Source organism: Helianthus annuus, chromosome 2, assembly GCF_002127325.2.
Source record: "Helianthus annuus cultivar XRQ/B chromosome 2, HanXRQr2.0-SUNRISE, whole genome shotgun sequence".
Classification (NCBI taxonomy): domain Eukaryota; kingdom Viridiplantae; phylum Streptophyta; class Magnoliopsida; order Asterales; family Asteraceae; genus Helianthus; species Helianthus annuus.
Genome location: NC_035434.2, coordinates 166,395,472 through 166,523,463, shown reverse-complemented (window position 1 = coordinate 166,523,463; position 127,992 = coordinate 166,395,472). Strand labels below are relative to the sequence as shown.

The 127,992-nt window shown below is 37.6% G+C and overlaps 3 protein-coding genes and 3 long non-coding RNA genes across 11 annotated transcripts; 2 read left to right on the top strand and 4 right to left on the bottom strand.

Annotated features, from left to right (window-relative positions):
• The first annotated feature begins 22,252 nt into the window (after positions 1 to 22,252).
• Positions 22,253 to 24,469, top strand: LOC110907563. 2 transcript variants are annotated; one of them, XR_004884069.1, is made up of 5 exons: positions 22,253 to 22,425; positions 22,760 to 22,811; positions 23,060 to 23,113; positions 23,604 to 23,751; positions 24,103 to 24,469. It is a non-coding gene; the product is annotated as an uncharacterized LOC110907563 (long non-coding RNA). The 2 variants fall into 2 exon arrangements; XR_002573963.2 differs by having other exon boundaries at positions 22,657 to 22,811.
• A 299-nt stretch (positions 24,470 to 24,768) lies between these two features.
• Positions 24,769 to 27,101, bottom strand: LOC118488224. 4 transcript variants are annotated; one of them, XR_004884067.1, is made up of 4 exons: positions 26,904 to 27,101; positions 25,853 to 25,926; positions 25,717 to 25,785; positions 24,769 to 24,990 (listed from the first exon to the last, which is right to left on the bottom strand). It is a non-coding gene; the product is annotated as an uncharacterized LOC118488224 (long non-coding RNA). The 4 variants fall into 4 exon arrangements; XR_004884068.1 differs by having other exon boundaries at positions 26,909 to 27,101; XR_004884066.1 differs by having other exon boundaries at positions 26,982 to 27,101.
• An 8,296-nt stretch (positions 27,102 to 35,397) lies between these two features.
• Positions 35,398 to 35,865, bottom strand: LOC118486450 (secreted RxLR effector protein 78-like). Its single transcript, XM_035982911.1, has one exon. The coding sequence runs from the start codon at positions 35,863 to 35,865 to the stop codon at positions 35,398 to 35,400; it is 468 nt and encodes a 155-aa protein (XP_035838804.1).
• Positions 35,866 to 36,398: 533 nt separating this feature from the next.
• Positions 36,399 to 37,046, bottom strand: LOC110899904. The gene has a single exon (XM_022146795.1). The coding sequence runs from the start codon at positions 37,044 to 37,046 to the stop codon at positions 36,399 to 36,401; it is 648 nt and encodes a 215-aa protein (XP_022002487.1).
• Positions 37,047 to 69,610: 32,564 nt separating this feature from the next.
• Positions 69,611 to 124,872, top strand: LOC110927036. 2 transcript variants are annotated; one of them, XM_022170631.2, is made up of 10 exons: positions 69,611 to 69,751; positions 69,834 to 70,771; positions 88,009 to 88,989; positions 89,651 to 89,731; positions 90,476 to 90,562; positions 111,489 to 112,442; positions 112,869 to 113,765; positions 117,239 to 118,162; positions 123,257 to 124,213; positions 124,702 to 124,872. In XM_022170631.2, the coding sequence occupies exons 2-10, from the start codon at positions 69,842 to 69,844 to the stop codon at positions 124,711 to 124,713; spliced, it is 5,823 nt and encodes a 1,940-aa protein (XP_022026323.1). In that variant the 5' UTR covers positions 69,611 to 69,751; positions 69,834 to 69,841; the 3' UTR covers positions 124,714 to 124,872. The 2 variants fall into 2 exon arrangements, with proteins under 2 accessions (XP_022026323.1, XP_035841348.1); XM_035985455.1 differs by lacking the exon at positions 111,489 to 112,442.
• On the bottom strand, positions 70,315 to 74,495 carry LOC118488223. The gene is made up of 2 exons (XR_004884064.1): positions 74,414 to 74,495; positions 70,315 to 71,390 (listed from the first exon to the last, which is right to left on the bottom strand). It is a non-coding gene; the product is annotated as an uncharacterized LOC118488223 (long non-coding RNA).
• Positions 124,873 to 127,992: the final 3,120 nt, after the last annotated feature.

Genomic DNA, 127,992 nt, shown 5'->3' with positions numbered 1-127,992 from the left:
ATTGTGTTCAGGTTTAACCATTGCCAATGCAAAGCATTTAGCTTGCATTTGGCTTATGTGGATTTAACATTTGAAGCGGAATGCGTTGGAGGGGTTTGCATTTGAGTGAAATGTTATTGAGGAAGCATTGTGCATTTGGTTGGATGGTGGGCTCCTAAGTTTTGTATTTATTTTGTTCTTTTCTTGTTTTTATTTATTTTGATATGCATAAATAAGTTGTACATTATAAGTTTTACTGATTCGTATATCAATTTATTTTTTCATTTCAAATATAGTAATTGGACAAAATAACAAAAAAATGTAATGTTATTATTTTAAAACATAAGTTTATTAACGATACTTTAATAAAAAAAATACAAAAGTTTAAGATACGTATATATTCATGTTTGTGTTTAGAAGTTTAATGTTTTGTTTTTACAACTTTCGATATAAATAATGCAAAAATAAAAAAATGCATATTGATAATAAATAACTTAATAATTAAAAATAAATGTAAAAGTGGTGATGATGTGCAAATGTAAGGCTATGGGGTATGGGGCTTGGGTTGGGACGTGGGTTGGGGGAAAACGCCCAAGCCACCACCCCGGGTGGGCTTGGGTTGGGGCGTGGCCCTTGGGGCTTGGGTTTTAAGCCGGGCGTGGGGCGTTCTTGACAACCTAGCTGGCTGCCTCCCATTCGCTCACCCCGGCATGTCATAGCGGCCATTTGAAAGTTTGAATTTTAAATTCAAACCGTTTGGGGGAAAACCAAACCGCCACAACCTCAACGCGTGCCAACACAAATGGCGCGAGCTACGGCCCAAGCTCGATCGTTTCAAGGCTTACTACGAAGCCGTTCCGAGCGGCGAGTTAAGCCACGAGGACCGGGTGGCGGTGGCAAACATAGAGTTTCGAGGCAAAGAGCGAAAGACGTTCGACAAGATCGCCCTTTTTGAAATTTATCTAAGGCCCTAGGTTTGTTATTTTGTAATTTTTAGAAATTATGTAATTTTTAGGATTTTGTAAGTTTAAAAATTTTAATGAAGTTGTAGGTCTTTTTTTTTATAAATGTTGTGTGAATTTTATAAATTTTTTGTATTTTTTTTAACAATCTGCCACGCGGTGCACCCAACCCGAGCCCAACCCACGCCCCGCCATACCCCACGGACACGTCACTAGGCGATGGGGGGGCTCCCATTCCACGTGTCAACAAATGCCCAAACCCAAGCCCCACCATACCCCACGGTCTAAGTATTGGTAAAGATGTTTATAGGATTGAAGAGAAAATGTGTATTTTTAGTGTATTTGTGGAAATCTAATGTGGTAGTTAACTAGACACATTTGTGAATGCATTTATCACCTTCCATTGATGATGGTCTTATAAGATGATTTTAACATTCAATACCAAATTACCAACACATACTAAAAAAAACACACAATGGCACAACCAATATCGGTGGGCAAGAGGGAAAACACGCTTGTGTAGACCTTACAGGAGTGTCCCCTCTTATTGGGCTCAGGGGTAATGAGTTTGTTGCTGGTCAGACAGTGGAATCAAATAAAGTCGCTAAGCTCGAGAAAACTTGTTTGAAGAATCAACACATGTTTATCCCATTTGTTTTTGATACATTTGGTTCCATAGCATCGGATGCCGTAGAATTCCTGAACAGGGTTCAGCGGGTCGTGAATAGTAATTTCTCGACCCTTAAGAGTCACTTTGTTTTTAGTAGGATATGTTTTGTAATTCAAAAGGGATTGGCAACGTAACTTATTGTCAGTTTACCTGTCATTTGTTTGTAATTTCCTGTTTTGGTTGTTGAAGTGTTTTAAATTAAAAAAAAATGTTGTTTAAAAAAAGATATGATATACAATCAGACACCCAAACACATTATCAACAACACTTAAGTGGAGTTAGTTGTTTCATACAACACTCTTCTTACATGCTGTGATTTGTAATTTTTTTAGTATATTAAATTAATAAAACAAAACAAGAATCCCATTTCATGGTTAAGTATTCTAAAGTACCTTTATTGATATAATCATAAAGTATAGATGTTACGTATCATACATATCATCAGATAAATGAAAAAAAAAAAAAAAAAAAAACTATAGCATGTGTTTGTATATTGTCCAAAATTTACTCAATCTACATTTGGTTTGACATGAATTTTAATTAATTAGAGAAAAATAATTCAAGTTTTTTGGATAAACAAAAAAATTTATTTGTCTTGAAGCTTAAGCAAGTCTTAATCTTTTTATTTGTCGAACACATTCATTTACGTACTGACATAGACATTGATCTACATACCCAACTAATTAAAGATGTTTTACTTTATATTACTAGTTGGTACTTGTTTATAAAAGGTTATACCAATCAAATATCAAAGGACAATTATTGAAAGGATTTTATTATCGACGAATAATTAAACTTGTATCGATTTTTTTTGAACGACCAACTAAATTTTATTATAAAAACCCGGTTAACCAAAAGTTGTTAACAAAGGCACCATGTTTACGTCCATAAAAAAAATAATAATAAAACATAAATCATACAACCATACAATGCACATCAAAGTCACACCAATTTTCCCATGAAAACGCTTGCAGCCTCGACTGATTCCACAGCCATAGGGACCCGAGAGGCCAAGAGATCTGATCTCCTCATTTATCCTTGCCATGCTAACCTGTTTCTGATTAAAAACCAAATCGTTTCGGCTTTTCCACTTAAAAGATTTATATGTGAATTTTAAAAGGATTTAAGTATGTGAAAAATAAAGACATGTTTAAATAGTGTAACTCATGGTAAGGAACTCAATAGATATTGCTTCTCCAATTACTTTAACCTTAGCTTATGCAGTTTCTTCATGCACCATGTTCATAGGCCATCGTTACATATTTACCTTTCGTAACATACAACCCTAACTTATGCAATTTCTTCCCCGTTGTTGAAAGGACGTAATTAAACTGACATCTCAATGGGTTGGCATCATGTTCACCTGTCATCGTGTATGGGAAAAGGCTTAATACGTCTCGCTTGTGGGAAACCTCAAAATTACCGAGATATAATAGTTTATAAAACGAACACAAGTGCAAGAAAACTCCGGCGAGAACTTCTCAAGGGTGATTCGACAACTAAACCCTCATATTATAGTTATTCGAAGATGCAACATCGACTTGACTTAACACCATGACTTGTTAGTAATCTGTGTTAGAGTTCTATAGTACATCATTTATTATGTTTTATGTGATTTATTATTATGTTTGTTGTAATTCAAGGTTTTTTCTTTGAATGGGAGTTTTAAATTATAAATAAGTATGTTTTAAATTACTTGAGTATTTACCAATGGGGTGGTGGTCTAATGGCAATAAAGGCAAAGCCTTTAAACACCTGGGTTTGAAAGACGGATGTCATGGGTTCAAGTCTTACAGACAACAGAGATTATTGATTAAAAGAATCTTGCCGTTCAAAAAAAAAAAAAAAAAAAAACTATCAATTGAGACGGGGCGCTACGTGGTGGCACGGTGACCACGCGTGGAACCCCATGGAACACCGCTGCCACCATTCCTAACACGCGTGAACCTCATCACTCGTTGTAGCCATGACGCGTGAAGATCGATGAAAGTTACCGATGATGAAGATTAGTTAATTTTGAACTAGTGATGGGCACCCCCACTAAAATCCATCACTAAGGGTAGAGGGTATGATCCTTGGGGACTTGTGCGGGGAGGGTATGTCACCGATCAGTGACTATACCGTGTGTTTGTGGGTATTCGGTGAGGAGGAGAGAGAGTGGGTATTTCGGTGAGTGTTTACCAAAAAGGGGGGAGAGAGAGTGAGTGAGAAAATGGTGGGTCCTAACCCCTTTTAACCAATCACAATTTTTTATTTTTTAACCTACTCAAACATCCTAGGGTGATTGACCATACCCCCTGATTGAGTGCAAAATGGGAAGTGGAATGGGGAGTTGACATGACATAATATTATTGGGTAGGATTTCACTTAAACACTCTAGGGTGATTAACTATACCCTCCACCCTAATGATGGAATGAAGTTCGATGACGTGACGGAAGCTGATTGGTTATGGTGAGTGATGAAAAATGAAGCACCCCCACTCCCTTATACTTTAAGCCTATTCATTGTTCAATTTCACATATCATTCTCGAACTAACAACTTCTTTGAAAACATAACACATGATATTGGGGGCCTTTTGAGAACCCATCTAAACTCGGTTCTCTAACTTACCTTTAGTTTTAGAGATAATAAATGATTGTTTCATATAAACTTAAGAATCATATCAATATCAGTTAGTGTTAGAACCAAATGAGTTAAAATAATGCAAAAAAAGGTTGAGACCATATTTGTATATATTATTCAAAAGTTATGACAAAAGTCATGATATGGATCAAGGCTAACACAAACTCAATTAAGAATGTAAAGTTATCTAAACAGAAATTATGAAAGTGACAATTTTTTGGATGTAATTATACCTTAGTGTTCATGTCATGTTTTACATGAAAACTATATTATTCATGTATTTAGGGGCTGTTTGGCTAAGCTTTTCAAAATGACTTATTTGCTTATTTGCCTTCTGAAAAGCAAATAAGCAAATAAGTCATTTTGAAAAGCTCCATTTTAAAGCTTTTCAAAACAGCTTATTGACTTATTTGCTTTTCAGAAAAGCAAATAAGCAAATAAGTCATTTTGAAAAGCTTAGCCAAACAGCCCCTTACTTTATATTCAAGATTTCAAGCATCCACTTAATATGTATAATACTAACCAATTTGTCACCAATCATTTATTTATATGCAACTTTTTTTTTCCGGTGTCTAATTTTCTTTTCATGTATATACTTTATTTTCTTAAAAAGCGAGTCGGGTGTCTACATCTCAGACATTTGTAATTATGCACGAACATAAAGTAGACATGTACAATTTGTTTGCGCATTTCATCGTTATATGGATATAATTTTGCTACACATTAGTGACGCGTGTACACACAAACTCCCGTCTCTATCAAGTTCATTCACACATAAGTTTTGAGTATGAATCAGGTACTCATTTGGTTGGCAAGTATGCTAATTCAAGTATATAACGTGTTAAGCTTTCAAATAAAATTAACAAACTTTACCACCAGACATAGTTTTGTTAAGAATATTTTGGCCTAACAAGATGGGAGAGATAGGAGAAAGGTATTTCCTTACTTTATCAATCGTCTAAAGGGATTTCAAATAAAATTAACCTCTTTTTGTGAATGGCAAATTTGGATCACTGGACCAGTGGAACCACCCGATCATATCCATCTCCACTAAGCAATAATGCCTATACACCAGTTCAGAAGGAAACCCAATAAATTTAGGAAAACCCCTTGTGAGAATCGAACCCAGGACCTAATGATCCCTAAGTCTTATAATAACTAATAATAAACTATATATTTTAGACGATTGTTATCAAATATAACAAGTAAACTCCATGTTACCATCACTAAAAAGAGGTTTTTTCTACGGATTTGTTACGAATGTGCTCGTTTAAATATCTTTTTTTTTTGTAGTTGTGAGACTACAAATTAAAATAAAAACCTCTGAAGAACACAAAAGGCCCTTTGTTATTGTCCTATATGGCCAATTAATTCATTCCTTTTTGTGGGTAGGACTAGTTTTATCAAACAAATTTGTTGTAACATTCCAAATACACTTTTTGATTATTATGATCATGGCCATATCAGAATTGCCAAGCAATGTAGGGTCTTGTGTCATATTCCCAACACTTAATAAAAAGTCACAAAAGTGGGCACAAATGGTCTGGCCTAAGGGTGCCCCATAAAGGGGGTCTTAAAGTGAAGACTTGAGAAAAGACATGACCCTACACATATGAGCTGTGTAAGCACATGTTATGGTCTACTCAATTATTAAGGTTCATGTGAGTCATATCCCCATATTCACCACAACTAGTTTCAACTTTTAATCATTTAGACAAAATCAAATTACATTCATTCATTTGTTGTGTGGTTCTAGCTTGTTAGTAAAATAACAAGGGAGGTTTTCCACAAGGAAGTTTTCTCAGATTTATTGAGTTTCCTTCTGAATTTGTGTATAGGCATTATTGCCTAGTGGAGATGGATATGATCGGTGGTTCCGCTTGTGACACGATAATATTCAGTGGTCTGTCAGTGATCCAAATTTGTTATTAAAAAAAGTAAAATAACAAGTGTTTAGATGTGTCATAAACGAATCGGGTAAGGTCTACTTGACTCGATGATATTTGATAAAACACAAACCTGATTTGCATGAGTCGATTAGCTTACTTGCTATCTGATCGACCTTGGATACGGGAATATTCAAGGTCGAATATCTGAAAAATATCTAAAATATCATCCTTTTGATAGTGTAAACTCGACTCGAGAGCTTGAAAAGCTTGAAATGTTATAACAGTGTGTGTAAAGTGGTGTCCCTTTCCATGAGGTTGAGGGTTCAAGTCACAAAGTAGACATTGCGGTAGAATTAGCAGAAAAAAAACATAACTAGAACAACGATGAATAAAAAAATAATTTCTGAACTCAAACAACCAGTATTTACAAAAACATTGAACCTAAATTTGTAGGTGTTATTGCCTTATTTTTATTCAAACTCACTATATTCATATGACCCACTCATAAGAAAGCCTGTATAGAAAGAATAAAATCATGGGTGTATGAAAACAAATCATGTGCCGTGCCAACGGTGGAACTACACCTAAGCAATTGTTTGAATTTAAGAAATGGAATTTTGAATATGAAGTAAATAAATTTACGAGTGAATGAAATAAACGAGGTAGTGGAATGGACAATGTAATCGATGGACCATTATCATTCTATTTCTTGTTTTGTTACAATATGAGAATGAAATGAACGATTACTTTGTGATGATTGGTAGGAAAGAATAGACGAAGGAATAAAATCGGTGGTGAGTGACGGTAGTCGGTAGTCGGTGGTGGTGGGTGGTGATAGGTGGCAGTAGTAGCGATGGTCGGAGGTGATGGCAGTGGGTGGTGGCGGGGGCGGAGGTGGGTGGTGGCGGGTGACGGCTGGGGTGGAGGTGGGTGGTGGTGGTGGCGGCGACGATAGTCACGGCGACGGCTGTGGCAGTAGTGGTGTCGCCCATGAGTGGCGGCAGAGGTAGTGGCGTGTGGCGGCGGACGTGAATTACACCGGTGGGTTATTAAATATTTCTTTCTATGAAAAAAACACCACTTTACCAAAGAACGAAAATTGTTATATTTGAAAGGTTTACATTTCTTGTGGAATGTTTCATTCTATTAACACATGGTTTGTTTTCATTACATCACAATAATCCATTCCATCCTGCCTTCCATTCCTTCGTATCAAACGCTACCTAAGAGTTATTATTGTATTTAAGTAATATTTATTAATAATGATAACTTATAATTTCAATAACAATTATATGAGTAATGTGTTATAACATTTCCACCAAGATACAATGCATGTGATTTTGCCCTTCAAAGAGTCATAATAATACTGATTAGTAGTAGTTATCGAATGGGGAATTAGCCTCTAATAATCTTTGGCAGACGTCATTGGCCATTAACAGTCTTATTTTTGTTTATTCCCACCTTTCAATTATTTTGTTAATTGGAAGTTTAAACAACCGAATTGAAGTATCGTTTTCGACGTTTGGAGCACCGTTTTGAGGTAAGTTTTACATCAATCGACTCGTATCCACGTTCTGATCAAAAGTCTTAAAACATCAGTTTGTAATTCGGAAAAAAACTTAATTACGTTAAGTTTTTTTAACCAAGGACCGGTGGAGGTAAAATATTTGAAAGGTGTGACTACCAGTGGGAATAAACAAAAATGGGACTGCCTCACGTCTACCAGGGATTATTAGAATCCAATTTCCCTTATTAAATTATACAAACGTATTAATATTGATATCAAACCTTTGTAGCAGTGCAAGGAGAAGACCATTTTGTCAAGGAGTGGTTTGCTGTCATTTCGTTTGGGCGTGGTTTCGGTGATGTTGGTTACTGTTGATGCAACAAACACGGGACCAAGGATGGTAGCTAAGCTGGTTAGGCAAAAAGGCTGAAGGGTTCAGTTTTGCCTAACGCAGGTCGCGGGGTCCCTCCACGTTTGCAAAACGTGGAAGGAGGTTCACTAGTATGTACTCGATATTTGCTTTGAGGTTCCTTCGCCGAGGCCAGCTCGAATCCAGAAAAGAAAGCAAATAGAATGAAAGTGATGAAGAGTTGTTTGGAAGTGACAAAGAACTCTTTGAATGACTAGAGATTAAGGAATCTCTGCCCTTTCGGAATGTCTTGGAAGTGAACATGAGCTGTCTTCTTATAGGGGAAGACATCTCCTGAAATGGCATAAACAAGACTAGTGAAACCTGTTTGCAATGGAGGGTTTCCCCTTTTGGGGTTGAAGGCTTTGGACCCCTGGTTAATAGAGTGTGCCTGTGCAGACCTGCTCTGACTTTGTGAGTTGGTGAGCATGAGTTGGTGGGACGAGTCTTTAGACATGACTGATTACTGTTTCTCGATTTCCTCATTTTACAGCTTTTCATCCGATGAACCTTTCAACCTTTTAAGCTCTTTGCATATTAATCATTTTGTTTATCCTTGGGCTACCCCCGTCGTCAGCCCCCCAAGTCAGAGGTTTTTGGGGTAGTATGCTCAAAGACTTCTGACTTTTATGCATGTCTTTTAAAGGCTTCAAGGGTTCGTTGCTTGGAGGCTTGAAAGGTTTGAGGCAGTTACTTTTTTGAATTTTGAATTTGAAACGATTTGACAGTTGATTTGATTGACATGTGTCAGGCGGCGGTTTTGCAGGAACCATTTATTTACCTTTATTACCCCTACTTTACTCTCATATTTATTTTAAAGTTGTAAAATTTCTTCATTTTACTTACAATCATTCACAGTTTCCTTCCTCAGGTTAGTTTCTCTTCTCCATTTTCGTTTTTACTTTGTTCAATCATGGGTGCCCTTAAGGATTTAGCGAGGTCATTCTCTCGAATGACACAAGAGGAAGTAGACCTGTTTTGTCTTGAATATGGTATTGATAAGAAATTTAATCCAACTGCCCCTTCTTGCGATGTCTCTGTTGACAAACCAAATCCTGGTTCGATTGCTTTGTATTGTCGTCACTTTCAGTGGTCTAATCTTCGTTACCCTTTTTCGTTTTTTGTTTTGAACTTGCTTGAGTATTATCGTGTTTCTTTTGGGCAAGTTCATCTGAAGGGGATGGCTAGGGTTTTGCACTTTGAAATGTTGTGTCGTGCTCTTGGGTATGATCCCTCTTTGTTGCTTTTTCGGAGATTTTTTCGTTTAGCCAAAAATGGTGATTGGTTCACCTTTGAGACATCAAAGGTTGATACTTGTCTTATTTCATCTATGGTTACAACGCTTGGGTCCTGGAAGGATCGCTTTTTCTGGGTTTCTGACTCTATCATTCCTTTCAAAATGGTGTGGAGGCGTCCGGATGCTGTTCTTAATGATCCGGAGCCTTCTGAATCAGAGTTGAACGATGCTTTTCTTTCAGCCATTCGGGGGTGCCCTTCGAGGGTTCGTCCCTTTCCCGAACATTTGTTAGTGCTTTTAGGGGTTAGTAATATTTAGGAAAAGCCGATCGGGATCCGGTGTTAATGAGAAATGGCGTTGGTATGCATTTTTTCCCTTATGCCTTTTCTTATTTTACTTTGCTTATGCCTTATTTTCTTTTGTTTTGTTTTTACCAGTTATGTCTGCTTTGGACTTTATCAAGAGTGACGACACGTCCGATGTTGTGTTTGAGGATGCCCCGTCTGTTCCGGGTGAGAATGTTGTGGTTAGGACTTCCGAGCAAAGGTTTGAGGGTACGGGTTATGTTAGTGCTGCCAACGTTAAGGGTTTTACCAAGTCTAATGCCCCCAAGTCTTCAAGTCGCCGATCTTCTCGTCGTTTGCTGAAAGCTGGTCCTCAATCCACTTCTACTGAGCCAGTGGATTTGACTGATGACATTGAAGTTTCGGAGGATCAAGTTGAAGCGGGTGTTGAACAGGACAAGGAGTTGGTTGTTCATGGCAAGAAGGTTCGAGGCAAGAAGGTTGTTCCTGTTCAAGAATCTTCAAGCAGGGACGCTTCAGGGTTGGACCCTGAAGGTATTTATGTGCCTGCTTGGCAAGTGAAGAATGATGATACCTTCAAGGATGCTGCCGTTTGTGAGGATGCTCTTAGTCATCTTGCTCCTCCCTCTGTTCGTGAAACCATTGCTGAGATGGACGATGACTTTATGTTATCTCGCATGGTTTTAACCACCTGTAACCTTGCTGCCATGCTTCCCCAAGGGATTACTCGGTTTCGCCAAAGGATGCGGGAGTATGAGGATTTCTCTAAGAAGAAGGATAAGATGAAATTCTCCCTAGCATTAATGAAGAAGGAAATAGCTGGGTTTGCAGAGAAGGAAGCAGCGTGGAAGAAGGAGGTTGATGGTTTGAAAAAGATGCATGATATTGAGATGGGTGACCTGAGGAAGAGCTTTGAAGCTAACTTGTTGAAGTTGAAGGCTGATCGAGAGGCCTTAGCTGTCCAGCAGCAGGCTTTTCGTGAAGAAAAGGAAGGGTTGAAAGCTTCATTTGGTCAAGTGACTGCGGACAATCAATGGTTGATCGAGCATGGTTTCCAGCAGGTTGTGACTTATCTTTTGCATTCCAAGGAATTTAACTCTGCCCTTGGTGATGTTTACACCAAGCTTTTGAACTTGGGGAAGCATCAAGGCCTCACTGCTGGCTACAAACTTCATGAGTCTGGACAACCCTTGGAGAAGTCACCCATGCTTCGCCCCGAGGCTTCTGATATCTTCAAGGCTTCTGTTGAGCAGATGGAAAGGCTAACTTACCCTTTCATTCATGAGGTATCATCTTGCTTTGGTAAGCCTTTGTCTGTTTTACAGGAATTGAAGCCTGAGGGGTTGAATGAGAAAGTTTGTGCTGAGGTTTTGGGTTCCTTGTCAAGGAAGAGGTCCTACTCTGGGGATAGTGATGATACCCTCTCGAGTTTGCCTGAGGCTTCAAAGGATGCTGGTTTAGAGACCTCTGCGGTTGGTGGTGAAGAAGGTGCTAAGATGAAGAAGACTAAGAAAGCCAAAAAGTCTAAGGCTGAAGGTTCCAAGCCTTCTGATAACTGATATTTATTCGTAGCTTTCTTAGCAAACACTTAATGTCTGTAATGTTTTAAACAATGTTAGGTTTTTGGGAACCCTTAAGGTTTCTGTGGTTGGTTAGGCCTGTATGACCGTTGAACACTAGTTTTATTTGCAAGTCATTAGGGCTTGCTTTGACTACCTTCTGAAGGTCTTTTATGGCCTTCCTAACTATAATATGATGGTTGCAATGTTGTTGGTGTTATTTTTGTTTGCTCCATTTGCTTGGTTTGCCTTGTGAGGTTTCAACCCTTCAGGCTTTTTGTGTAGTTGTTAATGGGTTGAAGCCTTTAACCTTTCAAGCTTATTTTCTTGAAATTTGGGTAGCTTTTGGTTTGGTTTGTATGTTTAGTTGATAAGTTCGTTTATCTTTGTCCCTTATTTTTATTTTCTTGTCTTGTCTTTGTTTACTTTGTCTTTATGTTTTTTACACTTTAAAGGGTTCAGTGCTGCAGTCACTTTACCTTAGTGTTTATCATCAAGACGTAGTATCTATCCTTTTCTTTATTTCGTTGTAATTTGTTTGATTTCGTAAGTCTATTTATTGAGTACGTTTTTTAGACTTAAGGAACGATTGGTGTAGGCTGTTCAAACCTGTCTATGAGACATTATTGTTTTTCTTTGATAAATCTCATGGAGTTGTATTGATCTAGGAACTCACCCCTTATATAGGTCCATTCAACCCTTGAACCTATTGAGCGATATGGCCTGGGAGCTCATCCCCTTACATGGCCCTTGCCATGGAGTTTTTTGCTAGGTTCTCAACCTGATATTAGGATAGAAAGACAAGTTTGATAAAATGACTTCATTCATTCAAGCAATATATGCTTTTACAAAAGGTTTTTGTTTTGATACAAACCAAACTTTCTAAACATAGAACTTTCTCAAGGTTTTTCCGTTCCAGTGCCTTGGGAGCCTCTTGCCTTCTAGATCTCCCAGCTTGTAGGACCCTCCTTTGTGTGCTTCGAGGATGGTGTATGGACCTTCCCATTTTGGGCCTAGTTTCCCTTGATTTTCTTTTTTGCTGGCTTCGTTGTTTCTGAGGACTAGATCCCCTGGCCTGAATCGTTCGTTCTTGACCTTCTTGTTGTAGTAGGCTTCCATCTTTTGCTTGTATTTGGCTTCTTGTATTGCTGCTTGATCCCGGGCCTCCTCTAGGAGTTGTACATTCAACATGGTCTCTTGTGTGTTTACCTCGGGATCCATGTTGACAATTCGTTGGGTTACAACTCCTATTTCAGCGGGGATTACGGCTTCGGATCCAAATACCAAGCTGTAAGGTGTCTTTTTGTGACTTGCTTTTTCTGTTGTTCTAATTGCCCATAAAACGCTAGGCAATTCTTCCAGCCAATTACTTTCATATCTCCCCAATCTTGTTTTGATGCCTTCTACTATGCTTCTGTTGGTCCTTTCAACCTGGCCGTTTGATTGCGGGTAAGCCACTGAGCTGAAGATTTGGTTGATCCTGTACTCCTTGCACCAAAGGCTGAAGGGTTTTTCAGCGAATTGTTTCCCATTATCGGTGACAATTACCCCTGGCAGCCCATAACGGCAGATGATATTTTCCCAAACAAAGTCTATGACTTGCTTTCCTGTGATCTTGGCAAGGGGTTTAACCTCTGGCCATTTGCTGAAGTAGTCAATTGCTACCAACAAGAATTTTACTCCCCCTTTGCTTGGAGGGAATGGTCCAACAATGTCCATTCCCCATTTATGGAATGGTCATGCTGAGGTTATGGGGACCAAGTCATGTTTGGGACTTTTTGGTATTGGGGAGTGGATTTGACAGGCATCACATTTCTTCAATTGCTCGACAGTGTCACGATGCATTGAAGGCCAGAAATATCCCAGGTTCATGAGCTTTGCAACCACCGACCTAGCTCCAAAATGAGCTCCGCATATTCCTTCATGCACTTCCTTAACCAAATACTTGCTTTGTTCAGGGCCTACACACCTTAGCAATGGTGCAAGGTAACCTTTTTTATAGAGAGTTTCTCCTTGCAACACATATTGTCTTGCTTTGATCTTTACCCTTTCAGCTTCCGTTTGATCATTAGGCAGTTCATTGTCTTGAAGGAATTTTTTGATAGGAGTCATCCAATTTAGATCTTCCTCGGTGACCACAGCTTGCACTTCCAATTCATCAATCGACCGGGCCTTCAACACTTCAACCAACACCTTTTTCGTGAGGTGGGCGAATGTGAGAGATGCCAATTTGCTCAAGGCATCGGCCTTTTTGTTTTAGGATCTTGGAATCTGTTTGATGTTGCATGCCTGGAAGGTGTTCATTAACTCCTTAGATTTTTATTTGTATTTTCTCATGTTGGGCTCCTTGGCGACATAGCTGTCATTAACTTGGCTTGATACTAGTAGTGAATCAGTGAACACTTCAAGCTTTTTGACTTTCATTTCTTTGGACAGCCGTAGACCGGCGATCAGTGCTTCGTATTCAGCCTCGTTGTTGGTGGTCTGAAAATTAAAACGGAGAGCATACGTGAATTCTAGCCCCTCAGGGTTGATTAGGACTAAACCAGCTCCTGACCCTTCAACGCTTGAAGCCCCGTCAGTGAATAATTTCCAGGCTTCAGGGTTGGAGGGTTCAGCGATTGTGGTGTTTACTTCTTCAATTGTTTGGCTTGGGACTTCGACTAGGAAATCAGCCAGGACCTGAGCTTTGATGGCTTTTCGTGGGACGTAGGTGATGTTATGTTCACCTAATTCCACTGCCCATTTTGCCAACCTTCCTGAGTTCTCAGGTTTTTCAAGCACATTCTTGACAGGTTGGTCAGTGACCACTTGTATAGGATGTGCTTGGAAGTATCTTCTAAGCCTTCTGGTTGTTTGGACCAGGGCTAGAGCGAGTTTTTCAAGGGGAGGATATTTGGTTTCAGCTAGTTTTAGAGTTTTGCTGAAAAAATAAACGGGTACCTGAGCCTTGTCTCTTTCAATAGTGAGAACTGCACTGATGGCTTCGTCGGCAACTGAAAGGTACACCAATATGAGCTCCCCAGTTTCTGGTGCTGCGATATCAGGTAGGGAAGCTAAGTGCTGCTTCATTTGATTGAAAGCTTCTTCAGCTTCATCGGTCCATCTGAAATCTTTTTTATCTGAGCAGTTCTTGAGCGTTTTGTAGAATGGTAGAGACCTTTCGGCCAGTTTTGAGGTAAAACGCTTCAAGGCTGCAAGCTTCCCGTTCAAGCTTTCAACCTCCTTCTTGGTTCTCGGTGGTTTAGCTTCAAGGACAGCTTTTATCTTGTTCGGGTTGGCTTTGATACTTTGCTTTCCAACGATGTGACCCAGGAATTTTCCTTCATCAAACCCAAACGAGCATTTTTCCGGGTTGAGCTTCATGTTGATCTTTCTAAGGTTTTTGAAGGTTTCTTGGATATCGTCAAGCATTTGGTATTCCGTTTTGCTTTTGATCACCAGGTCATCGACATATGCCTCCATGTTTCTACCGATTTGGTTTTCAAAGGCCTTATCGACGAGTCGTTGGTAGGTGGCACCCGCATTCTTGAGGCCAAAAGGCATCTTTTGGTAACAAAAAATGCCCTTGTCTGTGTGGAAGGCTGTCTTTTCTTCATCCTCCTTCTTCATGAGGATTTGGTGATAACCTTTGTATGCATCGAGAAAACATTTAAACGGATACCCTGTGAGAGAATCAACCTTGAGATCAATTTCCGGGAGCGGGTAGCAATCCTTGGGACAAGCCTTGTTAAGATCTTTAAAATCTATGCACATTCTCCAAGAGTTGTCGGGTTTTCTGACCATAACAGGATTTGCAATCCATGATTGGTACTTGACCTCTCGGAGAATGCCAGCTGATACAAGCTTTTCAACCTCCTGGCAAGCTGCCAGGCTTCTCTCGGGTGCCAGGCTTCTTTTCTTTTGAACCACCGGCTTGACATTGGGTGGTATCCTTAACTCGTGTTCAGCAATGTTTCGAGGGATCCCAGTCATATCTTCAGGAGACCAGGCGAACACATCACTGTGATGTTTCAGCAGCTTTTCAAGGTATGAAAGGGTCTCTTGGGAAAGGTTGGGGTTGACCCTTATTCGTTGCTCAGGGTATTTAGGGTTGATGACTAACCCTTGCTTGTCCTTCTCACCATTCGAACTTTCCCCTTCGATTAGATAAGCTTCCTGAGAGGGTTGAAGGGTTGCAATTCCTCTTTCAGTGGGAAATTTGACAGTGCCATGGCCAACGGACACTGCCATGTAGAATGCACATTGTCCGGGCCTCCCTATGATTACGTCATAGCTGGAAGGGATGTTGATAACCACGAAGGTTAGTGATCGGGTTCTTTCCTTTGATCCCTCCTTAAGACAGACATCAAGGGTTATTTGCCCCAAAGGCTTCAGGGTTACATCGGCGATACCTTTTATGGAGGTCCCGGAGGGTTGAAGCCTTGAACGTTCCTCATCACTTAATTGGTTGAAAAATTTCTCAAACATAATTTCAGTGGCTGCTCCCGTGTCTATGTATGCTTTACACGTTTGTAGGGTGCCCACGGTGGCTTCAACCACAAGGGGACCAGGAAGGGGGTCCTTCCTTGTTGGGGGGAAGCAGACACACTGAAGCTCCCAATCTTCCAACCGTCGCTTCTTGTAAGGGACCTTTTCATCAGAATACACCATGTTTACTTCCTTCCCTTTGCCTTCAGCCATCTTGTCTCGAACCCCTTTTACCAAATGGGCGAGTTCTCCTGACTTAACAGCCTCTTCAATTCTCTTTTTCAGTTGGAAGCAGTCATTGGTGTGATGTCCCTTTTTTTCATGGAATTCACAGAACTGAGTGGAGTTCTCATTTTTTCGACTCTTGGGAAGAGGTCTGGGAGGTCTAAAGTTTTGCTTGACTTCTTCCGTTGCCAGGATTTCATGAGGGGTTTTGGTGAGGGGAGTGAAACTCATGCCTTTATCTCTGCTTGAAGGGTTTCGCCCTTCAACCCTTCGAGGGTCTGAACCCTTTGAGCGTCTGTCGTAAGAGTTAAAGTTTCCTCTCTTTCTGGCTGGGCTACTGCTTCGCCAGCCAGGACCCCTTTTTCTTTGTTCTTTTATATCCACAGCTTCCTCTCCCCGAATGTGAGCCTTGGCTCTTTCAAGGGCTTCTTCCAAGGTTTTGGGTAGAGATTTGTTGAAATCTCGTGTGAGATACTTGGAGGTTATGGCGTTCATAAAACCGGCCACTCTCATTTTCTCATCAGCCCCCACATAGGTTAGCCCTTCTTTCTTGTATCGTTCAATGAATGCCCGTAGGCTTTCATCATCGCGTTGTTTTATCTGGAAGATTACTGTTGCGTCTTTAACGTACCTCCTTTGTTGGGAGAAGTTTGCCAGAAAACCTCTGCTGAGATCATCGAAGCTTCGAATGCTTTGAGCAGGTAGGTCGTTGAACCAGATTCTAGCGGACCCAATAAGAGTCTGCATGAACATTAGGCAGCATTCAGCATTTGTCCATTTTTCTATTCGAGCAGCACCAGTGAAGATCTGAAGATGATCTTCGGGATCTTCAGTCCCATCATACGTTCTGATGTGAGCTGGCATTTTGATTTTAGACTGAAAATCATAATCAGCTATCTGTCTTGAAAAGCATGAAAGGTTACTTGGCTTGTAAGGTTTAGCCAAGTCTTCTTCAGGTCTCGTACCTACGTTGTTGTTATTGCCATGGTTTCCCTGGGTGGCAAGCACTTGATTGATAAAGTGTTGCCAGGGAAGTTGGCCATCATCTGAGACATCATGTTGGGTATGAAATTGAAACCTTGAAGGCTTCCCGGACCAACTGAGCAACTTACCCCGAGAGGGGTGCTGGCAACAGCACTTCGTGCTAAAGGGAGCACGGACAGGGCTTGCTCCCATGTGGTAGTTAGAGAAGTGGGACAACTGGTCACCGGGGACTGTAGGAGTTGGTCGAGTGTTAACTCGTGTCCCAGAGGAGTACCACTAGCAATTGGTTGGGAAGAGAGAATAGGATGAACAATGGGGTTTGTCATAGTGGATAGATAAGGGTGAGGGTTTGAAGGGTTGCTGGGACCAGCCTCACCTCTTGTAAAAAAAGGGTGGTAGAGGTGGCCCAGGAGACAACGTTGGCTCAGGTTCGTCGTAATCTAGACGAATCCTTACCCCTTTTTCCCTTTCTCTGTTCACATGTTGGTTAAGAAGTGATCTTAGCTCAAGGAAGTTATTAGCTACCCCCTCGGGGGTAAGTTCGACACGTGCCGGAGTGTCTGACACACCAACGTTGGGAGACGGAGCTCCAGATCTGGATGGGGTTGGTGTGTTGAAGGTAAGGAACTCGGGTGTACTCCCCGGAGTTGAAAAAGGCGTTGTTATTGTTGTGTGAGCTTGACCACTTCCCGGGGTAGAGGCGTTAGGGATCTGGTTTACCTCTCCCGGAGATCCACTTTCTGACATGGTGGTTTTGAGTGAAAGGAGCTACACTTACCAGGTCTCTTTTGAGGGAAACAGCGGCGTAGCCCCACGGTGGGCGCCAACTTGTTGATGCAACAAACACGGGACCAAGGATGGTAGCTAAGCTGGTTAGGCAAAAAGGCTGAAGGGTTCAGTTTTGCCTAACGCAGGTCGCGGGGTCCCTCCACGTTTGCAAAACGTGGAAGGAGGTTCACTAGTATGTACTCGATATTTGCTTTGAGGTTCCTTCGCATAGGCCAGCTCGAATCCAGAAAAGAAAGCAAATAGAATGAAAGTGATGAAGAGTTGTTTGGAAGTGACAAAGAACTCTTTGAATGACTAGAGATTAAGGAATCTCTGCCCTTTCGGAATGTCTTGGAAGTGAACATGAGCTGTCTTCTTATAGGGGAAGACATCTCCTGAAATGGCATAAACAAGACTAGTGAAACCTGTTTGCAATGGAGGGTTTCCCCTTTTGGGGTTGAAGGCTTTGGACCCCTGGTTAATAGAGTGTGCCTGTGCAGACCTGCTCTGACTTTGTGAGTTGGTGAGCATGAGTTGGTGGGACGAGTCTTTAGACATGACTGATTACTGTTTCTCGATTTCCTCATTTTACAGCTTTTCATCCGATGAACCTTTCAACCTTTTAAGCTCTTTGCATCTTAATCATTTTGTTTATCCTTGGGCTACCCCCGTCGTCAGTTACGATTTTTCATTTTCTCTAACTCTATCTCGACATGCAAATGGTGGTGGATCCAAAAAATATTACGAGGCCAAAAAACGAGTTAAGGTAAAAATGAGACGGGTCCTAATAAACAACAAACAATGGTAAATAACTTGACTGTGTATTACACAAACAATAATCTAGTCATTAGTACAATAATACATGATACTTTATATATTGTTCTTTAACTAGTTGGTTGCACCCGCACTCCGTGCCGGGACGACCCGACTTTTAACAAATTTTAATTAGAAACATAGGCGTAATGATAACGTGAATGGTGTGAATCCAATCGGTATTTGTTCGGTTTGTTACGGTATCAGCACTCGTTGTAACAACGAAAAGAGGGACAAAAAAAATAAAGTTATTATATGATCAAAAGGATATCGACACGTGTTTACATTTATGGAAAACAATAAAAATTAATTCTGATAACGGTACTGGACTTGTGATATGACCAAAAGGATATCGTCACGTGTTTTACATCATCGAAAATAATAAAAACCAAATACCGGTACCTACGTTGTTCGATCGGTATCGGCGCTCCTCATTTCGTTACCTGTACAATATACATACGTTGTTCGGTTGATATCGGCGCGGTTCATTTCGTTTTGTTCGGTTTGCTACGGTATCAGCACTCGTTGTAACAACCAAAAGAGAGACAAAAAAATAAAGTTATTATATGACCAAAAGGATATCGACACGTGTTTTACATTTATCGAAAACAATAAAAATTAATTCTGATAACGGTACTGAACTTGTGATATGACCAAAAGGATATCGTCACGTGTTTTACATCATCGAAAAATAATAAAAACCATATACCAGTACATACGTTGTTCGATCGATATCGGCACTGTTCATTTCGTTACCTGTACAATATACCTACGTTGTTCGGTCGATATCGGCGCGGTTCATTTCGTTTTGTTCGGTTTGTTACGGTATCAGCACTCGTTGTAACAACCAAAAGAGAGACAAAAAAATAAAGTTATTATATGACCAAAAGGATATCGACACGTGTTTTACATTTATCGAAACAATAAAAATTAATTCTGATAACGGTACTGAACTTGTAATATGACCAAAAATATATCGTCACGTGTTTTACATCATCGAAAATAATAAAAACCAAATACCGGTACCTACGTTGTTCGATCGGTATCGGCGTTGTTCATTTCGTTACCTGTACAATATACCTACGTTGTTCGGTCGATATCGGCGCGATTCATTTCGTTACCTGTACAATACTAGGAATTTATAAAGTAAACGAACCTAAGTTATTTAAAATATAAAAGTCTGATTAAAATTCAAAAAAAAAATAATTTTTTTAAAGAAATACCAAGGAAAAGGACAAAGTAAAAGTTACTGTAGCAAATATACTATAGCATTTGATATATATAATAATTTCTATTTAAAAAAAGTGGTATATGTAATACAACTGGGTGTTGCCTCGCCTGCATTACGGGGCGATGACCGAATAATTCTTAACCAATTAAAAAAAAAGTACCATAGTTTTGCAAGAAAGAGAAAGTAAAAAGAGTGTTAGGTAGCTCCTTAACACGATTTTTAACTGGGACAAAGTCATATTTTTATTTTTACTTGAGGGAAAAATCAAAATTTTTCCCCGAGGGCAAAATCCTAATTTTTAGCTAGGGGAAAACCATATTATTATTTTGCACTGGGGCAAAAAAACCTAAATTTGAATTGAGGGTGATAACGTAATTTTGAACCGAGGGGAAAATCGTAAATTTTAGCTAGAGGCAAAAACATAATTTTATTTTGAACTGAGGGCAAATACGTAATTTTAAACCGGGGGAAAAACCAAAATTTTTAAGTGGGTATAAAATAATAAACTGGTGTAAAATCGTAATTTTGAGCCGGGGGGGGGGAGACAAAATTATATCTTGAACTGGGGCGAAAACGTAATTTTGGCTGAGGGTAAAAGCGTAATTTTTTTACCGAGGGAGAAGTCGTATTTTTGGTTTAGCTGGGTGTAAAGTCATATTTTTATTTTGAACTGGGGAAAATCGTAATTTTGAACCAAGGGTAAAATCGTAATTTTGAAGTAGGGGAAAACCATAATTTTATTTTTAGCTGAGGGCAAAAAAGTAATTTTAAACTGAGGGTGAAATCGTAATTTTGAACCGAGGGAAAAATCGTAATTTTGAGCTGGGGCAAAAGTATAATTTTATTTTGAACTGGGGGTGAAGACGTAATTTTAAACTGGGGGCAAAACCGTAATTTTAAAGCGGATATAAAATAAAAAACTGATGGTAAAATCGTAATTTTTGAACCGATGGCAAAATCGTAATTTTAGCTTCTGACAAAAGGGTTATTATATTTTTTAGTTGGGAGAAAAGCGTAATTTTAAACTGGGGACAAAACCGTAATTTTAAAGTGGATATAAATAATAAAATGGTTGGTCTAATAGAGGAGATACAGCCGCCTATTTTGACCAATGGAAAAAAAAAACACTATTCCCTGTCATGTATTTGTATATGTTGAATAATGATACTATTTTAGTTTTACATTAACCTGTTAACATTTTTCATTTAAATTACACCAACATATCGAAACTTTGTTTAATTTGTTTTCCCAAAGATTACTTCTTACTTGAACATGAAACAAATTACAAACATACTACCAAAGTGGACCCTGACAGGAGTAAAAAACAATGTTTAAGCCCAATTCTCATTAATGGGTTTTGAGCCCAATGGGTTTTGAAGGCTTCTTGACTAATGACAGGCTGCTGAAATTGGCCTGCAAATGTGGTGAAGTAGACAATACCATAGCGAAATAGACTATTCACTTGATTATGCCACCCAACTCATGTGTTTCACTTGGTTATTTTGATTGGGTACATCTATGACATCATGATATATGGTGTATAATTCATAACATATAATTTAGTTATATGGCCAAAAATAAGCTTTCATTTAGTTACATATAGAAGTGACTGTTGTGTGACAAAGTTCGGTAATATTTTATCCCGGCAACGGCGTCATTTCGATGACTGTCGTAAGGGTCATGCAAAAATCTAACTAAACTAAGTAGATAGCGTAAGTAGGATTTCGTATCCACGGTGAATTTGTGGTTAGCGTTTAACTAGGAAATTATTAACTATTACTAACGTGATTTGGGGATAGATAGAGAAAACGCAATATCCTCCAGCCAGGTTTCTAGTTCTAGGTTTCACAAAACTCCATTTAATCAATTAATTAGACACTACATAGACATGATGCTGAAAAGTCGGTTAATTTATGTGGTAATAAAAAATAGGTCTTTGTCATCAGATCTTGTACAGTTCAATTATCCTATTTACTAATGTGAGTCAATCTACTCTATGTCACCCAATAAGCTACAAGGTTTTGTGATCAACTGAGTAAGTTGTAAAGCAAGAACTCAAACACATACAAATAGTTTAAAATAACTAACTCATCAAATTGTTTAAAAAACATTGTCAATGTCAAAAACAATTCCAAACATGAATAAACTAAGAAAAGTACTAAACCATACGAACCGTCACCCTGAAGAAAGCCACCTAGTCTCTCATGCCTTGAACCGTGCATAGCCGCCAAAAGGCGGCTGCCTTCAGCCGCTCTCTTCAGCCGTTGAACTCCCCTCCTCTGAAAGTTGCGTGCAATCTTTTCTTTTATTAATCTTCCAGTTCCACCGACTTTGTTTTGGCACCATTAAGAAAATGTGGCCCAACTTCTCACAAATTTTTAAACCCGTAACTCCAAATGACAGCCCAACTAAGTTCAATAATCACGATGCAACATGTATGTTTTGCAAACTTGACTTTCATTACTTCTCTAGCCCTTTTTCCATCCATGTACTTCAACTGTGTTGTATGAAATTATTAACATATAATTAATCACATCACATGATCACCTAAGCCCATATATATATATATATATATATATATATATATATATATATATATATATATATATAGGGTCACCATAATTCAGCGATTACATCTTCAAAACATCGCCATCGAGCCCCTGGTTCTCAGCCACCTACATCTTCAAAACATCGCCATCTCGTTCTTTCTCTACACCATAATCTTTCACCGCCGACGAGCCCTTGTTTCCCAGCCACCATAATTCCGAGATTACATCCTCAAAACATATAAAGGTACGAATTTCAAGTGTATTTCGGTAATTGTAATTGTCCGTTTCATCCGATTGTGTATAGTTCAAGATTTATTCCCTTTTTTGTGCATTTAAAAACTAGGGTTTTAGATGAATGTTCATATAAAAAAAATTATTTGTTCAATAAGGTTGATTAAAGCTGTTTGATTTCATTTGATTTATGGGTTGTGTGGTTGTCTTGTTTCAATTTTGTCAATTTTGTTCTTTATTTTAGGGTTCATATAATTAAACAAGAATTCTGGGTTAAAGATCTTTTTAGTTGCTGGATGTACATTTAATTCGTGGATTTGTGGTTGATTTGCCCCGATTTTGTGAAGGTGATGTGTATATGGTTGGCTTCATCTGATTAATTCCGACGAATAATTGTTGGTATGTTTTTTTTTCGGTTCATTCGATTATACACATATGTATACTCTGTTGTTTTTTTGGGTTCATTCGATTATACACATATGTATACTCTGTTTTTTGAGTTCATTTGATTATACACTGTTTTTTTTTTGGTTCATTCGATTTGTGGTTGATTTGCTCTGATTTTTTGTGAAGTTGATGAAGTTTATTTGGTTGATGAAGTTTTGAATGTCTTGTATTTTGACAAAATAAAAGTCTGATAATTACAGATCGCCATCATTGGTAGCCAAATGTTGGGAAGTCTAGTCTGCTGAATTCATGGAGTAAGTTATGTTCAAATCAAACACATTTAGTTCGGGTGAAATTATTATAATTTTCACACATATATTCTTCGGAATTTTCTAATATTATGTTTACTATATGAAGACACTTAACAATATCATATTGACCCATTCCGTAGTAAATACAATAAAAGCAGTTGTTACCACCCGATATCCTGAATAAATAACGTTGTTTTCATATTATCAAGTGAAAGACATTGTTATTAGTAATTGATATTGTTTTTTTGTACTACAGAATGAGTAAATAAGTTGTTGCCAGTGGTCGAAAGGGTAGATATGATATATTAAATTTATAAGGATACATTTTTTTTGAACGGGAAATGTTACTCCTATTTTACATTACACCAGTTATTTTAGAAGGTTGTATATGAAATTAGATATATCATATTTTACAATAAGCATACTCTAGGGAACTTAATCATGCATTAGAAAACAATAGTTTATGTTTTCACTTATGGTATTTATAATTTAGCTTGCATAGTGAAAGAGCAATCGTTACAGACATTGCTGGAACAACACGGGATGCCGTGGAAGCCAATGTGACGGTTCAAGGTATCCCGGTCACACTACTCGATACAGCGGGCATCAGAGAAACAGATGCTATTTTGTGGAGAAGATAGGTGAGATTTGCATTGTAGCTTTTAATTTTTACACAAGGTTATTGTTTTAGCTTAAATTTTGTGATTTTGTAGGTAAAAGTCTTGATAATGATGACTTCAAACCGACAAAACTAAAAACCCTTTCTTTGTTCAAGATTTTTCAAATATTGGTTTTCGTTCCGTAATTCAAACTGTCATGCTGCAAAGTTAAAACTTGTAATATTGTAAATTTCTTCAGTAAGCAGTGCACAAGTGTACACATACAGTATACATTTGTGTATTTATAGTCTATACACTGGTGTACATTATGTTGTTATAAGGTGTAAATGTACTTGGAATGTACGGTCATTTAAATTTATGGATAATGTGCAGGAAAATGGTATTCTTAACAGAGCCTGGCATAGGTCTAATGTACTTCCATATGAAAGCTTTGGCGGAAAGGCGTGTTTGACACGTCTAAGGAAAAAGTATGCTGTGAAGTTAAACGAAGACGACGAGGAAGAACAAAATGAAGAAGACATAGAGATAGAATAGGAAAGCGAAGCCAACAGTAGCGGAATTTAGAAGATGCGTCGAAAACACACAAGATCATAGTGCTGTTTTCTTTTTTACTCTTTATAACAATTACATTGGAGACTGTTTTAAAATGCTTTGCCTATTAGTTTGACTACATCTTTCGTTTGCTGTATTCATAATGTTACTTAATGCCTCGCTAAATTGTTTTTATTGTATCTTACATTTGAACAAACACGTTAACATGTCAATAATAAACTGTAGTCATAAAAAAACTAGAACTACTTCAATACACAAGTATGAGTGGCATAGCTTTTACATGATGAAACAAGACTACGGTTTTTAATGCAGTTACGAATATTTTGCATGGTTAAAACTACCCGTAATGCAGAGAGCAATACCCATATTTTCTTCGAAAACGCTGATGAAAACTACATTCCGATTAATTAGAGCACTATAAAAGCATGAGTGGATTGGAGCCACATATCTACGGTTGAACACAAAGCATCAAATAACAGAAACATAGATTCAGAAATAACAACCCATCCTTCATTTAAAAACAATTAAATTAATTAGTCAAACAAAACACATACAGGTACTAAAATATCCCAACAATCTTTTGAAACAATTCTTGATTTTGATTACTAACAAGCGATTACGAATATGAACAAAGCACAAAAAGATTCACGCCGAATAACCCGTGACGCTTGTCATCAACTAGTTTTTCTGTCGCCTTTCAGGTTAAGCCTACATAAATATCAAACAAGAAACACTCAGAACATAAATATAGAATTGTAGTTTAGTCATCCAAACTACTAGCTGAAAATTTTTATTGAGCTACATCCATATATAGACTATAGATCGATAACTAGGGGCGTCAATCATGTCGGGTTAGAAGGTACTTCAGTGTACATTGGTATGTTCATCTGTGTACAACAGTCTGTACATATGTGTATAACCCAGTGTACAACCAACCAAACATCATAACATTGCATAAAAACAGAGGAACTGAATACACACGTGTACACCCGCCTCAAACAGAGCATAATAAACCAAAACCACCCTGTACATATCTGTAGAACCCAATGTACAATCTTCATCGAATTTCCCCCAAAAAAACCACACCAGTAATCTTTATAACAATATACACACTTGTACATAGTGTACAAACCAGGTTGCAGACAAATAAACAAAATACTCTGTACATATGTGTACAACCCAGTGTATTAATAAATCTTTATAACAAAATCCACATATGGACATCGTCGTATACACATGTGTACAGAAGTACATTACCTAAGTGTACACTAGCCTTTACACCATATGTACAATATTATATTAAACGAAAGTTAAACTGTTCTTCTAAAACCGTATCCTAGTGTTCAACAACCCAGTGTACAATCTTCATGTGTACACCCGACTCAAACAGAGCAAAATAAACAATCAGGAACTCAAATAAGTATGTATTTATACCTCTATAATAGTAGCTTTAGCAGGAACACCAAGTACTGATGCTACCACTCGCAACCCATCATTCAGAACCTGTTAAAAATCAAAGAGAATTAAAGATACAACTTCAGATGAAAATGATTAAATGAGAGTAACAAACCTTTTCTGCATCACTAGCACCAAAGGTCTTGCAGAATCGTGGATGCATACAAGTTCAGAGTTCAGATCAATTGTCTGTCCATAATCAATTATTATGAATAAGAAGAGAATACGAATACTAGTATAACAAATTATGAATAAGAAGAGAATACGAATACTAGTTCAGAGGTCAGATCAATTGTCTGTCCATAATCAATTATATTTGCACAGACATCTTTTTTTTTACTCACGGGATAGTTACCAAGCATGCCATGATAATTGATTTATGTGACATCTATTTTGCTTGTAAAGAAGTACCGAATAAAAATTACATGGAGATAAAGATGAACCTAAAGTCCACTGTATACGTTAAACACCCTGTACATATGTGTTTACACACACTAGTCCCTTTTCGCAAATAAAAATAAACTTTTTCCCCAATTCAATATCAACATTATAATACACACGTGTATATCTACTAGTTTACACAGAGCAATAAACACATCGGTAATTCTTATGTACACATGAGTATTCCGAACCAGTTCACATAAAAAAAACAAATAAAATCATAGCAAGAAGAACTAATTTGTAAAAACAGAGCAAGAAGACATGTGTATTCTGAACCAGTTCAGCATAATTCACAAGTGTAAAATCAACAGAGCAAGAAGAACTAATGTACACATGTGTATTCCGAACCAGTTCACATAAAAAAACAAATAAAAACAGAGCAAGGAGAACTAATTTTTAAAAAACAGAGCAAGAAGAACACATGTGTATTCTGAACCAGTGCATTAACTAAAAAAACCATGTCCATTAACTAAAAAAACACCCTGTACATATGTGTACAACCCAGTCTACAATCTTCATCACGTCTTACCCCAAAAAACTCAACCAGTAATCGAAATACACATGTTAAATTAACCTTATCCTTCAAAACAATTACTGATGTAATTGAACAATGGTTGATCAAAACACAACATCGGACCAAAAACTTGTGATTAAACAACTATTACAGTAGATGAAAGAAACCCTAGCTTTCGATTTGATATATTTAAAAGAAGTAGAAAATATACACAACTGGCAACGATTTACTGAATTATAAACTTAAAACTGCCAGAATTCTGTTGATTAAGGTCGCCGATATGCCACACCTTCTATATCGATGGCTTCGGAACCTAATTGTCGGTGATGTAGAGGTATAAGGAATGAATAGGGTTCTTTTCTCTAGAGAGAGAAAATCTTTAAAAGTTTCTAAGAATAATTGTTCAGCATTCATGGTTCCCAAAATTAAAATGATAGAAATTTACTATAATGTCCTTATACGATTTTTTTGCTGGTTATATTATACAAACTAATTACAAAATTGCCATTAGTATTAAATCTCATCATCTAAGAAATGATTGGTCAGGATCTGGTCACATTGTTCACAACTAAACCATTGTTCACTCTAGAACCCTACCCTATATATATATATATATACATATAGGGGAGGGTTTAAATGAGAACTCTAAATATTGTGAGAACCGTGAGAACAAATGAAAAAAACGCGAGAACTTGGTCAAAAACGAATCAAATTCGAAATTTTTTTCTACACTTATCATTATTATTCGAATACAATCTTAGAAATTTAATTTACACGTTTAAATTTACGTGAATTCGTAAATAAATAAAATTTACACATGTGTAAGTTTGCCATTTACACATGTGTAAATCTGTTGTATTTACACATGTGTAAAAAATCTAAAAAGAGTGATTTTGAAATGAGAAATGAACTATTTGATGTTGTAAATTCTTTTTTTTGATGTTGTATCTTAATTACAATGAGGTTTCTATTAAAAAAATTGGTTTTGATTGGTTTTTTCATTCGTTCTCACGGTTCTCGCAATATTTAGCGTTCTCAAGATAACCCTCCCCTATATATATATATATATATATATATATATATATATATATATATATATTACAATCAGTTAATTAATGTGTAGCCAATCTCACCATGTATTTTCGTTTGAAACTTGTATCTACCAAACCTTCATATTTTCATTTTTACGACTTTGTTTCTTGATTGTAAATTCAAAAGGTTTGAGTTAATTATACATGGAAGTGACAAGAGATAGTTTAATCATATTTATTTTATCGTCTAGTTGAATTGTTTTAACTCGTTTTTTCGTCCCTAGACGACAAAATATAAAACTAATTAAAATATCTTTTATAACAATATCGATGCATTTTTGTTATATTGATATAAAGTAGAGTGTATCTAGAATGCACCGATCAGTTACGTTTTCTTCTGCTCATTTCAGTTCGTCGTTCCATAACACATCCTATAGGGCGTTCAAAATTTATACAATACATCATAATAGTAGTTGGCATTTTTAGGTCACATATATTTGAAAGTTGCCTTTATATGGCGTTTAAAAACACATAATCAACAGCTAACATGTACAAGCTTCATAGTAATCATATGTTGGTGTTTTAAATGACACAAAATGTAACGCTTATAACCTTGTTTTTATGTTGCCTTCTCCATTTGTTCGTCAGTTCTTTGGCGTTTACGATCAGGTAACTTTCTGGTTTCCTTTTCTCTAGAAACTGCACATATATCGTTGAAATTAAAATGTCAATAACATCAAATAACTAGTATAATCTACAACCCAGTTAACTCACTTTGTTTTCTACTTTTCAATCGTGATTGATCTTTAGACGCCATAATATAGGTCTTCACATTAATCTAGGGTTTTCGCCTTTTCTGTAGAAGTTGGGGAGGTTTTTGTGGGAAGTTTATATGTTTCGGTGTTGTTTGTAAGGTTATATATATGCACAATTACATTTTTACCCTTAATGAAGCCCGCACTCTTTCAAAAGTCATTGATATTTACAAAAACGCCACCGTATCATTTTAGTCCATATATTGTTTTGATCCAACCACTGTGAAACGTTCTCACCACTTTCACACTTGGGGGCTTTTTCCCCATATCCTGTCCCTACACACACACACACTAATTTGGGTGTGAGTGTTGTTTTGGGAAAAAAGGCGCTAAACGGTTATTAAAAAGTATAATTTGTCACTTATAAATATAAGGACTTAACCGAAATTGAAGTCACAAACGGGCCCTGTTTAAGTTAAATGTTTTCAGAAAAATAAAACATTTGTTTAAGTCTTGTAAGTTGGGTGAAAAACTTAAGTGATAAAGTAGTAGTATGACCACTAAAGTGTCCCTCGTGTTTAGGGCACTGTTAGATCGGTCTTATCGTTGGGCTTTGAATAAATTGCTAGTTTTTGACGCTCCCTAAGGCGAGTTTTCACGACTCCTTTTTGAATAATGTTTTCATTTACGATTTGGGGAAACACGTTTGTTTGAAAGTTGACATGATTAATAGACAACGAAAAAAGTTGTAACATATTTTGCCTTGAGCAAGGGCCAAAGATTTATCCTCAGAGGATGTTTTTAAATCCTTTCGAGGATAAATGGATTGATCCCCCGCCGCCATAATCATTAACCTTGGGAAGGACAGAGGGTATATTGATAGATCTATCAGGTTTGACAACCCACTCTGGTGACCAGTCAAAAAAAGAGGGGCCAATATATTTTGAAATTAAATCACAGTGATACAGATATTGTTTTGTGTTGATTATGGGCTCTTGGTATCGAACATATTCGTATTCTTAGCTAGCTTACGATGTTACACGTGGGTCTAAGGTTATCGTCTCTGTCAAATATAGGATATTTGAGAAATTTAATGAACATATTCCTAATGGGCAACAACTTTTGGCTATTGCCGTTTATTGTAAAATTACTTAAAACTTGGAAGAACACGCCGACATGTTCATTAGACAAAAATCTGTGTTTAAGTGTCTACGAGCACCACATGCCCAAGATTTTCTTATTAGCATCCCTCAAGAGAGGCTTGGTAAACGTATGTCGCCGATGGTGTGTCCTACGTACTATCCTTAAGTATCGCCTCATGATTCCCCTATTTCTGGTTGATGAGATATGTCCTATTTATTGCAAGGCGTGTTTGGACTCCTTTGGGGAATACAATGTACATTGTATAGAGCTCTCGGGGCTCAAGTACCGACAAGATTTGGTAAGGGACGTCTTTTTTGTACATGTCAGGCGTGCCAAGATATAAGATAAAAAAGAAGCACCTGTGAATTTTTTAAGTGATCTGTTGGAAGGAAGATCAACTATACATCATGGTTTTTGGATGAGTTGGAAGGAAAAACGCATGTGCGGATTTAATAGGGGTTTCTCTTCTTGTGGGTTTGGGGATTAGTGTTTTCACGGTGGATCATGCTATGAATTCCAGGAAAGTAACCAAACACGACTAGGGCTGTTCATGAGCTGAACCGAACCGATCAGGCCTTTGCTCGTGCTCGGTTCGTTTACAAATCGAACCAAACCGAACCGAGCGTTTTTTCAACTGAGCCAAACTCGAGCGAGTGTCTTTCGATCCGAGTATTTTTTGAACAAATGTCGAGCGAGTATCGAGCATCGCAGAACAAACAAGGAAAATGACGATAAGGGTGCTAGTTTTTAGAATAGTGCAGTTTTCGTCGTTAATGTTTCATCCAATAGGACACAGGTAAAAATTTAACAAATCACAAGGAATACAAAAACACTCAACTAGTTCTATCGAGATTAACTAAGCGGGAAGATAAACCGTCGACCGATTAAAACATACCCTTGTTCTATCGGAAATTTGGATTTGAATGAAACAATTGAAGCAAAACCCTGGCGAGTTGGCATCTTGGCGAGTGGCGATGTAGACTTGAGTGTCGATCGATGCTTCCCATTTCAGTATTTGAAATTTTGACTTAATTACTCAAATGGACATTTAAGTATTGGACAACAGAGTATATATGATATTAGACTCCAATTGTAATTACTTAAATAAGCTCTATGTGGATCTTGGATCAAACATTATTAACGTAGGTCTCTAGTCGTTTCATTTAAAACGATACACACACACATACATATATATTATAAAATAAACCGAGCCGAGCCGAACCAAACTGATCGGACCTTTGCTTTTGCTCGGTTCGTTTTGTGAACTGAGCGTTTTTTAAATCAAGCTGAATTGAATGAGTAAATTCCAAACATTTTTCGATCGATCATCAAACGAGCACCAAACAGTTTTAACAAACATTAAACACGAGAAATCATGTTTTCACAAGGAAGATGTGTTTCTTATTTAATGTAAAAAGAAAAGTTTATGAATCAATCATCTTTTTTGAGATATTATATTATTATTATTATTATTATTATTATTATTATTATTATTATTATTATTATTATTATTTTATTTAAAGCTTCAAATACATGTGTACATAAAATGATGCTTCATTTTCATATAAATAAATCACGACCCCTATTTAAAATTTCAAGACCCAACCCAACAAGAAAATGAATCCCGATCAACAACCGTCTGACGGGAGCATAAGTAATGACGAACCACCGTCTTTGACAGCTGTGAGACCCTTGGAAATTTCTCAAATTTCCGGTGGCATCGATGACTATGCAGATGATGATGAAGTACCACTGTCAACTCGGGATGTGAGACCGTTAAATACTTCTCAAGTCTCCGGCATCGGCGGCGAGTACGATGCTTCTGCTTCTGCTCAACCACTGTCTACTGGAGCTGTGAGGCCGTTAGAGAATTCACAAGTTTCCGGTGCAGGCGATCATTACCATTATGCTTCTTCTCAACCACCGTCTATTGGAACTGTGAGGCCGTTAGATGAAAATCTGATTTCTGATTCAAATGAAGTAGCTGCTCCTGCTGCTGCTGCTACGGTAGCACCTAAGTTTAAGTTAAGGAGCTTCCACCCGAATATATTCCAGAGAGATAACAATGAGTATTGAATGTGAATGTCTTGTAACTTTACGATTTCATATTTGTATTCATCTTCAACCTATCTTGAATAATTGAAACGCCACTCACTTGTGTTCCTGAAAAAGTACACGTCCGATCCGGTCACTTTTTTTTTGAACGGCAATCCCAAGGTGTTTAAAGGCTTTGTATTTACCAATGAACCACAACCCCATTCGTGATCCGGTCACTTTTTAGATCGTTGAATCAAGCACAAATGGAAGGTGTGATATTCCATTCAATTCTGCCAAAAAAAAGGAGATCGTCTTGTAGAAGCACAAATAATAATAATAATAATAATAATAATAATAATAATAATAATAATAATAATAATAATAATAATAATAATAATAATAATAATAATAATAATAATAATAATAATAATAATAACAACAACAACAACAACCATATATGCCAAGAAAGAAAAGAAAGATAGAAAAGTATACCTAATTCTTGTCGGCAACAAAGGACCACCCCACCATTCGAAAATGATTTACTTTAATTACAACGAAGGAGCACCACCCAAAAATCACTTACTTTTTTTTTTATTTTTTTGAAAAAGGGCGATTTATTAGAAATATTGCTCAAGCAAGTTGCTCAAGTGGTACAATGCAATCTCTATCTATTAATAATCAAAGTTAAATGAATACTATTTTAAAAATATGGATGTCCAATATTGATCTAGCGGTTACCATTAGATGTAAAAGGCTTGAGGCTTTACCTTCTGCCACGTTTTTTTTAACATTTACACATCAAGGGCCAGCTTTTCATTTTTGCCACGAATAACGTTTCTTTTAAGTGTTTAACCTATAAACCTAAGGTTCATCTTGGTTAAAATAGAGAGTGAGCGGCCAGAGAAAGGGGACATCATTTCCCTTTCGGCAATGTCAACACCTACAACATTTGATAATAAGATCGTGCCACTACCAGAAACATGGTAGTGATGGGGTTTTCTTGTAATGAGAACTTGAAATTCATTGTACTTATATAGCACCCTCCATTTAAAACACTATATCACCCTTCATCCTACATTTAGAGAGACACAGAGGCAGAGACAGAGGCAGAAAGAGATACTGTTTTAGAGAGGGGGAGAGATAGAAGGAAAATGTCTTGGTAACAAGAATTTGGTTTCCCGGTGTACGATGATGACATTAGATGGTTATGGAGAGGTTGACAGAGACGATGACAGAGGATCTGAACAACATCAAATGGCTATTTTCAACTTCTCCGACGAGTTTTATATCAAAAGTTTTTGATTCCAGGTCTTACCTGCAGGAAACAACGTTGGTTAGGTGGTCCGCCTTTACCATCAACGCCTTTTTTTGTGACTTTACCACCCCCACGGCTGAACCCTTTCGACCGGAGATTTGTTGAAACTACTTAGATCCCAAAAGGGGGCTGGTTAGTTGGAGGAAGACAGTTTCGGAGACAACGGCGGTTAGGTTGTGATGGCTAGATATTTTTGTTATGTTGACGTTTGTGGTGATGGTTTTGTTGTGTTGACGGTTTGTGAAGATGGTTTTGTGTTGGGATTAGGTAGAAAGAAGATTAGAAAAAAAATTTAGAGAGAAGGATTTACGGTTTCTTCATTATTAGCTTTTTTCAACTTTTTTTAATACACAAATGTAGAGAATGCACTAAATATAAAAAATAATATAACTAAACAATGCAATGAAAATATCATGGTGAAAAAAAAAACAGAATTAGTCCTATTAAATCATAATACAATGATAAATCCTAGTTGTTTTTCTTAGGTATATTTATTGTTTATTAATATAAATTTATTATTTGTGTTTAAATGTGCCTTTTATTGATTATATTGTAGTTTTATTCAACTTAGTAACGCATTTGAATGGTAAAAGTTTGATATTTCATAGAAGCTTTTTCTATTTAACTTAAAACTAATAATTTTTGAAACGTATTTAACGAATCATGCACGTGTGAGTACCCCTTTTAGATATATTTTGTCGATATTCTTCAAACATAACTTTGAATGAATATAATTTTTTAGCTTTCTTTTTCGTTGGTTCACCGAAAACGATCAACCTTCTACAGTTGGTTTTACCAAAACTACCCACCGAGCTTCTACCGTTGGTTCACCGAAACTACTCGCCGCAACGCGCGGGATGATCCCACTAGTAAAGAAAAAAAGAAAAAGATACATGTGGAGCCAAGTCAATCAAACACGGGTAAGCCATACACAAAAAAAGGTGCAACTATATTTACCACCATATCACCTTAAAATTTCACAAGGTCTTCCACTCTAGCTGTAGTTTCTTAGCTCTTAAGTTAATCCATAAAAATGATAGTGCCTTGATTTCTCCAATTAACTTTTGTATTTGTTTAGGCCTGCTATGAAAAATCAAATCATTACGCGTCCTCCGTAACGACCAACACACGGTTGCTATAATCGTGTAAAACAACTTCTTTTTATTATCCCAAAGCTGCAGATTTTGTGCGAATTCAAGCAGTTCCACCACGCTAAGTAGGTACCTAGGTAGGGCTATTTTAGTCCATAATGATATCGTCACCCATATCTGTTGCGCATATTGACACGTCACAAGTAGGTGGTTTGCAGATTCCTGTACCAGATTGCATATAACACATGACACTGTTGGTAATGTAACATTTCGTCATGCAAGTGCCTCCTTTGTTGGTTTCGGTTTAGAACGACCCGCCACATAAAGCAGTTAACTTTCTTTGGGATCCAACTTAACCATTTTAACGCCTTCGTTTCTGGAATCACTTACATTTTATCCAGCTCGTCTCGCAAGTCTCCCACCCTGTATAATTCAGCTGCGTCGCCTGAATACCACTGCCATTCATCGGAGTTTGGCCCAATATTTTGACTATCTAGTAGCCGTATACAATCACCCCATTCCGAGATTACCCCTAGATCTCCTAAATTGTTTCTGCTACTCCAGACCCAAGCAATGTTACCATTTATGAGGTTATATCTTTGTTGCACGTTGCAGTGTTTATCTGACTCCAAAGAAAAGAGATTAGGGAACCGTGCCTGTAGAGAGGTATCCCTAATCCATTTATCCAGCCAAAAAAAAGTGTTGTTACCACATCCAATCTTCAGTTTTAGCCTGTTTTGAACATCAATTTGTTGATTGCCCAATGCCCGCCCCATGTGTACTATGTTTTTCCATACTCCCCCCATTGAGTTCTTGAGTGGTATAGATGATACTTCCCTTATTCCTTCATGTATAGCCTTAATGACTTGTGACCAAATTTCGGATGATTCGTTTTTAAAACGAACACACCATTTCACCATAAGTGCCTTATTTGTTGCCATTAAACTATCGATACCAAAACCCCCTTGTTCTAAGGAAGCGACCACTTTGAACCACGACACCCAACTTATCTTATTGTTTTCAAGACACCCTCCCCAAAAGATTTTTCTTCTTATTCTATCCAATCTTTTCAATACCTCAACAGGTATGTTAAATAAGGAGAAGTAGTAGGTTGGTAAATTGCCTAGCACCGCCTTTATTAAAGTCACCTTACCCCCAAAAGAGAGTGTCCTTGCTTTCCATAGTGAGAGTTGATTTTCGAATCTCTCAACTATTGAATTCCAATTTTTAACAACCCCCATGTTTGGCCCAACCGGTAGTCCAAGATAGGTAAAAGGGAAAGAACCCGTTTTACAATCAAGGATGGAAGCCATATGTGCTAATTCCACATTATCTACACCCACACCATAAAGTTGACTTTTGAGAAATTTACCTTGAGACCCAATGACAAGTGAAAACATCTCAACATTCTTGCTAGATTATGAAAGTTCGACTCGGTCCATTCGCCCATAAAAAGAACGTCATCCGCATAAAGAAGTTGAGAGATTGTCAGACCCGTAATCGATACCTTTACGCCTTTGTAGATTCCCGAATCTAAAGCACTCCCTGTAGCCACATGAAGAGCTTCCATACCTATGCTGAAAAGTAGAGGAGACAACGGGTCACCTTGACGCACCCCCATTTGAACATTGAATTCCAAAGTTGGTGACCCATTGACTAGTATGGACATTCTTGCCGAAGATAAAATGTCCATTACCCATTTTCGCCATAAACCCGGGAAGCCTATTTGGGAAAGCACCGAGTCCAAGAAACCCCAATTTATTGAGTCAAATTCCTTTTCAAAGTCAACCTTAAAAAGCATTGCTTATCTTTTTGATTTCTTTGCCCACGAGACAATCTCATTAACAATCAAAGTACCCCCCAAAATACTACGCCCTTCAATATACGCGGTTTACACATAACTAACCACCGACCCAATCACCCTTTTTAGTCGAGTGACTAGTATTTTAGAGATAACTTTAGAAATGCAACCGATTAAATTAATGGGTCGAAAATTATTGATGAGCTGTGGATTGGATATTTTAGGAACAAGTGTCATGAAACTAGAGTTACAACTCCAGTTGAGTTTACCATGCACATAGAAATAGTCAAGTAGGGAGTAGAAGTCGGCTTCAAAAGTGACCCAAAAAGTTTAAAAAAATTGAAACTAAAACCATAAGGGCCCGGTGCCTTTTCGTTCCCATAACTCCAAACCGCCTCCTATATTTCTGCTTTTGTGAATCTCTTTACAAGCATAGCCAATTGCGATGGGGATATTACCTTGAAGCCATTGTTGATGACAAGTGGTCTATCATGAGTATTCTCCCTAAATGTTGCTTCGAAATAGTCTATGATTTATGTTTTTAGTGCATCTGGTTGTGATACCCACACGTCATTGAAGATCAATCCATTGATACGGTTGTTTTTTTGATGACCCTTGATTATACCATGAAAAAGAGATGAGTTTTCGTCCGCATCTACCACCCATTTTAGTTTTGCCCTTTGCTTAAGATCCTCCATCCTACTATCATCAATTTCATTGATAGTTTTCAACCATATCTTCCTTTTCTTAACATCCACATCGGACAACACCACTGTTTCCGCCTTTAAGTCAAGGTCTTCCACTTTCTTCGCAATTTCTTTCAACAAACCATTATTTTTCTTAAAAACCTCTACACACCATGGTTCGATAGCCGCCTTGATTGCTTGAAGTCTTTTAGCCAACAATTTATCCGGTGGATGAAAAGGACTTACACTTTGGTAAGCCAAATGAACAATGTTTTCTAGGCCATCCTCCTTTAACCACGAGTTAAAGAATATCAAAGGAGGTTTGCCAAAGTACACATCTAAGCAGAGAAGTAACAGTGGTTTGTGATCGGACCGGTATCTTGGCAAATCGATGAATTTGGCAGATTGCCATTTAGATAGGAACGAGTGACAAACAAGTGCCTTATCTATTTTGCTAAAATTCTGCCCATCATCTTCATATAAGTGAAACGACATCCTAACATAGCATATTCTGATAAACCAGCTGTATTAATAAAAGAATTAAAATTACTGCCACATTCGGCATAAAATTTGGAGTTTCGTCTTTCACTAGCCTCATGCACACAGTTAAAGTTTCCTAGGAATATCCAGGAACCCACCCCTGACGCTGAGTTCATTAGTTTCAGAAGATCCTCCCACAACTGTTTTTTATCCTTCTTGTCATGTGGCGCATAAACGTTTACTATAGTAACATCTCCCCCACCATGTCTTACTTCACCAAATGTTGCAAGAAAAAACCTATTAGATACCGAGGACTTTTTTACAAACAAACCCGGACCCCATAAGTTTAATAATCCCCAAATCTACCATCCGCGTCACCCGTATCAAAATCAAACAGTGTAATATCCCAAAAGGCACTGACCTGAACCTTTGAAGAGTTAGACATCCGAGTCTCCTGGATGCAAATGAAGCCAAGTTTATTGTTTCTTTTCAACTCCCTGATGTGCTCTGCTCTTTTGGAGTAACCCCTTGATGTTTGACGACAAATATTTCATTGATTAACATTTGATACCTGCTCATTGATCTGAATCCTCAGATCCTTTTCGTGACCTGCAACCGTAAAGCCCAATGGTTAACTCGACTTCTTTATCGACTACAGTTATTCGATTTTCTTTTGACATTATTGTCGGTTCCACTGTATTCTCGACCTCAATCTGACTACTGCCTGTGACAACTGTAAAAATTTCAGGTATCCGTACAACTATTAAACCATGATTAGTGCTTAATGACTGTGCTGAATTACAATTAATGACTTAAATAGCCTTCTGATTATTGCTATGATACATACATGTGCATCACATATTGCTTAATGTGATATCATTATTGCATGAGAACTTTATTAACTCAAATGATGCACGAAACACAACTAGCACAGTTATCAGACAAAAACAGAAAAATACTGACGGAGTTCAGTACGTAGACAGACAATATGTTGAGACACAGAATGAGCCAGAAACCAAGTATTACACTAGTATAGTGTGTAGGAAAGTAAGGATCATAAAACTGCCTTCCTAGAGATAGTCTAAGTGCCAGAAGGTGGCTGAAACTCACTTAAAATGCTGAATTCAGCAAAAATCAACAATTTTCAGCATTTAAACACACTAATATCATGCAGAGATATGGTTAAATGGTCCTGAATGCTTTCCTAAGTGTCGGGAATCAAAACTGTCACAAAAGGTAACATAAAGCACACTAAACTGCATAGTTTAGCACCTTAACGAACCGGTAACCAACCGAACAACCAGACACTACCCGAAACACCAAATTTTCACTAATAGCATTGTTTTAACATTACCAAGCTAGTTATGGTCCCCGAACATCATAACACACTATATAAATATCTAATAACTAAATGCCTAACTAGACACTTGATTTCTAACAATTTAACTAACTAACTAGTTTAAACTAGCCTATACCCCCCCCCCCCCACCTAGTAATCGGCCCAACAAGGACCCCACCATGAGATTTTATTTTGATTTAATAATGGATCTTGTTTCACTTTAGAAAACATAAAAACCACGAGTTAAACTCATGAGATGGATTTATAAGTTAACCACAGATGAAACTCTCATTCATTCTCATCATTTACAACACACCACTCTTCCTCCTTCCTCCCTTCACCTCTCGGCCGAACACCCACACTCACACCATCATCATCATCATCATAATTCATCTTTCATACATTCTACACATATACAAAGGTGTTAGAAGGCGCACAAGGAAGCTTGGAGCTTTCGGAAGCTAAAGGACCTTCACCATTTGCTTTTATCCACTTTATTTCTTCCATTGATCATCCCTAGCCTTGAGCTAGTAGTAAGAACATCATACTCTTCATTTTACATCTTATTTAAGTGGTTAAAAGATGATACATGTTGTTAATCAAAAAGAACACTAAGAATCAAGAACATGAAACATGAACATAAGCTTAAAATCTTAAAGAAATCATGTTTTTTAGTGTTGTTGTGCTACTTGATGATTGATTGTTTATGTTAATGATGTAGAACATCATATGATCTTGCTAGATGATGATTAAAAACATAATCTAGCAAGATGAGAGGATGTAAATATTAAAGATCCATAGATTATCCTCACATAAGTCATGAACTTGAAAGAATAAATTGTTTTCTTGTTAAGTGATGATTAAAGTAAGTGTAAAGTCTTGTAGATCTAAGATTTCAAGGATGATTTTTTCAAGAAATCAAGTTAAAAATACAAAGTTTACTTAATCTTGGTTCTCAAAGAAATCAACCATGTTTTTAGAGGTTAAACAAGTGTAGGATCATGTATTTAACAAGAAAAAAAATCCAAGAAGAAACGTTTTTAGAAAATGTGATTATAAGTTGTAAAGAACTAACTTCTTCAAAAATGATGTTTTTAAAGAAACAACCACACTTTAAAGGGTAACCAAGCTTACTAAACACACTAGTAAGTTACTACAAATTTTTGAAAATTTTTAAGTTCATGAAGTAGTAGTTATGCTTGATTTTGGCAAAATTGGTAAGTATAGATTAATTGTGTTGATTTACAAAAGAAAATGATATGCCTTGAAGGCATGGAAACCTCCATTTTTAGCGGGAAACTATGACAAAATTTTTCTAGAAATTGAACACTTAGAAAAATATTTTTAAACAAATATTTACAAGTATATTTTTAACCATGAATTTTCATATAAAGTTTGCCATAAATTTTGTTACAAAAATTATAAATATTGGAGATTGGTTTTTATAAATAAAAGTGGCTAAATATGTATTTAGGAAATATATATTTAGAAGTCAACATGTGTGTGATTATTTGTATATTATGTGTATTAGTTATATTATTTTAGGACTTGAAATAATATAACTCATCAAAATACCAAAAATACAATCCAAAATATTACCAAAATCCCAAGAATATGAATATACAGATTATACCCAAAATATGAGAGGAACCAAACAAAGGAATATAACTTACAAAATATTCTGGAAATTTTATTCATATGTATAGTTTTGGTAAATAATATTTTGGACACCAAGAAAACAAAAATATGATTTTTACAACTATTACAAGATTATATCATATTTTTGACAAGGAGAAAATATATTATTTTTGGCAAGTAAAGATATATATTTTCTTGAAATTATTAGAAGATATATTATTTTTGGGAATAAAATATATTTTCTTGAATTATCAGGAATTACATTATTTTTGGGATAAAAAGTATTTCCTTAAATAAACTCGAAATATGTTATTTTTGGATGAAAAATGGGTTTATATATATTTTCTAAGTTAGACTTGGAAATATACTATTTTTGAGACTCGTGTGAGAATTATAAATATTTTGCCAAGGAAAATTATAAATAATTTTTCTAAGCAGTATTTCTTAAAATATATATATTTTGGAAATATATATTGATGTATTTTTATTAAAGATATTACTCCGCAATACGAAACCAATACATGGCAAAAATATACAAGTATAAGAATACGAATACAAATACACCCATCCTTGGGAAGGATATTGACGTATAAATACATAAAGGTGGGAAGTTAAAATATATTATTTTTAACAATTATTCCAAAATGAAATAAATATAATTTAAGTTAAAATATTTAGTATTTTAACAAATAATTATACAATTTGGAATAATATTAAGGACACAAAGAAACGTAACTCAAAGACACTAATTGATACTAAGTCAAGGCACGACCCGTTCGTCTAATAGATCATAGTACGTTGTAGGTAGTCGTGTACACCAGAAGAAGCTTTGAGTTACCGTTGGTTACGAAGAACGCCAGACTGTGAGTTCATGTCCCCCTTTTCTTTTAACTGTTTTCAGTTTTATAACTTCGGGGGTGAAGTACATGTTACAAATTGATTACAAACATTTATACATGGTATGGTTAGCTAAGGAAAGGTACTGCTAGATCATGTGAGTGGTGGGTACAACGCTTAAGACCATTAATCCTCGTTGTAGGACCGAGGGACATGAGTGATAGATCTATTTGGGTGTAGCGAGCCCCGCCCATGTGGACCAGGGTTTGGCCCATGAGGTGACTATGTCTTACAACCGGAACCCCGATGTAAAATCTGCTAGGTTTGAGCCTTCCTGCATCACGTCACACATATTAATGGCCTTGCAAACCATTGATCGATATGTTTTTCCTTGTTTACTTTCATACTGGGTTTACAAAACATACATACTTACAATGATTTCAAAGGTTTATTCGTGCACACATACAAAACACATGAACTCGCTCAACTTTTGTTGATGTTTTCAAACTACATGTATTTCAGGAAATTAAGTGTGGATCTGGCGGGCGTTTGGAGGTTTTAAGTAATGTTGGAAATAAAAGATGTCATCCGGTGTCTTAGGGTTTGGATATTGTGTCTTATCCTAGACAAGACACATCTTCCAAAGCCTGGTTTTATTTAATGTCTTTTGTCGTGTCCTTGTGGAACTCTAAACAAGTTACATGGTTTGTATTTGGATTTGAAGTTTGTGTTGGATTTCTAAACAATGTTGTTGTTATGTTTTAAAACTTAAGTAATGGATGAACATCTTGTATTTTATCATATAGTTGTTTGTTATGGTTGAATGCAATGATATTAAGCAAGTCACACATAATCACACTTCCGCAAAAGTCAGGGTATAACACTGCCACTGTCTGTTTGATTCTCTGCTTTGGAATCCATAACGCATCCTTCATCTTCATCGAGGGGAATTTCCCCTTATTTTGCGATTCTTTGTTTTTTTGGCACATTTGGAGAAGCAGTTTTGGAGTTAGTCATTGCAAGAGAAGGTGGGTTGTTTAGATCAAAGGGTTTGTTTTTATTTGTCACCTGATTAATAATTTCGCGTAGATTAAAGGGATCAAGAGACATGGAATGTGCAGCCGTGGGGTTTTTGGGTACAACACCTTAACGTCGTTTCCTTTGCAGGTGGCGGTCTACTGTTTTGTGTGTACTCCCCACCTTTGTATTTGGCAACCTGCCATCTCTCCTCTTTTCTCCCATTGTGTCTTCTATCTCCGCTGGTGCCCCCACTAACGCTCTCTCTCGATCCGCTTTTGAACTTTTATCCTTGGCAAATGCTTCTAAAATAAAAACGGAATCTGAAGTAAAAGATTCTATGAAAGATTGTAGGTCCCTTTTCGCGGAGGAGTACGAACCTAAACCTTGTTATACAAACCTACTAGCAAGTGCGGAATCCAAGCTAGCAAGCAAACCGAGTTAGTAGCAAGTAGAGAAACAAACACACGAGTTCACCGATTAACACAACTTGTATTAATGCAATGAGGGTTCGGATACAAGCTCAATGTTTACAGAAGTGTTCTATAAACTCTCAAAGTGTGTGTGTGAGTTCTGGACAGAATGCTCTCAATGCTCTCTATCTCTCGGGTGTGCAAATGGCAGAACTAACTCTCACACAACACATGCATGGGTATATATACCCAGCTCAGCAGGTCTGCTCGAAGGATCCGAAAGATGGGCCGAAGGATCATCTTTCGGATACAATGCTTTCGAAGGATAAGCAAGGACCTCGAAGGATAGTCTTTCGAGGTCTATCGTTCGAAGCATATCTTTCGATGAGATCGAAGGATCCAAATTATCCTTCGATCTCTACATCATCCTTCGATCAGAACATCTCTCAACATACAATCTGTTGTCCAAGTCAAACCGGAGGATGGTTGACTTGGTCAACTTACAACACAAATCAGGACATCGTTACATAAGACCGAATACAGACAAAGTACAGACACAAGTGCACCAACAAACTCCCCCTTGGCTGTAGCTTTGTCTTTGATCTCTAAGCTTTGTCTTGTTCTTCTAAAAGTGTAGACTCGTCTTGAACTTCGACGGTCTTTGGTCTTCAGGTTTTCAAAACTCTGATGTCCTATCATGTCTTCAATGTCGGAGGATCTTCAAAGTCTTCACGTCTTGAAAGTAGAAAGTGTATCAACAAACTACCCGTATCATGTAGGAAGTGTGTTGACAAACTCCCCCTTAACATAAGCTCCCCCTTGAGTTATGCTCGTGAAAAGACTTTATCTTTATGAAGTGAGATCCTTGTGGTGTTGATGATGGCCAGCGGCAACTCGATCATCTTCATCTTTTGAGCGCCTTCTCGTCGTGTCTTCATTCCAAGGCTTGTCATCGACCATGTTCTCCTAGCCTTTAGAATCTGCACATGCAAGAAATCTAAACGCGTAATGAGAACAACTGCTTGGAATAGTATAAACAAATGACACACGAGTGACCATGTCAAAATCAAACACCGTCCGACAGTTTGAAAGTTTAATAAATTTATCAATTTTAAATTCTAACTTTCAAAATCTGCAAATTTTGACCGTTTATGAAGATTTAGTCAGTTCGGTTTTCAGTCAGGTTTCAGGTAACGAAGACTTGAGCTCCAACATCGTTCGATCGAAAATAAAGCAGAAATAAAATCTTTTTGGCTTTTATAAAATTTATATTAAAACAAGCCTAAAATCTTTTTGGTATTTTTGAAATTAAAAGACAACAATTTAAAATCCTTTGAGTGTTATCAAACGACATCACCGCTAATGTCGTGCTGATATGCACCAAACGATGAAACTGTTTAAAAGAACTAATAAAGGTTAAGCAGTAAATAAATATATACAAACATTCTTTTTGCGAGTTTCGAGGGTAAGAGAATCATATCAGTGTACGGTCATGCCAAAACACTCTTGTTGTTCAGTTAGTTAACATTAAGATAAGCATCCTATAACAATTATCGGTATTGTTGTCCACTTAAGCTCAACTTATCAGATGTAATCATGTTTAGAGGATACGTTAATGTATGATTTATACTTACCGACCGGTGTTCATCCACATCACGACACATTCCCGTATCAAGGTATGCACGAGAGTTCATCTTACCGGTGAGTATACCGATTATCATCTGTTTGACCGTATAAATTGTGAGATACTCACTTATTTTGATTCGAAAACAAGCCCTTTGTGATATAATCACTTATTGATGAGGAACTTGATTTTCGTATGCATGAGGGCACAGGTGCAAGTCCGTGAACAGGTCAGTACTTCCGTACAGCAGAGAGACGAACTTGACACCCGGAAAAATGTGATATTTTATCACTTATTTGATTTGGACATGTGATTGTTTATCACTTATTGAGGTCGAATGCAGTATGCAATATGTACACGTATGTATAGTATCATGGAAGATCTAGACTTGCGTCCCCGTTATTTTTCGGTAAAAGATACAACCATGATACCCAGATGATAAGCAGCATAAAGACCGAATATCTCAGAACCTCGGCAATCTATCAAACGAAATTTCGGTACTAAGACCATATGCCAATGAATGGTTCCCACCTGATCTTCAGTCGATTAAGATTTATATCACCCTGCACACTTTAAAATGATTGTGAGCCTACCGATACATCTTATATAGAGCTGCTTATCGTTTTTTATTTAAGATTTAAAGAGGTTTGGATAGACCACTGATGTACTATCATTTTCTCTTTTGCTCGCCAGGAAACTCATTTTTGTTTTTCTATTGTTTTTGTGTTTTTGAATTTTTCGATGTTTTTGGATTTTCCGATTTTTGGATATACTCCCCCTAAAATCAACAAACTAAGATAAATTTAAAAACACAAAGGTATTTACAAAAATGATTTTCCGATGTTGGTTTTACTCTTGCTTGACCTTAATGCCGTTTACCAATAATAAAAAGTCAAATCTTGATTTGTCAAAAGCTTTGGTAAATAAGTCGGCACGTTGGTCATCGGTGTGGACCTTAACAACATCGATTAGCCTTTTCTCAAAGCAATCACGTATGAAGTGATATTTGATTTCGATGTGTTTGGTCTTTGAATGCTGCACAGGATTTCTAGTGATATCTAAAGCAGCAGAATTATCAACGTAAATAGGAGTAGTTAGGAATTCAAAACCGTAGTCCCGCATTTGTTGTTGGATCCAAAGAACTTGGGAGCAACAACTTGAGGCAGCAATGTATTCAGCTTCGCATGTTGATGTAGCTACACACGTCTGCTTCTTGCACTGCCATGTGACTAGACGATTTCCTAAAAACTGACATCCAGCCGTTGTGGACTTGCCGTCGATTTTACATCCGCCAAAATCAGAATCACTGAATGCTACCAATTCAAAGTTATTATCCCTAGGGTACCACAGACCAGTGTCGGGGTACGTCTTCAAATAACGAAAAATCCTTTTGACAGCAGTAAGATGTGAGGCCTTCGGGTTAACTTGATATCTGGCAAGCAGGCACGTCGGGTACATTATGTCTGGCCTTGATGCTGTGAGGTACATGAGAGATCCGATCATAGCGCGATAGTTTGAGGGACTAACAGCTTCTCCCTTCAGATCTGGAGTAATTCCGTGATTAGTTGGCAATGGGGTACCAATGGGCGTTGCATCAGACATCTGGAACCGGCTCAAGATGTCACCAACATATTTAGTCTGATGGATGAATATCCCAGACTCCGTTTGTTGTACTTGTAGGCCCAAGAAGAAGGTCATTTCCCCCATAGCACTCATCTCGAATTTATCCTGCATAATGCGCTCGAATTCCCTACACAAGACATCATTAGTAGAACCAAAAATAATGTCATCAACGTATACCTGTACCAGAAGAAGATCTCCATCTTGTTCTTTGATGAAAAGAGTACAGTCGATAAGACCTCTGCGAAAACCGTTCTCCAGCAGATAGTGAGATAAGGTTGCATACCAAGCTCGTGGTGCTTGATGAAGACCATAAAGAGCTTTGTTGAGCAACCAAACCCGATCGGGATGGATAGGATCTTCAAAACCTGGAGGCTGTTCGACGTACACCTCTTCTTCAACCACACCATGTAAAAATGCACTTTTCACGTCCATCTGATAAACCTTGAATCCTTTGAAGGACGCATAGGCTAGAAAGATTCGAATTGCTTCGAGACGTGCCACTGGTGCATAGACTTCGTTGTAGTCGATCCCTTCAATCTGACGAAAACCTTGAACGACTAACCGAGCTTTGTTTCGGATAACAACTCCGCGGTCATCCTTTTTGCATTTGAAAACCCAACGGGTACCAATCTTCTTGTATCCAGCAGGTTTCTCTACTAGTTTCCAGACACCCAGCTTCTGGAATTGTTGCAGTTCTTCCTGCATTGCTTCAACCCAAGCATTATCTTTCAAGGCTTCTTTCCACGTTCTTGGTTCTTCTTGTGAGACATAACACGCGAAGGACCAGTCGTTTTGTTGCCCGGATTCTCGAATAGCTGCATACAAGCCTGCATTGTTGTTGTTTCGCAACATGTTTCTTGTTTGTACGCCACTTTGCACATTTCCAATGATGTTTTGTTGAGGATGGGTATTATGAATCCTTGTTTCTGGATTGTCTGGAACTGGAACATTTATACCCAGGTTGTTAAGATTAAGATCAACAACCAATTCAAGACCCGGAATTGACGAAGAGGATGATGCAGTAGTCTCAGCTGTTCTATGTGTTTCCACTGGAGGAGTACCCTCTGAAGTACCATGAACTGCTGTTGTAGGAGCTTCTTGATCTGCATCTAGAAATTCATCATCCTCTGAAGATTCGTTCAATTCGTCAGCATCATGAAAATCCTCATTGTTGAGAGTATTGTTGTTCACCGAAGAGGATGGTTCTTGATTCACAAGAATTGGACGAACCACCGGTGAAACTGTTGCATTGTCACTCTCGAAAAACATCCTAGCCGCAGCATTTTCTTCAACGGCTTCAACATTGATCGAATTGAAGAAGTCATCGTACTCAAACATCCAAGGTTGACCCGGATTTTTGACTGGCAAGGTGTGCCTTTGTACTCTGACCTCAGACCATTCCTCGACCCTTTTAGTCTCTAGATTCCAGACTCGTAAGTTAGGGGTGGCATACCCAAGAAAGTATCCATCAATTGCTCTTGCCCCAAACTTTCCATTAGGATCGATGATTGTGCATGGAGCTCCAAACGGTTCGAGATAGGACAAATCTGGTTTCCGTTTTTGAAGAAGCTCAAAGCAGGTCTTGTTGTGTCTTTTGACTGTAAGGACTCTGTTCAATGTGTAACATGCAGAGGCCACAGCTTCAGTCCAGAATGGAATAGGCAACTGTGACTCTACCAACATTGTCCTAGCAGTCTCGATCAATGTGCGGTTCTTACGTTCAGCGACACCATTCTGTTGAGGAGTATAAGCTGCACTAAACTCATGAAGAATACCTTTTGAAGTGCAGAACTCCATCATGGAATGATTCTTAAATTCAGTACCATTGTCGCTACGTATCCGCCTAACCTTCAACTTATACAAATTCTCAATCTGAATGATTAAGTTTTTGATAATACCAAAGGTTTCACTCTTGTGTGCCATGAACGCAACCCAAGAAAATCTTGAATAATCATCAGTAACCACGAGGCAGTATTGATCACCTCGAATACTCTTGTGCTTGACAGGACCGAACAAATCCATGTGCAAACGTTCAAGAGGAACTGCCACTGTGTTGATCTTCTTTGTAGGGTGCTTCTTCTTTGTTTGCTTTCCTTTCTGGCACGAAACACAGATGTCTTGAAGATGGAAATTTTTGAGGGGAACACCATTCACCAATTCATTTGAAACCAAATGATTCATTTTACGTAAGTGAATGTGACCCATTCGTCTGTGCCAAGAGATAGTGTCTTTTTCTGTGGCTTTGGAAACGAAACAAGTTGCTTGTGCAGACGTAGTAATAGCCTGGCTCATGTCAAGGACGTACAAATCATTTATCCTTGGAGCCGACAAGAGAATCCATTCTTTTGGAATTTTGAAGCCGGGTTTCAGCACATAACATCCATTAGCATCAAAGTGTACTGAAAATTTCTTGTCACAAATTTGAGAAACACTAAGAAGATTGTGATCAAGTTGTTGCACAAAATTGATCTTGTCAAAGCTGACAATCCCGTTAGATATCATTCCTTCACCCGTTATATATCCACCTTTATCTCCAGCAAAAGCAACATAACCTCCTCTAATAGATTTAACGTCGTAGAGAAGCTTCATGTCGCCTGTCATGTGCCTGGATGCCCCACTATCAACAATCCAATGACTACTGATAGTTCCTCCTGAAGCACCCTGCACATGAACTCAAATGAATTAGTTGGAGATGGGGACCCAAGCCATTGTGGTCTTGGGTCTTCCATTTTCATCAATGACAATAACTTCTTGTCTTTGATGGTTGGTGAATTGTGATGGTCCCCCTGATTCAACAACCGTTTTTGGTTTCCAAGTCTGTTTGGTTTCACCAGTGTTTTTCTTTAAAATTTTAACTTCTTGATGATTTGAAGTTTTAGAATTTTCTGGTTTTACAACAACAGATTGTTTATGAACCACATCGGTTTTAATCGCTTTTTCAATTTTCTTGACCTGTTGCCGTTTCTGTTTCTTTTCCCTTTCTTTTACAAGTCGGGGATCTTGTTTTGTGGAAACAGATGGCTTACGGTCAGTCTTACCACGGGGATCATCAACCTTTCCTTTCTGCTTATGAAGATATGGGCAGTTTCTAATAATGTGCCCAATGGTTCCACACTCAAAACATGATCTTCGTTCTACAAACCCCGAAGAATCATGTGATCGTCTAGCCGATGATGTTGAACTTTGTGAACCCGAGGTACTAGGTTTTGAACTACTTGGTTCATTTCTTTTCTCGACAAAAGCTTTCTTGACAAAATCTAAGTTAGATTGATTTTCAAACTTCTCAATTTTGTCTGTTCCCGTCGATTTCACAAAGTTAACATTCTTCTTCTTCTTTTGGTTCGGCTTCTTTTGCACTGGAGCCGGTGCTTTACCTTTGGGTTTGGTGTGATTTTGCTGTGTTGGCACTGTTGGCAATTTCTTGTTGCCAAATTGCTTTCGAACTTCAGCCTTTGGGATTGGAGGACACTGGGTGACTGTAACTTTAGGTCCTGCCTTTCCCAAGAACTTACTTGTCGAATTCTCAAAGACTTTGCAGATTAAGGATTGATTAACATTCTTAATGGGAAAATCTTTGTCTGAGTAAATTTTATCATCACCAACTAGAGTGTACAGCAAATTCACACTCTCCGGCTCTCCTGCAGATGAGGACTCAGTTGCAACAGTCTTAGCGGGTTTGACAGTGGGATCACATAGAATGTGATTCTCAAGAGGTATGTCCTCATTTTTGACTACCGCATCAGACTTTGCTGGGACAGTATCATCAGATTCATCATCAGACGAATCAGCATCCTCAATCACAACTGTCGGATCTTGATTCTGTTCAGCACTCACAAATGTATCTGCTGACACATCTGAATCTGAGGATACTTCCTTTTGGTATCCGAGCCCTGCAGCAAACTCCTTAACATCCAGAGGCACAGAAGGTTCAAAGAAAACTCTGTCCTCTTCATCAGGCATGGCGTCATAATTATGTCTCACTGGTGGTGGACACTTCTTGTAGCCTATACATGTGACATCTCTCTTTTCCTTCTGAACGTCAATGATGTGATCTAACACATAGCTAGAACTCAAATAACTGTCTAGCTTGAGTTGGATCGCATCACTTTCGGTTTTCACACAAGCCATCTCTTTTTGCATACTCTCAAGGCGAGATATATACAAATTAATATCAGTTTGTTTTCTTGAAACCATTTTAGTCAGTTCAGTTTTATCCTTCTTTAATGTTTCAATTACTGACTTAAATTCTTTTTCATGATTTTCATAAAACATGTTGGCTTCTGTGCATTTAGAGAGATCCACAGTCAACTTCTGATTGTGGAGAAAGGTCACATCATATTTTTCTTGCAAAGCGTCATGCTTACTTTGCAAGTCACTCAAATTCTCATTCACAGTAGTATGTTTGTCTTGCAAGTCAAACAAACTAGCTTGTAAAGCATCATGTTTGCCTTGCAACTCAGACATACTTTTCTCAAGATCAGCACATCTAGCATGCAACCTAGCACATTCATCACAATTAACAGCAGTGGGTTCATCGACACATACCTGACTTGATGAACCGTCGACATTAGCCATAAAGGCTGAATGGAGAGAAGACGAAGAGTAAGCAGCTTGATCCACCAGAATAGATCTTCTTTGAGTTTCTGCTACAGCTTCCCCCAAGAGTTCATCAATGTCAATATCATCCGAAACATTAGATGTCTCACCCACATGATCATCACCAGAGTTGGATGATTCTTCATCAACACTCCTGCTGTATCCAGAGGAGTCTTCATCTTCAGACGATTCATCACCACTGGCAGAAGATTCTCCACCATTGGTGTGAACCAGCTCCTTCACAATCTGAGCAAAACATGCTGTTCCATCAGGAGCATCACCACCCAACTGGATTGACCAGTCACAACCTTCATCCACCTGAACTGCAAGTGCTCGGTTTGTTTGGTTGTTGACAGGCACCAATGTACGATCATTGTTTCTGTTCTGCTGGTTGCCTTGGTTCCTGAAGGGGTTTTGATTCCCGTGCTGGGCTGGCTTTGTACATTCCCGTTTAAAGTGGCCCCGTTCACCACAGTTGAAGCACTTAACAGCTTGCTTATCGAACCCATACTTGGTGTCTCGCTTACTCTCCAAGCTGGTTCTTCCAGTACTTTCCATCCAATCCTTTGCTCTTCTCACAGCACTCGCAAAGGCCCACTTGATATCCATCAAGTCCATCTCTTCCTTATCAATCTGCCTGTAATCTTCTTGTGTCAGATTAATATTTCCAATCTGACCTTCTATCAACCCACAGTACGCGCTCACTACAGTGTTAAGCAGCTCCATGTGTTCCTTAGCTACTTCTACACTGATTTTAGAGAAACTTGAAGTGTCAAGCTGTACTGTATTTGGCTTTGATTGTTGACCTGCAGCAGATGATGTTCCTCCATAACAGGCATATTGTGGTTGTTGAACAGGAGGAGGAGGAGGTGGTTGTATTGGATTTCCATACAAATCTGTGGTTGGAGGCGGCTTTACAGGAACTTGCACTGGATTGCCGTACATATCCGTGCTTGTGACAAATGCCGTTTGAAGTGGAGCATGTGAACCGGCTTTTGCTGATGAAGAAGTGGAGGTGCCATAATACATCTCTGGATTCTGTGGCACTGCAACTCTCTTTGCCTTTAACGTTTCTTCCTGATCCTTGTTCTCCAGAAGCTGCACGAAATCGTTGATATTTGTAGTTCTCAACGTTCCGTTGTACTTCAAGATTTCCAGGAAGTTATTCCATTGAGGAGGCAATGCATCGGCAAACTTCTTTACCACCTCTGTTGGAGTCGTTGTGACTTCAAAGTTTGTCAGCTCAGTAAGCAGGTGATAGAAACGGCTTGTCATATCTCCCAAGGACTCCTTATCCATACATGTGAAGCCATCGAATTCTTTCTTCAGTAGATCTCGTCGTAGTTGACGTGTGGCTTCATTACCTACTCCTCTTGTCTTCAAGGCATCCCACAGCTTCTTCGTAGTCTTGAAACTGACGAACTGATGATAAATATCCTTGCTCAGTGCTTGAGTAAGAATAGCGTATGCTTTCTTTTCTAAGTCATACGTCTTCTTTTGATCATCAGGAAGATCGGCAAATGTAGCTGTCGAAGAAGCAGCAACCTCGATAGTTTGATCGAATTCCGTAATGAACCGTAACCACAACTCTGTATTTTGACCAAGAATGTATGTATGGAAACGATCAACCCATCCTGGATATTCATGAAGATGCATCAACTTTGGAGGCCTGTTCAAACTTCCGGTTTCACTTTCGCTTAGAAGAAGACTTTGAATACTCGGAGTTTGATTTGAAACAAACGCCCATTGACCAGCTGGAGTGGCATTTGTTTGTGAGGATGTAGATACCGGAGATTCGGCCCATGATGGAGATTGACTAGTATTCATGTATTTTCCACTGTCTGGAGCCGGACTTCCCCACCAACTAGGATTCATGATAGATAAGCAAAATAAATGCTAAGTAAGAATGATCCGAAAGATAACACAACCGAAGGATCCTGGTCGACAGATCTGAAATCACAGAAACTTGTTAACAATAAACAAACCTCAATCGAAAGATATAACCTTGTTCGAAGGATCAACAGTACTCGAAAGATTACTGTTGACTCTCGAACAATGATTTCGAAAGATTCAAGAACTCGAAAGATTCCCTTTGAAAGATCCTTATCTTTCGAGCCAAATCCTTATCTTTCGAACAAAAGATCTCGAAAGATTCACCAATACGAAGGATCCTAATCTTTCGGACACTAGTCTTTCGAAAAGATTCCTCTGTCGAAGGATATGTTTCAGACTTCGAAGGATGGGTCGAAGGATATAAATCTTTCGAGCCCTCCTTGATCGAAAGATATCGAAGGATGATCTTTCGATGTCGAAAGATATCTTTCGAGAGGCTCTGACACAACTGACACAGATGTGACGGGTTGGTGAAAAGGTGATGGGTAGGTAAGTCAACTTTCGGCAGAATGGTATGGCAGGCTGACAACTTTCCCACCAACCACGATTTTGAAAGATAATTTGCCCAAAAAGGAAAACTTAACCCAGAAACCGGTGACCGGAACCTTAACCGGAATATTGCCGGAATTCACCAAATCACTCAAAAACAAGTTTTCAAGTTACCCAACCCACTTTAAACACTCCCGGTTAGTTTAGACACGTTTTTACTCAAAGAAAATGCAAGAAAACAAGTAAAAACAGGTGCAAAAACCAAGTGTTTCAACACACCAAAACTTGTAAAAACCCGGTTTTAAACAAGGTTAAGAGCCTTAGCTCTGATACCACTTGTAGGTCCCTTTTCGCGGAGGAGTACGAACCTAAACCTTGTTATACAAACCTACTAGCAAGTGCGGAATCCAAGCTAGCAAGCAAACCGAGTTAGTAGCAAGTAGAGAAACAAACACACGAGTTCACCGATTAACACAACTTGTATTAATGCAATGAGGGTTCGGATACAAGCTCAATGTTTACAGAAGTGTTCTATAAACTCTCAAAGTGTGTGTGTGAGTTCTGGACAGAATGCTCTCAATGCTCTCTATCTCTCGGGTGTGCAAATGGCAGAACTAACTCTCACACAACACATGCATGGGTATATATACCCAGCTCAGCAGGTCTGCTCGAAGGATCCGAAAGATGGGCCGAAGGATCATCTTTCGGATACAATGCTTTCGAAGGATAAGCAAGGACCTCGAAGGATAGTCTTTCGAGGTCTATCGTTCGAAGCATATCTTTCGATGAGATCGAAGGATCCAAATTATCCTTCGATCTCTACATCATCCTTCGATCAGAACATCTCTCAACATACAATCTGTTGTCCAAGTCAAACCGGAGGATGGTTGACTTGGTCAACTTACAACACAAATCAGGACATCGTTACATAAGACCGAATACAGACAAAGTACAGACACAAGTGCACCAACAAAGATTACTAGTTTTTTCACCGATTAGTTAGCTGTTTAGCACAACAACAGTTTCTAGATAAGTTACATTGATTAGTTGTTTCACACAACATAAGTTGTTTCCCACAACATAAGTTGTTTCCCAGAACCTTTGTTTCACTTTGAGCTCAAACAATAGTTTCTGGTCAGATCGTTATAACAAAATAGTATGCAATAGTTTATGGTTAGATCGTTATAACAAAATAGTATGCAATAGTTTCTGGCTAGATCATGAAAAAAACATACATAATAGTGTCCAAATAAGATATGTTTTATGTATTTTCATATTACTAAATTCCATATACTTTCCAATCTCCAAATCCATGAACTCATACATCTTTGTTTACCTTTTTTGGGTAACTTTGGTGTTCCATCCTTAAAACCCGCTTACTCGCTTTTTGTGGAATTACTTCGCAAACCGTGAAGTAATACTTGACCCTTTTACGCTTTAAACATTATTTGGGTTGTAACATGTATCCGTAAATAAACACACGCACACATACAAACAAACTTATGCAAACGCTAAATCCTTTATGAGTGTTATACGGCTATATACTATTTTGTTTATAACATGTTACCAACGAATTGACGTACGATTGATTAATGAAGCACAAATGGAAGGTGTAATATTCGATTCAGTTCTGTCAAGAAAAAGTACATAGTCCGATGGAGGTTTTTCTTGATAGAGTTTATTGTTCAGAAGCACAATGATTTGATGTTAAATAATAATAACTAGAATTGCGACCCGCCGCAGGGGATTCTTTAGTTATAACTAAGCCGATATAGGAACAACACGTTATGTTAAACCTGTCAAACGGGAAAAAATAGACGATGTAAAAACGTTCACCCACACACGCACGTTGCGTCGTGTTAACTCGCAAAATTTAGAACGAAATGTGAAAACATTAAATCAAAGACGCACGTTGCGATCTGTTAAGTCACAAAATTTAGAACCAAGCATAAAGCGAAAAATTTGCGGAAATGAAAACTATAAAGGACCAAAGTTGAAAGTAAAAAAGGTTGTGAGGATAGATTGCAAAAGATAAAAAGTTTTGGGTTAAAAGTAAAAAAAACAAATAGTTTTGGGTTAAAAGTAATTTATGAAATATTTTTAGGTGAAATGTAAAAAAAATTAATTCTTTTTGGAAAACACTCAAAGCCAATGTTACAACAACCATATTCATAACCAATTTTCTTTGAGAAACCCCCAAAGCACACCCCGCGTTGCGACGGGGCGTAAAACGGTGTCAAATAGTACTAATGGCACACAACTGTCATCGACCACCAACACTGACTCGACCTAGGATCTGCGTGTTGCGATGAACCTGTCAAACATGGAAAAATAGAGGTAAAAACGTTGAACCACACATGCACGTTGCGTCGTGTTAACTTGCAAAATTTGAAACAAAACTTAAAAAAGTTGAACCACAGTCGTGCATTGCGTCGTATTAACTCGAAAAATTTAGAACTATTCGTAAAACGAAAATTGCGAAAGATAAAAAGTATAAGTGACAAAAGTTAAGTTTTGGGTTAAAGTTAAAAAAACAAATTATGTAGGGTTAATTGTAAAAGGTAAAAACCTTTGGATTAAAAGAAAAAAACCAAGTTTTTTTTGAAAAATTGTCAAAGCACAAGTTGTATTACATATTTTTGTTGCTTATTGATGATGATGATGATGATGATGATGATGATGATGATGATGATGATGATGATGATGATGATGATGATGATGATGATGATGATGATGATGATGATGATGATGATGATGATGATGATGTTGATGTCATGGTAATATGGTTGAGGCATTCTGGTTTTACCCCTAAAGCTTGGGTTCAAATCTCACCCAATATTGCACTTTGTGTGTGGGCACTCAATTAGCTTGGTAGTTTTTGTGAGATTTATCTAGTTGAATGTCGTGTCACTCTATGTGTCAGTGTAAACCCTGTTATAATGAATGATCATCTGATGTTAGTGGAACCAAACCTCCAATAAGAGATGGGATAAATTGATATAGATAATTTGCCTTTCAAAAGCAACAACAACAATAATAATTAATAATAATGGACCATATGTGCCAAGAAAGAAAAGAAAGATGGAAAAGCACATCTAATTCTTGTCGGCGACAATTGCAAGAAAGGAGCACCACCCAAAAATCACTTACTTTTAGTACCACCCAAAATAAAAATGGAATCTAAAGTGAAAGATTTTATAAAAGATTACGTAATAGTAGTTTCACACTAGTTGTTTCACCAATTAATTAGCTGTTTAGCACAACAATAGTTTCACATAAGTTGTTTGTGTTAAGAAACTTTTTGTAAATGAAGGAAAATTTGACCATTCTGATCAATTCTGAAGATGACTCAACAGGTCTGTCACAACCCCTGACTATACACTGGACGGGAGCAGTGAACAGTCAAGTGGTATCGGTGGTTATTTTTGAAAATATTGCAGCGGAAATTTTATTTGGAACGTGAGTTAGAAAAAATATCAGAGTTTAGAAACAACGGAATTTTATTTATAACAAATGGGAATAAAACCCATGTTTTACAAAGAAAGTTTTTAATATGGATAGACCCGAAAATATAAAACAAAGTTCCTTTATTCGATAAAATAAGACACTTTTTTAAGCCTTTTGGTACCGTATCACAACTCTTATCCAGATCTACTCTAATCACCTGAAACATGTTTAAAAACATTTTATCAGCAGGAAATACTGGTGAGATCATTCATTTGCATAAAATGACACATATTTATATTTACAACATTAAGGCTTTTTACAATTGTTTATATCTTTCAACTACTCAATCAGTACTTGTCACACGCCCATTTCAGTGACTGTGGTCATATCACTATTGGCTAACCCGATGTCCAATAACAAAGCTTATCAAATAGTATATACAAAACGCCACATATCGTTAGTAATTTAAGAATACAAAAACTTAATCATTGTAACTATAACTAGAAAACATTGAAGTATCACATAATGTGAAGAAAAGAGAATGTCTCACCTTGTAAATCTATAGTTCTAATTTAACAGGCCTCCTGATTCTAAGCTTTGTGATACTAAGCCTCTTGATTAATAGTAAGTTTATAGTTCCGAGTCTTTTGATAATTAATCATCTACTTTATCAGTGAATTTATAGTTTTAAGCGTTCTAATTCTAACCCCTAATTTCACAGAATGTAATCAGTATTAGTCTATAAACCCAACTTAAACTTTAACAATAATCACGAGATCAAAACCTTAACGTAAGTTAACAAAGTATAGCCTTATTCAGGTAGCACTTTGGCATTCGTTGGTTGGTTTATCAATCAATCGGAAAGGGTCATTTCAGTGATTAGGGTTTAATACACGCGGATATAGAGAAACAGAGTAACGAGGGATATAAAGATCAATTTCAGAAATAGAAAATGAGTAAATGAATCTGTCTCAGACCTGGCCCTTATATAGCCTAGGTTGAACTCTCCCGCGCGTCAGGGGAGGAGACAGGGTATCTCCCACGTGGCGCCTGGGCGGTCGGCCTGGCCTAGGCCTGCTATGTCACCAGCATAGGTCTGACATGTGGAGCCTTGACATGACATGTGTACTTAACCACCTTTTTCGTCCAATTGGGTGTTTTCTCGATTTTTGTGTCGGTTCTTATCGCGTATGCTAAGGTCTTGATCCTAAATGGTTCATTTTTTATTTATGAGTTTAGTAGGGGTATTTTTGTGCAGGTTGGTTCATCAACTGCCAAGTTCTCTTAACCGCTAAATTTTCTGATTTATTATTATAAGTTACGTCGCACACACTTGGGCTTTTGATTACGGGTTTACTCAGGATATTTTTAGGGTTGTTACATCCTCCCCACCTTGTTTTAAATCTCATCCTCGAGATTCACTAAAACAAGTATGGGTATTCCCATCTTATCTTCCATTCCAATTCCCAAGTATATTCGGGTCCATGTTTTGAATTCCACTACGCTTTGACCTGAACTAATCTCTTATGCTTTGAGATTCTTAATTTCTTTTTATCTTGGACCTATAAAGGTCTTTTAATGAACTTTACCTCTACATCTTGAAGAGATATGATTAATGATTCATTAGTTTAGTATTTCCTTAAGTTGTATACGTTAGGTAACTTTAGCTCATAGGCTACTGGTTCAATTCGTTTAATGATCTTAAATAGTCCAACAAACCTTAGACTTGATTTTCCTTTCTTGTCAAATCAGACTATTCCATTCTACGAAGAGAGTTTTAGTGGCATTCTTTCTCGATTTGAAATTCTAACGGTTTGCCGATCTCATGGCCTGATAGTTGCTTTTCTCCTATTTCTGCCTAACATAATGGATGGTACTGTCATCCATAAAGTGCTTCAAATGGGGCAACATTAATACTGGTATGGTAACTATTTGTTTATTGGATAATTCTTATAAGTGGTAAGTGATCATCCCACTTTCACCGATATCTATCACACATGCACTTAGCATATATTCATATGTTTGTATTGTTCTTTCATCTTGCTCATAACAAGTTGTACTCAGATTTAGTCGAGTTTCCATGGCTTTTTGAAAACTTTCCCAGAAATAAGAAGTGAAATGACTGTCTCGATCAGATACAATGGATATTAGGACTCCATGTAACAAGACTATTACATCTTGCTCATAATAAGCTGTACTTATGTTTTTAATCATGTTTTCAAGTATGAAACGCGTATGTATGTACGTATGTATGTATGTATGTATGTACATATGTACGTATGTACGTATGTACGTATGTACGTATCTATGTATGTATGTGACACGTGACGTGTATATATGGTTGATAATATGAATGTATTAAAAGTCTTGGTTTCGCATGTAAACACGTGTTTGATGATTGATTGCATATAACGAATGAATATAAATATAACATGTATGTATAAAAGTATGAACTTCCATTATGATCAAAGTCTCGGATTACAAGATTGGAAATGAAATAAGATTACAAGTTGCTAAAAATAGAAATGCGAATACAAATTTCTAAATAAGGAAAGTACAAAAATGTGGAGCGTTACAAATGGACGTCAATGCACCCTAGAGAGAGAAAATACTGAATCTAACATGCCTAACCTCATAGAAAGATCAATATCAACACATAATTAACATCATAACCAATTTCAACATACACACATATGCACCATAAGAACTTTATCATACTATACTACTAAAATGATACACGCATGAAATCTATCATCAATCATAAACAAATCAACGTATCATTTCTTCGAGATAGTTATATCAAGGTTTAACCGAATATGATAAACAAATTCAACATCAAAATCAAATTTATCTTCATTACAGAAAGTTCAAAGACTAGAAATTGTAAAGAATAACACATAGAATCAGTTACTGCTTCCCTATGCCTTCGATCTTCAGTCTTTTTCCATGCCTTCGATCTTTCTCTTATTTATACAACCCTTTTTTTCATGTTATCTCGAATTCCAGTTACACCTCGGGTTTCCTGTCGCATTCCTTTTATATCACAGATCGTATCCTAGAGACGTGTTACTAACAGGCCGTAAACATGGGCTAGGCCCACGAGTCATAACCTAAGTGAAGGGGTATGGTCCTAAAAAGCCGCGCAGACCCTCTTCCAGGTCGCGTGCAGGACCATACTCCTTAATCACTAAGATGTCCAATCCAAACCTTGCGCAGGTTGCCTCAGTAAAGATGGACCTCGCGCAAGGTTTAAACACGAAGGAATAGTGATATCGACACTTAGCATTCTGAACAAGAGCCTCCAATTACCTGCAACATGCGCAGGCTAGTTCTGTGTTCAGCAAGGGCCGCGCATAGATACGGCGCAGGTCTACTGCAGAAGGCTCACAAGGTACAAGTGGCAGAGAAAAAGGGCCAATCCGCGTCCTTCAGGCTCTGCTCAATCGTGCTCCACGATCGCCTGACGTGCAGAAGACAGAAAGTACTAAAGGACGTTTACGTGGCACCAATCAAGGGGTAGAGACACCTGCCCCATGATCTCCACTTACCTGCTGATGGCAGAGGGACAACAAGGCCGACAACAATGACACGTGGCTCCATCCACAGTGCGCCAGCACCGGAGAACTTCTAGAAGCCACTAACGGTCGACACCAGGGAGACAAGGAGCATATCAGCTATGTTGTCGCCTTCCCGCCCAAGGCCCATCAGCCCACATCCTCTTACACCTCTCCGGCTATAAATAGAGACCTCAGTTCACAGGTTAAACATTTCATTCCCTCTACTCTCACTCTTAATACTTGATTATCTCCTCAAAGCAGTCGCTTATTCTCACACCGGAGTCTGGTTAAGAGGGAAACCCCCATATTCCCCTCTTAACGAGCTAACGGTGTTCTGTTTTGCAGGATTAGTGAATCGCCAAGGAGCTCAGAAACTGATGAGAAGATTAACCCTTATGGTAGAAACATAAACCAAACTAATTAACCACCAAATTAGTTACGTGTTTCTTCATTGGCGCCCACCGATTTTTTGTAAATCACCCTCATCTTCTTTTTCTGAGCGGTCTTAACTTGTTTTTTCCTTCGATCATGGCTGGTCAAGGAATCGTTCCTGATTTTGGCTTCGGAACAAACTCTAATGCAGTGTTGGGAGAGGACAATCAAAACGTCCAAGTCCAACATGTAGAAGAAATCGGTTAAATCGAAGTAACCAACACCGGGGGACCCCGCGCGAGCATCACTCACATCACCCAGACGGTAACCCCGGGAAACAATGGTGCTGGACCCTCAAATCCAGCTCCACCTCAGAACATCTCGGCGTTATTAGGGCTACCTGAAGGCGAAACTCCAGCCTCGTGGTACGCCAAGCAAATTGCCACAATTAATGAAACATATCAATCTTTGAGCGCACAGCAAGCAGTTTTAACGGCAGAACCATCCTTGGTTACGCCTCAGGGCCAGAGTCAGGGGGCACGCTAGATACCCCCACAACAAAACATCCAAGGAAGAGCTAACAGACCTCCCCCATGAGAAGACCAAGCGTGCATGACACGCGCGATATACGGGGAGAGACAGAAAGCTATTATGACTATCCGTCACATGTCCAAAGAGGCCCAGTTCAAAGCCGGCTTGGGCCGCGCAACTTGAACAATGAATGGGATGACACAGATCCAAACGACCCAACTTGGGAAGATGACGAGGGGCCTTCAGTCTTTAACCGCTTACAGAGGAATCATGAATATTACAAACCTAGAGAACACGTCGGGTACAGCGAAGAGGCAGAACGAGACTTTCGTCTCGCCTATCGACCAGCTAAACCTGCTGAACAAGTTCATCCCAAAGATCGCTCTAGCGCCGCTATCAAGAGAGAAATTGCCTCCAACAGTCGGAAAGTTCAATGGGCTGACTGATCCGGATGATCACGTTAGAGTTTTTACAAGTGTTGGTTGCATGGGAGGATGGACCATGCCTATATGGTGCCATTTGTTTATCCAAACGTTTACAGGGGCTGCTCACGCCTGGTTCAATAGCCTCCCTCCGGGAAAGATCAAGTCGTCGGTCGATTTCAGAACACAGTTTGTGAGCCACTTCAGTCAGCAAAGACGTTACCAACGAGACACAGCCGAGGTAACAGACATTTGGCGATGAGAGAACGAAGGATTAGAAGATTTCATCACTCGCTTTAATAAGGAGTGTTTGTAAATCGGTGGTGTAAGCGAACAACTCATGCGCGCTCATTTCAAGAAAGCCATTCGTTGTGATAGCCTTATCCGGACCATCATGGGAAAAGATGGAATGCCCAAAGAATGGGATAAACTCATGGAAGCGGCGAAGATAGTCGCGCAAATTGAAGAGTCATTGGCCGGTCACAAGAACTCTTACTCTAAAGACAAATTTTCCAAAGGAAGCTCGCGCGATAACAACAGGCGAAACAAAGGCAAGAACCCTGGATGGAAAGCCAGCCATTCCAGCGGTTACGACGAGCGACCACGATACAGAGAAGACGCGCGAGACACCATTGATCGCATTGGTTACCGAAAGGCAGTGAGGAATGAGAATCAAGAAAAGCATTGGACTCCGCTCATCAAAACACCCAAGGAGGTGCTTATAACGGAGAACCATGACTTCAAGACTCCAAGGCCAATGATTAACAAAAAAGGGCAAGACCCCAATCTATACTATGACTTCCATAAAGATACAGGTCATTTGACTGATGACTGTATCAGCTTAAGGCAAGAGATAAAGAAAGCTTTGAAAAGTGGGAAGCTGAGTCATTTGGTGAAGAACGTGCGCAAAGAAACACGCCAGATTCAACGCAATGATGATGGTCGAGAAAAAAAGGTCAGACGTTTGGAGACACATATGGTGAACGGACCAAGATATAGCGCGAGAGAGAAAGGCAAGCGCCCGTATGAACCATATTGGCAAGAGCAACAAGTCATTTTCCCGGTAGTACGCGGGGGCCCTCGCGCAACGCGCCTCGTTGTTATCACCGGTATTGTTGGCCATTATGAAACAGAGTATATCTTTATCGACCCAGGAAGTACGGCATACATCATCTATGAGCAATGCTTTAATCAGTTTGACGAAGACGATAAAGCGAGGCTCGAGCCAGTCGATTACCCTCTTTCAGGTTTTTGTAACGAAATGGTCTTCCCACTAGGCCAAATCAGCTTTCCCGTCACGTTTTCTGATGGAAAGCATTCAAGAACAACAAATGTGAATTTCATGGTAATGCCTGTCAAATCAAGGGATGATGTGCTGATTGGGAGAGAAACCCAAGGCGAATTAAACATGGTAACTTCCACACCCCACTCAGCCATCGGTTTTCCCACAGAGACGGGGGTGGCGATTATTTATGCCAATAAGGAAGTAATGTCGACAGAAGAGTTGCGCCCAACCAAAGCGGCGAAGGTTTCAACAACTGAACCAGAAATGTGGGGTTCTAAACTGCAAGTATCCAGAGCAAACGGTGACGATTGGCCACGCAATCTCACAAAACATCAGAACGCACCTCAAACAACTCTTATTCAGGAATATGGATATATTCGCCTGGACTCTGGCAGACATGACCGGTGTCCCGCGCGACATTACCGAGCACTGTCTGAACACTTATCCCTCCGTCGAGCCAAAAATACAAAGAAGGCGCAGCTTAGGGGCGGATAAAACCAAAGCTATGAATGAACAAGTCTGTGAGTTGTTGAAGGCAGGAATCTTAAGAGAGGTACGATATTAGAGTTGGGTGGCAAACCCTGAAATGGTGGAAAAGTCAAACGGTGGATGGAGAATGTGCGTTGATTATACCGATCTCAACAAGGCATGTCCTAATGATTGCTACTCTTTGCCTGAGATCGACAAAAAGATAGATTCCTTTTATATCACAGATCGTATCCTGGAGACATGTTACTAACAGGCCGTAAACATGGGCTAGGCCCACGAGTCATAACCTAAGTGGGACCGATGTTGGCCCGATTCCAAATGTAGATTATGTAGTCTGGTCAATTGCCGGCGTTTACGATTCATAATCCTCGGGTCAGGTGCGGGTCGTAAGTTCCTCAGTCTTCCTATACGTCCTCTACTTTTCAACTGTTGTTCCGTTTATACCCTTTTACGTCCAAACTGCCATCTTTTTAGCATTTATATACAAATCTCAACAAAACATTAATTCATGTCTATTCTTATCAGATTTGCAACAAACTGTCCTTTAAAACAAGTTTTTTTTAAAAAAAAAAATTAGAATATTACGTATCCTACGGCTACAATAAATTCAATAAATTAATTAAAATTGTAAACTTACATGTAGGCTCTTTCAATAAAATTAAAGACACATATTAAGTAAAACATTTCTATTGGTTTAAGACTTATTCTTACGTCCTAACCATTGATTTTGTAGATTTAGATTTTTTCTTTAGTGGCAAGATTGTAATTATCTTTTGTAACTTACATGTATTTTAATAGCATAAGGGTATAATTGTATATTTCTATCTTCATTTAATTAATTAATTTTTTCTCTCTCCTGATTTCTCTTTCCAATTAAAAGAATATTTAATTACATTCTTTATATTTTTTTTCTCTCACATATTACCTAACTTAATATTACATAATTTAAAAAAAATACAAACATTATCAAATATTGGTCCATCTAGAACACAATTAAAAATATTTAATTACATTCTCTATACATATATGTATTAGATCAATGTTTGATGAAAAGATGTATAGTGGAAACAATATGTAGTAATACACAAGTGTATAAGTCTGGTATATTTCGACATGTATACACTATGTACTTGAATAATACACAGGTGTATACGTCTGGTATATACTGACCCGTATACACATATGTACTTGAATAATACACAAGTGTATTAATCTGGTTTATAGCGACCTGTGGAAACAGGATGTAATAATACACAAGTGTATAAGTCTTGTATATACTGACCTGTATACACATATGTTAAAAATCAATTTAATTAGGTTTAATATTTAATTTAAAAAGGAACATAACAATTTATATAAAAAAATTAGCCATACAATCTCTTATAATTAATAATTAAAATAATAGAGAAATAATTAAAAATGAGAGAGAGAGAGAGAGAGAGTTAAGAGAGGAGAAAATTAAGGGATTCTAATTAAAAGTACTTGGCTAATGTCAATCTTGCCCTTTTAATCTAAAAAATGATCAAGGGTCAAGATTAGTTCACTTTGTTCACTCTCAAAAAGTTGTTCACTCATGATCCTAATCCTATCTATTCAATTATGTAGGCTAAACCAAAGTCTAAGTCATTCAGATCCAGAACATCAACCGCCCTTCAAGTTGGCCGTAAATGCTCTACATCAAAAAAGTTAAAACAAACTGATCTAATTAAACTCACCAAGAAAGCCGAAAGCAGACTGGTATACTTTATAATTTTTTTTCCTTATAATAGCACATAATACAGTTCGGCTCTACTCTTTTTTTTAATCAATAAGGTAATTAATCCTTTTATTTTTTTCTAAGCATTTACCGACTGATGTTTCAAGCCATCTGTGTCTTTCTCTTCACAACTTGCACCATGTTACAGTTCAGAATAAAAAATGTGAACTTCTTAAATTGGGCACAAGAGGCGAGAAGTCTGAGAAGGGTTTCAGGTATGATTTTAAAAAGTGGTCAGCTTTCTTGAAATTGAATTACATCGACTTTGGCTCTACTCTTTTCTTTACGTACGTGAAGTCTTCTAAGCGTTTGATGTTGACCAAAGTCGGACCCAAGATCACAAAGAAAAGACGCCGTTCGTGAATGTTGGTTATTATGTTTATGTTAGATGGTTAAGCATGAATATTAACTGTGGTTTTATGGTTTGTTTGTTTTGATACTTGGTGATAGTATTGATGGTTTGTTAGACAAGTCTTTTGGTAATATGTATTTGTTGTGGATGTGCTTATGATGTGGTTAGTGTGTAATGCAGTTGTTGTTACCATATAACCTATATAATAGAAAATAAATAAGCAAAACCTTAATATATTGTTGATTATGAAGAACCTGTTTTTAAAATTCCTTAACATTTTCACTTTTATCATGATTCTTCAACAATCGTTTTATTTTTGTATTGATATGATATTTTTAGAATGTTCCACATAATTGTAACAAATTATAAGGAATCAATTCAAATTGATTTCTATGAATACATATTTGGAAATATGTATCGTTAATTATTATATAAATTTTTAAAAGATTTGTAATAACATTTATTTGTTCTATTTTACTATATGTCACCAATCTATATATATATATTCTCCAATTCGGTTTTCTGTATCATAACAAAACAGTTTGTTTATGTATCTAAGTTTTTCCGAATAAAAATCAAGCTATCTGCTGTTGATCGTGAAGCAAAACTACAAGGTACGTTTCTTAAATTCCATATGTTAATGAAACCTATTAATGTATAACAAACTGTTATTATAACACCTCAATTACATTGTTGTTTATGTAACTAATCACCATTGATTATGTAACATGTTTTTAAACTAATAAAAATATATTATCACATGGTTGATAAATTTTTCGTATGTGTTTTCATTTATGTTTTTGAAGTAATCATATATTATCACATGGTTGATAAGAATATATATTATCACAATTCATTTTATTTCATATATGTTTTTGAAGTAATCAGCATATATTATGACTAAAATTAAAAATTAATTTCATTAATTTGATAATTTATAATATATATATTCTTAATTGTTTTGTCTACGTTACATGTGGTTGTAGGTTTTAAATATGGCTGAAAGTTCTTCCAGGTATTTTTTTCTTTTTAATGTTAAGACTTTGTTGTGCATAATACCAATTAACAACTTGTATTTTATTAATATATTATGTTTTTCAATCAGTATTAGAGAACGTTTCTTTTGTAGACACATGAATGGAGCGGACGAAGTTTTACTGGTATTTTCTAAATTCAGACATTTATTATACTTTTTTTTATTCTTATCATGAAATACAATTTAAAATTATCTTATGGTTTATAAATTAGAATTATAATGATAATTATAAGTTATTTTGGATTCCTTGCTTTATCAGGCGATTCCTTCAGATGCTACATCAAAATTGTGGGCTAACGATAAAGCACCAAAAAATGTTATGATACAAAGTCAAGATGGCCGAAAATTTAATGTTTCTTTAACCGAAGCGAAAGGAAAACATTTCTTTTTCCATGGTTGGTCAAATGTTGTGAAACATTTACAACTCAAAAAAGGATGTTTGGTGCTCTTCAATCTTGTCAATTTATCTATATTCAAACTAACACATTTCATTGATGGTGTGTTTCAAAGCTCTTTCTGGACATCGCTGTTATCTACAACATCTAACTTTATTGTAAGATTAGTTTTCCTTTCATTTTATTTATATTAATATATTTAGGTTTTATGAACTGATTACAAAAGTAACATTTTTATAATTTTTTTAATTATATATACAAGTCATTCCTGAGTCTATACTGCCCAATTTCTATGATTATAAGTCAGATGAGATAATTTATATTATAGATGTAGGCAACAAAATCTTTCACGTCAAGATTGAAACTTTTTTTGGTAAAGTTGGTTTCTCCATTGGTTTTGATGTTATTGTTAATTTGTTTCACTTGGAGGCCGGTTGTTATTTAATATTCACAAGAGGTTTTGGAAATTATTTCCATTTAACAATTCTTGGAAAAAATGGCGTTGAAATTAATTATGCTGATGTACAACTTAATGAGGTAAGTATACATTTGCTTGCTTCTTTATATATTTAATTACTATATTGTTATTCTAATAAATGTTGTATGCTATTTTCAGACTGTAGTTGCACCTATTGATGCAGTTGAAGAGCCAGCTATTGATAAACAACAATATGTTCGTGTTTATAAGTTTAGTCGTATGGCTTCTAAAGATTTTGTAAGTTTTAATATTTTTTAGGAAGTACTATACATTAAAATTACATATTTTTTATTCACATACAAATACATTATTATTTTTATATTCATCTTCTTATTAATTTTATTTTAAAAACAATACAACGACTGCCTGATAAGGTTTCAAGTATGGCTAAACTTGGTGCTGATTTAAAACCTATGACCTTCAGACTTTTGCATCTGCCTGAGCAAGAGGAGTTTACCAACCCTACCAGACGTGAAAAGAGAGGAGAATGTTGGCGTTATGCGTTATGCAAATGGGCCAGATTCATGAAACGTGCTCGCATTAACGAGTGTGATACGGTTCACTTTTCTTTTGATGAAACTCATCAAGTCTTGAATGTTGAGTTGGTTGTACCTCACCAAAAAAAGAGTAGTGAGTAGTTGTTTTACATTTAGGTTTTCGATATTTGATCTTCGTATGATATACATTTACTTTGTTACGGTTAATAGTTTTTAAATGTTTATTCATACACCTTATTCATCATAGAATTTTTCGTTTATTAATATATATGTATATATTTATTTGATTAGAAAGATAGATTAACAACCCGTGAGTATTCACGGGTTATAACCTAGTATATATGTATAGGGGTTCCTCTACAAAGTGTGTTTCTCCTACAAAGTATAGGAAGTGATTTAGACCATTGGATGGGTATTTTTAATGAATAAGATCATCTTGGTGGCATTTTAGTAATATTTGTATTTTAAATAAGGAATGATTTGATTGATGAAGGGCAAAAAAGTCATTTGTCGTGTTTTTAAAAAGGCAAGTAACCGTCATTCCATAAACCACACCTTCAATCTCGCAAGCTTCTCTCTCTCTCTCTCTCTCTCTCTCTCTCTCTCTCTCTTTCTCTCTCTCTCTCTCTCTCTCTCTCACTTATCACCTTTTATACTAAAAAAACAATCAAAATCTCCTAAAATCATGGATGTAATATAACCCAATGTGAAGAAACCATAAACTGATAAAACACATTATGATGGGTAAAGAGCACCAGAAACGTGTTATAAATGTTTGGTGTATTTTATATTGTGTTTTTCAGGCACTAGTGTGTTTATGTTTAAGGGGTGTGTTTAATTGCGAAAACGGATATAACACAATGTGAAGAAATAATAAACTGGTAAAACACAACGTCAAGAAATAATTAATGTGTTTCATGTTTTGAACTTCAGATGAAGGATGAACTTAAGATGAAGGATGAGATGAATGTGCCATGAAGGATACTATGTTTTATTGTGAAAACTAGTATAACACGATGTGAAGAACTCAGAAACTAGTAAAACATAACGTCAAGAAACAATTAGTGTGTTTTAAGTTTCAGACTTTGGATTCGGATGAAGGATGATATGAATGTGAGATGGAAAATGCTACTAATGTGGTATACGTAATTGAATCAATCGTGAGTTTAAAAAATACGGGTTTCCATAAAAATCTCAATTAATTATCCATAATTATCTCTTTCGTAAATAACTTATTTAATCAATTACCATCATTCCCTTTTGATTAAATCAACTAGTTGCCACATGCCACATGTCACAAGGACCACCGGATAAAAATCTCAATTAATTATCCATAATTATCTCTTTCTCCCTATAATTCACCTATATATATATATATAGAGCCGCTAGAATGAAAACCACCTCGAGTTGTAAGAACCGCGAGAACTACACCCCACGGAGCGCCGTTCGCCATGATTTTTTTTTTACAAGTAGATGTGTATATTATAAACACAGCCGTAAAATATCATGGCGAACGGCGCTCCGTGGGGTGTAGTTTTTTACACCACAAGTTTGGTGAAAAAAAAAAGAAAAAAGAAAAAAAATTAAAAACACCAAACTTGTGGTGTAAAAAACTACACCCCACGAAGCGCCGTTCGCCATGATTTTTTACGGCTGTGTTTATAATACACACATCTACCTGTAAAAAAAAAATCATGGCGAACGGCGCTCCGTGGGGTGTAGTTCTCGCGGTTCTTACAACTCGGGGTGGTTTTCATTCTAGCAGCCCCCTATATATATATATAGATATATGGTTAAGCTTATTTGCAAACAACCCCCTTGATTGTGAACACTAGTAAACTAATCCTAGCCCTTGATTATCAAGAGCGGCCCTGAGGGTGGGCGGGGAGGACCACCGGCTAGGGCCTAATATTTCGAAGGGCACGTTATTTAAAAAAAACGATATGTATATGTAAAAGATTTTTTTAATAGGGTATATATACCCATACAAACACTAATATAGGCCCACTTACAAAACTATTCTTATGGTTTAGATTAGTTATTAGCCCATTGGCATTTGGTTTAGATCTTTAGTGAGTCCAATACCCAATTTCGTTAAGGCCCGCCTAAGGGCACGTTTTTTCGAGCTCAAACAGGGTATACGAATTCTCAGGGCCGGCCCTATTGATTGTCAATACACAAGTGTAAATCAATGGCCAAGATTTGATAATGAAAATACACTAGTCTATTTTACGATTTGATGATGTAAATCAATGACTAGGATTTGTTCACTCAGTTCACAAATCACTAGTGTTTACTCTAGAACCTCACCTTAATATATGCTAATATCAGCAGTTTCTTACCGTGGTTTAATTGATGTGAAACACCACTTATCAAACTTTTTTTTTACGGATGTGTTTGTAACATGTTGATTTATGTTTTTTTACGATGCTCGTGTTCCTTGCCAGTTGTTAAAGACATAAAGTAGGAGGTGTTAAAGTAGCAGCCACTAGATGATGGATTCATATTCAATGATTGATATTTACTCAAATGTCATCTAGTTATAAGGAACAGAAAAAATAAAAATAATAGAGGCTGCTGCTACTAATCTAGATCTCGCTTCTGTTCGGAGCCACCATCCATCCCTATTACCAGGTTTGTTTAAGTGGTTTCGGACAGCGTTTTGCTGTTTCTAAAATACAAAACATATAGTTGATAAAATTCCTCTGATAAACAGAAACATACATGGCATCCGCGACGTTTGCTCACTTACAAATCCCGCTTGAAGACGTGAAAAATGGCACAGACAACTTTGCTGTTTCTAACATCATCGGAAAGGGTGGATTTGGAGCAGCATACAAAGGGCAACTCTTGCGGTCCGGGAAGTCCATAAAGATTGCTGCCTTGAGGTTAGATCGTAAGCTTGGGCTAGGAGGCTTGGAGTTTTGGAACGAAATTTCAGTGCTTTCTGATCTCAAGCATACAAATCTAGTTTCTCTTATCGGGTTCTGTGATGAAAATCGTGAGAAGATCATCGTGATCAAGCACGAGGAGAATGGAAGCCTCAGGGAGCATCTAAACAACCCTAGTCTCACATTAACACAAAGATTGAGAATAAGTGTTGGCGTGGCTCGTGCACTGAGCTACCTCTATCATGACGAGGGACGTGGTTACAGTGTAATACATTGTAACATTAATACATCCACAATTTTATTAGACCACAACTGGGAAGCCAAGTTATCCGGTTTTACATTTTCCATCAAACAATCGGATAGCCAAATAGACCAGGTCGTCCTTTGTGAACCCATTGGAATAGCTGGGTATGTGGACCCTGCTATTGAGAAGATTAGAGGTGCGTCCCACACGTCCGATATCTACTCCTTTGGCGTCGTTCTATGTGAAATGTTATGCGGGAGAGAAGCCTTTATTCCGAAACATATCAACAGCCTTCTGGCTCCATTGGTCAAAGATCTTATAGAAAACCATAAACTATTGGATATAATCCCTCTTTATCTCCATAATCAAATGGTATCCCGATCATCATGGTACGGATACGCCGGAGCAGCATATTCTTGCATAAATGACGAGCCAGCACACCGCCCAAACATCAAGTATACTCTCGCCGTACTTGAAGAAGCATTGGAACTTCAGCTGAAGCGTGAAAATCAAATTCTTGTAAGAATTCTTTCCCATTATTGTTTTTTTTAACCTTTTAGTCCCCCGGGTAGAACAGTGCCAAGTAGCACCAACGATCAACAAAACCGAAAAAAAGGGTAAATTACACTTTTCGTCCTTTATGTTTGTACGGGATTGCAACGGATAGCCTTTAACTTCAATAATTACTGTCACAGTCCTTTATTTGCAAAACCCGTTACACTCTACGTCCTTTAGTACTAACCAGGTTAAAAAATTTAGTTAAGTTTATTCACTTAAGGGTATTTTGGTCAATTCATGTTTTTATTTAAATCTTTAGTAAAGTAAACCAAAAACAAGAACACACCAATCTTCTATCATCTTCATAAACAAGAACATCAAGAACATTTATTTGCAATTATATCTTAAAATATATGTACTTCCAGGGATTTCATCTTCAAAAGCACTTTTCAGTCTGGGGATTTCACTCTACAAAAGCAAGAAACACCGAATTTTATATTCTTTTCTTATAAATACAAAAAAAAAAAAAAAAAAAAAGACCCCAAGTTCTAAACTTGGGTAAAACACTTTCTAGATAATGAAGATATCTTCCTTTGCCTCCATCTACGGTGGCTCCGGCCACTAGTAATCCAACGACGACCTGTTTTCCCATATTCCAATTTCCATTTTCAACCCATTTTGATGAAAAAAACACTTCCTTTCAGAAAATATCCTCATTTGCTATTTTGCACTTCATAATAATATAATTTAGAAGGTTTAAAAAAAACTTAACCATTGGGTTAAACCACATAAAGAAATCGGTGGGTTATAAGAAACAATATAATATATTTTTTTGTTGTATTAGTAATTTAATAAAAATTAGGGTAAGAGAAGTAAAAAAGAAACACATGGGAGGATAAAAACTAAAGGCAGTAGCTAGAATGATATGCAAATTTGTCTTTCAGACTTGTACTTGCTGTATTACTGTAGCAACTATACATAATAATTATTTTAGGGTAAATTACTTTTTGAGTCCCCGTGTTTTACCAGTTTTAACTAGTTGAGTCCAAAAGCAAAAAATTTAACGACCTGAGTCCCTATAAGCATTTTCCTTAACCATTTGAGTCCAAATTTCTAACACCATCCATATTTTCTGTTAGTTTTCTATTAAAAGACGAAAATGCCCCTGTATCTTTCCTTTACCCTTATAAAAACCTAAAAAAACCTAAATCTCATCTCCAAACTTACAGAGCAGCACACAAACCCACTCTGTTTTCTCTCGAGTACACGCCGGTGACCGGAGATCGGAGCTCCGGCTATCTTCTCCGACAAGCGCCACCCTTACAACCCTTTATACTTCTCGTTCACCGGAGACAACCACCCACACACCCCAGCTGCCCTTCTTCTTCTCCGGTGAGCCACACTCCGCACGCACCCCTGTAAATCCCCAACACCTCCCTGTTACCCTCGGTTTGACGGCCAACCACCACCAACCGGTGGTGGCGTGCGGCGGCAGTTAAGCGCAGGAGAGAGAGAGAGGGTTAGAGAGAGAAAGATCGGAGGAGGTTGGGGTTGGGGGGTTTCTGCCATTCTTGTTGTTTGGGAGTGAGAGGTGAAGAATTGAAGTCTGAAGATGATTGTGATGGGTGGTCGGGAATAAGATTGCCCGGTAGCGGTACGCGGATATAGGGCATGTTTGACTAATTCCTCCCAATATGTCTTTCTTGTTTGAATTTGGTAGCAAACCATTATGAGTAAATTCCACTTTGAATACTGTTCTGGTCATGTGCATCATCGAACTTCAATTATTTTGCTGTTGTGCTAATTCCTCTTTTGCATAATTTTGGTTGTGGGTCTGGTGGTGACCGGTGGTGGTGTGGTGGGGATGCAGGGGTGTAGAGAGAGAAAGACGAGAGAGAGATGAGAATGTTTAGAGAGAGATGTAGAACTTTTAGGTTTTAGGTTTTTATAAGGGTAAAGAAAAAGATACAGGGGCATTTTCGTCTTTTAATAGAAAACTAACAGAAAATATGGATGGTGTTAAAAATTTGGACTCAAATGGTTAAGGAAAATGCTTATAGGGACTCAGGTCGTTAAACTTTTTGCTTTTAGACTCAACTAGTTAAAACTGATAAAACACAGGGACTCAAAAAGTAATTTACCCATTATTTTATTTCACATTGTTTTAGGAGCATTTACATCAGTTTTTTTTATCCTTTTCCATTCACAAAAACACGCAAAATTCACTCACAAATATATTCGAAAACTGTTGTGAATGGTCTAATTGTTCAACCTTTAAAACATAACACCTTGAAAAGAAAAAAAAAAACTTCAATTAGTCATTTGGCATAGTCTCTTGTGTTCAGACGAATGCTCCAAAATTCAAAATTGGACAATAATAATATAGTTTAAAAATATAAGTGTAATGTACGGTAGATAAAAGATTTATTGCTCAAATTAATATCTATATATAGAGAGAGTATGTGTGTGTCTGGTTAACTTACAATATTCTTTAACGTAGGATCGTATACTGTGAAATTGCGCACGTTGTAAAACTCAAAACCCTAATCACGTATGTTGAAAACCATAATCACGCATGTTGAAAAGACATAATCAAACATGTTGAAAACCATAACATGCTTCGTTAGATAATTATAACACACTTCATTACCTAAGTACTACATGCGTGATTATGGTTTTTCAACATGCGTGATTAGGGTTTTGAATTTTACAACGTGGGTAATGTCACAGCGTACTCTCGTAAGCAATATTGTATTTTATACTTTCACTATATATAGGGTATGGATCCTAGGAATCATCCTTTATTCCGAGAATCAATTTGAACACAACCAAAATTACTTAAGAAATCTTAAAAAACATACAAAAATTTAGTTTTTTTTTTCTTATAAATCGCGACTTTTTATTTATATAAAATGTTTTTTTTTTTTGTAAAAGAGTAAATTGCCAAAATGGTCTCTGAGGTTTGGTTACTTTTGCCACTTTAGTCCAAAATTCAAACATTTTGAATCTGGGTCTATGTTGTTTTAATTTTGTTATCATTTTCATCCAAAAGCAAAATCTGGTTATCTTTTTCAATTACCATCCAGGGACCATTTTGGCCTATGGATCCAGATTCAAAAGGTTTAAGTTTTGGACTAAAGTGGCAAAAGTGACCAAATCTCAGGGACCATTTTGGCAATTTACTCTTTATAAAAAAGTCGCAATTTAACTGTTAAAAAATATTTTTATCATTTAGTTTTGGGGTTTAGCTTTAGAGTTTAGTTTTTACAAGAACAAAAAAGAAAAAAAATGTAACCAATAAAAATTTATTATATAACAGTTGTATTTAATGTTATTATATAGGTATATTGGTATAGATCATTAATTTGCAGTTTAATTATTAATAAGTAACTAAATTAAATTTGTAACTTATTTTCAAAATATGTGTTTAAAAAAAATAGAGTGTAGAATAAACTACGAACAGTGTACGATAAAGTGTAGAATAAATTTTGACATACGTAGTATAAAATTTGATAATGTGTAAGATACCATTTGTTTCTTAAATTAATTTTCTTTTCTTTTGATCCTCCCAATATGTATATATATATATGAATTATATGAATTATAGAGAGATGGCAAGATCAATAAGCATATGAATAAACATAATGTAAATTTAAAATATACCTGAATTTATTAATTGAAAATCTTGATTACAAATAATTTCCTTACAATCGGGAGAAACAACTATAATTTGAAAATCTAAAGATTTTGAACATTGAGAGGTTGATAATACAAGTTTTGGGTTTGAGGGTTTTTCATACATAAGAAATGGGTTTTCTAAATGAAGTGAGGTGTCCTTCTTCATTGATCTTCTTCCCTTTTATAGATGGAGTAAAAGGGTCTTCATTATTGATTTTTTGAAAAGAGCTTCTGTATGAAGTGGCTTTTGTTGAAGAAGTTGTTTGTCCACTTTGAGAATTATTTGCACTATTTTGAAGAATTGAAAAGTTGGTTGTCTCTTTGTTGAATTATTTGCTCCACTCTTGAAAATAAGAAAAGTTGATTGTTTTCTTGTTGAATTATTTTGCACCACTTTTGAAGATAATTATTTTTTCAAACTTTCATCATTTTTTTTATATCATATCATATGGGTCTTGAGAATCTTGAAAAACTTCAGTCCCTGGAGATGAGTGTTTTGAAGTGGATGGAGACTGTCGAATTTCATTGACTACCTTTAAAATTTCTTTTGGAGAATTGCATCCTGAAAGTCTTTGAATATACTCTTGATCTTCATTGTTGGCTTTAATATCTCGAATCGGGGACTTTAAACTTGTTTCATATTGAGCGGTTAGTTCCTTATAATACTTGGTAACTGCTTGAGAATTTGCTTTTGTGATGATAAACTTATTCCACCATTTACATCTGTATTGTCTAAAGAGCAACGGAGGAGAAAGTTCTGTAGGACTTTCTTCTTGAAAATTGTAAGTCCATAAACAAATCCATGGAATTCTGAAAACACTCATAAACTGTAAAGTATATTAAAAAATTGGTGTTCCATTATGTTCAAAATACTCGACAAATCTTGAGAATGCTTCTGAAATTTCTTTGGGAAAAGCTTCTGGAATAATTCTCATATATTTAAACTATTAAACAAACCATCTTGGATAAATATTTGAAAAATCTTCATTAAACTGGAAGAACCAAGAATGATCAAAATTTCTTAGAAGAAATGCATATTCCCATGCATCTTGATAATCATAATAGTTATACTGAGGATAAGCACTGAAATTTGAAAGGGTTTTTGAATTATAGGGCTTAGAATTCCAATCTTCTAAAGATAGAACCCTTAAAATCTTTACTTGACTATAAGCAATCTTGGAAGAATCTTCATTATTAAAATTGTGTCGAATTTTGACTGATTCTGAATCTACTAGAATTGCTTGATAATAATCTCTGGTCTTGTATTCGTCCTTGAAAAAATGGCATCCTTTTGGAAAAATGAAGTCGATTAAGGATAAAAAATTTTTGCTAACCTTTTCGACTTCCAAAGGTTCTAGAATTTTGATAATCTTTTTATTTGGGTTGATAGTATAAGGAATAGTGGCTGGTGAAGAGCTTGAAGGAGGGGATTGTTTAGAAAGTTTTGTGAAAGAAGGAGATTGAATAATGGGTTTTGATTCTAGATTTTGAATAATGGATGAGAATGGAGGTCTAGGTCTGGGCCCTAGAGTTAGAGGAGCAAATTTGTTTTGAATATTAGGTAATTAAGGAAATTGTTGCAAATGGGTTGGTCTTGATGGGGAACTTGGAGAACTTGATAATTGAGATTTTGAGAATTGTTGTTTTGAGAATACAATCCTTTTTGTAGAATCAGTGTTGCTCATATTCCCTGTAAAAATTCTCTTGATAAAAAATCTGGTAAAGAATTATTTTCCCCTTTTATAAATTCTATTTGAAAATCAAAATTGCTTAATAATGCTTGCCATCTTGCAAAAACTGGTTTTGAAATCAGGTTTTTAATATCCTTTTCTAAAATATATTTTGCAGATAAACAGTCAATTCTTAATAAAAATGGTTTCATGTATAAATCATCTTCAAACTTTTTTATACATAAAACTATACTTAAAATTTCCTTTTTAATTATAGAATAATTCTTTTGAGTATCATTCCATGCACCTGAATAATATCTAACTAAATTTTCTTTATTATTTAATTCCTGTTTTAGTATTCCTCCAAATCCTAAGTCACTTGCATCAGTTTCTACAATTAATTTTGCATTAGGATGGGGAATATGTAAACAAGGTAAGCATTTTATTTTATCTTTGATATATTTTACTATATCCGTGTGTTCTTAATGTAGACTAGGAATTGGGATACGAAATCGGACTGTTGATTCACACAGAATACCAGGAACAATTCTTCCAAAATTCGTTGATTCTAGTAGAATACCGAAAATTGGGGGTTTCACACTCAAGACACACACAAGTGAATTGGGAGAAAAAATGACTTTTCATAAACTTCAAAACTGATTATCTTCCTCCCATTACATTCATATAAATAACAACGTAAATTCAAAACGGGCCTCAAAACACACTCGGGCCAAAAGCTAGAACCAAATAAAAGTCCACGAAAAGCACTAAAAAACATAAAAATATAAATAACTCATAGAAATAAGCGTTTTTGGGCCTGAACGTCGGTGGTTTGTAGAAAGATGGGCTTCGTTCTCACGATCGTTTCGCCTGGTCGCACGCCCAAAACGGACTCCTGTAGCCCAAGTTAGAGCCATTTTAGTGAAGCCCCTTTTGTCACGCGATCTTGGGCCTCCAAAAACAAGATGACCCGCTCCTCCACACTTGGGCCCGCATCATTCCCCCCTGGATAGACAAAATTCGCACTCGAATTACCAACAAGTTCATCATCAGAAGAATCACCATAATAAGGCACCAGATGCTTCACGTTAAACACATCAGAACAACGAATGAGACTTGGCAGCTTCAGACGATACGCATTCGGATTGATCTTCTCCATGATTTCAACTGGTTCAATCTTCTTGGCCGACAGCTTATTGTATTCCCCAACTGTTAAACGATCTTTAGTCAAAATAGCCCAAACAAAATCACTTTCCTCGAACTCAACATGCCTACGCTTCTGATCAGCAGCTTGCTTATACTTCAGATTAGCTCGGGTCAAATGATCATACACAGGACTATGAACTTCATGTAAACCCTCTACAAAATCTTGAACTTTCTTTGGGACAGATCCAGAAACAGAAAGAGACATCAAATCAAGTGGTCCCCGAGGCTGAGACGAGTAAACTACCTGAAATGGGCTATACCCGGTGCTCCGATTAACAACATGATTATGAGCAAACTCAGCTTGGCATAATTTTTGATCCCATACCTTCACATGATCACCAACCAAACACCTCAGCAAATTCCCAAGTGACCGATTAACAACTTCAGTTTGGCCATCAGTTTGTGGGTGATAAGCACTACTGAAGTTGAGTTGAGTATTCACCATCTTCCACAAACTACGCCAAAAATGACTCAGAAAGCGGATATCCCGATCAGACACAATAGAAGAAGGTAGCCCATGCAAACGGTACACGTCCCGAAAAAAGAGTTGGGCCACATTAACAGCATCAGTCGTCTTCTTGCAGGGAATAAAATGGACCATCTTAGAAAACCGATCCACAACAAAAACGATAGAATCATTACCCCTTTGAGTATGAGGTAACCCCAATACGAAATCCATACTAATATCAACCCATGGCTGTGAGGGAACTGGCAAAGGCATATCGAGACCCGCATTGGTAGCCGTCCCCTTTGAAACTTGACAAATACGGCACCTCTTCACATAACGATCCACCTCTTTCCTCATAGTAGGCCAATAATAAGAAGCTTGCACCAGCTGTAAAGTACGGTCACGACCAACATGCCCTTCACCATGTAACTCCTTAATAATCTGTAAACGAAGACTAGAATCAGGAATACATAGCTGATTCCCCTTGAACAAAAAGCCATCATGCAAAAGAAAATCTGACTTCTTCCCAGTTTCCACATCCTGCAAAATAACTGAGAAATAAGGGTCAATGGCTAACTGCTCACGAATGACCTCCAGACCCGGTACATCAACCCTCATATAAACAAGCAGATTACTCCTCCTACTTAAGGCATCAGCAACCCTATTTGAAACACCAGTCTTGTGCTTGACCACAAAAGTAAACTTCTCAAGAAAGGCCAACCATCGCCCATGCTTATGAGATACCTTGTCTTGAGTACGAATATGCCTTAGGGAATCATGATCAGTGAATAAAACAAACTCCTTTTGAAACAAGTAATGACGCCAATGCTTTACAGCTTGGACCACTGCATAAAACTCTAGATCATAAGTACTGTACCTCAACTTAGGCCCAGTTAACTTCTCACTAAAATAAGCAACAGGTCGACCACCCTGACTAAGAACCCCACCAATTCCAACCTTTGAGGCATCAGTATGAAGTTAAAAAACTTGAGAAAAATCGGGCAATACCAGAATTGGTGCTGTAGTGAGCTTCTCTTTCATAACTTGAAAAGCCAACTCTGCCTCATCTGTCCATACAAACGTCTTCCCCTTCATACAATCTGTCACTGGGGCCATAATAGAACTGAAGTGTGGAATAAACCGTCTGTAAAAAGAAGCAAGCCCATGGAAACTACGGACTTCAGTAATGGTAGTAGGAGTTGGCCAATTTTGAACTGCCGCCACCTTGGATTCATCAACCTGTATTCCATCACCAGAAATAACATACCCCAAGAATAACACTTTAGGGGTCATGAACACACACTTCTTGGTGGCTGCAAAAAAACGGTCCCTGCGAAGTAAGGCCAAAACCTGCCTCACATGCACAACATGGTCGCTGAAAGAAGCACTATAAATGAGAATGTCATCAAAATACACAACCACGAATTTCCCAATAAAAGGTCTAAGCAACTGATTCATCACACGCATAAAAGTACTTGGTGCGTTTGATAAACCAAATGGCATCACCAACCACTCATACAACCCTTCACGAGTCTTGAAGGCAGTTTTCCACTCGTCACCCGGTCTAAGACGAATCTGGTAATACCCACTCTTCAAGTCTAACTTCGTAAAAATAGTAGCACCACTAATCTGATCAAGTAAATCATCAAGTCGAGGAATAGGAAACCTGTACCTCACAGTAATCTTTTTGATTGCTCGACTGTCAACACACATACGCCAAGTGCCATCTTTCTTTGGAGTCAATAAAGCCGGAACAGCACAAGGGCTCATACTTTCACGAACGTGGCCCTTAGAAATCAATTCCTCAACCTGCCTTCGCAACTCTTCATGCTCACCAGGGCTCATCCTGTAATGTGGTCTATTGGGTAACTGTGACCCAGGCTCTAAATCATTATGGTGTTTCTTCTGATGATGAACCTGTTGGTAATTCGAGGGCAAATTTTGTCTATCCAGGGGGGAATGATGCGGGCCCAAGTGTGGAGGAGCGGGCCATCTTGTTTTTGGAGGCCCAAGATCGCGTGACAAAAAGGGCTTCACTAAAATGGCTCTAACTTGGGCTACAGGTGTCCGTTTTGGGCGTGCGACCAGGCGAAACGATCGTGAGAACGAAACCCATCTTTCTACAAACCACCGACGTTCAGGCCCAAAAACGCTTATTTCTACAAGTTATTTATATTTTTTTGTTTTTAGTGCTTTTCGTGGACTTTTATTTGGTTCTAGCTTTTGGCCCAAGTGTGTTTTGAGGCCCGTTTTGAATTTACGTTGTTATTTATATGAATGTAATGGGAGGAAGATAATCAGTTTTGAAGTTTATGAAAAGTCATTTTTTTCTCCCAATTCACTTGTGTGTGTTTTGAGTGTGAAACCCCCAATTTTCGGTATTCTACTAGAATCAACGAATTTTGGAAGAATTGTTCCTGGTATTCTGTGTGAATCAACAGGTCCGATTTCGTATCCCAATTCCTAGTCTACATTAAGAACACACGGATATAGTAAAATATATCAAAGATAAAATAAAATGCTTACCTTGTTTACATATTCCCCATCCTAATGCAAAATTAATTGTAGAAACTGATGCAAGTGACTTAGGATTTGGAGGAATACTAAAACAGGAATTAAATAATAAAGAAAATTTAGTTAGATATTATTCAGGTGCATGGAATGATACTCAAAAGAATTATTCTATAATTAAAAAGAAAATTTTAAGTATAGTTTTATGTATAAAAAAGTTTGAAGATGATTTATACATGAAACCATTTTTATTAAGAATCGACTGTTTATCTGCAAAATATATTTTAGAAAAGGATATTAAAAACCTGATTTCAAAACCAGTTTTTGCAAGATGGCAAGCATTATTAAGCAATTTTGATTTTCAAATAGAATTTATAAAAGGGGAAAATAATTCTTTACCAGATTTTTTATCAAGAGAATTTTTACAGGGAATATGAGCAACACTGATTCTACAAAAAAGATTGTATTCTCAAAACAACAATTCTCAAAATCTCAATTATCAAGTTCTCCAAGTTCCCCATCAAGACCAACCCATTTGCAACAATTTCCTTTATTACCTAATATTCAAAACAAATTTGCTCCTCTAACTCCAGGGCCCAGACCTAGACCTCCATTCTCATCCATTATTCAAAATCTAGAATCAAAACCCATTATTCAATCTCCTTCTTTCACAAAACTTTCTAAACAATCCCCTCCTTCAAGCTCTTCACCAGCCACTATTCCTTATACTATCAACCCAAATAAAAAGATTATCAAAATTCTAGAACATTTGGAAGTCGAAAAGGTTAGCAAAATTTTTTTATCCTTAATCGACTTCATTTATCCAAAAGGATGCCATTTTTTCAAGGACGAATACAAGACCAGAGATTATTATCAAGCAATTCTAGTAGATTCAGAATCAGTCAAAATTCGACACAATTTTAATAATGAAGATTCTTCCAAGATTGCTTATAGTCAAGTAAAGATTTTAAGGGTTCTATCTTTAGAAGATTGGAATTCTAAGCCCTATAATTCAAAAACCCTTTCAAATTTCAGTGCTTATCCTCAGTATAACTATTATGATTATCAAGATGCATGGGAATATGTATTTCTTCTAAGAAATTTTGATCATTCTTGGTTCTTCCAGTTTGATGAAGATTTTTCAAATATTTATCCAAGATGGTTTGTTAAATGGTTTAAATATATGGGAATTATTCCAGAAGCTTTTCCCAAAGAAATTTCAGAAGCATTCTCAAGATTTGTCGAGTATTTTCAACATGATGGAACACCAATTTTGAATATACTTTACTGTTTAAGAGTGTTTTCAGAATTCCATGGATTTGTTTATGGACTTACAATTTTCAAGAAGAAAGTCCTACAGAACTTTCTCCTCCGTTGCTCTTTAGACAATACAGATGTAAATGGTGGAATAAGTTTATCATCACAAAAGCAAATTCTCAAGCAGTTACCAAGTATTATAAGGAACTAACCGCTCAATATGAAACAAGTTTAAAGTCCCCGATTCGAGATATTAAAGCCAACAATGAAGATCAAGAGTATATTCAAAGACTTTCAGGATGCAATTCTCCGGAAGAAATTTTAAAGATAGTCAATGAAATTCGACAGTCTCCATCCACTTCAAAACACTCATCTCCAGGGACTGAAGTTTTCAAGATTCTCAAGACCCATATGATTTGATATAAAAAAAAATGATGAAAGTTTGAAAGAATAATTATCTTCAAAAGTGGTGCAAAATAATTCAACAAGAAAATAATCAACTTTTCTTATTTTCAAGATTGGAGCAAATAATTCAACAAAGAGACAACCAACTTTTCAATTCTTCAAAATAGTGCAAATAATTCTCAAAGTGGACAAACAACTTCTTCAACAAAAGCCACTTCATACGGAAGCTCTTTTCAAAAAATCAATAATGAAGACCCTTTTACTCCATCTATAAAAGGGAAGAAGATCAATGAAGAAGGACACCTCACTTCATTTAGAAAACCCATTTCTTATGTATGAAAAAACCCTCAAACCCAAAACTTGTATTATCAACCTCTCAATGTTCAAAATCTTTAGATTTTCAAATTATAGTTGCTCCTCCCGATTGTAAGGAAATTATTTGTAATCAAGATTTTCAATTAATAAATTCAGGTATATTTTAAATTTACATTATGTTTATTCATATGCTTATTGATCTTGTCATCTCTCTATAATTCATATAATTCATATGTATGTTTTAATCTTCTTCATGTTATATATATATGTGTGTGTGTGTGTGCGCGCGCGCGTATGTGTTATATGACACTTATTATAATATATATTGTTTTCATATCCTATTTTTTAATTAAGGCTCCCAATATTCACAAACACACACAATCTTATTTTCACACCCTTGCATGTATGGGTCGTATACAAGAGTGTTGCACAAAAAAGATCAGTGAATGTTTTTTTGTCTTGTTGTATACGAGCCGTATAACATTATACGGGTTGTATAGGATGTTATATAACCAGTATAATGATAACCAAAGACAATATTTTCTTGTGTTATTATCAGTTTTTTAATGTTTTGAATATCTATACGGGTCGTATAATCCTATACGACCCGTATAGATGTAATGATATTTTTTTTTGTAAATTTGCAAAACCAAAAACATATTACGAGTTTTTGTTAATATACGAGTTTAATAATGGTTTTCATCAAAATACACGTTTATTAATGAAAAACGTATAAGTTTTTAATAAAATACGAGTTTAGATAATGATTTTACTTTAGTGAAAACTTATCCCGAGTTAACCTGTGTTAGATATTGAATTATTGATATACGTGTTTGTAATACATCGCCGTTTATGTTAGGATAACAATTTTAGTAATCAGGATACACAAACAATCTAGCTAACCCCCTGCTTCGGTTTCCTAGCACCTACAGTGCGCCAATATGACTACAACACGTCAATGGACGTGGAGACCAGTGTATCAAAAAAATGCATGCGACAGGGAGTCCTCGGTCGTGTAGAGTCCCATTGTCACCGTAAACTGGGGGAGCGTCAACTCATGACACTCTCCGCACAAAAAAACCCGCTGGCGTTTGTAGGGAATGAGCTACCCCCTTGTATCCGAAAAAACTAAACGTCGCCAAGTAATCTCCCTGTGGGTCCGATGTCGTCCGAACTCAAATAAATAGGCCCCTGGGGAGTAGTTGGCATCCGGTCGAGGGGTCCCCACATCCCCCAAAAATGTCAAATCAATAGTACGGGGAGCATCAAAATGCATCTCCTAAGTCTACATTAATTAGTTATAAAGACTATCATCCTCCACACTAATTTCTTTTGCCTACAAACACCAAAATTTATCTTACACATTTCCGAAATTTATCCTACACGTATCGAAATTTATCCTACACTTTATCATACACAACTCGTAATTTATGTTGTCCTCGTAATTTATCCTACACTCTAAATTATTATTTTTTGAAAAAAATATTTATTTTGAAAATAAGGTACAAATTTAATGTAGTTAATTATTAAAGAGGATTGAGTTAGTTATTAAAGAAGAATAAGATTAATCATATAGGGGAAGATTACAACAAAAAGTCAAAAAACCCATCCAGTTGAAAAAACCAAAGAAACCTTATCTCCACCATATATCCAATCTAATATATGGTTGAGATTAAACCATTTTTACTTTTTACATAAAATATTATTAGCAGATACAAAAAGGGTATTTTTGAAAATTATAACTCGTTATCTCTCCTCTAACACAAAAGTGTAACAAGTTCTCTCTTCCCTCTCCTCTAACATAAAGAATAACATGTTCTGTCATTGTTACAAAAGTCATCTTCGTATGAAAAATGTAACATATTTTTTACGTGCATTAATTTCTTTAGAGAAAAAGTTTGTTATATAAGGTTTTTCAAAGTTTTCGCAACTCAAGTGAGTTTTTATTTTATCCTGCTGTACCAATAGCAACTTTTATGGGTGTTCACATATTTTCATAATATAAATTAGCAACACATTATTGCATTGTATTGTTGTACCCCAAGCATTGGGTGTTTTTCAAAAAAAAATTGTAATTTTTCACTTTTAACTCAAAGGTTTTCATCTTTTGTATTTTAACCCTCTTAATTTGTTTACTTTTAACCCAAAAATTTTCATATTTGGTAATTTAACCTAAAACTTTTTTATTTACAACTTTGGTCCCCCATACTTTGTATCTTTCGCAAGTTTTTCGTTTCGTTCTAAAATTTGTGAGTTAATACGTCGCAACGTTTGTGTGTGGTTCAACGTTTTTGGTCTATTTTTTCACATTTGACAGGTATGTCGCAACGTGTCTATTTTCCCTCTTTGGCAAGTTTACCGCAATGGGCGGATCCTACATCGACTGAGTTATTCTTTTCTACATTATTTAATGAGTTAACACGGCGCAACGTGCGTGTCTAGTTCAACGTTTTTACGTCTATTTTTTTCCAATTAACAAGTTTGTCACAACGCGTGGGTCCTAAATCAACATAGTTATTTCTTATATGTTAGATGTTTTAGTATTATTTCTTCGCATTAACATGTCGCAACTTCAGTGTTGGTGGTCGCTACCAGCGGTGTGGCATTGATGTTATTTGGCATAGTTTTAGGCTCCCGTTGCAACACGGGGGTGCTTAATTCTAATTTATATATTTATTTATGAAATTTATATTAAAACGCTGGAGGACAAAGAGCAATGTAGTACGCTACCCAAATAAGCAAAAAGGAGAATGACGACCGCCCAAATAAGCGAATAGCAGCCGCAGAAAAGCTCCACATTGTGCCATACATGTCTTTCCACCGTTCAATTCCCTTAGATTATTAACATATAAGGTATTTAACAGGCACAGGATGTGTAAAGGGACCAACCCACCATGGCTGCAAATGGAGGTTGCAGGTGAGCACCTGCCATCCTTCCAATTTGCTACGGCAATGCTTGAGCATCACCCAAATTTGTATCACATCTACACATTCATTACATCCTCATTTTAATAGAAAATTAGGTTTCATTACCAACACATTACTACAACATTACCTAGATATTAAACTGAGAATGTATAACTTATTCAGTTCTTAAATTGCATTCGAATGCATACCATTCATAATCATTTCACAATCATCATAAACAGTAAATTACCAGGTCTAGGGTGTGTAAATGTGGTACGGATTGGAAGCGTACTCAAATGGCTCAAGAACAATCGATTAATCAAAGATCGAAACCATAAAGGTTTTCTTGACAAACGTCAAATTTCATAAACTGAATAATAATCAACCAACGTTTACAATAACCAAAGGCCCATTCTATACACACCCCCCCTCCTTCCTAATTACACCCCCCCTTGTGAGAGGAAAACTGTCGGTCCCACGCAGGCCCCACCTGTAAGTATGTGAGAGGAGGAGGGTAAAAAAAGTAAATAGGGGGGTGTAGAAAGTAGCACCCTAACCAAAACCCCTATAAATAGATCCTAAAAACACTAAAATAGATAACAAAATAAACGGATAAAAAGGAAACCAAATAAGATACCAATAAAATAAAGATAAACTAATATTAAATCATAGATAATAATCCCGGTAATTGTTTTCCATGTGGGTCTTCTCACGGGTTGGGTCGGGTCACGGGTAGGTCCGGGTCTCCTGCATCAAAATGGGCCAGTGCGCCATGGCTGCAATGAAGTAGCAGATGAGCACCTACCATCCTTCCAATTTGCCACGCCAAAGTTTGAACATCACCCCAATCTGAATCGCGTCTACGCATTCATCACAGTCTCATGTCATCATCAGAAGTCGTCAACAAACCAAGGACCTAGGATTTCGTATCAGAAACCCTAACCAACAAAAACTGATTAAATAAAGTATTTTGGGTCAACACAACTTGACCCGGACTAGCCCCTTTAAAATCTTGCAACTGGACCATTCATGCATGAAGATAACTATAGTGAAGCCAACTTACCTTTTGAATCTTTTAAAGTTCAAAACATAATTATTTATCTGAGAATAAGGTTGTCAACCATAATCTTTAAATAGTCATAGTTAACAGTAACAAAACCATTAGTTATAGAAAGAAAATATTAACAATAAATCATTTTTGGTGTGCTTGTGCAAATGGTTGATAGGGTTTTACCATTATTTGTATCACGAACATTTATACAAATACTTGATGTGCCTATTTTTCATGTGAAATTAGATTCATTTGATTCTATCTTTGATATCAAACAACGGGGGGAACGAAAACATTCAAAATGATCTTTTCCGGCGAGTCGTCCCCGTCCCTGGAAAACCCATATCAGTTCAGATCGTAGGTCGTTTAAGAAAGCAAACACATAGCGAAGAAGAACAGAGACAACATGCCTGAAAACTCGGTTCCGCCTCAGGCTAATCCCAATCCCGAGCCTCGTCTTACAGACCGGAGTACTGGAGTACGTCAGTCAACTGTCAACTGGTGTCGCCGTTGTTGGTGAAGACCGGCGAACATACAACGGTGGTAGACAGGTGATTCAGTAGGCACAACTGGTCATTTCCATTCTGTTACTAACAGATATTAATTAACCAACAGTAAGTGAAATAGAAATAAGAGCATCTCCAATAAGGGGCATTTTTTCTCATTCTTTAGGGTGCCTAGTTGGCACATGCCCAACCAATCATATTCTTTCTCTCACTTGCCCCTCTCACAAACACATTTTTTCTCTCTCTCCTCTCTTCTCTCTCCTCTCTCCTCACTACACTCACATAACTCACACTAATCCATTTTTTCTCATTTTTCCTCACAAACATCTTCACATCCTCTCTCCTCCACCTCACACCCTCTCTCCTCCACATCACTTTCTCTCTCCCTAAAAACACCTAAATAGTGCCTTATTGGAGATGCTCTAAGAATAAATAACCTGTTGTGGACGCCGGAGAGCCGCCATGCACGGCGGATCCCCTCTGTCATGTGGAGAGCGATGTGCGGCGGATCCCCTGTGTCGATGCCAGAGAGCGATGTGACTGGCAGGAGACGATGGTCGGTTCCTCCATCACCACCGCTCCTCTCTCTCTATCTCTCCCGTGCTATAGCTGCTCTCTCTCTCTCTCTCTCTATCCATCTCTAATCTGGACTCTGAACTGGGAGCGGTGGAGGGCGAGGTGTCCAAGTACGTGTCAGCTGTGAAAGTATAAAATCCCCAAAATACCCTCATAACTGTTCATTCACTTCAAATTTTAATATGTATATAGTTATACAAAAAATTGAATAGTATATTATTTTTAAGTTCCATATGGGCATATTTGATACCCAACCCGCTAAATATGCAACGGATATGAAGTTGGGATTACGAATACATATCCCATTATCTATAGCTGCGCGCTCTCTCTCTCTCTCTCTCTCTCTATCCATCTCTAATCTGGACTTTGAACCGGGAGCGGTGGAGGGCAAGGTGTCCAAGTACGTGTCAGCTGTGAAAGTATAAAATCCCTAAAATACCCTCATAACTGTTCATTCACTTCAAATTTTAATATGTATATAATATAATTACGCAACCCGCTAAACGCAACGGATATGAAGTTGGGATTACGAATACGTATCCCATTATCATTCCTGCTCTAAACCTGAAACTGTAATAGACAAAGACAGAGACACTACTACGTAGGGCAATAGTTCCCATGCCATCTTTAATTTTTAAAGGGGCCAACAATATTGATGACACGATTTATTCTCAAAATTCTTGCGAGTATAAGTTGTAACTTTTTTTCCTCTTGTCACATGTTTTCAGGAAAACAATTTGGAACACTTCAAAACTGCTCTCCGTGATATAAAATCAGCCACAGAAAATTTTTCGGAGAAATATGGAATTAAATCAGACGAAGACTATAATCTTTACAAAGCGGAACTAGACCATTTTGATGTTAAAAATCATTCATCCGTAGAAGAGAATAAAGGCAAACACCAGAAGAGACACAGAACTGTAGTTGTCAAACGTTTTTTCTATAAATTTGACCCGCAAGGAGAAGAAAGGTTTTACACAAATATTAGAATGCTTACTAGTGTTAAGCACCGCAACATAGTCACTCTACTTGGATTTTGTGTTGAAGCTTGTGAGATGATCCTTGTCATCGAAAACTCTCATGAATACCTTAATGATGCTTTGATGAACATACAAGTACGTACTTTGACTTGGGAGAAACGTTTGAAAATATGCATTGATGTTGCACATGCATTGAAATACCTTCACTCTAAGATGATAATACACCGGGATATATGTCCATGGACAATTGTGTTGGACGAGAACCTCGGGGCAAAGATTGATGATTTTTTTTACTCGGTATTAATTCCAACATATCAAGATAAACTTCTTTGTCTTGAATCGAATGGTAGAGAATTTTACTACATAGATCTAGAGTATGAGGAGGATAATAAGTTAAAAAGCGCATATGATGTTTATAGCTTTGGAGTAGTTTTGTTTGAAGTTTTATGTGGGAAGCTAGCTAATCACCCGATTTACCTTACAGAGAGTGAGAAAGGGTTGTCCCATGTGGTAACCCAAAGATACAACATAGGAACCTTGAAGGATATGGTAGATCCTTTATTAAATGATGAAACTGATGAAAACAATATAATTCAAAATAGAGGACCCAATCAAGATTCTCTAGACACATTTATTGCAATTGCATTTCGGTGTATGGCGAAAACTCAAGACAAACGTCCTACAATGGAAAACGTCACTCAGGAACTTGAGAAAGCATTATATTTCCAAGTAAGTCTTGATTTAACTTTTTTTTCTTTGGTTGTCCAATAACCTCATATATGGTCGTGAGATCTTGGATTTAGGGTTGAAATTGGCGTGTGGGAACATTAGTCCCTACACGCAAATATGGGGTATACTCGTTCGTTAATACCCGTTGGGATTTTCATATATAAATATTTTTACTTTCTTTATAGTTTTATGTTATTAAAATCTACACAATATACATAGCATCATTACCATAAAAATATCTATAATACTAAAATATGTAAATGCAATGTATAATGTTAATACCAAAAAGTATAATTTGTATTTCGTAGCATATAAATATAAATAATATCATAAAAATATATTTTTTAAAAGAATTTTTTTTTCAAGTAACCGAGCTACTTTTTTAACAAGTAATTGAGCTACCGGGATTGAACATTACTACAAAATAGATAAGGGAAAATATAAATTATAGCTAAAGTTTTCGGTAAAGGGTTCGAGTCAATGGGTACATGATAGTTTCAGGTAATTAGATCAGGTATCACCTAATCTATACCTCCTTTGCTGCCCAGGTTAACACCCAGAACCTTCTACCTACCATCCGAACTAGTCCCACCATAACAATGTTTTTTACTTGTTAATTTGAGTTTGTCGCTAACTTTTCCCCTCGTATTGTTTATCAAAGGAGCATCAAGAAACACCAGATGTTGAACAAGTTGTGGATAAGCATGAAAAAACACCGGAACGTGCTAATGAGAGTATCCATGTAAGAACCTCCTTTTTTTGGTTTTGGTCATTCTGCCATTATAACATTATAGGTGTTATGAATAAAACCCGTATAAAGTTAAACCGGTCGTATAAGAGAATGTTGGGCAAAAAATGTCAGAGAATGTTACATTGTCTCCATCTATACGAGTTATATAGCATTATACGACCCGTATAAATTGGTATACGACCCAAACCCCATATAACGTTATACGGTCCGTATAATATTATCCGACCCAATTTTTCTCCATATATATGAGTCGTGTAGCATTATACGACCCTCTATTTGTTATGTCAGAATTAAAATATTCTATACGGGCCTGTATAACCCTATACGACCCGTATAGAGGGTGTGAAAACAAGATTTTAGAGTGTGTTTTTTTAACACCAAATAAAAGTTGTTCAACAAATTGAGTTATTATCCAATAATAAAAGAATCTCAATAAATACAACCATCATTTAATTATCACTCAATATGTAATTATCATTCTTAGATTTTGTTTGAACGGTGTACAGTTAGTATATCGCTAGCCGGGTTAGTAGTTAGTATGTTAGTATCACAAACTTAGTATCATTCTTAGATTTATCACGTTTTTCTTCTTCTAAGCATTGTAGAGTTCATATTGATACCCGTTGAAAAAGTTTATTTAATGTTTGGCTACTTTTACTCAATAAGTTAGAAGTTAAATGATTAATTAATTTCTAGAACTTATGTTTTTTTTTCTCTTCATATTATTGGTTAAAGGAGGAGCGAATACAATGCCCAAACCCGAACCAAATCGTAGATGAACTTGAGACAGCATTGGAAGCTAAGTCGACACATGCAATTCCTGTGAGTCCTCTTTTTTCTTCTCTTCTATTTGTCTCCGGTATCAACTTAACTAGTTAAGGGACAATTTGGTTATAACTTATAAATATATGGACTACCCCTAAAATTAATGTAATAAATAAATACTTTCAAAATTTTGTATGGAGATCATATTCCATGAATGTAACTAATAAGTCTAAAAGAAATGTTTGGTTAATCAAAGTACAAAAATGAAACAAGTTTCTTGTTTACAAAGTCTAAATTCATGCACTAAAGAAAATACGAGAATATTGTCTCCAAAAGTTCAAAGCTCAACGAACTAAAAAATGAAGTCTGTAATTCATAATTCAACTCTTAGTAGCTCTTCTATCCACCCATCCTTAGTCAACCATGCCAGAAAAAAAGGTTCAAAATTTGCAGTTGAGCTAATTGCTTATCGCGCGAATGAAATATTTGATAATTTCAAAAATTTCCTACGGAATATAAGTTAAGTTAATTGGTACCAGATATCGCAGGAAGCGTGACAAACAATCAATTTGGTGGAGAAATCTTAACTCTAAAACTCCAAATTACAGATCGCTACCAATAGTGGCGGAATCTGAATTTTATATGAACGGGGTCGCAATGTAAATTTTAAATACACAGAAGTGTGTGTATATATATACACACACATATATTTGATGGATGTACCAAGACCACTATAATGATTTTATGTTGCTAAAGGTAAGCTAAACATTTTCACCGATTTATATTTGTTGAGTTTTTTCTATGAGTGTTTATAATAAAAAAAAATATATCTCTAAACAACAAGTTAAATAGAATGGTAATACAGTAATTAAATATAATACAAAAAATAACAAAACAAAAGAATTTATAGATTTTTAATAGTAAAGAAATTAAATTAACAGTAAATCAAAGAAACTAATATATAAATATTTGTTAGTTCAAACTTTTTTCAGATTTCTTATTATGATTTTTAAAAATACATGTTGATGTCTAAATAAAGCTGATACTATGCGGTTCCAAGTCCAAAACACATTTCGGTAAGAGTTAATTTTCGTTTTGTTCCTTGTGATTTGATTGTTTTGACGGTTTTGTCCAATAGTTTAACAAGTGTAAATCATCAGAAAGCACAATTGTAGCATCAAAGTGAGCAAACGTTGTGGCAGGAACAATGGCAAATCATCAGCATGCATAGCTTTCAATCATCCATCCAAAAAGTAAAAAATTCTAATGTAGTTAATTTAGCTTCCAACGCATCAGGCGAAACATAAACCAGAAAAGGTTAATATCATTAGAAACCTTAATCGAAAAAAAATAGAAGCCTAATTATTAAAATATACCTATCTAATGTCAAATGATTGAAGATAATTGTGAACAAAGGCAGATGAATTTTTAGGGTTAAAAACGAAAACGTCACTGGTACATCATCAATTTGTTCAGATCAATGGACAAAGAAAAGGGTGTTCAGATCGATTGATTGAGTGTTGTATAAGGGTATGAAAGTAAGGCACATATATCTGGTATTTGGCGCCAAAATCGATAATTGGGAAATGGTCGTTTCACATATCATAAAGTAAAATATTGTCGTCCAAATATCCAACTATGTCCTTTAAAAATAAGAAAGGCGGTTTTGGTACCTGGCGCAAAAGCACATGATGACATTGGAAGTAGTCATTATTTCTTTGTCTCCAATGAAGCCAAAAACAGTAAGTAATCAAAACTAAACAATCAGAGTGTAAGAAATTGAACAGAGTTTATGTGTGTGATTAGGTGGTAGGAAGAGTAAAACTATGATGACCTGCCAAACATACTAAAAAATATAAGTTCATGTCGAATTACCAATTATCTATCGATAGACCGAAAGAGTATAAATTCAAATACGACGCAGACAAATGTGCTCCGAAGCCGCATTATATGTGATGATTAAAAAACATGCACTAAGAATTTAGAAAATATTTGATACATTTGATTTAGGTACAACAAGAAAACTATTACTTTATGATTTATGGAAATCTATATTCATCTAACATGTTTTCTTGATATTTTTTTCTTGAACTTGCTGGTAAAACCTTTAAAAATCAAACCTGTACCATTTCTTCCACTATCTGTAATCTATTAGAGTACAACGATTACCAAAAAATTGAATTTTGTATTAAGTATAAATAAGTCTATATAACAACCTACATCTCCAAAATCCTACCCATCCACAAATTAAACTAAAATCCCACATCAATTTCTCAGAAAAAATGAGTAACAGATCATCAAAAACCCTCGACTATGAAAAATTGGAATCATCGAAAGCACAGACATCGAACCCTAACCACCATGAGCTGCCGGCTATAGGTAAAATACCATCGAAAAAAGACATCAGTAGGCAAAAAAGAACCAAAAAAGAGTTGAACATTCCCCTGACCCCCGGACGGTCGCTACTACAACTCCTCGACTGCCGTTGCCGTTTGCATTCAAAACAGTATATCAAACTCCTCTCTTCTCCAACTGAAGAACAGAATTGTCACACCCCCAAAATCCACGTGCGGAGTATTACCGCGAGACGTGTGACTGATTAGGATCATGCCACCAATCATATTGAACAATTTTAATAAAGTAAATAAAAAAAACAAACACAACTAATATGATTAGTGTCTAATAGTTCAAAATAAAGTCTAAGTTAACAGCGGAAGCATTAAGTTCAAAACCAAAGTAAAAGTTTAGAATTCATAATGTTTATCATGAACCCCATAACGGTTCATTTCCCACAACGACTCCTTCCCATGCAAGCTCCAGCAAATAACCTAACGACCTGCAAAGTATGTAGTAACGTATCAACAAGAATGTTGGCGAGATCATAGTTGTTTTGTGTTATTCCAAAAACATAAGTTTGTTAAATTACTTTGTTCTTATAAAACATGTCATGGGAAGCTACCCCACCTTTTTAAGCTATTAAACCTGTTGCCATACCGACTACTAACTGTGGTTATGTTTAGTGCGCCGCATCAATGTCTATCGTCATTGACTAGTGCCCAAGTATATTAGTCCACGCCCGTCCTCTACGGCACAGTGTGAGGCTTGTTAGACCTAATAGTGATATTCAACTAATAACCCGTTCGCCATTGCCCGGTGATTAATCGGTATAAAATGTGTAGGGACTTTCAAATAGAGTTTTCGTCTAGTACGCTTAAGACATGTAATGTCACACCCCAACCGATGGCGGAATCATCGGGGCGCGGCACTGAGCGAAACAAATTGTTCAAAGAAATTCCATAACGACTAAATTACCGAATAGTTTAAAATATCATGTCCCATACCATGACCCATAAGATAATCAAGTTATTACAGACAGTGATATTCTTCAAACAACAAAACATGTTCTGACAACTCAGATTTAATCAAAATAAAAATAAATTGTCTTTGTTTCTAGACTCTTTCCTAGCCTCGATTTCACAACAATCCAAGCAAATAAACATCTTAAGCACCTGCCACATATGTTAAAGTAAAAGTCAATACACAATGTGTAAGGGTGAGCATACAAGTTTAATATAGCATAATAGAGTTCGAAATCGTTTACGCATAACCAGCACGTACACAGTGGGAAATGAAGCACGTAGGTTATCAACATGATCCTATCAATACCAATGAATGCGGGTTGACTGCCCAAGGCAGTTCGTAATGCATGATCACCACTGTGACCCATGTAATTAATTGTCCTTAACAACCCCTTAGTGAACAGGTGCTGAGTCCAAACTATAGTACTATCGTTGCTAAGGCAGGTAGACAGCAATCCATGTGTAAACATAACAAACAAGCATTCATTGAGTCACGTATAACATGCAGTAACGGTTAGCATGTAAATAGTGTTTGCGTTGTGTGATTGATGTGATTTAGAATAAGTAACGTATGTAACACCCAAAAGTGCGAAAGCAAAAAAGGGTTCGAGTATACTCACAGCGATGATGGATTGAAGGGAGCGCTAGAGTGAGATTAGCCTGATCAGAATGATAGCATAACGATAAGCGATACGTAAATGGTGAGAGGTGTCAATGGATCGGATGGTAATCCGATCGGATGGCAATCCGATGGGGTAGCCGGTCGATCGGGTGACAATCCGCTCGGACGGTCATCCGATCGGGCGGGTGACCTTTCGAGTGGATTGTTACTTTGTTTGGGAAGGATGTGTTTGTGTATGATGGCTTGTCTTTTGAAGTTTTCGTTGTGGCATTTTGAAAACATAGAAGTATCTCTACCTTTCAGTTCGATCAATTGAACGACCGTTCGATCGGGCGACAATCCGATTGGTTAGACACTTTAGTGAGAACAAGTTCACAGCAGTTTGTCACTCGATCGGATTGTAGTCCGATCGGGTGACATTCCGTACGGAACATGTTGAAAATTGTTTTAGTATTGAAGTTCCAAAACATCACATGATCGGATGGTCGGTCGATCGGGTGGCAACCCGGTCGAGCGGCAATCCGTTCGATGTTTTAAACTCTTGAAGTTTGAAATGAAGTTTAAGTATGGGACCCAAGGTGCAAGCCGATCGGGTGGCAACCCGGTCGGGTGACAATCCGATCGGACGGCAATCCGTCTTGGTCGACCTGGTCGTCTTCTTCACTTGTTTGTTTTGGGTTGGGTAGTTTGCGTTTTCTCGTGACTGCATGATATCATGTCAAACAACAGAACCCCATTTTGACCCAAGTGACTCGGTCGAACAAGAATTACCCTAGTTCAACCAGTCAACTTGTTCAAGACGGTTGTTCATGGTTAACCCGAAATCGGTGGTCTCATGGATAGAATCTAGATCTTGAGCTAACACAACACTAAGAACGAGTAGAGGTCAGAACGAGATCTGATTCCATCGGTTTCGAGTGCATTGAGTGTAAAAGAGTTGAAAGAAAGTTAGAAACCATCTTTCAATCCTTTTTCACCATGAATATGTTCAGATCTATACAAGATCTTTGTTTATTTGTGTGGAAATCGTTCGGATCTAAGTTGTTCTTGGTGGATTGAAGCCAAAACATGAAGTTCATAAGAACACCATGACATCATCCTAGAACACCTCAAATCTAGTGATTTCATGGTTAAAAGTTAAGATTTAAAAGATAGAAAGGTGTAGGAGTGCATGTAGATCAAGAAAGTACACGATTTAGATGGAGAACTTACAAGAATCACTGGAATCTGAAGAAAAGTGAGCTGGAGCGAGTAGGGCAGAGAGAGAGCTGTCAAGATCAAATGATGTTGACATATGGGGTATTTATAGGGTTTACATAAATGGAAAGGGGGTAAGGTGGCTGGTCGATCGGGTGGCAGCCCGATCGGGTGGCACCTCGATCGAGTGGCACCTCGATCGGGTGGCACCTCGATCGGGTGGCACCTTGATCGGGTGGCAGTCCGATCGGGTGGCATCTCGATCGGCTGACCACTCGATTAGAGTGTTTTGTGCGGCGAGTTTTGCGGTTTTGATTCGCGTGTTGAGCGTTGCGATGCGATAGGGTTTCTTATTCAAATTACTTTTAGTTCCAAATACTATATCACCATACAATCATCCTAACTTAACTTGCGTTTAGCGTTTGCGATTCGATTGCGAGAGCGTTTCGATTACTCACCACATTATAACATAAATAAAATAACACATGGTTAGCACACACACGTAAAGCAATATTCAGAACGCATAATTCGAGTTGCGAGTGCGATTGCGATAAGCGATAAAACATGCGATAAATAGCGAATAAACCTCGATTATTAATAAGTACTCCACATAATACAACTAATGTAACAAAGTAAATAGACTATCTACGAGTCAAAGAAGTCAAAACAGGAATTGAGCAAGGAGTGACAGATCGCAATTAGCAATCTTTTCTTCCTTTGACTTCAATCTTGACTTTGACTTTGACTTCCGAAACACGGGGTGTTACAGCCTCCCCTAGTTAAGGGAATTTCATCCCGAAATTAGGCTTCAGCTGTAACAAACAACTGCGGGTACTTTTCCTTCATGTCGCTTTCGAGTTCCCAAGTGAACTCTGCACCTCGCTTGCCTTCCCAGTGAACCTTCACAATGGGAATGCGTGAGCGCCTGAGCTGCTTGGTTTGTTGGTCCATGATCTCGTTAGGCTTCTCCACGAAGTGTGGTGTTTCGTTTATTTGAAGGTCCTCTAAAGGAACTTGTAAATCATGCTCAGCAAGACACTTTCTAAGGTTAGACACATGGAAAGTCGGGTGAACGTTACTCAGTTCCTCCGGTAGTTTGAGTTTGTAGGCCACTTTTCCGATCCTTTCAAGAATCTTAAAGGGTCCAACAAATCGAGGCGCGAGCTTTCCTTTCTTTCCGAATCTGACCACACCCTTCCAATGTGATACCTTTAGGAGTACGTGGTCGCCAACGTTAAATTCAAGGGGATTGCGTCGTCTATCGGCGTAACTTTTCTGACAACTCCGAGCTTTCAGCAGGTTGTCTTGAATTTGGAGGATTTTGTCTGTCGTTTCTTGTAGTAGCTCAGGACCGGTTAATTGCGAGTGACCGATCTCGTGCCATACAATAGGCGATCGACATCTTCTTCTGTATAAAGCCTCAAATGGTGCCATATGAATGCTGGAATGATAACTGTTATCATACGAGAATTCGACTAGAGGCAAGTATGCATCCCAATTACCACCGAAGTCTATGACACATGAGCGAAGCATGTCTTCCAAAGTACGGATCGTTCTTTTAGTCTGACCATCGGTTTGTGGATGGAATGCGGTACTTAGATTAAGCTCAGCACTGAGTGCAGCTTGAAACGTTTCCCACAGACGCGAGGTAAACCGACCTTCGCGGTCAGAGATGATGTCGCGAGGCGTACCGTGTCGACAGATAACTTCGTTTGTGTAGATTCGGGCTAATCTTTCTACCTTGTAGTCTTCTCGTATTGGCAGGAAATGAGCAGATTTTGTCAAACGATCAACGATAACCCAGATGCTATCGTGACCTGCGGTTGTACGTGGGAGTTTCGTTATGAAGTCCATGGCTATGCTTTCCCATTTCCACACCTGGATCACAGGTTGTTCCAGCAAGCCAGAGGGTCTTTGATGCTCGGCCTTGACTTTTGACAAGTCAGGCACCTTCCAACGTAGAGGGCGATATCTCTCTTCATGCCCAACCACCAGTACTTATAACGAAGGACCTGGTACATTTTATCGGCACCGGGATGAATGAAATATCGGGATTTGTGGGCTTCGTCCATCAAAATCTGTCGCAAATCGTTCCGCTTAGGGATCCAAATTCGGTCCAAATAATGGAATATCCCATTCGATTTATTCACTAGCTGGGCTCCATCATGGTGAATCCTTTCCTTCTTCAAAGTACGCTTGGTAAAACATCGCGAATGAGAGACTCGAGATGATGCTGCGCGGGAACATTATGAGCGCTATGCAAATAGCTTCGTCTGCTGAGAGCGTCGGCAACGACATTTGCTTTGCCAGGATGATAACGAATCTCACAGTCGTAATCGTTGAGAAGTTCCACCCATCGGCGTTGACGCATATTTAGTTTTTTCTGGTTGAAGATGTGCTATAGGCTCCTATGGTCGGTGAAGACCGTACACTTTGTACCATAAAGGTAGTGTCGCCAAATTTTCAACGCAAAAACAACTGCGCCTAGCTCGAGGTCATGGGTTGTATAGTTCTTCTCATGGATCTTGAGCTGACGAGACGCGTAAGCGATAACCTTGTCCCGTTGCATGAGAACGCAACCAAGACCAAGGTTCGAGGCATCGCAATAGACAATGAAGTCATCGTTTCTGTCGGATAAAGCAAGAACAGGAGCATTGCAAAGCATGTGCTTGAGGGTTCGAAAGGCAGTCTCTTGTTCAGTTCCCCAAACAAAAGGCTTGTCTTTATGCATGAGAGAGGTAAGCGGCACGACGATCTTAGAGAATCCTTCGATAAATCGACGATAATATCCCGCTAGCCCGAGAAAAGAACGGACTTCAGACGGGTTCTTAGGCGTAACCCAACTCTTAACTGCTTCAATCTTCGCGGGATCGACATAAATACCTTGACTATTGACAATGTGATCGAGGAATTGAACCTCCTCCAGCCAAAATTCACACTTGGAGAACTTGGAGTAGAGTCGATTTCCTTGGAGTAGCTCGAGAACCAGACGTAGATGCTGTACGTGTTCAGCTTTTGACTTGGAATTGATCAGGATATCATCGATGAACACAATGACGAAGCGATCAAGGAATGGTTTACACACGCGATTCATCAGGTCCATGAAAACCGCGGGTGCGTTGGTTAAACCAAAAGGCATAACAACGAACTCGTAGTGGCCGTAACGGGTGCGAAAAGCGGTTTTGGGTATATCCTCCTCTTGGATGCGAAGTTGATGATAGCCTGAGCGTAGATCGATCATCGAGAAACATGAGGCACCTTACAATTGATCAAATAAGTCATCGATTCGAGGCAGGGGATAGCGATTCTTGATTGTTAGCTTATTCAATTCCCTGTAGTCGATGCACATCCTGAACGGCCCATCCTTCTTTTTGACGGAAAGGACTGGTGCGCCCCACGGAGAGGTGTTAGGGAGAATGAAGCCTTTATCAAGTAATTTCTAGAGCTGACTTGAGAGTTCACGCATTTCAGAGGGAGCGAGACGATAAGGCGCTTTAGCAACAGGGTTTGCTCCAGGAATGAGGTCGATACGAAAGTCGATATCACGACTCGGAGGAAGATCAGGAAGATCATCAGGGAATACATTCGGAAACTCACGCACAACAGGAACATCCTTAACTCCCGGATTACCTTTCTTTTCCTTCTCCGCTACTAAAATGTTGGCCAAGAAAGCTCTGTATTCCTTGCGGAGATACTTACTAGCTTGGGTACATGACATGAGCTTGAGACCTTTCGATGTAGTTTCACCATAAACACACAATAGATCACCATTAGCGAGCGAGAAGCAAATCATCTTATCGAAACACACAACTTCAGCACGATTCTCACGAAGAAAATCCATGCCTACTATGATGTCAGAACTTCCGAGCTGCATCAGAATAAGATCGACTGGAAAGATGTGATTGTTGAGCTCAAGAGTACAGTCACGAAGAACAGAATTGACTGCGACGGTTCTTCCGGTGGTGACTTCGACATCGAATGACGAGGGTAGGTGGGAGCGCTTACGATTAAGGAGCTTCTTGAATTCCAACGATACAAAATAGTTATCGGCTCCAGTATCAAATAAACACGAGGCATAAATACCATTCACAAGGAACGTACCATTGACCACATTGTTGTCGGCTTGAGCTTGACAGACGTTGATGTTGAAGGTGCGCCCGCGTGGTGCCTGTTGTTGCTGTTGCTGCTGCTGTTGTTGCTGTTGAGGCTGCTGCTGTGGCTCCTGCTTAACCACCCTGTTTGGGTACATGTTGGCGAAATGGTTAGGATCGCCACATACGAAGCAAGCCCTAGCGTGGATCGCGGGTGCTGGAGCTGCTTGTTGACCCTGCGGGGCGGTAAGAAGAGCTTGTTGAGCAGGGGCAGGAGCTGCGGTTTTACGGGGACCGGTTCGACAATTGGCGGTGAAGTGGCCATACATATTGCAGTGTACGCAATATCTGCAGGCGATACCCACCGGATGATGATAAGTGCATGTTGGGCAGGCAGGGTGAGGACCAGTATACGCGCGCTTTGCAGGCGGCGCATAAGTGACTGATGCGGCTTGGCGGTGTGGCTGGTGTTGCGGTTGCTGAGCTGGAACTGCTTGAAGGGGAGCGGCGGTAGTAACAGCACAGTTCTTGTTTGCATTCTTCCTCTTGCGACGAGAGGACTTGGATGATGACGATTAAGGAGCAGGAGTGGCGGTTTCAGCGGTGGCGGCAGTGGTAGCTTGATGCAGAGATTTCGAGGCTTTGTCCTAGACACCAGCCTCGACACGCTTGTCGTTGATTTCAGTGGCAAGCAGATAGGTCTTCTCGATTGTTGCTGGTTTAGCGGCCTGGACAAAGTCTGCAACACAATCCGGAAGGGCTCAGATATACTTCTTGATTGTCATGTCTGAGGTCTTGACTTGGTCAGGATAGATGATACTGAGCTGCTTCAAACGAGCAGTCAGAGCTGCGTTTTCTCCATCCTTCTCGTCGTTTCCGCGTTTGTTCCTCTCGACGGTCCACCAGTCTAGTGCGCGGGACTGAAGACGCCAGTAGCGTTCAGAGTGCGGAGATTCTCGAGACATCCACTCTGGCGCAGAGTGACTTCGATGGAATCAAACCATTGAAACATAGCCTTCGGGCCATCTTCGCCAGTAAACTCCTTTGGACCACAAGCTTTGAATTGCTTGAAGCTAAAAGCAGTCTTCGGTGCATCTGTTCGAGACTCTTCAGACGATTTGCTAGCGTTCTCGTTTAGCTCGCTGACGATATGAGGAATCACTTTAACGACTTGGGAAGCGACGAGAGAGGCGAGTCGCTTGTCAGCTAGCTTTCGTTTCATGGCATGAGAGCGATGGGATCCAGTAGACGACATTGTCTGCAATAGACATCGTCACAAGACTCAGACATAGTAAAATCGAATCTCACCTCACACGCTTAGTAGTACTAACGCTCAGGAACACGAACAAGTACACAAACATATAGTCACATAGGCACGTATTCACAGAATTCACATAAGCACATAGGCACATAAGGCACGTAGAACACATAGAAGCACATAGAGGCAGTCAGAATACAGAAACCTATCATTCAAAGTCTGTACGCGTTCGAGAATAGCGATTGCGATTGGTTATGATGTTCCGATTGGTTTCTTCTTCTTCCCAGACTTGAAACATGCACTCTGATACCACAGTTGGTCAGAACCCTTGATGAACACTAATAGACACAATGATAGAACAATAGAATTCTGAAAGAACGATTAATATTGAATGTGATTGTGATAATACAAGTGATTCTGATTACTACAATTGAAACAAACAAACCCTATATATACTAAACGAACACGTGCGATTGTAGAGACGTGTCTCTTCACGAACGGTTATGACTCTTGAACTTGTGGATAAGATTGAAAGATGAAGAGGTGTGTCTCTTGATCAAACGTCGCGTCTTGTTGAAGTCCCTGTGATGTTACCGCCAATCTGAAGGGGTGCGTCCCCAGGAGATGTTGATCCCTTTAGTTTGTAGGTTTCAAACTTCTATTTTGTCGCATCTGGCCCTTGTACTTCCATAACTAATCTAATTCTGATATCTAACTATTAACTAATTACTAAACAACCCTCGTACTTTAGGATGTGAGGGATTAGAACTTCATATCATTCATAGGGTAATAAACCGCAATGTGTTGGTCCAACAATTTACGGATCCTTTGGCAACAGGCTTCAAGGTAAGGCATAAAAGCAACGGTGAGGTTGGTAAGCTCATGTTGCAGTGCTTGTGCCTGAGACGCTTTGTTGTTAACAAACACACACTTAACCTGTTGCCAAGCCTCGTAGGCAATTGATTCATCGGTCAAAACCCGCATAAGCAGATAGTTAGAAAGTGTCCTATAGATCCATTGGAGAGCAACCACATCGATTTTCTCCCATGGCAATAATTCTGAAAAGGCTTCATCTGCGGCCGGCGAACCATGGATGTGCACATCATACCCTTTCACATGTAGCATAAAAAGCTTTACCCAAGAAGAATAGGAGGCCTTAACACATCAAGAACGCACACCTTATGTTGAATGCTTGTGACGGTGTAGACTGGGTAAAGTGGTTGTTGTTTGGGATCGGTTGGGGTACTGCTTTGGGGGTCAATTTTGTCACCATTTTAGAATGATACCATGAAGATTTAAAGCCTATAAATAATTACAAAAATGAGAGAGAAATTAGGAACTAACTATGGAAATACCTCACATATGAAGGATGATAAATTAATTTAACAAACATAAACTCATATATACAAGTGACAACTAACAAACATTTGTAATTGCCAATGTAGAGAGGTTAGGTCCAGGTAACCTGGGCAAGGAGAGTATTTTGCGTTATATGGTGCAAACCGGAGGAAAATAAAATATGTCGTTAAAAAAAAAAACATTAACTGAAAGTTCAAAAACATTCAAACAATTTTATTGAAAACAATCGATCTTGGAAACAATACGGTCTACAATTGTTCATTTGCATACAAGTGTAACGATCTTGTTATCAAGATCTAAAAATGTATGTAAAGGATGAGTTAAAGTTCCTCTTCTTGTTTGTAAAACCATGTGTAATGGAAGGGTAAACCACATAATAAGGACTCGATGACAAGGACGAGTGATCTACGATATTATGTAGTTGTTCACCATACTGAACATTAAATGCATAACCATTGTTTTCTTTTTCTTTTTAAATTTAGACAACAATTTATAAAACGAAAATGAAATATAACAAAAAAAAGTTTTATAAATTTAAAATATGGAAATAGAAAAGCAAAAATAAACAACAAAAGACGGAAATAAAAAAAACAACTATATAATATTGTAGGTCACTCGTCGTCGTCATCGAGTCCGTGTTTGTTTTTAATTTGTGTTTTTAATTTGTTGGCGCAACTTCAATTGTAACTCTCGTTGCGGTTCCGAAGCCGTTATTGGTTGGTCTAATATTTCAAGGTCAATAGCCTTTTGTCTATCCTTTTTAAGTTGGAGACGTCCTTGTCTCTCTTCGTCTTGTTTTAGGCGTCTCTCCAAACGTTGTCGCCCAATGTCCGTTAGCGCTTGTAGTCTTTCATTAATCTCTAAAAGTGCTCGCTGTAGAGATCTTGTAACCTGGAATAATTTTTCTTTTGTGACCCGCTTCTCCTATCGGCCGACCGTGGGAGGTCAACAAATTCGGGCAATTCGTCTTCATCGTCTTCATTGTCAGACTTGTTTAAATCAATGTTCACCCGACCGTCCGACGATTAGCTCACATGTGGGGTAGACGAAGAAGACCTTGATTTCTTTGACGACCTAGTGTTCATGAGCAACAGGACCATGTGCCATTTAGTACTTTTCCTCAAAAGATCCCATGGTTTAAGATATGGGAAAGGTCCTTTCCTTCTTTGGTATTCAACCAACGTATTTTGTTGCACCATAGCATCGCCTTGGCCACTATCTCTAGCACTCCACATTCTAGTGTAGATTGCGTTGTAGTCAGAGACTTTCGTCCTTATGTCCCGCCACTTACTTGTAATTTGGTCTTTCGTACTATAGTCTTCTTTTTTTTATTTTGGCGAAAAAAAATTCATAATCTGCGCCCAAAATGTATTTTCCTTTTGATAGCCCCACACGTTAAAAAAATATATATTTGAATATTTTTATATAATGGAACAAAAAAACTGAAATAATATATGCATACCAACTTTTGGGTCCTCGGCTATGTCAAGCCAAGAACGCGCCAAAGCGAACTCCTCAACCAACGTCCACGCCGTATGCAATCTCCTAACCGTCGTGCCCTCCAAATCATTTTTCTTTGATGAAGACCTTGCGGCTTTGTGACGGACCCGCCTTGTCGGGTGGCGTCTCCGGCACCACCTTGAGTTGTGATTCGGGAATATGGTAGTTTGGTGACATTTGTTGTGGAGGTTGTTGAAAACCCAGTACATCATGTTGGTAGCCAAACGTGCTCATCGGCATGTTAGCCATCATGTTAAATAATATGTAGTTGTCGTTGTTCTCATAGAAGTCGGGATTGGTCGTCATTTGATTTGGTGGATTTGAGAAACTTGACGCATTAAAATGGTCCATGCCTTGATGGGGTAGACGGAACGAGGGGTTAAAGACGTTACCATACGGAAACATCTTATAAAATTTTTGATAGAAATGATACAGATGTAGAAGAGATAGAGAGTGTTCGTGTTACAAAATATAGAAATAATGGGTATTTATAGTATTTTTTTAATTTAAAAGATTGTTTTATTTATTTAATACAAACGGTAATAATTTTTTGATTTTCGCAATGTCAACGTGTGATTTAAACCACATGGGCCGGACCACATGCAAGACCACGAGAAGGATGGGTGGTGGTTCCCCTCGTGGTTCACCGATTCCACGAGTATTTCATATGCCACTACGGGTGTCGTAAGTCAAAAATAAAGAACCAACTTGATTCATAGGAGCACCAATTTAAATTAGTGACATATATGTTGGGTTAATCTTGATGGGTTCGGGTCGAGTGCGGGTCAAGTCGGTTACGGGTCCGAAATATGTAAAAGCACCGGATCGATGACGAACATCAAACATTGCACTTGATTCAAGACATGAAGAACAAAATATGAACAAGATAGAAATCTGTAGAAGATGAAACTCTTTATTGATGAATCAGTCATCACAGATTACACAAACCAAAGGAGTATACATCGTCTACTACAAGCTAGTTTAGATCACAAAGATCTAAACCTAGCTTTCTCTCACTAACACATAGTCTCTCTGGAGAGGTGCACAAAGCTTCTTTCTATCTCTCGTTGTCGTTGTTGTTCAGTGCCCTAATTCTATACAACACATATATATAGACTATGGACAAAACTCAGACAAAACAATTTACCCAAAAACCAAACCCCTGACCAAAGTTCTAGACCAAAACTTGGACAAATTGTCCAAGGATAAACCTTGGACTAAGTTCCAAGATATGTACAATAAAGACCCTAACAATTGTAAGGCATGCACTTTTCACCCAAAGTGCATTAACAAACTCGCCCTTGATCAGTGCATGGTCTTCATGTGGTCTAGAACTCTTCATTATCATTGACTTTAACTTGGACTTCTGCTTTGGTTGACCAGAACTGATAAGCGACAGTTACCCGGCAGGAACTGCACTTACAGTCTCCCCCTTAACTGTTGCATCAGTTCTGTGTGGCATCGATAATCTTCAATCACCGGATACTGCACTTACAGACTCCCCCTTGACTGATGATATCATGCATGCTTTCAACTTTAGCTGAGGCTTGATCTTTTAGGTAGAGCACAGCGATCTTCAACCCTTCTAATTAAAGACTTGCTGACGATCACTTAAGGCCGCTTTGAGAAACCCGAAGAATCCAACATCAAAGACTGTAGATCCTCCCCCTCAAACTACTCTCGAATCAAGTTAACGCGAACCGAACTACAACCACAGTAGGAATATCGCTCGATACATTAATCTTCAAACCTAACCGGTAGCAGAAAGAAACATTAGATTTCCAATGCCGAACCTTGAACACTTCAAACTTCACAAAGACATGAAGCTCAGTTCGATAAGTTAATAACAAACTGAACTTTGTAAAAGTACATCCACCATCTTGATCAGAGTCTTCAACCGAGTGTCTGAGATCATTTCATCTCGAATCTTCAAGATCCAATCTCGTATCTTCACAAAATCCACCAATTACTCGTTGACTTTCGTCTCCAATCTCCCCCTCAATGTAAGAACCCCTATTTCGAGAATCTGATCAGTCACCAACTTGGAAGAGGTACTAAGAAGACTAATCTTCTCTACTCTAACCGGCATACGATAAAGGCATGACCTTCAACTACTTGCCAAACGAACAATTTGCTTCATCACGTCAACACTTGATTGAACCTCGAACAAACTTGACAAAACTCAATCATACACTAGCTCTAACTTGCTTCATGTTATAAACACTTCGCCACCGGTAAGATTAACACTAAGTTAATCTCAAAGATAGTAAACATGAACTTGTTTCGATGTAGCACCACGAGCTTTTGGTTTACAAAGAAAACAGGAATTTCAAAATTTTTACTCCCCCTTTTTCTTTGTAAACAATACAAAAATCCAAGCAAGTCTTATTCTCTTCACCTCCTCACTTGATCCGGACAACATAAGTACCATAAAACTTTTCGATAATCCGAAACTGACTTCAAGTTTCCAAACTACACATAATTCTGACTCTTAGTTAGTTATACGGTACCCCAGGTAACCCGGAATAACTAGAAAAACTCGGAACATGCACACTTCGAAACTTCCGAACAACACAAAACTTCTAAATTTAGCTATAAATCCGGTACCCCAGGTAACCCGGAATTCTAGAAAATTCAGAACTCGTAAAACCCGAAAGCTCTTGAAACCTCGAATCAGATCATTGAGTAGTACTTAAAATACAAAGGAATTCGAAACAAGCAAGGAAATAAAGGAACTCTGAATCAGAAGCTCGGAACAAACTTTATAGTTGAAACCTCGGAACAAATAAACAAATTTGTAAAACTCGGACCAAGTGAAAAGAAACTCAGAGTTTAAAACTCGGAAGAACTTGAAAATTGAGGCCAAAATTCGGACTATACTTGTAAAACTCGGATTTTATTTTATTTTTATTTTTTTTGTTTTTTTTAAATCCAAACATAATTCGTCCATATCAACGTTGCAAACAAGTCAAGTGGCCCCAAATATGAGAAATGGATGTGAGGCCTACAATCATGATCCAATAATTTAGTAGGGCCCAAACCCATACAAACTGTCAGTTTCTGAACCCTAGCCGTCATCACCTTACATCAGCCGCATTCACCGGAAATTATTCACCGGCCGGATAAAATAATCTCCGACGAATTGAAACTAAATTCCGATCATCTTCTAATTTGCCGGCGATTTGAACGATGAGCTCTGATGAACCATGAATCACCACCGCCATCACTCTTCACCACCTGAACAACCATCAACAGCCACTGCTGTCACTATAACACATAAAACCGACACCAACTGTTAACCATCACCGGCCAACGACCTGACCACCGTTATACTCCATCGTGCACCGTCATCCTACGCCACCATACGGAAACCATAAATTCCGTTTTATCTCAACATCGTCTTCCATAGCCACTACTATACTCGCCTGAAACAACCGTGTGCCGACATTCAACACCACCTAAGACCACCTCTGATAACCACTCTGTGAATGGCGGCTTTAAAGTGGCACAGTTCAAGTCTGAGACTAGTTGTTTGAGAGAATCTTTTGTTCCGTTACATATCCAGTTGTTGCCAACAGAGAACTTGCCGGTGCCGGCCATGGTGACGATGCTACTAGAAGGTTGAGCAGGAGCAGAAGTAGAAGCAAATTGACTCGGAACTAAAAAAAAAACTCTGACTGAACTTTGTTTCAAACTCGGACTGAAACCTTCAGACTTTCGGATATCTAAAACTCGGAGTAAACAAACTCGGATAATATTAAAACCAAAAACACAGACTCTTGAAACTCAGAACAGTGAACATGGATTTCTTTCATCACTTTAAAAACTCGGAGCCTAAGAGACTCGGTTTAAAGCACGGAAACACGGAACGGAAAACTCGGACATTAAACTCAGAAACTCGGAGCCAGTTTATATATTTTGCAAAACTCGGACTATATATGTTTAATAACTCGGAACAACTATCTTGCATTTAAACTTCGGAACATCACTGTAAAACTCGGAAAACTATTAACTGAATAAAACTCGGAATAGAGTAAAGGCATAAAAGTCGGAACATTATCACATGAAAACTCGGAAACTCGAAATCTGAACACAGATTACACATTGGTTAAAACCTCAGACTTTTGACCTTCTATAAAAAGCTCGGAGTCACATTGAAACTGTTCAAAAAGCTCAGACAATTAAAACTCAGAAACAGTTAAACATCGGAATAGAAAAAATTCGGATAAAAGTCCGACTTTTTCTAGAAAATTTGAGTTGGAACCTATAAAAGTCAGACAAAGAAACTCGGACTAGTTTGGACAAAAAAAATTCGGACTTGAGTAAAAGGAGATAAACTTCGGACAATCAAGAACTCGGACCTGAAATAAACTAGAGTAAAATTCGGACCACTTGCACACATGAAACTCGGACAAGCTCAAAAACAAGTCTCCGAACTATCTCCCTAGTGTGACTTCACACTAGTTCACCAAAACCCCGGAAACACAAACACAGAGTTTTAAACTCAGACGGGTTTAACACTAAGAAAAACTCGGACAGAGCAATTTTTGGATCAAACCTCATATCTGCAACAACTTGGAGAACAAAACAACCACGAACAGCTTCATTTTCTTCAACTTTTCTGCAAAATCTTCAAGTCTTCAAGATGTTTGGCGGAAACAAACATCAAATCAAGAGCAATGGTGATTCAGAAGGCGGTTAGACCATTCTGAATCGGTAACCATGCTCTGATACCACTGTAAAAGCACCGGATCGATGACGAACATCAAACATTGCACTTGATTCAAGACATGAAGAACAAAATATGAACAAGATAGAAATCTGTAGAAGATGAAACTCTTTATTGATGAATCAGTCATCACAGATTACACAAACCAAAGGAGTATACATCATCTACAAGCTGGTTTAGATCACAAAGATCTAAACCTAGCTTTCTCTCACTAACACATAGTCTCTCTGGAGAGGTGCACAAAGCTTCTTTCTATCTCTCGTTGTCGTTGTTGTTCAGTTCCCTAATTCTATACAACACATATATATAGACTATGGACAAAACTCAGACAAAACAATTTACCCAAAAACCAAACCCCTGACCAAAGTTCTAGACCAAAACTTGGACACCCTAACAATTGTAAGGCATGCACTTTTCACCCAAAATGCATTAACAAACTCGCCCTTGATCAGTGCATGGTCTTCATGTGGTCTAGAACTCTTCATTATCATTGACTTTAACTTGGACTTCTGCTTTGGTTGACCAGAACTGATAAGCGACAATTACCCGGTAGGAACTGCACTTACAAAATATGGGTTATGGAACAGCAACTAACGGGCCAGTTTGAGTTTGATTGAGTTTAGAAGAAAAGAACGTGCAAAGGAATAAACGTTATTTCCAGCTAATAAGGAGGGAACGTGAACTTGATATTGCATGTGCATAGACTGAGTTTTTAGTTTAGGAAGAATCCAGTTGAATTGGTGATGGCACGTGGTGCATTTGTTTTATTTTTCTCTTTGCATGTTGCCTATTTAAAGGCATGTTTTGTTAATGAATAAATGACCTGCTTCCAATTTGTTCTCTTCTCGATAGTTTACTTCTTTAATATCATTTCAAGCATAAATCAATAGTGTTTGGAGTGGGGCCTGATCCAACATTTGGTATCAGAGCCTAGGGCGAGTGAAGACGGTACAGCCAGTTTGAGAGTCGTGTTCAGGGAACGGGGGTGCAGCCCTCTAAACTGTAACCGGCCGAAGAGAACGAAGAAAGGTGAGACGAAAGAAAGAGTTCGCAGACCGAAGTCGGCGAGTAGAACAAAGCCATAATTGATCGGTGGCTTGAAAGAAAGACCAAAGAACTCGCCAGGAAGACCGTAGGCGTGAGGAAGACCGTTACCGGAGAAGAACCAATGGCGTGATAGACCGAACGATGGAGACCGAACCAGTTCTTCATCCGAAAAGAAAGATCGTGACCGCTGCCGGAAAGTGAATTCTGGTGGGAGATAGGAAGACCGCTGTCGGAAAGCTTGTTCCGACGGGAGAAAGAAGAAAGAGACCGTGGCCGGATATTGATTTCTGGCGTAAGACCGAGAAGACCGACAAGCTGCAAAAGACCGGTGGCAGCTAGACCGAGACCGTGGGTATGACAGTGACCGAAGGTTCGCACCATGATAGACCGAAGAAAGCTTTTATGGATAGAAAGCTTTAGACCGAATGACCGAAAGAAAGACCAAAATTGTGAACAAAGACCAAGAGTTCACATTAGACCGAATCGTGAACGAGAGACCGAAAGAGTTCACGTTAGAAAGAAAGAGAAGACCGAAACTAGAGCGAACCTACGAGGTTCGTGTAGCAAGTATGTCATGTGTGGCTCGTAGCAAGAGAGAACGAGTTCGAATCAAACCAAGTTAGCAAGTTTAGCAAGAAAGCAAGAACGAGTTCGAGAAAGAAACAAGGAAGTAGCAAGAACGACATCAAGATTAAGGGGGTGATTGTTGGGTTAATCTTGATGGGTTCGGGTCGAGTGCGGGTCAAGTCGGTTACGGGTCCGAAATATGGGTTATGGAACAGCAACTAACGGGCCAGTTTGACTGAGTTTAGAAGAAAAGAACGTGCAAAGGAATAAACGTTATTTCCAGCTAATAAGGAGGGAATGTGGACTTGATATTGCATGTGCATGGACTGAGTTTTTAGTTTAGGAAGAATCCAGTTGAATAGGTGATGGCACGTGGTGCATTTGTTTTATTTTTCTCTTTGCATGTTGCCTATTTAAAGGCATGTTTTGTTAATGAATAAATGACCTGCTTCCAATTTGTTCTCTTCTCTATAGTTTACTTCTTTAATATCATTTCAAGCATAAATCAATAGTGTTTGGAGTGGGGCCTGATCCAACAATATAAAGATTCTGAAATGCACATCAGACATACATCAACCTTTATAAAAAACCAACAATATTAAAAGAAGATTGTCTGCACTAGCTAGTTCATCTGCATAAAAGTGTAATAACCTTGCTTTCAGCAACTGACACCCTATACATTTACCACGAGTTTGATGTATAATTAAGGTTCTTTTTCTTGCTTACAACTCAGGAATAAAGAACCAATTTCGTTCATACGAGTAAATAATCCAACTTCTGATAAAGGCAAAACAAATTGAATCTTAACTTACCCTATTTCCTCCATTTGCAAAGGGGCACTCATGGGTACCTACCCTAGCCCCAATCAATCAACACCCGCCATGTCAGATTTGATACAAAATATTCATTAGCTAGTAAGTAGTGGAGGCACCCTACCAATGCCATAAATTATATATATTCTTTTAATATTAATAAAATCAAATACCCAACCAATCACAAGCCACCAACAAATCTCATAGTTAACAACACCCACCTTGAACAAACGTCTTTCTCATGGAGTACCTCTCCTGGCTAACCGAACCCGCCTTGTAGTACTAACACATAGATTGATCAAGTACCTTAGCTTTTCTAAATGGATCAACAAAATCTTGACAACCCAATTTCTTCTAAATTTCTATTCAGTTTTGTTCCCATTAGTCTACAAAGTTAATAAGCTCTAACTCTCTCTTTTTTTCCTTTGTGACATATTTGCAGGGAAAGAACTTGGAACACTTGAAGATTCATCTCACTGATATTAAATTCGCCACAAATAATTTTTCTGAGACATGCATAATAGGATATGATGAGCTCTATACTTGTTACCGAGCAGAACTCGAGAATTTTTATAAGCAAAATCCCGTAGTTGTAAAACGCTTCTCTTATAGACATGGATTGAAAAGAGAGAAAGAATTTGCTACAGAAATTGAAGTTCTTACCCGTGCTAAGCATCCCAACATAGTTACTCTACTTGGGTTTTGTGTTGAAGGTTCTGAGATGATCATTGTCATTGACAATCTTTCTAATGGATTTCTTGGTGATTATTTTCTAAACTACAACAAGCTTCGTATTTTGACATGGGAAAAACGTTTGAAAATATGCATTGATGTTGGACATGCTTTGAACTACGTTCACTCTGGAATGGAAGACCAAAAGACGATAATTAACCGTGATATATGTTGTCGCAACATTGGGTTGGACGAGAACTGGACCGCAAAGATTGTCAATTTTTATGTCTCTATGTTCCTGCATCCAAATCAAGTAGGCCTAGATCCCTGTTCCGAAGTGAGAGGTAGGCCTTATTACATAGATCCAGAATACAAGAAGACTTCTAAGTTACAAAGAGAATCAGATGTTTATAGTTTTGGAGTAGTTTTGTTCGAAATTCTATGTGGGAATTTAGCCTGTCACCCGGTTTACAGAAGGGGGGACGACGACGGGTTGGCATCTATAGCAAGACGGAGGTTGAGCACGGGAACACTACAAGACATGATAGATCCTACACTATATACAGAAACCAGTGAAAATAATGTTATTCTAAAGAAAGGACCGAACAAGGATTCTTTGCACATATTTATTAACATTGCAAATCATTGTCTGGCAGAAACTCAAATCCAGCGTCCAACAATGAATGTTGTCATCGAGCAACTTAAGAAAGCATTATTTTTTCAAGTAAGTCAGTGTTTTAAAAACATTATTTTAGAACTGTGTAAATTTTTTGATGATGTTAGATTAACATAGTAAAGCACAAACCGAATCCCATATTACCATAGCATTTTATAAAGGATATGCATAATTTTGCTAGTTAAACCCTTATTTTATAAAAGATATATGCATAATTTTGTTACTTAAACCATTAAGGTTTATCTTACTCTATGCTCTTCATTTTCTAATTTGTAGTTTATAATAAAATGTTAAGCTTTCTATCTCTACTTTATAGAATTTGTGTATGCCACCATGACTGTTTTCTAATACCAACCATGCCATCTTAACAAGATATTGTTTTCTACTAGCACTCACCAATTTATACATCTTTTCAACACCATTTTAGCCATTAGTTTGTATTTTAACATTTTTTATATGTATCATTGTTGACAGAAATACAAGGACAACCGCAAATTTTCACTTATAGACATAAAATGTGCCACACAAAACTTCCATGATGACAATTTCGTTGGCGGAGGAGGATTTGGGAAAGTATATAAAGGAAACCTTCAAGATAGTGACAGAGAAAATACAATTGTTGCGAAGCGATTGGATACGAGGCTTGGTCAAGGGGAACAACAATTCTGGAACGAGCTCCAAATTCTTTTGGAGTATAAGCATGAAAATATCATTGGTCTTGTAGGCTATTGTGATGAAGACGAGGAAAAGATCATTGTTTATCAATATGCGCCTAGAGGAAGTCTTGATATGTATTTGAACAATGCTTCTCTTACATGGGTGGAACGACTTAATATATGCATTGATGTTGCAAGTGCATTGGATTTCCTTCATGGAGGAGTTGGAAAACAAGCAAAGGTGATACATAGAGACATCAAAACTGCAAACATTTTGCTAAACAATGACGGAAAAGCAAAACTTGCTGATTTTGGGCTTTCTTTAATAAGCCCAATAACTCAGAAAACATATTATGTCCTCGATAACGTGTGTGGCACATTGGGATACTTGGACCCACATTATAAAACAACGAGATTCCTAACCATAGAATCTGATATTTATTCTTTTGGTGTGGTTTTATTTGAGATTTTGTGTGGGAGATCAACGTATTCTACCCGTAAACATCAGGGTAAGTTTCTATCAGGTTTCATTAAAAACAAATTTAAAGAAGGAAAGCAAGATGAGCTGGTATTCGAGCAAATAAGAGAGCAGATCGACCCAAAATCATTGACAATATTTCAAAGAATTGCCTATCAATGCTTACATCATGAAAGAGAAAAACGTCCGACAACAAAAAAAGTTCTAGTAGAACTTAAGAAGGCATTGGAATTTCAAGTAAGTAATTATAATATCTTTACAATATAGTCTTCCTTTAAATGCACTGATTAACGCAAAAAGAAATATGATAACCTTTTATTGGAGATGATCAAATAGGAAATATAGTTTTGGTAAGAAGGATAGCCTCTAAATGAGGTTGTGACATGTGGTAAAATTGAAAAAAAAAGGAAGGGTTAATCAATCTCATCTCATCTTCTGCCTTTCTCTTTCCATGTATCTTCAAAACACACAATTTTTAAAACCCATTAACTTCAACATTTTTTCATTTTCTCTCTCTCTATAATCACTACATTATATTTCGGTTTTCTTCATCAATCTATGATTTACTGAAACACTTAATCAACGTGTTCTTCAACTTTTTGAAGAAACACAACTCAATTTTACACAATTTTCTCATTTTTTAAGCGAATCAATCGATTCGTTTATTTATGTTTCTAGCATGCAATTTTCATCAATCATTGAAGAAAAACCTAAGAAATCGGCTTCAATTTGTGTAAGAAATATGAAGAATTTCGTAAATCACTGCATTTTAAGATCTGGGTTATTGAATTGCGTTTTATGACCTGGGTTTTTGAATTGTGTTTTACGACCAGGGTTTTCGAATTGTGTTTTATGAACTGGGTTTTACCATTGTGAATTGTGTTTTACTTAGAAGTCTTCTTGTATTCTAGATTTATGTGGTAATGAGAGCTGTTCAAAGTTTAAAACACATAGAAATTGATATTAACTTAAAAGAAATCCAATGAAAATCTTGGAGTGTCTCGGAACAAAACTAAAAATATCTGAAAGTGATCGAAAGATCTTTTGAGTTCGGGAAGCATTCTTTGGCCTAATAGGTAGAATACTCTCACCGAAATTTTGGTTAACGGCATTCACCCTTCCGGTTACTACATGTCCCGAGTCAATCGAAAATTCAAGACTATGGCGAGATTGACAATCGAGGAATGAGACTAGTCATCAAGATATAGATATCACTCCTAACTTGATAATTTCGTTCCTGAAGCATGGTTAGTACTTACATATCGAGATAAGGAAGTTAATGCTACTCGTCGGTAAGGGTCCACTAGATTGAGAATGGTGAAATTTTCCATCAAGGTGAGGATATCACTCCTATCTTGATGGCATAATTTCATAAAATCGAATAACGCGGACTGAGAGATCGCACCAAAGTGAAGGTTTTCACGCCTGTTTTGGTGGGATCGTCTCGTTTGTGGGATATGAATGTATTCGAATCCTCATATTTGTGGCATGATTTGTATTAGGAAAGACAAGTGTATTTTGTGATTAAATGATAAGATGAGAAGCAAAATAGGAAGAATTTTAAGTATTTTATGCATGATAATCGGGAATGGTCAAGTATGGGTTCTTAGCTATAGACTAGGTAAACAGCATGACAATTTTCCTAATTTCTTTAGTTATGGCTCTTATACCAATCTGTCACACCCCAACAGATGGCGGAAATATCGGGGTGAGACAAAATAGATTGCTCGAGACTTCCTAACTTGACTAAATGTGATAATAATTTGAATAATAGAATTTCATTCATTCTAAACAAGATTGCATTGCCTTAAAACGGAGAAATACATCTTGCAAGTAACAACATAAAGAAATACATATATTAAAGTGTGTTTCTAAGGTCCCCCTAAGTTGTTTTCTTGAGCTTCATCATACATATCTTGCAATATATATGAAAGTAACGGCCGACATACATAGTATTACCGAGCAAACAAGTTTGATTACTAACATACGTATAAAAGTATTTCAATCCTAACATGGCATAAAAATGAATACTAGCATAATCTTATCGTCACAACGATAAGACCGTTAAAGATTGAATACTTAACAATGACTTGAAAGCGGGCAGTGTGCTACTCCTATAGCACTATACATGTTAAGCTAGGCTCGCAAAGTTAATGACAAGTGTCGTGCAAGAATGGCTTCTAACATGCATGTATCCTAAGCATAATATATTTAGCATGTATACAAGGATTGATTGATTGAATCATGTGAATTTTTGTGTTAGTGTGATTTTTGATAAGTTATATATATTGCACCTAAAGTGTGTTTAAAATTAAAAGGGAGTCATGTATATTCATGGTTTTACGTAGAATTCCACGAAAATGAGTTTGACGAGTCTTGGATTTGGAAACACCAAGGTTAAAGGTGTATGTGTCTTATGGGTTTGATTAACGGAATTGGATGATGGGAATTATATTAGTGTTTTATGTATTAAGGAACCATGGAATGGTCTTGTAAGGAGGTAGGATGATCGACATCCATTAAACCTCATTGTATGATTCATCGAAGCACAAAATCATCAACTTAGTTGATGATTTCGGTTAGTCATGAATTTAAACTAGTATGAAAGTGCATAACTTACTAAGGAACCAAATAAGGACAAACCGACGAGTACATACCTAACATGGCAAATGTTGGAGACGGGGAAGGGGTTGGTTCATTTTGATTCTTGGAAATTACTTAGTCCTCTAAATCTAAAAACAACCAAATGAGCGAGCTAGATGCGTGCATCCCAAATAACATGAAGAGTGTTTGGGGACGTAATATAGTTTTGTCCTTTTGTTTGAAAGTTGTTTTGAGATTTAGTTGTATGAAAAATAAACTAATTTCTCATGAGTTATGTGGGTCCATGTAGTGGAACAAGATTCCAACACTCACACCTTTACCATAACTTTAGTCTTGCAACCTTGGAGATTGAAAACTATGTCCGCTTTCTCTCATCTTGAGAGGTTGCTTGGAACCTTTTTAAAACAAAAACTTTTGGAGGTTTTTAGACCTCTAATTCTATGGAAATCAACCATACTCAAACCCCACAATCATGAGTTTGATTGATTGGGGACAAGATAGGTACAAGTTCTCCACAAGAACAAGATGAACATGAACATGTAATGAAAAGTAAATCAAAACAGAAAGTTTACACCACTTAGGGTTTAAGGTTTAGAGTTTCTGGTTATGGTTCGACGAGCCGGTATCAATGCTGCTGGGTATTGGAAATTTTTTTTCCCTTCTTCACATCTCTTCTCACGTTAAGGGTGTTTTGTATGTTAAAACTCATTTGTACAATAACTTAACTCTATCTATGCACATAAATGTGGATGCATACTCCTTTAGACAAAAGAATATTTAAAGTTTACAAAATATCTCAAAGATATTAAAATAAAATGCATTTGGTTAATTTATCTTTTTTTAACAGTTGGTCAATTAAAAAAATATATATATACCGTGGAATAGTTAAAACGGTTTCTCATATTTCTCAACAGAATTATTATTCTTAAAAGAACACACTCCTATAAGTGTGTATATATATTGATGTACTTTATGTTTCAAGTATTGTTCTACACTTTATCTTTTTATTTTTTATATGTTCTTTTGTAAAATGATTGAATTTTATGTCTTGTTTGAATGTTCTTTAATAATGAATAACTAACCCATTTACTTGCACTCACTAACAGAACATGGCATCAACAATGACCAAGTTAAATCACTTACATATCACATTGGAAGACATCATAACGGCCACCAACAGCTTTCATAATGATAACATTATCGGACATCATGGATTTGGTACAACATATATAGGACAACTCTCACGGTCTGGAACGTTGTTGAAGATTGCTGCACGGAGGTTTGATTCTAAACATGGGGAAGGAGACCTCAAATTCTTGAAGGAAATTTCTATGCTTTCTGATCTCAAGCATACAAATCTAGTCTCTATTATTGGATTTTCTGATGAGAAAGATGAGAAAGTCATCATAACCAAGTATGAAGGCAATGGAAGTCTTGGGCAGTATTTAAACATCTCGAACCTCACATGGACGCAAAGATTGAGGATATGTGTAGGTGTGGCTCGTGCTTTGAGTTACCTCCATTATGATGAGGGACGCGATTATACTATTATACATGGTAACGTCAATAGCGATGCAATTTTATTGGATGAGAACTGGGAAGCCAAGTTATCTAGTTTTGAATTTTCCATCAAACATCTAGTATGCTATAAGGACCATGTCTGGCTTTGTGAACATACTAGCACAATGGGGTACATGGACCCAGCAATTGAAAAGACAGGAGGTGTGACCCACGAGTCAGACGTCTACTCATTTGGCGTCGTCTTATTCGAAACATTATGCGGGAGAAAAGCTTATGTTGAAAGTGAGGCCGATAGGTTTCTAACTCCGTTGGCCAAATATCATTATGAAAACAAAACAATGCATGATATAATCCATCCTGATCTAGTGATTGACCCACAATCACTCATCAAATACTCAGCTGTAGCATATTCTTGCTTAAATGAAGATCGAGCATGCCGCCCAGGTATGAACCATATTGTCGGTGAACTTGAGAAAGCACTGGAGCTTCAGCTGTCAAATGAAAATATGGTAAGATCCTTTTTTATATTTATTGTTGTTTATTTCCCATTGCATTTGTTTTTTTAAAAGTGGTTTTTTGGCCTTCGTTCTTGCAATTTTCTTTTTGTTTCTGGAAAAACTCGAAATATCCTAGATGGGTAACTAAGGTAGTGGGTTTGTGTAGTTTTTAAGACAAATTCTTTTAGAGATAGTTTTCCGTACTTGTTTTGTCTTTGTTTGTTAAAGTTCTCTTCTGGTTTTATAATTGTATATGGAACTAAGATCATGAAAACCCGATTTATTGCCACCAGTACTCAAAGAAATGGATTGGTTGGGATCACAAGCTAGTCATACACTTTCTATCTCCAATGCTACAGGCGTCGTTAGCTACCATGTCATCTGACACATCATATCCTTACGAATCCTTAAAAACTTCATTTCATCTCCAACCCTACAAATATCCTTCCTCTTCTAAATTTACACCTCATCACCTACCCACTACACATAATATTTACAAAAAGTTTATCTTTTTAGTTTGGGCCCACCTCATCACCAAAGCCAAGACCAACATGCATCCATAACTAAGGGCATCATTGTTAAGGGCCTCAAAAGGCACCATTGCTCCAATGGTAAGGTCTTGTAAGGGCTTAAAAGAACAAGAGGGTTAAGGATGCGTTGGAGATAGCCTTGGTAACTTATTATGTGAACAAAACTGTTGGTATTTTTGCTTTACTTTATGTATGTAAACAAAGGATTTAGGCTCCTTTTAACTTTATTTTAATTTACTAAACTAACTCAAACATACTATAGGCAATGAGCTTCAGGTGTATTATGGGTTGGAGTCTTGTCTGGAGCAAAATTGCTCTGGGTTTAGCTTAGGGTTTTACCACATTGAGCATTCTGGCGGTGGATTGCAGTGGATTTCCTCTGGAATGGTGACGGTCACCAGCACCGTCTACGTTTGCAGGCGTGGGTGGCTTTCAATTACCATTGGATTGCAGTAGATTTCCTTTGGAATTGTGACGCTCAACTGTCTGCGTTTGCGGGCTTGGGTGGCTTTCAATTACCATTGGTTTACCCCGGTGATCGGGCTTTTGTTGGTTGTTCTAAAGAAAAAAAAATCAAACTTAAATATATATATATATATATATACACATATATATATATTGGCCTTATATATATATAAGGCCTTATTGGTTACTTGGCTAACTATAAAAAGGTTTATGCGCTAGAAAACAAGGATATGAAATAGATATTAGAACCGATAATTAAACTTAATTATGTTTGTTATGTATGTATTAACTTATAATTTATGAACTCGGTAGTTATGATAAGTGATGGTGATGATGATGATAAGCGGGTGTATTTTAAACTTCCAAAGACAGTTATTCCCGCCAATATCAAACCGCCAAAATCATCACCTATATATATGTATGGTCCGGCGATGTATTCCGGCACCAAGACAGTTTGCCATTATTCGAATTGTCCATTCCTTTCATTTCAATTTTCTCATTCAATATTATCTCTGTATATTCATTCACTTGATCATCATGACTATCGATTCTTCCATGCCATGTTACTCCGCTGCAAGTGTAGTTGAAGACCAACAATGTGGTATCTAAGCCACATCGGGAAAGAGTGCAGAAATCAGATCCACGTCAACAACGTTACCCTCTCAAAACTGCGTTGATGAACGGAATGAGAAAGAAAGAAGGGTTCACCGAGTGAGACTTTGTTATTATTACCACCAGCCCGGACATCAAATATACTCGTGTAAATCAAAAGAAAATGACGAAGCGACTCAACTGATAAATCAAGCGGTTAATGCTGGAATTCAGAAGCAAGGGAGTGATGCAGTTTGCCGTGACGAAATGATTGTCATCGGCACAGAGGGTGGCCAGTGGGGCGATATATGGTAATGGATTCATTACTCTTCACTCATGCCATCGCTCATTGCTCTTTCTCTCAGCTCTGCAACTGGATCTCGTTTCTCGAAGTAAATCCGACTTCAGCTAATGGATTCATTACTCTTCACTTTTTCTCTTTCACAAACATGCTGCTGTGTTGTTTTGAATTTGTAATAATACACGAGAACATCTAGGTACATAGCATACATTATTCTCATAAATTCACCATCATGGTAATCGTACCCCATGTCTTTTGCTACTACTGCCCATAAGTTGTTTGAGGTAACAATTCTTGTGCCCGCCTTCTTGTTTCACCACCATATATAACTCGAGCAACAATTCTTGTGCCCGCCTTCTTGTTTCACCACCATATATAACTCGAGCAGATTTACCTTCCTTTTATCACTAGAATACGCCGGAATCGGTCTTGTAGAGGTTCCTAATTTAGTCTTTATAAACCACTCTAACATCTCATCATATTGGTCTCCAAATCATACTTATATTTACAGACATATTCAGTATCTTTTAACATGTCTAGTAAGGCTTTATAATCTTGAAACTCATGAAATTCCATTGCTTGTAAGATCATAACATTCCAATCCGGTTCTTGAGAAGACAAATTCAGATTTTCAAAACAGGAGTTTAAATAATCTGTTTTATATTCATCATGTTCTGGACTGAGATTGATTATAGTTTGTTTTTCTTTCATCCCAATCTCGTCTTCTTTTGCTAAACCAGAAATCTCATTCCTTTTTTTTTTTTTGAAACGGGGACACTGAACGTGGGAAAGATTCTACATCTTTCTCCACTTGTCTTGACCGTATACCCTTGTATTACAAGTTGGTCCATACTAAGAACGTTTCGATCCAATTCAGGAGTGTAAAACACACTCTGAATTCGAAATTTATCATTTCCAGACATAACATCAATAGCCCCAATACCTCTTATGAATAAAAAATTGCTTTCACTGGTTTTGGTCTCTACTCCGAACATATGTTTAATTCGTTTAAAAACATCTAGATTTTCCGCATAATGATGTTTAAAATTAATAATAATATACCATATTTCAGACCACAAACTGCCTTCTGTTCCGGTAACTATTAATTCATGTCTGAAATCATCGTCTGCTTCTTGTCTCTGTATTCCGGTGTTGATGGCTTGACGAATTAACTGGGTTGCTTCATCGTTTTCCTTCGTCTTGCACGAGATGATTTGATGACCGGGTTCATGGCAGTAGTAACATCGCTTATGAAACGATTCTTTCTTTCGTCTTTCTATTTTCTCATTCGTACAATGATCACTGGGCATCAGTGTTGAAGTTGATTGAATTTCGTTGTCTCTCTTCACCGTGGCTCTGATGCCACTTATTGGCAGCGGAGGATTATCACTTGTGTGATAATCATTAACATCAGAATTGAATCTACAAGGATTGGAAGTAGATTCCATATTATCCTTGATCAAGTGCACGATAACAAACACACACTCAAGACAGAATGGAAACGAAACTGAATAGGATATTATGAAATATCTTGGTGCTGGAAATGGTTGCCGGCAAATGTCATTATATACCGAAGAGATGGCGGTTGATATGGTAGTTATTCTTGGCGGGAATAACTGTCGTTTGAAACGATAGCAATCAACCGATATGTCCCTTCTCTTATTTGTTACATATATACATAAACATAAGTTTAATTAACCTAAGAATACATAATACACATATAATTAAGTTTATAATCTAATAAGGACGAGAGTTCAGAGAAAATCATACTTGCTTACATAGATGACGTCACTTGGTCAGGATGCACCTCTTGATGTTCATCCTTAAATGGAAATGGAGGGGGGCCGGACCATTTTCTAGGTCTTGAAGATGTTCAGAGTTTAGACGTTTGTAGTTAGACGTTTGTAGGTGCATGTCTGGTTGTATACCTGTTGTGGCCGAAGGTTAGGTTCGGCCATGTAGCTACACTTATAAAATTATAATTTTGATATTTACATAATTAGCCCCTCATGTTGTAAATAATGAATCCCTGACCTTTTAAATTAACATAATTATCTCATGTAGTTTATAACATGGTTTTTGTTTTTTACGTTTTGTACATTTTTTTTAATTTATAAAATTATAACATTTCTATGTTTATAACATTTTTTTGTTAAAGTTTTTTTTTACTTTCCTTTTCTTATTTAGTTTTTATATTTAATTTTACGTAATAATAATAGTTGATTTTATTTTATTTTATTTTATACTATATTTATTTTAAAAAACTCAACGGTTAGAAATGGTTCAGCTGATGAGGGTTGCTCTGATTTAGACCAAGGGGTGTGGGGGTCGTCCCCTCCCCGTCTCGACTCGTCCCCCACGTCGCACACCGCCCCCTTAGGGCTTGTCACGTCACAAACAACGGCAGGAAGACGGAAGCGATGAGACTTTTGATTGGCTGATGGTTGGTGGTGGGCCACCACATAGAGAGAGATAGAGAGAGTTTTTTTTTGTTTTAATTATTTAATTAAATCGAACAAAATAATAATAAAAAGGAGGGAGAACTATCCTCCACACCTTTGGGTAGTCCCCAAGGGGATGATCCTTCACCCATGGTGAGGTTGCGCCTACGTGGCGGGTAGTCTCCAAAAGGACTAAGCAAACCACACCCCGTGGTCTTAGGGTTCAACAAACTAGATGAAATGAGGTGAATTTGTGATTGACGGGTTTTAAGTGATGGAGGAGATCAATACTGAGTGCCCCCTCCACCTTTAGGCCATGTGTAGTCATAAAGCCCTTTGTGGGGCGTTATGTGACAAGTGACGAAACGTGTAAGAAAGAGGCCTTATGGGGCTTTATATAACTTGAGTGTGTAGTGGGATTATATATGTATGTATGTGTATGTGTGTGAGTGGGGAAGAAATGGTAACGCCGTTATATAGATCGCGGGAGGGCAAAAATTTTAACCCATAGCGCCGGCCGTAGTGGTGTGGCCGGGCACTATGGGGCGCCATGGCAGATTCCGGCGTGATGTCCCGCCCCACTACGGACAGTCTTAGAAATATTGAATAGTAGTGAAATTAACTTGATCTGATAGAACAGAGATAGATTGGAATGTCTTTTTTATTTTTTCCAACAAAATATTAACCACACATTTTTTTTCTCAGTTTGGTTCTCATTTTTCTAGCAAGCAGAAACAGTAACTCTCTCTTTTTTCTTCCTTTTGTCACATATTTGCAGGGAATAAATTTGGAATATTTGAAGAACTTGAAGATTCGTCTCACTGATATTATATTCGCCACTGATAATTTTTCAAAGAAATACATAATATCAAGTAGTCCCTGCTATACTTGTTACACAGCAAAACTCAAGAACTTTGAGAGCCAAAATCATTCATCTGTGGTTATAAAGCGCTTCGTTTCTGGACAAGATTTCGAACATGGAGAACATTTTGTTAAAGAAATTGAACTTCTTACCCGTGTTAAGCATCCCAACATAGTCACTCTACTTGGATTTTGTATTGATGCTTCTGAGAGGATCCTCGTCCTTGAAAATTTTGATAATTTTTTTCTTGATTATCATTTAATAGACACCAAGAAGCCGTTTGTTTTGACATGGGGACAACGTTTGAAAATCTGCATTGATATTGCACACGCTTTGAACTATCTTCACTCTCAGATGATAATACATCGTGATATATGTAGCCTTAACATTGAGTTGGACCAGAATTGGGGGGCAAAGATTTCCAATTTTGATAACTTCATATACCTACCTCCAAATCAAGAAGATGAAGCTCTCTATCTCAATAAAATAGCCGGCAGAGTTTACTACGTAGATCCAGAGTATGACAAGACTGGTAAGTTAAAAAGAGAATCAGATGTTTATAGCTTTGGAGTAGTGCTGTTTGAAATTCTATGTGGGAGGGTTGCCAATGACTCAATTTATGAGACGGGGAGTGCCAAAGGGCTGGTTGTTGCTGCAAGACGAAGCTTCTGCGCGGGAACATTAGAAGAGATGATAGACCCAATACTGAAAGGAGAAAATGGCGAAAATAATTTTGTTCAAGATAGAGGACCCAACAAGGATTCTTTGCGCACATTTATTGAAATAGCATATAGATGTGTGGCGGAAACTCAAGACCAACGTCCAACCATGAAAGTTGTTGTCAAGGAGCTTAAGAAAGCATTATTCTTTCAAGTAAGTTAATGTTCTAAAACACTAACCTTATTCCCACACGTGTAAAAGGCTTTGCTTGGTAATATTAGAGTAAATTAGTATTTCTACTCTTAAGTTTTTCAATTTATATTTAAAAAAAACCATTCTTTGGTTTTTAATAGAGTGTTTAACCCCTAAACTGTTTTTTCTCTATTACTGAAGTACTTAAAGGTTCTTTTCTTATCAAACATACTCCGTCTTTTAATGGCTAATGAACAGTCTTGGGATTTAAAGATCAATTTAAACCTTGCGGAAAGCATAGAGTGCATATTTAATGAATAAGATATATTTATCATGTATACTAAAAGAGATATTTACAAATCTCCAACACCAAATGGTAGTATAATAATAAACAACGTATGCAATTTACCATGTTGGATATGAGTCAACTTTTTAGACACAATTATTCTATGTATTCAAACTTGTATACTCGCCAACTTTTGTTAATTTTATTTTAATACATGTTGCAGGAAACTAGTTGATAATGGTTGAAGAAACATACTTATGGTGGACCTGAAACACACCTAAACTTTTATTTATGTTTTGTTTCATGTTGTTACGCTTATTTGCAAAATGTCGTATCTTTATTTCCAAAACAATGTACTTTCTCTTTAGTATGAATGAAATTTGAATTATTTAAACTATTGTCACAATTAGCAAGTTATAATGCCTCGAGCAATCATGTTTACGTGTCACTCCAATTTTTCCACCAAAAAAAAAGGTTGGGGTGTGACAAACCACACCCTGGAACCAGCAGTTTATCTGCTTTCTCCCGACCGATCCAGACAACAAGCTGACAACAAGCTGGAACTTCCCATCATCGTGGAAGCTGAGCTAGAAGGCTTACCCGCCAACAGAGTGTATATGGATCCAGGGGCTGCATCCAACGTCATGTATGAAAGATGTTTCAATCAACTCAGGGATGAGCTGAAAACATGCCTACAAGCCAGTGATACATCCATACGAAGCTTCACTTGGGAAAGGGTACAACCCCTAGGGAAGCTAGCACTAATCGTATGCTTCTGGGATGGTGACTGTAACAACTCTCACCCAAAACTATTATTTATTACGTTATTTTGTCCAATAGGAAACCCTAATTGAGACCCCCAAGTAGTATTGCACGACCCCTAAAAGTTTCAGAACAATTGGAATCAGGATCAGGGCCCCTAAAACTCAAGGGGGGTAAACCCTAATTGACGATTATCCTCACAGTTTGTTGTAGGATGAGAAAATCGTCGAACCGTCAACTTACCCAGGCTACAAACAGACGTGGCTACCCTATGCTAAAAGTGACCCGTCGCGCCACGCGCGAGAACCAGGTGTCCCTGGCGCGCCACGCGAGGGAGACGTTTTTCCAGTATAAATGCAGGGGTTTGGCACTTGCACTGTGGTGTTGGTTCGACGTTAAAATTCAAATCCTACGTTGAGATATCCTCTGTTTAGTGCAAAAACACACACACAGCACGAAACGCTGCCGCGCCAACAGGGTAATAACTCGATCGCTGCTATGATTCAATGTCCGATTGATTGAAACCAATCCAATGGATGTTTAAGTACTGACCACATTAGGGCTATACTTTGTTATTCGTCGTGAATTCGATGGATATTTAAGTATTGCAGTTTGTCATTCGTTGTGAGGGTTTTCATCTCGTGAGTTATCGTAAATGATGTATTAGTTACTTACTGACCTAGTTTTCGTGTGCTTTGTTATTTGAATTAGGTTACAAGGCTAATCAGTAGGCTAAACTCTGCCCGTTTAAATCTGCCATGTGAGTCATTCTCTTTTTATCAACAATGTTTTACAATACTCCAACATTATTTTCAAAAGTTATAATTACAGGGATTAAGTCGTGGTTATCTTGAATCACTGGCTAGTGGGGTATTGTGCACATTACTAATTTCTCACGGTTAGGCTAATAAATCCTAACAGTGATAATCATCACTATTTGGGTGTAAGGACCCAATAGTGGTATGACCATCGTCACAGGAGGTGACACGGCGCCAGATAAAATAAGATAAAAGCCATTGTAATTGCTCTTATGCTGTAATTAATAACTATGTGTCGTTTTGTCAAAATTGAGTGACCCACCGGTATTTCCCCGCTGATAAAATAAAACATGTTTCAGGTGACCTACTGTGAATCAAGGAAAAGTGCTACGGAGCACTAACAAGCTTGAAGTAGTGGCTCAAATAAATAAATAAACATGTTTTGTAAAAATCAGGGAATTCCTTGAGAAATTCCTCTATTGTAAATTACGGGGTTTATCCCGAAGTATGAAATAAAATAATCGGGCATTTTAAAGTTTAAACGATCCTGCTAGACTTCCGCTATAAACCTAAATACCACAGGTTTCTGTCCCGCGGCTTCTGGACCGGGTCAAACCGGGGCGGGGGCCGTGACAGAAAAAGGTGGTATTAGAGCCACTGGTTTAAGCCAATTAAGTATTTAGAAATACTTAATTTTTCTGATTACCATTCTATGATTTTGTGAAATTTTAGTTTACAAAATTTTAACTTAAGGTTGTGTGCGTCTTCGTGTGTGCTAACAGCATGAATGAACTATCAGAAGCCCTTCAAAATTTTTCTATCCATAGCACAGATATGGATACTACCGACACTGTCACTGGCTACCAGGCTGATGTTGAAGAGCCGATGGTGTTCCGGGCACAACCGCCGGAAAAACCAAAGGCGAAAAAGAGAAGAAGGTTTGTAGGCTGGAGGCGGGTGCGTAGGAAAAGACCAGCAGTACAGAAGGTGGTAAAAACTGAGGACCCAAATGATAAGGGAAAAGAAATAGAGACTGGGGAAAGTTCCAGACAAGCCCAGGAAATGCCATCCTGGGAGGAGTTGGATCAGAAGTTACCACTTAGCGACCTCATCGGACCTGCCGATGAAAACCTCTTTAACTACCCAGTTGAAGCCCTCCTTCCCGTTAACTTAGAACCTGCTATTCCAGATCCCATTGTTCACCTAGACCTCTACCAGGAGCACTGGAAGAATGGTGGATTACCGACTGGCAATTTAAGAACCTTATGAATAGCCCTAATACCTTTTTCCCTCAGTTCGACCCAGAGCCTGCACCAAACCCACCAATGAGCAATGAAAATTTGGCTGAACTCCGCCACTACGGCGAGGAGCTGGTGGACGCCGGAAATAGGATTCGGGTAGTGGGAGAACAGATCTCCTGGAAGTACGACGAGAGGGAACGTCGTTTCTGAAGTGCCAGCTAACGAGGGATGTGTAACGATGTGGTTGTGGTTGTATAATAATAATAATAATAATAGTAATAATAATAATAATAATAATAATAATAATAATACTAAAAATATAATCTTGTAAAATAACCCAAAATAAAACTTTTGTAAGATAATCAGTGTGTACGGATGCATACTACTAAAATATATAAAATCTGATAGTCGCAAAGTCGGCAATTTTGGCTATACGTGTTAATGTGATTATGTGTTTTTGTGATATTTGACTATTTGTTAATTTACAATATGGGTAAGCAAAGAATTTCGGACATCTATCGTCAACTAGATAATGCACCAAAAGATAGGGGAACCTCATCTCAATCAAATTCCTCAAGATACTCAGCAGATACTAGGGAAGGAATATTTATTCGTAAGGCACAGTTTGAGAAACCACTTACCGCTAAGAAAAGACGTTGGATTATTAGAAAAAGTCAAGAGAAAGTAGAGAAGTCACTAGAAAAAGGAGTGATAATTAATGAGGAAACTCAGGAAATAGGCAATAACCCACTA

What these genes read in the sequence shown, in the direction of transcription:
- LOC118486450 (XM_035982911.1), bottom strand. Translation starts at nt 35,865, where the DNA reads ATGCTTTTTAAGGTTGACTTTGAAAAGGAATTTGACTCAATAAATTGG.
- LOC110899904 (XM_022146795.1), bottom strand. Translation starts at nt 37,046, where the DNA reads ATGTCGTTTCACTTATATGAAGATGATGGGCAGAATTTTAGCAAAATA.
- LOC110927036 (XM_022170631.2), top strand. Translation starts at nt 69,842, where the DNA reads ATGGCATCCGCGACGTTTGCTCACTTACAAATCCCGCTTGAAGACGTG. An exon ending in GTGCTAATGAGAGTATCCAT is followed by an intron (nt 89,732 to 90,475) that starts GTAAGAACCTCC and finishes TATTGGTTAAAG; the next exon opens with GAGGAGCGAATACAATGCCC. An exon ending in AGAAAGCATTATTTTTTCAA is followed by an intron (nt 112,443 to 112,868) that starts GTAAGTCAGTGT and finishes CATTGTTGACAG; the next exon opens with AAATACAAGGACAACCGCAA.